The 125491-nt window shown below is 43.6% G+C and overlaps 4 protein-coding genes across 4 annotated transcripts; 2 read left to right on the forward strand and 2 right to left on the reverse strand.

Moving 5' to 3' along the window:
- Nucleotides 1-2259: 2259 nt before the first annotated feature.
- Nucleotides 2260-6627, reverse strand: RNF228 (ring finger protein 228). Its single transcript, XM_071437477.1, has one exon. The coding sequence runs from the start codon at nt 6244-6246 to the stop codon at nt 5401-5403; it is 846 nt and encodes a 281-aa protein (XP_071293578.1). The 5' UTR covers nt 6247-6627; the 3' UTR covers nt 2260-5400.
- A 15747-nt stretch (nt 6628-22374) lies between these two features.
- Nucleotides 22375-57497, forward strand: SGPP2 (sphingosine-1-phosphate phosphatase 2). Its single transcript, XM_071437478.1, has 5 exons — nt 22375-22636; nt 36591-36749; nt 46255-46434; nt 48579-48668; nt 54070-57497. The coding sequence occupies exons 1-5, from the start codon at nt 22427-22429 to the stop codon at nt 54610-54612; spliced, it is 1182 nt and encodes a 393-aa protein (XP_071293579.1). The 5' UTR covers nt 22375-22426; the 3' UTR covers nt 54613-57497.
- A 3513-nt stretch (nt 57498-61010) lies between these two features.
- On the reverse strand, nt 61011-96144 carry FARSB (phenylalanyl-tRNA synthetase subunit beta). The gene is made up of 17 exons (XM_071437479.1): nt 95884-96144; nt 94868-94923; nt 94128-94282; nt 93448-93520; nt 93050-93165; nt 92484-92634; nt 91668-91776; nt 89370-89440; nt 88006-88067; nt 87859-87910; nt 86255-86316; nt 85633-85840; nt 85129-85209; nt 82092-82184; nt 81139-81256; nt 75831-75983; nt 61011-61279 (listed from the first exon to the last, which is right to left on the reverse strand). Exons 1-17 carry the CDS (start codon nt 95939-95941, stop codon nt 61128-61130), a joined length of 1770 nt encoding a protein of 589 aa, XP_071293580.1. The 5' UTR covers nt 95942-96144; the 3' UTR covers nt 61011-61127.
- Nucleotides 96145-96787: 643 nt separating this feature from the next.
- Nucleotides 96788-119582, forward strand: MOGAT1 (monoacylglycerol O-acyltransferase 1). The gene is made up of 6 exons (XM_071437480.1): nt 96788-97153; nt 105913-106091; nt 106487-106688; nt 109270-109444; nt 112851-113050; nt 115926-119582. Exons 1-6 carry the CDS (start codon nt 97060-97062, stop codon nt 116078-116080), a joined length of 1005 nt encoding a protein of 334 aa, XP_071293581.1. The 5' UTR covers nt 96788-97059; the 3' UTR covers nt 116081-119582.
- The last annotated feature ends 5909 nt before the right edge of the window (nt 119583-125491 follow it).

Raw genomic sequence — 125491 nt, forward strand, 5'->3', positions numbered from 1 at the left:
AAGGACAGAAGAGTTAGAAAACATTCATAACACAGGAGAAAGGGCCATTGTGCTCAAGAGGGTTTAAGTGCACACAAGGAGCTCTGACAAAGTCAGACACATTTAATTTCACTGAATTTTAGGCTCTCAGTTTTGTGTCCATAAACATCTCTCACACCCTATTAAAAACAACTGCACTTTTATGCTTAAGCTGGCGGGTCAGAGATGGTTAAAAACCATTCCTCTGGACACACTCATGTTTGAATATTGGCTTCTCCAGCAGCTGTTAAAATTTTCAGTGCTGCAGAGAAAACACTGTTATGGGCAAGAGATGAGATTGTACCAGTCATGAGCATGAGCAAGGGGCATCAGCCCCTTCCCTTGGGATTCACCAGGACCTGAGCAAGGCTGTGAGCCCCAGGGGTGAATGCACACAGCACATACACAGAAACTGCACTTCACACACACTTCAATTCTCACTCAGTGGCTTTTGTCTGTTTGCACAACCACTAGAGCCAGCTGGAGGAGTTCTCCCACTTCAGTGGTGGGATTTAAACAGGGAATCCACATTAACTCTGTAATTATACCTGTACCTCTCAGCCCACGGTGGCTGCCTGTGTGCAGAAACTCACTCTCCTATCATACATAAAAGGTGTTTTATGTGGTAAAGGTAGCTCACACAGTGAGCTACCTTGGGATGCAAGCCTTGAAAACACACCCTGTGAATGATGATTTGAGCTACAGAGAAAAGGCATTAAGGTAAGAAGAAACGATATTTCCTTTGCACTTGTCCTTCACCATATTTAAAATTTTTTTTATAATACTTCTGCTATTTGAAGTATAAATGCCAACAGAAACTCACTTTTCAGAGTAATAGGGTTGAGATTCTCAGCCCACAGTACTATGATTAATTATGATTTTCAAAATATACTTCCAAAATGCTGTCTCAACCCAGACAAAACTAGATGGGAGGCAATCTACCAGTCACTTCAGGAAATACAGGTCATTGCTCTATTTGGAGGGATGTACAACCCAATACCCACTGCTGTTAGCTACTTTTTTATTATTTGGATTTGTGCTGAATTTCAAATTATCATAAATATGAGAGTAACTGCTATGCTGCTTTATACATGATAAAACAGAAAATTCTATCCATAAACAGGCCTTGTAACCAATTAACTAGACAATATTCCTTCCATGCATTTATGAAACACTTCAGTGTTTTTCTGTCAAACCTGCCTTTCCAAGATGAATACCCACTATTATATAAATGAACATTGTGTGATTCTTTACTCCTTGTGAGCTAGCAGTAAAAAAATAAATATAATTTCTTGTCTGCGACCACAGGATTTATTAGAGACACTTTCAAAAAGAGAGCAGAAATAACTGTGTCACTGAAGGTGCAGGATTAATATTAAAAACATAATTGTTTTTAAAAAATTGAACTCTCAAGCACAAGTTACACAGCAGGACAACATTAAAGAAGCTGTGGTAGTGATCCTCCTAATGCATCCCCAAATATTGTCAAAGGCAGAACCTGCCCACAAATAGCACATATTGATCTTTCTCCTGCAGCTGCTGTTTGGTCCAGTGAGAATTTTCCTCCAGCAGAAGGTGCCACCTGTCCCAGGTGAGACAGAAAAGCCCAGTTTGCAGCACATGATTACTCACCCAGGCTGTGTGCTGTGCCCCTGTTTGTCCCTCCTTCTCTTGCTCTAACATGACTGACATCTGGCAGCCTATTCCAAATCTCAAACTTCACATTTGATCTTCCCATTCAGAGTCCAGTACACTTCAGTTAGGCAGAGGAACTGGGGATTATTGCCACAAAAATGTTAAGATCTTTAGGCACAACAGGAAACTACAGATCTTTCAGAGTTCACCCAGACTGTGATCATGGAGAGGTCAAAATTTTTTTGAGAAAGCATCAGACCTTTGTTTCTTTTCTTGGTGTTTCCATTTCTTGTGCCTCAGACTGAGTAACACAGGGAAATACTGCACAGTAGAAAAAAAAAAAAAAAAACAAAACAAAAAACTGAGTGCAAGAAAAAACCCCAGCCTGTAGCTTGTATTTCCCATGATTTCTCCCATGGTGTTGTGGATTACCCTGTCTTCCCTGCTTTCCCACAGAGAGCCCCAAAGTGACACTTCTCCTGCAAGTTGTGTGGATTGTGTGACTGATGCACAGTCCTGCTGCATTTCTCTGTGTGGTTTTAAACAACCAGAACACACAAGTGTTGTGACTGAAATATCTACAACAATAAAACACCACCAGCCATGCAGATTTTATCTTTCTGTATTTTTACTTAACTTTTTTCACTGAAACTTGAGCAAAGTTTGGCTTTGGACAAGCAATCTGTACACTCAAAGGAACCCAAAATACAAATATAATACTGGGATTCTACAGTAGCCAGAGATTTATACAATGCATGATTTTTTTTTAACTGGTACTGTGATGTGGATCCAGACTAACGCTCCTGAAACCTGTGGAGTTTCCCAAAATTTGTGTAAGCAGAGAGAAGGATTTGGCATAAGATCAGACTGTCCATTTTAATTTGGCTCTGATATATTTTTAAATATATGAGTAAGAACCTGATATGTAATATGATCATTCAATGTGAATAAGCCTGAAAATCCTGTTTAGGCCTGTGATCTTCAACTTTTTGTAACGTACCAACCTCTAAATGCTTTAAAGTTGACCCTCACACAAAAGATTTAAGTTTCTGATGATCAGTTTGCTTTTCTTACTTACCTTTTTCAGCTCTTTAAGTAGTCCATGGATCCCAGTTGAAACCATTGGTTTAGTCAAAATGGCAAATACTGTTTACAGAGAAAAGGCAAGAATAAAACTATGATGTGGAAAGTAAAGAAAAAGATGGAGTATACAGTCCTTCCTGTGATCAGTATTTCAGCTCCATACCATCTTCAGTGGGACAGCAGCTCCCACACCCATTCATTCCCACCTGGGAGGAGCTCACTGGTGTGCCCCCAGTGCTGGCAGCACCCCTGGCACACCCAGCAGCTGCCTGCAGCCCAGGCCTGCAGGACTAAGGCAAAGTAAAGGAAAGAGCTGTGCAGGGAGCCCCAGCTGAGCTCCAGGAGCACTCAGAGCCACCCCTGACCCCCATGAGACAGAGCTGGAGTGGTGACAGCTGGCTGGGCTCACCTGCACTGCCAGGTACTGGAGCTGACCGGGCTGAACAGAGCTGCAGACACACACACTGCATTTGCAGGAGAAGCACAACAAGGGAAATCATATATTGGTGCATATGATGTACACATGTACATATTTGATATATTTATTTTTCTTAGAAAACATTGCTGCTGTTTATGTCCATTAATTTACATATATTTATTCCTACTACAGTATCATTTACAATAATACTTTCACTTCTATAGCACCTCCTCTTCAAGGATCTCCAATTGCTTAAAAACATTAATAAATAAAGCCTCACATCTTGCCTGTGAGGTAGGTCAATGCTATTATCAAACTTTACAGATGCATTAACTGAAGAACAGAGAGGTTAAGGCCCAAATTTTCAAATATTTGTACCTGAAGTCAAGCACCTAAATTCTCATTTAGATGCTTAAATAAAAGTCTTGTGATTTTCTTTGGTGCAGAATATCTACAACTACTGCTGAAGTCAACAGGGGCTAATGGTCAGGCCTGATTTTAGGAGGCATAACCTTTTAGACAGCTAACAAGCGACTCCAAGTTGGAAAACACTGGTCTAAATACACAAATCTCAGTCAGAGCCACAGTTGATCCCAGTAATTTATCTCCTCAGGGCCTTTATATTATGATACACAACTTTAAAAGGCTGGTGTGGATCTTTTTCAATAGACATAAGTGACACAAAAATCATCTAGTGTTTCCACAAACTGCGTCCTTCATCAGAGTCTGTACAAATACCGCTTGGTTTGTGGGGTTTCTTGGGTGTCAGGGGGTTGTTTTTCACACATTTGTGATAATCAAGACATTGCACAGCACACACCACTTGTGCAGTCATGAAACACAGCACACATCTTCACCTGCTGTCTTTACATTTCTACAGAGTCAATTTCTTTGCACTTGTGATAGACAGAAGTGATCAAGTAAAGGTCTATTAAGAGGATACTTGTCAGAATATCATGCAGACAGCTTGCAAAATACACATACTAAAAGATCACTTTTAAAATTCTTGAATTGTTAAGCACGAAAATAATTACCTCATTCCATTACAGTACTGTGTAGAAACACGGAATAAGCAGCATTATCTTATTCCCAATAGAATAGATTATAACAACTAATTAGGTTTAAAAAATTCAGGCACCAAATGAATTATCCTGCAACATAGAACAGTATCTATATAGAGTGCTCTCCTTAATATACTACAAAACCAGCTGTATGGCAATGTTTTTCCATTTCATATTATGAACATTTTGTCACATTTCAAAGACACCTTTGATGTTCCAGCCTCACAGAACAAAACCGTTTTCTATTGTCCGTTACAGAAACTCCCAACACAGAAGATAAACTTGCCCAGAGGGAAACCCATTGTCTTACTACAGCTACCTCGACCGAATTTTCAATCACAAATTACACTACTGCATTCGACTTTTACAGTGAAGCTGAAAGTCCATACTTTAATGTGGGCTCCTCTCACCACATACAAATTGAAATCAGTGAAATATTAATCCCTATGACAGGAGGCTCTTAGCTCTATTTTAGAGCTCCATTAATTAAATAATCGCCCATAAATTGTTTCAAGTGCTCAATGTAGTGTTTCAGTCTCCCACATTAAATTAGAATTTCAAAGAATTAAATAATACAGCTTATTTTAAGCAACCATCAGAGGGCTCAACAGCCTTCTAATAAAATTATAATGAAACCATACTCAGTACACTGTAGGAAACTTTGGCTCAGTCTCTTTTAAGATAATACACTTCTGTTACAGCTTCTTCTATATGTTAACTTGGTAACGTCATAAAAGGGAAAATACAAAGCGCATTCAACATCGTGTTCCTGTTCTGCTCCTAACCACAGTGAACCTCTCCAATTATCTTCCAGGTGGGGGCAACAGTAAGCCAGTTTTCTTTAATCGCGACCGTGTCCTTCTGCATCAGGAGCTCAGCACCCGGGATGCGCTCCCGCAGAGGCGGGGACCGCGCACATCCCGAGCTCCAGCTCCCCAGGGAGGCCTTTCCAGCCATCTCTGCCGGCAAGGCGCGCCCTGCCCTCCCTCCTGAGCGGCCGGACCCTCGCCGGGTCACCCTGCAGCCCGTCCGCACCGCCTCGGGCCGTGCCAGCGCCGCGGGGCTCACCGTGACACGGGGCCGGGGCCGCGGCAGGGCCGGCACCCGTCACCCCGCGCCGCCCGTGCGCTCACCCCCGGCCGGGGCTCCCGGAGCCCGGCCCGGCCCCGCTCGGCTCCGCCGCGGCTACGTGTCGCTCCTGCGGGCGGCCCGGCCCCGCGCCGAGCCGTTGGCCGTGGCCCCGCCGGTGCCCGCCTCGGGCCGGTACTTGAGCCAGCAGATGAGCCATGTGACGACCACGGAGAACAGGGCGAGGATGCTGGCGACCGACAGGCAGATGGGCCCCACCGGCGAGGGCGATGCCGCGGCGCCGGGCGCGGCGTCCCCGCCGTACTGGTTGACGAAGATGAGGCCGGTGAAGAGCAGCACCACCATGGAGAGGAAGGAGACGACGACGCACACGCAGCCGGCGCTCAGCGCCGCCCGCTTGCAGCTCTGGCAGCTCTCGTAGCCGCCGCCCGAGGAGCGCGGCCCGGCGGGGGCGGGGGGCGGCGGGGCGAGCGCGGCCGCCGCCTCCCGGGCGCGGGGCGGGCGGCGGGGCGGCAGCGGCGGCAGGCGGTCCTGCGGCACCGGGTCGCGGGCCCGCAGCTGCGGCGGGCAGGCGGCGGCCAGCTTGGTGTTGACCGGGAGGCCGTGGACGCGGTGGTCGGGCAGCGCCGTGCGGTGGCGGCAGAGCGGGCAGGCCAGGGAGCCGCCGGGCGAGCGCCCCGGGCCCGGCTCGGCGCCGGCGGCGGGCGGATGCTGCGCGGCGCGCAGGTGCAGCTGGCTCAGGCACTCCTGGCAGAAGGTGTGCAGGCACTCCAGCAGCTTGGGCGCCCGCCGCTCCAGGTCGAAGTAGTTGTAGCAGATCTTGCACTCGTAGTCCTCCGAGCTGGGGGCGGCGGCGGCCGCCGGCGGCGCCGCCACCGCCGCCTCATCATCGTCCCGCCGCCCGCCCTGCCCTACGCCGCCCGTCTGCGCCGGCTCGGCCATAACATCTCGCCGGAGGGGGACGGAGAGCCGCGGAAAGGCGGGGAGCGCCGGGCCGGCCCGCGGGGAGCCGGGGCAGCCGCGACCCCGCCGCCTCCTGGCCGCGCCCGCGGGCTGCGGCGGGGCCCGGCGGGGAGGGCGGGGGACGGAGGGAGGGCCCGGCCGCCTGCCTGCGTCGCCCGCCGCGCTGGCGGCTGCCGGGGGCTGCTGGCGGCTGCCGCGGGCGGGGGGCGGGATCGGCGCCGCCCGCCCCCGGGAGCGGCCGCCGGTGCGCGGCGGCGGCTGCGGTGCCTCTGTGCTGCCCGCCCGGCGTGCGGGGCACGGCTCGGCACGGCACAAGGCACACGGCACAAGGCACACGGCACACGGCACGGCACGGCCGTGCGGCGGCGATGCCGGGTCCCAGCGCCTCGCTGCTGGCTCGCCGGCGGGAGCCGCCCCCGCAGCACGACCCGGCGGGGCTCGGTGCTCTCCCGCAGTCCCTCCGCCCTGCAGCGCTGCGGGCAGCACGCCTGGGTGTCGAGCAGCCTTTCAGTCCTGGAGTGCGATTTCTTGAAGCGTTCTGTGGGTTTTAATAGTTGACGAGGATTCCCCGCTGTCAGGATGTCATGGGAACCCGCAGTTACAATGACATGACACTCGTTAGGCACGAACACGGCAGATGAAGGGTTAATATGGGAAGGCAGGGTGACATCTCTTTCATACACCGCAGCTCACAGGCTAAGTGATATTTTACTGCTTTTCGGAAAGAACATTTTGGGCACCCTGATTCTCGTTCATTGTGCACGCTGAAACATAAGAGGTCTTTTATTCCGGAAGCTGAAGGCCGAAGGAGCTGCTGATGTTGTTATTTACATCCTGACATCGCTATACAATTGAGAGCTTTCACCCAGTTTAAGGAAAAACCATCCAAACAGTGAGATACCCACAGCTGTAATGTGATATGTTAAACAACCTGATAGATTTCACTGCAACAAAGCCTGCACTGTCTCATCAGGGAACTCTCTGGAGAAACTCTTTTATCTCAGGTGTAGCAGAGGCCATAACAGTGATTATTTCTCTCTGTAGTTCTGAGGATAGCTCTAGGCAAGTAAGGCCCTTGTTTCAGGTACACTGCCTTGCCTTGCTGTCTTGCTAAAGCTCCATCTTGGGCAAATCAGCTCTGGCCTGAGAGCTGTGTCATCTTGGGTGCCTTCTGCCCTCCTCTGCCATGGGACATGCTGGATCAGGAGTGCTTCACAGCAAACGCTCAGAAAGCTCTCTCCTTCTCAGGGCTGTCTGTGCTAGGGCTTTGCTCTTGAGCTCTGAGCATTCTTGAAGAGCAGGGGAACCATTGTTTAGAAAGACTGACTTGTTGGAAAGATAAAAAGCAACGTATTTGTAAACTGTGATGACAGATGTGATGATTGTTCTAGCCAAAGGGGGAGCATATCTTAGCTTAGCATAAACTGAAATCATGGGCTAAAGTCATACAGTGAAAAGTAGGAATGCTCTCTGTACAGAGAGACATTGTTTTTATAATTTATCCTAAGAGATGTTTTAAAGACCTTTAAAAATGTTGGTTGTGTCTCTAAAAAAAAGAAAGAAGGTGACTTTTGTTGTTACTGTCCATAGTGCTACTTGGCCTGTGCAGTCAAAAATTACCCTTTTTTAAAGGCCCACACTGGTTTGCAACCTCAGAGCTAATCTGCCTGATGAATTTGGACTTTTTCATCTAACTCTGGTAACTTTTCTAAAATTAAATCTCATTGTATTTACTCAGGCATTCTTATATTCAAAAATGTATGCTTCTGGTAGTTTGTCTATTTTGGTTTTGGTTTTTTGTGTGGGTTTTTATTTTGATTTGATTTGGTTTGGTTTTTTTGCTTGCTACTCTTTAGCATCATCTTCCTGTTAATTGGTTCACTGTTAAAAGATGTCAGATTATCCCAGGCAGTGCACTTTTCTTTAATATTACTGCCACTTCCATAACTCTACAACTTCCAACAATTTTCAAAACCCATGAAAGTCCTCAGATCCACACAAATACAAATTAATATTTCAAGTACATTTTTTTGAGGCACTGTATCAAATGCTTTAATAAGGTCCAGATACATCAGCTGCATTTCTGGTTCAGAGTGCTTCACCCCTGCCTTTTGTGTGCTGAGTTTTCTTATCTGATGTATATCTGCCTTGAGGTCAACTGAAACTCCATCTAATAAGTATATGAAAGTCAGCACTGGAAAAGCTTCCTGTAATTCAGGCATGAAAACTACACAGGATAGATGGGGAAGTTGAGCATAACTGAAAAAATAATAATCATTAAAAACAGCTAAATGCAAAATTAGGACTAAATTTACTCTTTGCGAAACCTAAGAATGAGGAAAACTGGTGAGTGTCACAGAAACATCCTAGTTCACAATTACTCCTGTGAACACAGTGCTGGATAACTCAGTCCCACACAAGTGAGGTTATCCTGTGCTGAGCAGTCCCTAGAGAACACTATTCAGCACAGCCTGTAAAGGGCATGGGCCTCACCCCTGGTGAGATGCTGCTTGGTTCTGGACCAGTACAACTGCTCTTCACCTCTTTGTGTCCCTAGTGGCACTTGCAGGTTCTGTCCTTACCCTTCTGCTAGCACAGGAACTCGTGTGATGACATGGCCAGCCAGTTCTTGGAGACAATCCAGCTGAATGCTTTTTACTTTTTCAGTGAGTTTTTCTGCTGAAACAGCTCAGGGAAGCAGGTTGCTGCCTGGGTGCATGAGGTCTGCAGCCAGTGGGAGGAAAAATGCCAGAGGCTGTGTGGTCAGGAGAGGAAATGAGGTGGGACCACAGCGTGGCTGATTTACGTACATTCACCTTACCATGGAACCAAGCCATGAATGATTTCAGCCCTCCTGTCCTAGTCCAGCATCCTGTCATGTGTGTATTACAGCTGGGTGATGGGGACAGAGCCAGCCTTGGCAGCCCCTGGCAGCCTCATCTCTGCAGGACAGGGTCCCCCTGTGGCTCTCTGGGAGGCTCTGGGCTCACCAGGCAGGGCGTGTGTGCCTCACCTGCTCCCTGTGCCTGCTGCTGCCCTGGCTCCTGTGCCTGCTCCTACCCTGGCTCCCTGTGCCTGCTGCTGCCCTGGCTCCCTGTGCCTGCTCCTACCCTGGCTCCCTGTGCCTGCTGCTGCCCTGGCTCCCTGTGCCTGCTGCTGCCCTGGCTCCCTGTGCCTGCTCCTGCCCTGGCTCCCTGTGCCTGCTCCTACCCTGGCTCCCTGTGCCTGCTCCTGCCCTGGCTCCCTGTGCCTGCTCCTGCCCTGGCTCCCTGTGCCTGCTCCTACCCTGGCTCCCTGTGCCTGCTGCTGCCCTGGCTCCCTGTGCCTGCTGCTGCCCTGGCTCCCTGTGCCTGCTGCTGCCCTGGCTCCCTGTGCCTGCTCCTGCCCTGGCTCCCTGTGCCTGCTGCTGCCCTGGCTCCCTGTGCCTGCTGCTGCCCTGGCTCCCTGTGCCTGCTCCTACCCTGGCTCCCTGTGCCTGCTCCTGCCCTGGCTCCTGTGCCTGCTCCTACCCTGGCTCCTGTGCCTGCTCCTACCCTGGCTCCCTGTGCCTGCTCCTACCCTGGCTCCCTGTGCCTGCTCCTGCCCTGGCTCCTGTGCCTGCTGCTGCCCTGGCTCCCCAGTCACTTGGACAGGGAGGGTGCCCAGCCTGCAATTAAAGGTGGCTTCTTACCTGGATCCTTCTGGGGATTGACCCTGTGATTCTTCACGAGCAGAGGAGCTGGACCATGAGTACTGGAAAATGCCTCTATGCTGAATTGAAAGACCTCCCTGGCAGGGAATGAAATATTTTTTCAGATTTTTGGAAAAGTTACCATATTTACAGAGATCCAGATGTATTATCTCTTTTAGTCAGTTTAACGACAATGAATTATTATTTTTTTGGATTGTAAGGTTGTAGGGACTGTTTTTTAGTGGGAAACATGAATTAGTTATTTTAAGCAAACCACAGAATGTAGCTGAGCTGATTCTGAGGGCTGACTTTTGTCTGAAACACTACAGAAGACTTTGGATGTTATTCAGCAGAAGTTGTGTTAGAAATTCAGAGCAAAAGTGGCAAACAACCCTTACAGAAGACACATTTTTCCACTTAATCTGCAGTTGGTAAGAATTGATTTTTAATGTGGTAAATATTGGGCCTCATTTATCCTGTGCAGTGTGCCAATTTCATGCTGGTGCAAGATTTGGTCTAAGAAAAGTTGTAACAGTATAAATTAACACATCAATGAGTCAAGCCCAAAAGCTCACAGAAGAATCCTCCTGTTTTTCATAAGGGACATATTGACATACACCCCTGCAGCAATAATATCATGTTAAGGTAGTTTAATTCCCCAGGAAAGTCTGTGTTCTTATACAATAGGTGCTTTTCTCTTTTGATGGGTGGCAAAAGATATGTCTTATTTTTATGCCCCATCATTGCATAATAGGATGGTGCATCATCTTCTGCTTTCTTCAAGTTGACATTTTATTTCATATAAAGTATTTCTGAATAATTTATAATTAAAGTGCTTTTTTACCTTTTCTGTATTGGAACTTCTGTAAAAGCTATTGCATGTTGGTCTATTGCATTCAGTACTGAAAGGAATGTTCCTTTTCAATAATATTTGAAAATGGCCATTTCAGGGAGCTGAAAAAGAGAAAATGGATTACAATTATGAGCAATTCTATATCAGTCACAGCCATATAAAAATATGTTAATCTCTTAATGTATGCAATAGGAAAGATGCAGAAGTAGATGCAATGTTTGACACCACTCTCCTCCCAGTAAAGCCTTTCTTGTGTTGTATCTGCTAAAATGTCCTATTTCAATTGGCTCAGGAAATGAGAAAGTGTGAAGGACAGACCTTTGTTGACCACTCACCTCTTTTCTCCTGGGTTATTCTCAGCTTCTCCTCCTCACAGAGTGTTCACCTGCAGCCCCAAGCACAGACACACTCTCATTGGCATCACTCTGATGCCAAATTGTGCAACAGGTTTATTGGCAATAAAAGGGTGAGGGCTTAACCCTGGGGGTGATGCATAATTTCTGATGGGAATGATTTCTTATTGTTCCCATCCATGTCTTTTCCATAATGTGTTTTCAGCACATCCCAAATAGGTAACTGCATTACAAGCTTTTGTTAAGAAATTATGAGGAACCATTTGAAATTGTGAGGCCATGTCCAGCAGGTGCCTCTCCTTCTCCAACAGCTAAACTTGAACAGTACAAAGAGATCCCCACAGATGTGCTATCCACAGGAAACCCAGCTCAGAAATGTTTGAGCTGATGGCAGATATGGGGTGGCTCTGCAGTTTGGGCAGAGGTGGCTCTGGGGTCCCCTGGGCACACCTGGGTTGGGTGCAGCCCATGGGAATCTCAGGTTGGATGGTTTGGGCTCCAGAGCTCCAAGAGAGTCCCCATCTCTTGTGGTGTGCCACATTATTAATGGCTCCTTGGAGCAGCAGCTGTGTTAGGGCAGATCTGCCCTGGGTATTTGCAGGCATTTTATAAATCTTATAAATTTTATAAATCTTTTAGAAAACAGTATTTCAATTGGTGCAGTCTTCCAGGTTGGCTGCAGATTGTGAAACAAATGTATTTGTAAAAAAATTTATCTTCTTCTAAACTAATGGCACTTCTCAAACCATGTGGTGATGATACAATTGAATAAAGAATCCAGGAATTTCATTCTTGGATTTAACTGTTGGTTTTTTGTTTGTTGTTTTGTTTTTTTTTCTGAAAAAACAAGCTAAAATGAGAAAAAGAGGGAAAGCCTCAGAGAAGTCTTCTGTTTTAGCCAGCATTGTGTCTTCTGCAGTTCAGAGTAATAGTGAAAATTTATTCCAACACTGGGTGCTGAATGCAGTGTGGGGCTGGCAGAGCCTGTCTGGGCTTGCTGGAGCAGCAGCCTCTGCAAGGAGAGGGATTTCTGTGGAGCAGGGCATTTTAAATGTGGAACTGCTGTGTCTTAGTGGCACCTTGGGGCTCAAAATTATGGTTCAGTAAAGCAGCTGGGTAGGAAAATGTATAAAAACAAGATTAATAATTATTATTAATTGTGATTAGAGTAATTAGTGAATGCCAGCATGGCTATTAGCTCTTGGGCAGTTATTTTATGCTACCCAAATTGTCCTTGCAATGACACAGTTTATGGAATCACTTTAACAGATTACTTAGTCCTTTTGGGAACTCTGTTTAGAAGACACAGTACACATTCCAGTTACTGATTTTATTTCAGGATATCATTGGTAACCTTGAGTTAAAATAGGGATGGTTATCTCTGAAGTGAAATCCTGAGCCAGTGAAGCTGGTTAAGAATTTTTGTCATCAGCTTCAAATTGGCCAACTTTTTGTCTTTGATAATGACAGGGACATTTTTTTTAAAGACATCTTGGAAACAACTACTATTGTTCAGACCACAATATTATGTATGTGTGCTTGAATCAATTCAGAATGAGAAACAGATGAAGAATTTGGGATTTTTTTTCATTCATACTATTGCATATATGCAGATATTAAAATTAAAATTGTTAGTTTTAAGCTGAAGTGAACACATGGAAGTTGGTTTGTTGGGTTTTCTTGTGGTTTTAAATAAACGTTAACATCTTCTCACAAGAAACAGCAAATTTAAACATTGCTTGACATGAGCATAAAACCTACCTGGGTCTTTGCAACCCTGGAGAAGCCCAGCCTCTGCTTTTAAAAGAGGCAGAAAAGCAAAAAGCAAGTGTTAGGGATGAATTGGGAACAATTCTAGATTCCAACAGAAAACATTGTTTTGTTGCTGTATCAACCATGTACTGAGCACTGTGTGCCCTTTGGTGCCTTCCCTCTAGGAAGGAAATATTGTAAAATCAGGGATTCCCTGAGGCAGGGAATGATTGGCATCTGACTCCATTGCTTTGGAATGCTGAACACTGACTTTATTAGAAGTATACTATATTGTAATAGTACAATATTACATTAAAGAGAGATACTACACTATACTCCATCATATCATACTTACTTCTAACTTCTAACTTCCTTCTAACTTCTGAAAACCCCGTGACTTTAGCTGGTCCAGCTGGTCACCTTGGCTAAGCAATCTCCAGAACACATTCCACACGAGCACAACAAGAGGAGCAGCACATCAGGTAAGCATTATTTTTTCTTTCTGTGCGGTTCTTCACTGCAATTCCCAGGATATATCATCGGAAAGTTGTGCCTTGCTTTTCTCTGTGAAGAGAAATGTGGCCACAAGGAGATGTTCAGGAAGGAGCAGGGACTGGGAAGATCTTGCATGTGAAGGAAACCCCCCGGAGCAGGACTGCACAGCCTGTGGAGGAGCTGGCTTAGGGGGATGCTGGAGCAGGCTGATGGGCTCTGCTGAACCAGCCAAGTGACTCAGACACAGTGCAGAGACCTCCAGCACCACAGGGGGATGGAGAGTGCCAGGGGGTGCTGCCAGCTCCTGAGCTGGCCCTGCCAGGGGGACTGTAACTCCAATGAGAGGGAAATCTGATTTGTTACTTGGCATGCCCCTGCTCCATTGTCCCTGTGCTGGCCCCCTCATTCTCACAGTACTGACAAGTGAGGAAGTTGAGAAGCTTGAGTCTAATGGGCTGATTCGATATTAAATATTTTGTAACAAAACCAACTAACGACTGAGATGTCTTTCTGATGGGGGTGAGAACTCAGGATGTAACCTTTGGAGAGAAAACTCTTCCATTAGCTAAAAATGAGGTCCTAGCTGAGTCAAGAAAGAGATTCCTTCATCCCAATTTAAAATCTAAACTACATTAATTGAAGAGTGTATGGTTTCTGAGTTTTATGAGTAAGAATAACTGAGAATTGATTAAATTGACATTTCTTATTCACAGTTGTTTTCCCCACAAAAATGTGGACTAAATTTGTAGACCCAGTAGTAAATGCCAGTTTGGAAGAGTTCCACCAGATTCATTGCAGTTATTCTAGTTGCACCTTCCTTAGCCAGTATAGAATCAGACCTTGCATGCACAAGTTTTCTAATTTAGACCTGAGGGAATATAATCAGGATCCAGGCTGAGGTTCCATTCCAGATCAAGTCTTTCACATGCAGACCATAAAATCAGTAAAAAACAAGCTTAGTTTGGCAGGGACTTCAAAAGAGACCTTGGGATGGTTTTATCAACAACAGAAGAGGCAATTCGTTCTCCATGCTGGAAATCAACATATATCTCATTTTAGGAGATGTGATCTATACTGACTGGGCTTTTGTGTAGAGAGAAAAATACCATGTTTGAGAGAATTTTTCTTAGGACCACCTCAAGTCTATGTAAACACTTCAGCCTTCAAAAACCTTATCCCCTAATCTCAGAGAAACATTTTTACCCACCATATTTAGATCAATATTTTTGGTTTATTTATTTATGTTGTCTTGTCTTTTTGATTGTCTAAGGCTTCAAATACGATTTTAGAAGTTTTTCCCAAGTTTCTGTATTAATTCTGCAGGAAGCTTGAACATTGATTTAAGAGCTGTGGTTTGGATTTGTAGATGCTAATGCAAGAAAGCTCCCAAGGAATGCAGCTTCTCTCAACTCTTGCACTGAAAGAGACATCAAAACCACGAAGGAAAGGAGTTAAAACCTGGTTTTCTCTTCAGCCATTGCCAGGAAAGCTGCCAGCCAGAGGGATGATCTGTGGTGGATGGTCACCAATCATAGTTAAAAGTTCTGTGTGCTGCCATTGCTTTTCAAAACTGCATATTCCCCAAAAGAGCACAAATAAATAAAGAGATAATGGGGTGGGCATTCTCTAAAACAGACACTGGATTTCTCAAGTCTTGTTGGCTTGCCCAGTGTGTGTGCAAGAGCCATGGTAAATGCTGCCCTGACACCCCCAGGGCAGAGGGTGCAGCAGCTTCTCTCAGGTGTGGTTGAACACCTCTCAGATGACATCTGATGTTCAAAAGCTTGATGCAGAGGAAATATTTTACTAAGATACTTTAAAAAAATTAAAATAACCTTCCATGCAGTTGAGAGAGTTTGCATTAAAATGAGATAACCAATTATGATCATATTTCTCTCCTGCAAAAAAACAAAAGTTCAAGCTCCCTTCTCCCCCCAGCCAGCCATTTGGTGATATTTAAATACATTTCAACAGCAAAATGTTTGGTCTGGTATGAGGTATAGTAGAAAAATCTCTCCTACTATAAGTTATTAGAGGTGAAGGATCATTTATAATTCTGTTCTGAAGAGGGAGGAGGGAGCTGCCCAGGCAAGCCCCCTGCTCTATCCTGAGACACTATGGTTTCCACAGCACTTGAGGTTTTGCTTTTGATTTAATGCCTATCAAATTTCAAATAAATCCAGTTTGAATAAATGTTTTTTGAGAAAAAAAATTCAATTGCCTGCCCCCAATTCAGTGATGTCTCCACAAGGAGGTCTCTAAATGGAGCTTAGCCCTGTATTTCTGTCTTCCATATGGGCCCCTTTTCCTTTTTTCCTTCTGGTCCAAAGATGGTCACATTTTTAAGGGTTTGCAAACTGCTTCAGAAAGGAAGAGCAGGACAGGCTCAGGCTCTGGAAACACACCTGAAAAAAAAACTGGTCACACCTGAAAAAAAATCACTTTTTCAGCTTCATTTATCCACATGGAAGAATAGCAGGGCCCCTGCTTCATCAGCAGCTCAGCAGTAGTTTCTAGAATCAGGGCTAATTCACAGATTATTAAAGGTTTTTCCCACTGCCCTGTGCAGTTAATTTCACAGCTTCCTCTATATCAAGTGGATAACTTGTATTATTATTAATGAATCAAGATAAATGCTGTCAGGCCTCCTAATGGTTGTTTCTATCTACTATACCTTAAAAAATGTACATATGCATCCTCCTTGGTTTACTGCCAGTCAATCAATGTCAAACTGTTGACAGATGGATGTGGGATTTTTTGCTGTCTTTAAAATAGGATCAATGACATTAAAGCTTGTCATGTAAATAGTAGAAATAAAGCAGAAAAACCCAAGAGCTATTTATGTTTTTTAGGATGACATCTGTAATGTGGGTGGCATAGAATGAAAAGTAGAAAATTTCAAAGCTGTTCATAATTGAATGAATTGACTGAGCATATATTTCTTAGTGGTTTAAAAGGCATTAGTTATGCAAAGTTCATGGATGCAAACAAAATAAATGTATGAACTAAAGTAAACCTATGAACCGGTTGCACAAATCTCAAACCATTTATTTGCTCATTTTCCACTCCCACCCTTTTTTCTCTGGACTGTTTGCTCCTGAACAGTCTTTATGCTGAAACTCATAAATTGCCTGAAAGAACATAATTTAAGAGGTCAGCAGCTCCCAGCAAAAGCCTCTGTTGCCCTTCACAGGATGCTTTTTGTTGGCTCTGCAGGGAGCAAACAACGCTGATGGCCAGGCTGACCTGCCCTGGCAGTGCCCAGCTCCCTACTGCAAATAGATTTTAGACAAAAGAAAAGAACCCTATGTCTCTTGCATTCCAAACAAGTGTTTGACAGCAGTGACTCATGCTGCCACAATGCAGGATAAACACTTGGAAGGCATAAAGCTGAAGCCTTGGGGGTGATGGCAGGAAGTTTGATGCATGTAAGGTGCCACAAAGAGAAGTTATCAAGGGGCAGGGCAGAGAGGTACCTGGCTCTCAGATCCATCCTGTGCTCTGAACAGGAGGAGGAACCATGGAGAACATGCTGGGTACAGAGGGCATTTGGAGGTGCGGCATTTGGAGGTGCCCGCGAGGTGTGGCACTTCTGGAGCAGCGTGGAGAAGGTACCCGGGCACAGCTGGCACAGCTGGGGGACAGATGAGGGGGGAAATGGGGAAAAAATGGCGAAATTTGGGAGAAAATCGGTGAAAATTGGGGGGAAATTGGTGAAACTTGGGGGTTTAGGGATACCTGGGCACACCCGGGGGCACCTGGGTACAGATGAGGGGGGGAAAAAATGGTCTCTGACATGGCAAGATGAAGCACTGCTGCCCAGCCCTGGGAGTGCCAGTAGTGCCCCAGCAGAGGTGCAGGACTGAACTCAGCAGCTCCTGTCCCTGGTTTTTGCTCAGTTTCCTGTGTGCTGGCTGTGAGCTGCCCATTATTAGCTGACTGCTCCAAGGCTTCCTGCTGTGCATGTGGGCTCAGACCAAAACTGGCTTTTCCAGAGTAATGGCTTTCTTGAAGGAAAAGGCAGTTGTAAAAAGTAGGGTATTACTCTGTATTTGATAATAATTACTCGAGAACTGTGATCTTGTCTCCATTCCCACACTTGCTGAATGAGGATTCATTGAAGAGCCCATGCCAGGAGATGTCTCAGAATGAAGCCAGCAAAGGGAAAGGATGTTTGCCCAGCTGTGCCCCTCCAGCAGTGCTCTTGCCTCTTCAGCAAAGCTGTACTGCCAGCCTGGCCATTCCAGGGCAGCTGGTTGTAAGGGTCTGGAGTTGGTCACCCTTAGCAAAGACCTTCCCAGGCCCTGTTACAGCAATGATTTACAGAACCTGCTGAATTCCCTTGTGTTTGAATGCCCTTGTCACTGGATCCCCTTCAGTGCAGGCACTGAGTGCTGTAAGCAGAGATCCCCACACAGCAGCATGGAGCTGCTGCAAAACAGCCACTAAAAACCCTTTCCACAGCTTCAAGCACATTGGGGCAACACTCAGCCCAGAGAAAGAGAAGTTTTTACCATTTTAAGCCTAGACTGTTGTTGATAAAATCAGATTTTTTTTCCCAGAGAGCTGGTATATGGTATTTTAAATAAGATGATCAGGCAGGTCAATTCTTATGATAGTTGAGTTTTTAAAAATTCTTAGGAGTTTAGTTCAACATTTCAATACAACATTATTCATTCTTCTGCTGCTGTTGTCTCCTAGAACACTGCAATAGCAAAGGTAGCCTACAAATAACCAGAAATATTGTGAACAGCTCTAGGAATTTCACAGTAGACATACGTGCAATTGAAGTGTCCAAGTGATATGGTGCAGAATAATTATTTAAATAACATGCTAATCTTCACTGGAAATTAGCAATACCATTTCAAGCAATGCAAATCATAAGCAATTACATGGAATTATCTGGTTACTTACACTGCAAACAGAAAAGTTAATTATTTCTACCCAAGACAGCAGCCACAGCTTTAGCACATTCCCTTTCTTGCAGTTTTTGGAGCTGCTTTCATCTTCCCGAGTTCTAAACTTTGCTTTGCTTTTGTACTTACATTTTCTAAAACTGAAAATGCAATCACATATATATATAAAATAAGGATATTTTAAAAAAATTATGTGAGAATTATTAACAAATGGGTTGACAGTTCCATTTCCCTCCATGTCTAAAGTTGCAGGACTTGGTGAGCAGTTTGGAGCCCAAAGGACTGATGAATTAACACACACTGTGTGCTGCAGCTTTACATTTTCTGACCATCTGTGACAATTGCTGTGTGTTCAGTGCATTGAAGGCTGCAGAAGGATCACAGGTTCCAATCTTTCTCTATCACTCAGCTAAACTAATGAAGATATTGGCATAGAAAACATTTTCTCCTAGTCAGAAAAGACCTACAAAATGTGCAAGCTTGAGACCCATTACAGCTGTGCAGACTCCTGTTGAGATTCTTTCTTTATTGACCTTTCCTGCATTTTTTTCTGTAAAAACATTTCTTAAAACAGGATTTTATTTGACCTTTGTTAGGTATTGAATCAAAAGCAAAAGCTCAAGTGCTGTGGAAACCACAGTCTCTCATGTGTTGGTTTCCAAGGGCACTTTCTACAGATTTTTTTCATCTCTTCACCATATTTTAAAATCTTCAGTTCTTCCAGCTAATCTGAGAAAGCTCCATTTTCTTGCCTGCAAGGTTAGTGGGTGGTTGGGTCTGACATTCAGTACTGAAAGTCTCAGATCCAAAATAATGTGTTCAGTAGCTTGTCAACTAAATATAATGAAAAAGCAAAAGTCTTATAAAAAGAGTACTTGTAACTTGTAGTATTAAAGCATACACATTTTAATGGTTTCTTTCTCAGTAGAAAGGTAAAAAATGCAAATTGCCAGAAAATGGTGAAGGAAGATGAAATTAAGAGTTGGGCTCTGAGTATGTTGAGAAAATTACTGAGGAAATGAAAACACGTGGGATGAAGCTGAGGAGAAAATTTGTTCAAACCTGTTTAAATACAGTGCTGTGGTACTTGATGAGTTGGTGGGGCTCTGTCTTGACCTATGGCCAAAGGATGTCTGTGTGTAGGATTCCTGAGTGCCACCCTCCCTCTGGCACAGCCCACATCTCACTGCCAAGGTCACTGGTCCCAGCCACCGTGTGCTGATGTCTGCAGCTCTGCCACATCCTCAGCATCCCTCCAGGCACCAGAGACACTGCCAGGCCTCTCCCTGGTACCACACACACCTCACCAGGCAGGGCCTTCAATTTGTTCATGCTCCTGTCACTTCAGTGGTTTTTTGTTTGGAAAACCACAGTTCTGACAGTTGTGTTTGTAAATCATAAGCCACAGCCTCCTCAGAGGGATCTCAGCAGAAACAACTGAGTGTGAGCTTCCACAGTGAAATGTGGCTGCTGTCTGTGGAGTGACAGTAAAACCTGTGCTCGTATTTTGCTCCTCCAGACCCATTCTCTCAGCCTAAGGGAAAACAAGGCTTGTCTGGCTGTCAGGATTGCAAACTCAGGATGACATCTGAAAACTGAGCTGTGCTCTCCTACCACCACCATCCAGCCCTGGAATTTGTACTTCACTCTTAACTTTGTTGATGCTGAAGGCAAAATTATCCACCATCATGACAATGACACCCGTTGTTGTTAAGGAAATGCCTTCAGCACAAGGCACTATTCTCAGCTTTCTCAAAAGTTATCTTTTGTATTCTCATCTTTCATGCTTTTCCTCAGCCCAGGGGTGATTTTCTTCCCTTGTGAAAATGTAGCTAAATACTAACCAGCTATTAGTGAGATATTTTGGCTCTGGATGAGGCAGTTTCTCTAGATAAAATTCTAAAAGCTTTTTTTTGCTACTGGACAGTTTATAAATGACTTCTTTTAAACACTCTGAGAATCCTACACATCTAGTCTTTTGCAGTGCCATTGATTCCACTGGCATATTAAAATTAACAATAAGTAGAAATTGTCCCCTTATTTTTTCTCTCTATTAAGTTTAGAGTGAGTTTGATTAATAAAACCTGAATTCTCATCAGCTGCATGCTGACCTCCTCACTGAGACACATTCCCACTAACCTACGTGTGCACCTGCAGAGGAATTAGGGAGAAGCTGGCTGTGAATGCTGAGTTCTATTTTAATACCTGGGAAGTATTATAATGACATAACTATGTAGGCAGATCAGATAAATATTGACTTGTGGTTGACAAAGAGATGTTTTAAAATACCCACCAAGTGCTGGCTCCAGCCATGCACTTTCATTCCTGCTTTCCTGCTTTCCACTGTGTCCCTGGATGAGATCCTATCCCACTGGCATCAGTGGCAAGGCTCCCAGCTGCAATTTTACTGTAATACAGCCCTGTAAAGGGCTGTAATTTTACTCTTCAAATTAACATGTTACAAATTTTTGTGCGTTTTTCACATACCCAAGGAACAGGAAAAAGAAGACAAATATTCCCCAGGTACTTATGAGTGCATCTAGTAAATTTTACACTATTAAAAAACAAACCCAGAGGCAAACAATAAATAATTCCCCCAAGTAGGAGTACAAACACAGCACAGCCTGCCTCCCTCCTCAGTCCCTGTGAGCTGGTTCTAACAGGGGAGCCCTGTCATCATGGCCAGGGCTGAGTGTGTGCACACACCAGCAGGGAGGAGAGCACCCAACACATGGTGTGGGCAAACCTCTGCTGACAGAAGATTGTGTTTGAAGATAAAAGAAAATTAATCACACAAACAATTAAATGAGGTCTATGGAGTCTGCCCTGGACTGTGGATGGGATGATGAAGAGCTGTCCCTGGGATTCCTCACAGAGGCCATGTGGCCCCAGCCCAGGCTGGGTGATGAGATGGCTCTGCCATCTCGAGAGCAGTGGTACTCATGGGGCCTCGGTGAGCATCTCCTGCAGACAGCCCAAACTGTGGCACAGGGACACACTGACTTGCTAAAAAAGCAAAGGAACATGGCTTTGGTTTCCAAGTGCTCTGGAAAAAATGCCTTGATGCAATCTTGTATAATTTGGGGTATTTGAGAATGAAAAAAAAGCAACAAACTTTAAATGAGTGTATGTTGAGCAAATAATGATTGTGCAATCCTTGTACAAAATATATTTCTGGGAATAAATATGGGGCTGTTCTAAAAAGAAAAAAAAATGCATTGATGGAACTAAGGTGCTAAATGTTTCAAACATAGGAATCAGCAGGGATCACCTGTGGCAAGGTTTGCAGCCCTAGAACTTCAGGGGCATCTTCCAAGGGATAACTCCTCTTTTTCTGTAGGAAACTTCACAGCTGTATTTAAGGGATAAAATATTTAGAGATGTATCTTTAGAGGTGTATGTGTACATGTGATGTTACAATGTAGGCGTGCAAATATTTGGGAAAAGAAATAAAAGCTGGTTCCAAAACCGGACAAAATGAAACTGGGGACAGCTCAGGGTGCATTTTACACCATGAGATGAATTGACAGAATATGAGCCCATGTAGCATGGCATCCACACCTAACTGTTTTCCCCAAAGATCTTGGTGTGATTTAGAGCATTCTATCTTCAGGGAGAACATCATGGCAGGAAAAACACCAAAGAAAAGGAACACGCTGAATGTCCTGTCCTTGCCGGGGGGTGACCGCGGGGTTGGGAGCCGGGGCGGGGAAGCGCAGGGCCGGCAAGGGGCGCTCCCGGGCGGGGCATGGCACCTGTGCGGGATGGGGCGGGGCGGGACATGGCACCTGTGCGGGAGGGACGGGGCATGGCACCTGTGCGGGAGGGGCGGGACATGGCACCTGTGCGGGAGGGGCGGGACAGGGCACCTGTGCGGGATGGGGCGGGACGGGACAGGGCACCTGTGCGGGAGGGGCGGGACATGGCACCTGTGCGGGATGGGCGGGGCGGGACACGGCACCTGTGCGGGAGGGAGAGGCAGGACATGGCACCTGTGCGGGATGGGCGGGGCGGGACACGGCACCTGTGCGGGAGGGGCGGGGCGGGGCGGGCGCACCTGCCCGCGGCCCCGCGGCCGGCGGGGCGCGCTGGGGCCGCGCAGCGCGGAGCTGGCGGCAGCATGGCCCGCCTGCTGGGCACCCTGCGCAGTTCCCAGCCCGTGGCGCGCTTCCAGCGCTCCTGCGGGCTCTTCCCCGCCGGCGAGGAGGGCGGCGGCAGCGGCGAGCCCGCGGAGGGGCCCCGGGACGGCGGCGCCTGCAATGGAGCGGGCGCGCTGCGCCGCCCGGCCCGCGCTGCCCCCGGCGGGGTGCGGAGCGGCCGCGGCCCGCAGGTGAGTGCGGGGGGGGGCCCGGCCGTGACTCAGCAGAGCCGCCCCCGGCACCGAGCGCGCAGGGATGCCCCGGGAGGGTCCCCCCGCATCCCGCCCGCGGGATGGGAGGAGGGAAAAAGGGTTGGGGCTGCGAGCGGGGAGCGCTGTGCGCTGCCGCAGCACGGCTGCATCCCGGCCCCGCCGGGGAGGCGTCCGTGGGCTCTCGGCTCTCCCCCATCGCTGAGTCCCCGGGATGGGGCACTCGGTGCGAGCGGAAGTTGCCTGCGGAAGGACCTGGGAGGCACCGCGGTGTCGCCCCGGGATGCGGCAGGGAAGGAGCAGCTCTGTTCTGTCTCCGAGCGGGGCGCACCTGCCGTGGTGCTGCGCTCTGCCCGGTCCCTGCCCGCTGCCCACGGTGTGTGGCTGTGCCCGGCCCCTGCCCGCTGCCCACGGTGTGCGGCTGTGCCGGGTCCCTGCCCGCTGCCCACGGTGTGTGGCTGTGCCGGGTCCCTGCCCGCTGCCCACGGTGTGCGGCTGTGCCCCCAGCCGGCCCCGGCCCCTGCCCGCTCCGAGCGGCTCAGCCCTGCTGGCGCAGCCGAGCTGCCCATGGAGCCGCGCAGCGCTTCCCGCTGGCCAGGCAGGTCGCGGCGTTTCCCGGCAGAGTCAGTAATTCCCCCGTGTATCAGAAGGAACAGGGAAAGGTATGATGCAAGCCGTGTGTACAGGTCGGACGACCTGCTTTTTGTCTTACTGTAATGACTCGAATTCATTAGCAGATCGTTTTGTGGTGCCTTTTGGAAAGCAGGCGTGATAATGGGCTTTCAAATGCTACCTGCAACATAAACATGGACCAGCCATGAATGTCGTAACTCTACACTCCTTCCCTTCCATGCTATTTTACTCTTCCCTGTTCCCCATCCAGTGCTCAGATTCCCATTTCAAGCATCTAAAATTCTTCTTTAGCTGCTGCTTGACTCTTTCTCAATTAGATGTAGTTCAGTGTGTTCACTTCTGAACTACAGTAAGCTCTATTTTGGGTAAACTATGCAGGTAATTCACTAAAAGATTTATTGTCACTGCTTTCTTTTGAACAGTGACATAGTTCATGTAGCAGTGTTGATACTCAATCCTGTCCAAGTTAATGCTCCATGAATGCAGCTGTTCACCTTAAGCAATTGTTTTGGGCTTCATGAAGCAAGGCACAATTACCTTTATGTGAAGGGTGAATGTGTTCTGCTTGAGACTCCATGAAACTTGGAGGTAGAAGCAGAAGGATTTGATTCCACATAATTATGACACTCTGAAACATGAAAGTTGTGTTCAAACACCCCCAAAATGGAGATAGGAGAAATAGATTGAACAGTGTTTCAGTGAAGTGCTAGAATTATAAAGACATGCCCTCTCTGTTCCTTTTTATCTAAACTGGAAATGGAAAGTCCATTTTTACAAGGAGCATCTTTTGCAACTTGATAAGAAATGTGAAAAGTGAATTTGGGTCTCCCTTAGGCTAAGGCTCAGACCCCCTGCTTTGTTGCTAAATGACCTGAGGTTACCCTGATGTATCTGCAAGTAAACAGGTTTAGGAATCTCATTTAAATAGCAAATTCCTTGGCCATGAATTCTCTATGGATAGTGTCATTTTCTGGCTACTAGCTGCAGGTGTTTGCAGAAAGCTGCTAAAGTGCTGCTCCTGCATCTCCCTCCTGGAGCCTTGTGTGGCTCTGTGCTCATCCATGTCTTCCCGAAACTTGGGAGTTTCAAAGTCCTTGTCATCAGGACAGTTGATTTCTATAGGGTTGTAACTTTCACACTGCTTTGTCTTTACTCTCACAACTGTCTTAAAGATTCTCAGGTTCTCCTGTGTAAGTCCTTGGACAACCACTAGGTTATACCTGTAAAACCAGAGCATTTTTCATGCAGTGAAGAAGGTGTGAATGGCTTGCTGGATGATGGGACTGGCACAGCTCCAAGTCTCCAGGACATCCCCCTGTTCTTCAGTGCCAGCTCTCAGGCCCCTGCATCTGACCTGGGCTGGACGTGTGCCAGGGTGGCCCAGCTGGAGAGACTGGGGAGAGGCAGCTGAGGGCTGGTGGCACTTTGGGAGGGGATGGACACACCTGGTAGGGAAGATGCCATACTGCAATGAGAGGAGAGAGGATGTCTCAAAGAGGTAAAAGGACAGAGCAGCTCTTCCTCTGGAAGGAGGAGGATTTAATTATTGCAAACATTTGTGCCAAGAGTGCTGCTCGCGATTCATGACCGTCTGTGTTTATGTATAACCTGGGCATGAAGTGTGTGTTAAAAAAAAAAAAAAGCCACAATGCCTGATTACAATGGGCAGCAGCAGCATGAGTGGCTGTGTTCCTGAATCTTTGTAAATCAGTCCTGCCTGCCCCACAGGAGTTGCCATGAGATTAGACAGGGAATGAAGGGCTTAGATGTGACAGCTGTGGCTGCATGCAGTTCTTAAATATTGAATCAGTCACCTAGCCTGTGTGCTTGATGTTCCCTGGTTGACTTTTGAATACCTCAACTGCCCACTCTGGTGTTAGTGGGTGATACAGAATGGTGCTAGTCCAACACACTAACTGGGTTTATGTCCTGGCTTGGACTAGATATTGAATCTATGGGCTTTTGGTGGAGAACTTGTCTGGGTCTATTACTACAGAAGACAAGAGAGCAATTCCTTGTAATTATCCTGTCTATGGTTAATACTAGTTTCTTTTCTGTACTGCTTTCTATTATTAGTTTTTCACCAGAAATGTATTTCTGGAACAGCTGTAAGGTATCCTTTCCTTACGCTTTGTAGGAAATCCTCGAGCTGTGCTCTTAAAAACACAAATATACTACCTGAAGCTGGTGTTCTCTGAGTGGTCAAATAAAGGCCATGTATATTTTTAAAGTGGAGCTTTGCTTATCTCTGATCTCCTGGTGGACTTTTGCTCCTGGAACTGATAGCCTTAATGAAAGGGTAGGAAAGAAAACAACAGCCTTCTATTCGAAGTTCTTTGTAGAGATTTGTTTGTCTTTCTCCACTCTTCCTCTCCCAGATGCTTTATCATCTCAAGATCTGTCTTCCTGCCTTGGAGAGAGTACAGTTCATGTTTACACTGTAGTTATTCCTTAACTGTCAGAACTGCTCTGAGCTGGCACCATGCTTACAAACTGCCTGATGCTGTTTAGTGATTGTATGGTTCCTGCTCGTGCTGTAGGTGAGGAGGATAATAACCAGGATAACAGCCAGGTGGTGGTAATAGAAACAGAGAAGGTGGGTACAAACTGCACCTCCATGTCAGATGTATTACAGTCCCCAAAAATGTGGTAAATTACTTGCAAGATATAGATGAAAACACTGTTTTTGCTGTGCTGGGATGGTTGGTAATTTGAAGCATGTTTGCTCTAGAGCCTGAGTCAAGGTCTCTCTTCTGTGGTGGTCCCTTGCAATAGATTTTTGTATCAGCCTCAGAGCATTGCTTTTTCTTTTTAAATGGTTTTGCAGGCTTACTTTGTTTCATGTTGTTTCCCTTTCCATGCAGCAGTAAGTTGGTGGTAGCTGAGGCAGGTTCAGCAGGAGAGGCAAACCCTTGTGAAAAAAGCCCACGAGCACTGCTAGGAGAACAGGCTCTAGTGCTAACACTTTGTGTCCCTAGAGAATACAGCTGAACTTTTGGAAGCTCCTCAGTTTGGAGCTGCAGCTGGGGAAACATGAGCTGCAGTTTCTGGTTTCAATGGGCTGAGCACAAGGCTCACATTCCCCAGCATCGCTCTGGCTCTCTGTGGTCAGATCTCCCCTTCCTGGAGAAGGTGGGAGCTCGACCATCCTGCAGGTGTCCAGGTCTTGGTTTGAGGCTCTAGCAGCCAGTGAGGGATGGTGTTCATTCATCATGAATGAGATGGTTTCATGGAGGGTTTTGGCCAGCCCTGAGTGAGGGTCCTTTGGAAGATGACAGCAGAATCACATCCAAGATTCAGGTAGTGTGGGCAGCCCTGGGAGAATCTGTTAGCACTGGGTTTGCCTCTCCTCAGGGAGCAGCCTTGCATCCCCTCTGGAGAATAGGCTGCAAAGACAGCTCTGTGCTGTTTGTTACCATCTCAGTTCAGGATCCTGCTGCAGAGTCCCCTGGAGCTCACAGGAGTTTGTGAAGCTTTGCTGGTTGCAGTGGATATCCTGTGTGGTGCTGAGAGAGGAGTTTGTGAAGCTTTGCTGGTTGCAGTGGATATCCTGTGTGGTGCTGGCACAGGGCACACGAGGGGCTGGGCTGGCAGCCCAGCTCCTTACACTGATGATGATGATGATGATGTGCTTCATGGCTCACAGCCTGAGTCATCTTTTTGGAGGCCACTGGACCTCATAATGAGGAGCTGTCAGGATCCCAGGATTAATTCCAGTGCTTGGAGGTGAGCCACTCACTGCTTTATAATTCTGCTGACTGTCTTGGGCCATTACTTCAGATATCAACCAGAATAATAAAAGTTAATCTGCTCTTGTTTTTCTCGTTTGGGTCTCTGGAGAACAGGAGTGCATTTAACAAACAAGAAGCCAGAAAAAATGTGTTCTGGAAAATCCCTTTGGACAGCCAGTTCTTTCAATTTATCTCATTGTTATGCTCTGCAGAGAATGTGTATGGGTCATCTGGGCAGTGGAAGATGACTAATGACTGCTATAGCAAGTAAATCTGTGGTCTAGAGGGTACAGGTAGTGTTGTCTAAACCATGATTTTTTTATTTAAAATGTCTGTTCACTTTCCTGCTTTAAAGGCATTCATATCAGTCTGGTTTGGTGAGCACCTGTAACTTACTTTCCCAAGGTAAACTGCTATTGGTCCAGATGTAGAGGAGTGTGAATGCTTTAATATGGACCTAAATTGCTGATTTATTTATTTTATTACTAAATTTTGGAATATTTATTACTAGATATAAAAATTAAAAAAAAAACATGTTTAATCCTTCCTTTTGAAGACAGCTGGCAGTTGCAAACCACTGTTAATAGGGTTCTCTGAGCCTGTGGGTTCTGGCACACAGGAAATGGTCACTATCAGCCCTGGTCAGGTCATTTTTATCCCTTTTGCAGCTTGCTCCACTGCATGGAATTGTGGCTACTTACTTAAGTCAACCACTTTATGAGGTGTAGTGCCTTTAGTGTTCCCCATTGCCATTTTCTTTGCCAAGTGAGACTGTTGGGGTGCTTTATTTTACAGGAGGAGTCAGTGTCAGACACGTCAGTTGTGCCACAGGAGCAAAGCCTGGGTGTTTGCAGTGGAAAGGGCCCAGAGGCATTAACAGTGAGGAACCTGTTCCCTGACAAATGTACAGCCCTCCCACCAGGGTCTGTGCCAGGAAGCAAAGGGCAGAGCAAGCAAAAGACTGGAAGAAAGGTCTAGGGAGGAGAAGGGAGTCCCTATGGAGGGGCAGTGACACCCATGCCACCTGCAGGTGTGAGGTGCCAGGGTGAGTTTTGAACTGGGACTGACTGAAGTGTTAAAGCTTGCAAGCACCTGCCCAAAAGTGCCACCAGCTGGTGCCAAGCTCTGCTGGCTGGGGGAGTGCCAGGGAGCTGCCCTCCTTCACTGGGGTAGGAGATCCAGGCCTTGAAGCAGCACTTGGCAACATCAGCTTGGTCTCCTTGTGTGTTGCTCCATCAGAAAGAGAGCTGACATCAGCATGGCCTGCACTAGGTGCAGCTGACAGTGAGGCAGCAGTGAATGAAGAACACCTGATCTGCAGCTCTCCTCCCAGGGGCAGGCTGGCTGCTGAGCTCTCCTCCCATGTGCCTCTCCACAGCTGCAATTGAACACATCCCTTCCTCCTTACAGGGCTCTTCTGGGATCTCAGGGACAAGGTACCTGCATACATGGCATGGCATTTAACCCAAACACTCAGCACTACCTTAGGAAACTGCTCTTTGACTCCAATCTTGGAACCATCTGCTGGCAAAAATGTCACTTCACCCTGTGCTGGTGCCTGATTGTAAGAGATTGAAACAAATAGTTTAGCTGGCTGAAAATGGTATGGTGTTACTCTGTTTATGTTCCAGAAGCCTTGCTGCTCTGTGCCTCTCAGAACAGACCTCTGCCATGGAACTAATCTTTGAGCAAAATTAGCTGACTGGAATCATGATGCTGCTGTGTAGAAAAAAGTGATTAATCTAAGGTGTCTATTCCAGGCTGAAGTTAATTTCTAAAAAAAAATCTGAATGTGAGAACAGGCTTTTTGCTCTGCAAAGAAATCTAACAGTGAAGTCCTGGTTCTCTGTGGTCATTGGCCACTCCTGCAAGCTTCTGTTGGGTTGGATTAGGTTAGGTTAAGTGAAGCTTCTCTTGAGGATCTTCACACCTGGTGTGCTGGGGCAAAAGTGAGTGACAGGCTTCCCATTCCTCCTCCTCCTCCTCAGTCTCTCTGCAGAGCACCTTGGGTATCCAGCAGCCATGCAGGCCCTAGTAACACTCTGACTCATTTGGTTTTGGCAGAAAGTCAAAACTAAGAGGTGGTGCTTGAGGGAGATGGGTGGGTGTGTGGGCAGGGTGACCATCTAAAGCTGTGCTGCTGGAAAACTGCTGTGTTGTGGCACATCCTTCTACCCAAAACCAGTTTTAGTAACACTGTACCTTTGGAAATATGAAGTACAGTAAGTTTCAGAGGAATCTGATATCTGTTTTGAAGCTGGAATCTCCACCTTTCTGAACTGCCTAAAATTTGCTTCCTCTGTTTCTTAACTTGCCTTTTCCTCCCTCTGTCCACAGACACTGATGCTACCTAATCCTTAAAACACCTTCCTCAGACATTTCCAGGTGTAAGCTCTGTGTTGCACCCCATAAAATTGCAGTCTAATTCTCATGAATTAAAATGCAATTAAATAAACCTGTTCTTCCACTGTAAAACAGGGAAGAAGGAAACCTTTTCCTTCTGTCCTTCCCCTGCCTGCCTCACTTGCCCTGTTGTTTCCACCTTGCACAAATTGGCCAGTTGGAATGTGGGAGGATGCTCAAGTGCACGTACCACATCTGTCAGGGCAGCTGAAAGAGCCCAGCCTCTGCCTGGCAGAACAGAGCTCAGGGGATGAAGGAGGTGAGCTGATCCAGGAGGAGAAGTGCAGCCCTATTTGTGCTGCTGTTGTGCAGCTTTCTTGGCAGAAAAGTGCTGCAGACATACATCAGTGATTTGTAACAAAAGTGTCAGAGCTGGGCTCCTGGGAAGTTACTCCAGCACCTGGAATGACCATGAGAGGAACAGGTTTCCATAAAGAGTGGGCAAGGAAATAAATGCAGAGCTGTTACCCTCCATGCTGGAAAGGTTCCTTCAGGTGTGTGCTCAAAAGTCTGAAGATTATGGTGGAAGGTAGAACTATTGGAATTCCTCAAAATTATACTGCAAGAAAAGGGGTGAAACATAATTCTGATGCCAGGACACCACTGTGTGGAGGGAGGTCAGACAGCCTTGCTTTCTCAATAGCAACAAGCAAAAGCTCCCAAGTATATGAGCTGCTAGGTTTGAGGTTTGGCTAGATGATCTTTAAAGGTCCCCTTCCAACCCAAACTATGATTCTCTGATTCATGGATGTCAACTCTCCAGGCCTCTGCTAAGAAAGGAACATAAGAAGTTAAATGGCCTGTGAGTTGGAATGTCACAATGGACACCTTTTGATGGAAAGTGATGAGAGTCTCTTCAGAACAGGTTTCAGAGCCATGTGGAAATCACCAGATGGAAATGTGGCTGTGAGAGGCATGATGCCTGTGAGGTGAACTTAGAAGAAGGTGCAGATAGGCTGGAGGATGAGAACAGAAGTCAAATAGTCTTGTCAAGCTGAAGGTATGGTTGAAAATTGACTTCTATTCAACAGGTGCAGATACTTATTGAAGAAGCAGGTGTAGACTCAGCTGTAGAATAGAACAATAGATGTGGTAGACATTTCATGGAGAAAAAAAGTTGTTTGAAATCACAGGTTCGACATGGTTCAATGGTGATAAACCTCTGAAAATGGTGACTGCCTGCAAAATGAATGACATTGTGCAGGACTGTTCCTTCAGCATTGCTGAAGTGTCACATCTGATCTTTGGGCTCTGTAATTCAAGACAGGCATGGTAGGTGCTGTGTCTGCAAAATGCTCAGTACCCCCTGTAAGAATTGCCAGGTGTTTAGGGAGTGAAGGAATTATGTCATTTTTGAATGCTTGTAACAATCTTCTCCTGTGCCAGCCTTCACAGGAAGGAAGCAATTTGTTCCTTGTCTGCAGTAGATAAGAAAATAGCCATAGGTTTCAATTTCAGCAAGAGTTTCAGGCTAGATGGCAGGAGAGCAAAGCCCTTGGACATGGCCTGGAGCAAGCAGTGGAGTTTCCAGCTCTGGTTCAGTAAGGACAGGTTAGACAAACTTCCACCAGAGTGGGGGGAGTGTAAGCCATCCATCTTTGGTGGACAAGCTGGACCAGCCTTGGTTTAGGCTGTCTGTCAGGAAATGTGAGGCTGTCCTTCCCAGTGACTGCAGGCATGTCCTCCACAGGCAATCTCAGCCTCCTGAGCAGCCACTCCCCTTTCTATCTGAAAGAGACTTTGGTTTCTTTAGGACAGCTTTCTTTAAGGAAGACAACATAATCAATTTCTCCTTCCTTGATCCTTCCTATTAATTGCCTGAACAAATGCTCTGTCAACACTAGTCTTATGTTATTCTAGTTATATTTAAATGACTTGGCAGGTTCTGTTACTTCTACACGTGTTCCCAAGGAAGGAGGCTAATCATGTTACTTCTAGAGCAAGATACAAAAATAAAACCTGTAATTCACTCATCTTCCAACTACTAATCAGAGTGGAAGGAAAACAATATGAAGATTAAAAAATTCAATCTTCACACATAAACTGAAGTGTCTTAACTGTGTTCTGGACCCATTCCAGCTTCAGTGTGCTGCTTGATGTGCAGATGTGTGCATCTGTCTCAGCTGGCCATCCTTTACAGGCTGAAGGGAGACTTTGGATGAACACACTGATGTGTGGTGATGGGATGGGCATTGTGCCCAGGGGGGCAGTGTTGGTGAGAGACTTTCATGTACCTTTCCCAGTGACTGTTTGGGTGGTCCCAGCCTTTGGTCTGGCAAACCACAGCCCCTTTCAGCCTGACTGCTTCCAGCCCTCCCTGGTGCTGCTGGCTGTGCAGCACTGCTCTGCTATTGTACCTTGCTGAGGGTTTTATCTAATGCCTTTTGGAATGAGTTAAGAAATTGCTGAAATGCTCCCAGCATTCTGCCTGATTTTTAGGCTGCCCACTGGTTCTTTAGCTGAGACCACTGAAAATGCTGTGACTCTCTGGCTGGAAGGTTGAGCCTTGTTATGTCTCATGCAATGGTTGTCTTGCTTCTGCATCAGCTGATGGTTGCAGGCCACATCCCTGCTCATTAGGCCAGGAGTGCCTGCTGCTGCCTTTGCTTGCACAACACCTGCAAGCTGGATGTGTCCTCTGTGTGCTGCTCAACAAGGACCTGCTGCAACTGCAGAGCTGGACAAGATTTTGTGACATTTAAGGAGGATTTTCTTGTGATTTCTGTTTGTCTTCATCCCCACATTTCTGAGGTTTTGGTTGGCTCTAGGTGTCCCTCCAACAACACCACCCTGTAAACCTGGACAGCTATTGAAAACTGGCTGCTTCATGACTAAAAAATTAATTCCTTGTTTTAAAGCATTTAAACAGAGTGGGAAGCTGCACATATGTATGAGTTTGGTTAGGTGTATTTTTGATGCCTTGGGGCTCCCTGTGTGTCCTTTGTGGGCTCTGTGTGCTGTTGTCCTGCTCCTGGTGTCTCCTGACATCCCTGCAGTTCCTCCCATGACTCTGCTGCTCCTTTGCTGGCTCCCTCACCCTACCATGGGTGCTGTGCACCCAGCCAGGGGCTCATGGCCACACCAGGATCTCCACTGGGGCACAGCCCTGTCCCTGGCCACCCCTTCCTTCCTCCTGGAGCAATGGGTTGCAGGGTTGGTGCTGCCTCTGGCTGCTTGTTGGAGCTTCAGAAAACTCAATGTGTTTGACTGCAGCTGTGCTGTTGGATGGAAGAGCTGAAGCTTTTGATAATCATGGGGTTTGCTTTTTCTTATTTTCCAAAATCTAATTACCACTACCTAATTTTTTGTTGTTGTTGTGACTTGATAGGTTACTTTTTTAACTTGCACAGTTAATAAGCATAAAGTGATGTAAAACTGTCTGCTTATGCAGAATATTCCAGTATAGAAGGCTTTTCCCACTGGTTTTACTCTGAACAGTACAGCCCTGTGGAGCTGATTTGTCTGATTTACATTATCTTTGTGTACAGCAGCATCTAGACTGGAATTTTTGGGTTTTTTTTTTGTTTTTTTTTTTTCTTTTGTGCTTGAATTTTGGTGGCCTCTCTAAATTTAGAACCCTTTTTCTTAGTGCATTAAAAAACCTTAAAGTGAAAAGTATGTAATGTGTTAATTAGGGACTTTGGGAGGGAAACTCCTAATCTTTTGCAAGGCAATTCGGTTGGAAGGGGAGTAAGGGACTTCAAGAACTTCAATTAAACATGTACATCTTCTGAAAGATCCACAGTAATTGAGAGCTGAGAACAGAGTGTTGGTTAATGGGATCTCTGGGTCACACTCTGAGCCTTAGAAGTCTGATGCTGCACAGCTTGTCTCTAGAGACAGGGCAGGAAAAGCTGGGGCCTGTTTTGCTCTCTGACAAGAAATCTCCCAGAGGAATTGCAAGGAATACTATCTTTGCACAGTTACTTTTTTTTTCCCAAAAAATACATTTTTGGGAATGTACAAAAATACATTTTTGCATTTATTATCTTAGTGGCTCAGCTGCTGTTCCTTTGCTTCAGCTTTGAAGGCTATACACTACATCTATACATGATTTCTAAAAGGATGGATTCCTCCTATGCTGTGTCATTGTGTGCTACTGTATCCTCAGAGCCACCAGGGTGTTGGTTTGCCCTGCTGGAATGTTTGGGGATGCTCCCCTGCTCCAGGGTGCTGTGGCAGCTCCTGCTGTGGGTACCCACCCCTGTGCTGAGACTGCAAACGTGGGATGACCTGCGAGAGCCATTTCTGTGCCAAGAGCTGGGTAGTTTATTTATGAGACTCATACATCCATGAGAGTTTCTTGTAGCCTGAGCACTTGAGGTTTTCCAAAACAGACATTCTATAGTTGGTGAGAAGGGTCATTTTTGTGAAATTACCTGTTTCTGTGGCTGTGAATGTTGAGGCTTATTACATCTTGCTTTGGAAATGCTCTAAAAATTCTGACTTTACCTACAGCTTTAATTGCTGCCCATTAAGACCTCTCTGATCCAGACTGAGTAGCAATGGAGATGGATGGAAGAATGATTTGCTGAAAGGGCTTCAGGCACTGTGGAAGGCATCAGGTCACTGCAGTACATTAAGAAAAACCAAGTCTAAAGATAGGAGTTACTGAAAATTAGAGATTGAATAAATTTCTGGGAATGTTAGGAGATGTTAACACAAATAATGGATTTTTCTACACTGGGGTTAGAATGAGAATAAAAAGGGAAGGCACTCCACAAAGCACTGCACTCTGCTTTCTGCAGAAACTGTGTGTGTAGATGGTAAATGTGAGCTAACTGCAGTCTGAAGGTGCATGGAGGAGGCTCACTGTACCTACAGTGCTTTGGGATCACAACAAATGCAAACATCACTTTATTACCATGCACTGCCAAGCACCAAGTGGAGCAATTCTGTGGCACTCTGAGTGCCTGACATGTGGCTGTGGCAGGCTCTGTTTGTCCCCTGCCACACATTGGCTGTCACAAGTGCTGGTGTGGAGTTAAAAAAAAAAGAGGTGCTAAAAATCCAACCAAATGTGTGTGTGATTTCTGATAGAAAAGGAATGGAAGGAAAAGAAAAGAAAGGTTTTAAGAATTGGAATGGAATCATGTGGAATGACTTGGACCTGGAAATATTTTTTTAGCTCCACATTTCTTTTAGAACCTGATAAATATACTTTCCCCCACAAAACAGTTACTGGAATTAGAAGGCTTTATCCTTCATCCCATGAGGTTGCAAGTATAAAAGCATTACCTTAGGGATGTGTCTGATCCTCTCTGAGCTAAAGCACACATAATTCCCAATACCTTGGAGATTAATGCTTTAGTGAGGAGTTAGTGGTGCCAGCAGAGGGCTTTCTGTGGGGCCAGGTTAAGTGTCACCAAATTCAGTTCCAGGATCTCAGACAGAAGCATTAGAGCTGCTGATTGCACTGGGGGTGTTTTCTAAGTGGCAGATGAGACTTGAGACACTTAGACTGATTGCTCTGTCACACAGCCAGACACAGCATAGGGCTGTTACCCTGAAGTGATGCCAGTAACTCATCTGTGGCCTCTGTGACTGAGAGATGGGGGAACACTCCTCTGATCCTGGCACTTCCAAAAATGTTGACTCATCTTTTCTGTTCATTGGTGCAAAAATCAATTTAAGTTGTGGGGTTTTTATGGTACTTGAATGGATGCAAGTTCTTTCCATCTTGCTTTTGTCATCTCCGTGCAGTTTGCCTCATCTCTGCATTAAAAGCAGATGGAGAGACTGGAGCTTCTAATGGCTTTTGCAGTGAGTCACAAGTGCATGTCCAGACTCCTTAGACAATTTTTATGTTTTCTCACTTGCATATAGGGTGAGAGTTTCTCTTTAGTAAACTAGTTACACAGCCAGCTCCAAGCATAAGTTTTCCTATTTGGTGAGTCAAAGCTCTCTTAACTTAGTGTGTCTGTGCTGAGACCTTCATGGTGCCTTCTCAGTTCCCATCTTTAGGAAGTTCTTTTGTCTTGTATTTACACAGCCAACGTGCATATTTTTAATTTTTTGGGGAGGATGGAGTGAGACTAGATTGGCTCCTTAGCTCCTCTCCTGAATCAAAAACTCCCATTTGTCTATCTATCTGTCTATCTCCTTATTTCCTGAAGTGATAGGTGTACCTACAAAATGTGATTCACTTGCCTGTTGCTCCTGCTAAGAGTGTGAGGCTTCTTTGTGGTGTCCTAGTCCCAAATGGCAGCAGCAGCAGCAGCAAACCTTTTCTGGACACATTCAACGAGTGGCCAAAGTCATGGCCTAAGCAATGTATGCTGTTGTGTGACTTCCCAGCTCTGGAGGCTGGGTGTCACCTTTTGGAAGAGAGAAACATGTTAGGTGGGGTACATCTAATGAAATAATCTAGCTACCAAATCCAGACACCAAATGAAATTTCATGCAGAGTAAAATGAATAAATGAAGCGCTAAAGTGTTGCTGTTTGCAATGTATCTACTGGTAATGCTGGAAAAGACAACCTTGTGGTTGTTACTTAAAATGTTGGAGTGAAAATCTGCTGGTGACAGGTGCAGCTCTTCTCTCTGCCCACTCAGAGCCCTTTGTTGCACTGGCCCTGCTCTGCAGCTGTGCTTGCTGAGCCCAGTCCCAGGCAGGAGCTGAATCTCCCAGCTGTGGCACCTCAGCGTGGGGTGATCCTGTGAGATCCTGCACAGGGCTGGAGGCACCTGGGAAAAATCAGTGTTGAGGGCTGTTGTCAGCAGCACCTGGCAGCAAATTTCAGGGACTATAATGAGGCAATTTTTAAATGAAGTAGTTTGGTAATTGCATTTTAAGTTTTCCACCTCAAAATGCATTTCCAGTGAAAGCAGCGGTGACTTTGTCTACTGATGTAGAAATTTCAAACTTAGCATGTCAGTACCTTTTATGAAATACACCTGATTACCCTGGAGGAAAGGCTGATCCCTTCTCTTGAAAGTCTTTGTCCACGTGACTGCTGCCTTAGTCTGAATGGATTTCTGCTCTGCAGGAAATGTAGCTGTGCTATCTCTACAGTCTTCATTCTAGTACAAAAGCTGAACTTCATTTCTTGACACTTCTTATAACAAACTGTTTGGTTTAAGGACTGGAAACTGTAGCAGTTATAATCTTTCAAGTGTTTGTTATATTTTTCTACTTCACTAAAACAATAACATTCTCTCATTTCCAGGGTTGCACACAGAAGTATATTGTGAAGAACTACTTCTACTACTACTTGTTCAAGTTTTCAGCTGCTTTGGGTGAAGAGATTTTTTATATCACTTTCCTTCCATTTACCTACTGGAATATAGATCACTCTGTGTCTAGAAGAATGATAATTGTTTGGTCTGTAAGTATTTCTATGATTAATTTCAACTTTAATTCTGTATCCATAGCAATTTAATATTTAAGAACAAGAACAACCCTTCAAATGAACAAAATCCCTTCAAACCAAAGAAGCACCAACACTATTCATGTGCAGCTCATGTTTAGGAAGAAAAACCATTGCAATACTGAGAGAGGAGGCGAGAGGCATCATCTGACTCAGGGTTTCTTCATCTCTGCCACATCTTGGGCTGACTTTTTTTTCAGCACAATCACTGACTGAGCTGCTTTTGATATAGGTTGCACAGAATAGTTGGGAAAACACTTCCCAGTGCATCATAGTATTTCAAGGATTGCTTTTCATCACTTTAGGAAATCTTTCTCTTATTCTCATTTTTTCTGTGTAATTTCATATGTTCTGGCTTGGTTGAAGTTACTATAAACCTGATAGTAAAGAGATATGCAAGCTGCAGTGGAATAAGCAGGGTGTTTCTGCAGTCACTTGAGGGGGGAAAGATCAGATGGTCTGTTGAAGGCTAAGACTTGAAAGCATTGATTTTTATTAATAGAGAGCATTCACAATTTAACTGACTTCAGCATTGCTTCAGCATGGGTTTGGGGTATCCAGAATAATGCATTTCCATTGTAGCACTGAAAAAACAGGAGATAACCAGGCACTTCAGGCCAGGACTAGCTGTTTTGTCACGGCCATTGCTCATCTTGGTATTGATCAGATATTGCTGCCCAAATAAAACCATTTTAGAACAGAGAAAGGAGGTAGGGAGCACCTCTGCTAGGTGCCAGAGCCTGGAGGTTTTACTATCAATCTACACGGATTTAAGAAACTGAATCTTGGTAAAAACTTAAATATGATATCCAAGTTTATCTATTTACAGTAAAGCTTCTCCGTGATCCAGTCAATTCTGGTTAATAATATTTTGTCTTTTGACCAAATAATAGGATAAGAAATAATAAAAAAAACTTGAATTGAGTCATACACTTCAAATACACCTGGTCTTGGACAGAATACATCAGTTGCTTTGTGCCAATAACTTTAGTCAGTACATTTTATAAAGAGAACGTGAAAAATATCTTGCAGATGAAATTTAGAAGTAGGTGGACACAGTATAACTAGAGCTGGGTTTTGGCCAGGAGTACACCTACAGCTTCTGGAAACGTGCCACAGAAGATGAAAATTGGTATTCACTGCCTTCTGGATTTGCATATTGCTCAAAAAATGAGCCTTTGGAGCTCTTTACATGCATTTCTGTAGATTTGCTTTGTCTTTTCCTTGCAAGGAGTTCATCTGAGTATTAGCCAGGTCTAGTCTGACTTAATTAAAGTATTCAAGCATCTGATATTATGATAATTATTATTATTTTTCACTTACTGAGTTGTGGAGCTGCACTTTATACTGAAAAGGGGAAACTGTTTTAAATGCATGGGCTTGCAACAATCTGTATTTTTAAAACATGAATTGTATGTAACTGTGAAATGGCTAAAAATGTCCTTGCAGGCCATGTGTTAATGCTGTGGCATGTTCAGCTGGGAGGGTCTCTGCAGGTGAGCAGGGAGTGGCACTCACAGTGCTGCTGCTGCTGGTCTAACAGTCATAAAATCATACAATGGCTTGGCTTGGAAGGCACCTTAAAAATCTCCTGTTTCCATCCCTCCTGCTGTGGGCAGTGGCACCTTCCACCAGACCAGGCTGCTCCAAGCCCTGTCCAGCCTGGCCTCAGATGCCTTGGTCATGGATGTGACATTTGTCTCAGCTGCAAGGGAAACACCAAGGTGTCAGTGGCACAGAGCTGGGCTTTTAACTGAATTGGAGGGTTTTGGTGATGGAATTTTGAAGAAATGCTTCTGAATGCATGATGATGATGTGTGGCTAAGAACTGTGTTAGATGACAGTAAAAACCCAGGCAGCCTGATAGTGTCAGACAAGAGCTGTGAGTGGAGGGCTGGGAGGAGCATGAAGGGATAACTGCAGGACCCAGGCATGTCCTGCAGAAGGCTCTTGTCCATCTGGGGAAAGGGGCTGGTATCAAAGGAGAGCCCCAAGGGAAAGGCAGGAGTAGTTCCCCTTTAAAGGGGTGCTCAGGATGAGGAGAGGTTGTTAGTGAAGCTCCTCAGCAGGGAGAGAGAGTGGACCAGCAATGACTTTTTCAAGAATCTGGGACAAAGCACATGGATATGCTGGGAACATGCTTGGCAGGGATGATGGTGACATGGAGGGTGACACCACTGGCCAGGAGAAGTGGCTCTGGAGAATGAGGGTGCTGAGGGTGGTACTTTTTGTGCTGTTTCCCACTTAAACCTGTGAGTTCTGCTGCAAGTGGGAAATGACAATGTTGGTCAGGATGAATCATGGGAGTTTCTTCCCTTAAAAATTAAAGCAGCATTAATGGTGTTTACAAAGACTTCCTGCCATCTTATCTGTAATAGTTTATGCAGAGCCAGTCACCCCCTTTTGAGAAAGATAATTTCAAATTGGAGCAGGGCCAGGGATGATTAAAGAACACACTATTTTCTGAGCAGAGACTGAAAGCTTAGATAAATCCCTAGCAAAATGAAGTTGGAGAGAGAATGGGGCTGGCTGCAAAAATCATGGGAAGGAAGGAGCTTCTTAAAATAAAACTACAGTCACAAGAAGAAACATGCATAAGGCAGTCATGAATAATTTCAGTTGAAGCCAAAGGTTGTGAAATAGCTCTAGAAGGGTGAAGGGCAGAGAGAAAAATTATAAAGTTTATTTCAGCAGCAGCAGGGGAGTGGACTTGGAACCCTGGAATGTCTTCTCCAGCCCTGGGTCCCCAGAGCCAGCTGCTTGTGCTTTCCTGTTCAGGTGGATGGCTGTGGAAAATGCTGACTGGTTTTGCATCCAGATGCTTTGGCAGCCTAAAGCAGCATGTTGTGCTTCCATGGGCCTTGCCTCTGAGGATTCAGGGTACATATGCAGGCTTTAGCTTTACCTTTGTGAACAGATGGAGGAAATAACTGCATGAAACCTCTGAGAAAGGTGCTGAGTCAGTAATGAAGGTCCCCTGGTGTCTTTGCTTCTCTTCTCCAGCAATTTGAAGTAAACACTCTTGAAACTGCACAGGCAAGGCTTTGATGCCTGTGACTCTTGCAATTTCAGCCAGGAAGTGCAGAGATGAGAAACAGCTTCACACAGTCCCCAAATGTACTTTAAATTTACTGCACATCTCAGCTCAAGAGGTGAAAGCTCACTTTATTTCTGTTTGTTTGTTTTTTACTTTTTGTACTGCTTCAAGTTTGAAATCTTTATTTTGGTGTGGAATTTCAAGGGCAGAGACCTGGAAAAAATACTTACTGTTTCAGTTTGCTATTCAGCATGCCTGGAAATCTCCTTTTCTGTGTTTTTTCCTCAGGCCACACCTCTTTATAGCCTATAAAACTTTAATTTATGCAATGTAAATATGAGCTGGCCAGCAAGGACTTTGTTGGGGCAGGTGTGGGAGCCTTTGGCATGTGACAGTGATAAGTGCTGACTCAGGGGTAGGTGGCACCTCTGAAGGGAGGCAGAGTTTGGGTGTCTGGTGATGCCAGGCTGTGCGTGCCCCTCGGGGCTCCCTGAGCAGCACTGGGTGGGGACATCTGCAGCAATCTGAGAAGGCCCTGGACCTGAGTCCATAGGAGTTTAGCTTTCCATCTTGCTTTTCTGAGGAACAGTTTTCTAAAGCTGAAAGTGTCAGCACTTAGTTACTCAGCAATGATCAGCCCCGAACTCCCTCTCAGGGTAAGCAGGAGTTTCCTAACCAGCAGGAGCTCACCTGCAATTGTGATGCCACTGATATTGCTGTGCAGTGATTGAAAACACCCTTGGAAGCAAACTTTGGGTTTAACAATTCTTATGTTTGTTAGTTTTAGTGCCTTTGCAACACTTCACTGAAACAAGCCTGGAGCTGCTGACAAACACAGTCACTTGAAAGCCAAGCTCCAAATATTGCACTGCACAAGAACATGTAAAATTGTATTCAGGCACATGAGTAACTACATGTCAGCATACAAAAATAAATGGTGTGTGCAAGTTGATAAAGTGTTGATTGAAAGGGAATTTTGCAAGAGCTGGCAGCTGTACTCCACCCTTGAAGAAAAAGTGCCAATAAGGCTTTCATAACTGAGACAAGCTCTGAATCATTTAAGGTGAAGTTTCAACTGGAAACCTTTTGTATTGCAATAGAACTTCTAGGTGTAACAATTTACAGTTTTAGATGTTAGATGACAAACCAGATCAATGTGACAGTACTTTTCCCTGCTGCCAGCAGCCTGGACCTAAATTGCCTTCTCTAAGCCCATTATAAGATAGTCAACTACCTTATAGATTTTGTCTAAAGGTTTCTTTTAAAGACAGAGTGAATGTGTTAAGTGTTGGCTGGTTGTGCTTCTGGAGGCTTGAGGTTCTACTGATCTGGTTCTGGTTTTGTGTTTCTGAAGCCTGAATTGAGACAAAGTCCTCTTTCCTTTTATATATATAGATATATATAACTTTTTTGGAAGCTGCCCATGCTGTATCTTCCCTGTCCCCCTGCCTCCTGCTGCCCTGTGCTGTGAATGCTGTGCTCCTTGGGGGGCTGGAGACCTGCCTGTTGGATTTGCTGTTCCCATGGTGGCTGGGACAGCCCAAGGGTTTGAGCATCCCACCAGCTGAATGTGACCTTGAGTGTCCCATGGACCCTGGCCAAACCCTTGGAAACGTGCAAAGTTCCTGTGCAGCCAGCACAAGGTTGATGTATTTTCTGGGAAGCAATACCCACACTGGAAATGGCAGGTGCTGGAGCTCTAGGAGAGCCAGCTGCCCTCTCCCAAGGTACTGGAGATCTAGGAGAGCCAGCTGCCTTCTCCCAAGGTGTGTGGGGCTCTAGGAGAGCCAGCTGCCCTCTCCCAAGGTGTGTGGGGCTCTAGGAGAGCCAGCTGCCCTCTCCCAAGGTGTGTGGGGCTCTAGGAGAGCCAGCTGCCCTCTCCCAAGGTGTGTGGGGCTCTAGGAGAGCCAGCTGCCCTCTCCCAAGGTGTGTGGGGCTCGAGGAGAGCCAGCTGCCCTCTCCCAAGGTGTGTGTGCCTCGAGGAGGGTCCCAGCCCTGCTGCTGGGGTTGGCCCATGGGGAGCAGCCAAGGAGGGGCTGGGGAGCAGGACACAATCTGAGGGGGGCTTAGGGTCCCAGGCTGGTGCTGTCTGGGGCTCCTCTGCCCTGCAGGGCTTCTTGCAGCTGGGCTGCTGCCAGGGCAAGGGGCCAGCAATGCTGCTCAGTGACTTCCATGGTGTGCTTTCCTGGGGCCAAGCCTTAGCTCTTGGCATTGACTGGGGTAGGAGGAGTACCTCCACAAGGACAAGCTTTTCCTTGCCCTGCTCCTCTTCCTCTCTGAACCAAGTGATGCTTGAGGGACACAGTCACAGCTAGAATCTGCTACAGTGTTTATCTGGTCATGGGACAGTGCAGGCTGGGTGCTTGGCTTAATTTCTGCATGAGAAACCAAAGTCACGCCTGCCTCAGCAACCACATACAGTCTTTACTGCTGCTTGACTAATCTGCAAATGTTTATTAATAGTGCATCCTTCTTTTCTTTCTTCAATATGCTTGGTCACTCCTATCAGTGCACAGTGCTTGTGAAAGAAACCCAAAGTAACATAATTTTCAAGCTGTAAATTTCCTTTCTGGGAAGATGACATATACCACTGCAGATCAGGGTTTCTAGAGCCAGGTTATAGAGTTTCTATTTTGGAGCTAAACCAGCAGATTCAAAGTCAGGCTGCCACACTGTGAGTCTCAGAAACTGCCAATGCTATTTGACCACGTGTCTTCTCTAGAATTTTGTCTTGTCCTTTTAACAGATCAATAATGAAGATAAGGACAGCTGCAAAATCAGAAGCTGAAAACAAATATGATCTGATTCCCCTCTGTTAGCTGAAATATTACAGAATTAAAAAAAGAATTGCTCCTCCTGACCTTCATATGCCAGTGGGAGGCTCAGGTGTGTCCATCCTGTGCAGGGGTTGTAGCAGGGCAGGGATGAAGGAGGATGTCACACACAGCCCACCTGCAGCACTGAGCATGTTTCCTCAATCCTGCCAGGCTCAGGGTCTGGGCAGCTGCCATAGGAACTTTCCAGAGGGGAAATTGCACTCTGTGGCACTGCTGCCACACCTCTGCACAGGGCTTAGTTGTGTCTGCACTGTGGTGTAAATCTGCTTCCAGAGCTCTTGCTTCCTGTCATGGGAGTGATGCATGTGAGGAGTGAGGGGAAACCATTGCAAATGCCAGACAACACCTGCAGGTGAGAAAAAAACTCCTCTTAGATGGTTGACTTACACACCAGAGGCATGGGAATGTCAGGGAAACAGGTCATTTGATGGCACTCAGATGCTCAGAAGGAGGGGAGCAGCCCCTCACCCCAGAGGGATCTCCTGCAGATGTTGGAACAAATGAATAGGTATTCACACCTGTGTGGATGCTAATGCCTTGAATTTGGTTTTGTAGCTGTTCACTAAAGCAAAATCTGTTAAAATACAAAGAGAGGTTTGTCTTGTTTATCCTGATGCAAAGGCTCAGGTGAAGAAGTATTTTTGGAGATAGACCATATATATGACTCAGAGCAAATTAAGAGGAAGCTCTCAGAAAAAGACTACAGAGGCTGTCTTGCTGCTATAGCAACTGCCAATTGCCTTTGTGTAGTAAAATGTAATGCTGTTCACCCAAAGTGGCAATAAAGCCTTGCCTTTCCTTCACCTGGCTTACTGTAAAGGGCTGCTATTGCCCTTAGCACAGGCCAGCCCATCTGTAGTGGTAGGCAGCAGAGTTTGAGCAAGGTCTTGGGTTTAAGTTGCTAACAGTTTTGGGATATTTTTTTTTGGTTGTTTGCTTGCTTTTATTGCTGCTTAAATTTGTTGCAAGGATTTAACCCGGTAGAGTTCAGAGCCATTTTCACTGCATTTGGAAAACATGGATGTGCATGAGAGAAGGGCAGGGGTGGGCACTGCCCACTGGGTGCCACTCCTGCATGGGGCTGTCCCCAGGGAGGGCACCCACTGCCCGGGGCAGGCAGCTCTGCCAGGAGCTCTGTTTGCTTTGCCATGCTGTGAGCAAAGAGCCTGGGCAGAGCTGTGCTCCCCCAGCCCCTGCAGCCTGGGCAGAGCCGTGTTCTCCCAGCCCCTGCAGCCTGGGCAGAGCTGTGCTCCCCCAGCCCCTGCAGCCTGGGCAGAGCCGTGTTCTCCCAGTCCCTGCAGCCTGGGCAGAGCCTGAGCAGTGCTGTGCTCCCCCAGCCCCTGCAGCCATGGGGTGCAGGTGACACAGCCCCACCTGTGCAGGGTGGCCTTTAGCAATGTGCACCTGCTGTTCACTGTCTTGGGCAGCCTGCCAGTTCAGCTGCTGGGGGGTGTTTTACCCCACCCACAAGTGCCATAATTCATGATAATGTGTGTAAAGTCACATGCACAGTACCCAAATAAGCTAAAGGCAAAGGTCTGGTGCTTCAGAGATCAGTGCTTAGTCTGGACATATTCTGGAGTCCCCTGCATGTTTTATGAAACATAAAACACCTCTCACCTCTCCTTACCGCCTGTACAATTTGTTTCTAAAAAGTAGAAGGGTCAGAATTCAATCTGGGATGCCAGGAAGGGGAGGGTGTTGTGAGGATGCCTGGTATTTTCACTTACCCATCCCACCTCCAGCATTCAGTCTGTTTTTCACCATCACAGGAGTCCTAGCATAGCCTTCATTTTTGAGATGACTCATTTCCTTTTCTGCAATGCTCTTATGTTCTAGTGCTAATAATACTTCCACAAGTGGAAGTCATTATTATAGAGGACTGCTGATAAACTGGCTCATCCTACCTTGCCTCTCAGATGGTATCACAAATGGCAGCCTCAATGTTTTATGTTCTGCCCGAGAGAGCAATTTTTCTTTCAACCTTGGAATTTAATTAACTTCCAAACATGTGCCTGCATCCATTTGGAAACTGAAGGCATTAACTAAATAAACCCACACAGAAGGTTTTTAAAAGATATTTGTTCCTTGAGCCTTTGTTTACTGTGCACAGTGTGGGGCAGGGTATTCACTGCCTTCCCTGAGCTGTGTGTGTCCATAGGAGCAGCCAGGTGTGTCCACCTGCTGCTGATAATGAGGCAGTAATGTGATTCACATGATGAGGGATAAAGGATGCAAAGGCACCAGCAGTCACTTTTCCAGGCCCTGGTGCTGGCTGTAAGTCTAGCACTCTCTGGCATGTGCTGTAGAGAGAAGGATGAAGGCATGACTGGCTTTTTCCTGGTTCTGACTTGTGAATCCCGAATCCTGCCATCTTTCTTCTCATGTGAAACCATTTTTTAAGTGACTGATGGGAGAGAGAGGGATGCAGTGTGCCTGGTGACAAATGTGGCAGTGGGTGATTGTGTTGCTGTTCCAGCATATGGCCAACACCAGTAGCAAGGGAAGGATGTTATTTTAAGCCCCCTCCTTTGCTGGTGGAAGCATGAGAAGCAGAAGAGTGAGCTGTCTCACACAGCAACTGAGCTTTCATGGCAGACATCAGTTAGCCTGATTTTTGTACTAAGAAAAAAAAAAAAGAAAAAAGGTTTGCTTGGCTTTGTTTTAAAAAGCCTCCTCTGCCTATGTGTGGCTACATTTTGTAAAGGGAGGAGGGCTACAACAGAAAGCAAATACATCCTACAGGGACAGCCTGGTTAACTTTTCTCAGATGTCCTCACTGTGGATGCTGAGAGCCTACTGCCTTTGGGAAGAGGGTGCTAAGGAGCCAGGATGCCCATGGCTGGATGGGCAGCACCTCTCAGGGATACTGGACAGCACTGCCCCTTACCTCTGCTTTCCTTGTTGATGTGAGAATGTGACATTTCCTCTAAAAGTACTGTGTTGCTGTGCTCCAGAGTGAATTAATGCAGCCCTTGCTTAAACCTCTGGTGTCCCAAGCAGGGAATAGAAGCCTTTTACTGGGGAGATAGGCAGGAGAACTGGTAGCTCATGTTGCCTGTCCAGTTTTCCCTCTGCTGCCTCTGTGAGGATGCTGAGGCTGTCATTTAATAACCACAGGGGTGCTGTGTCCCAGCAGGGCTCCTGCAGCTCTGGGTGAGTGGGAGCTGCAGGGAACGGGGGAGCTGCTGCTGGACACAGCTGTGATTTGAAGATGAGGTGGAAAAATTTCTCTTATGGCTGCTTCCTTTGCAGGAGAGGGGTTGTAAGGGATAGGGAGGAAACATAAACTTCTCTGGCACAGGGTGGGAGCCAGCTGTCTGTCTCACACTGTCCTGTACTGCTGAATCTCATCAGCCAACCCTCCTTCTGGTCCCACTTCTGCTCAGGTTACCACAGAGTGCAGCAAAACCGCCACTTCCTTCGCTGGCTGAGCTAATGGAAACCCCTTTAATAATTCAGGGGATAAATTCTCCGCTTGGAGGGCTGGATTCTGCAGGAAAAAGCACAGAAATACAGGTGGTTCTTGGGTGGGCTGCATGGGGATTGCCTGTGCTGACTGACAGCCTGTGGCCTTTCCTGTCCCCAGATAGTGATGTACATAGGCCAGGTCTCCAAGGACATCCTGAAGTGGCCTCGGCCCCTGTCACCACCTGTTGTGAAGCTGGAGATGAGGACGAATGCAGAGTATGGGATGCCATCCACCCACGCCATGGCAGCTACAGCCATCTCCTTCTCCTTTTTCATTGCAACCATGAACCAGTACAAGGTAGGGCTACAAAAAGAAAACAGAAGGAGAAAAAGAAAATACATTAAAACAAGAAAAGCCTGTGTCTTCTTCCAGCAAGCCATATAAAACTTGCAAATCCAAAGATGTTGCTACTTCCAGAGGAGTTCTTTATTTCATTTTACACATGTGTATTCTTCCCTGTGCTTACCTGTAGCTGGTTAATAATAGACACAAAAAGAAATTTAGTGGAAATGTCCTTTTTTATGCATGGATTCCTCTCAGAGCTGCTGGCAGGCTGCACTGCCCTGCTGTAGTTTGTTGGGGTCACTGTGTTTTTGCATGTGGGGTGGCCATGCAGGGAAGGTGTCTGGGAGCCAGCACTTTGTGCTCACCCCATGCCCACCAAGTCAGTGCTGCACACTGGGACATGCTGGCTCCCAGGGAAACCAAAGGAGCTCTGTGTCACATGGTTTCTGTATGAAAGGAAAAGCATTCCTGGAAACCCCCTGGCTCCAGCCTGTGTTAGACTAACAGGACACAACATGATTGGGAAGCCTGCTTGTCAGAGGAGTAACAGCAACTTCACGGCACTGTAGAGGCTGCAGACTGCTTCGGGAAGTCTCATCATTTTTCCTCATCATCTTCCTAAAATGTTTATTTCCTGGAAACTCATTTCTCCATGCTGATTATTTTCATTCCATTGAATGAATCCAAGCCTGTGTTTCCTGTACTATAGCAACAATAACTTCCTGGCTGCATTGTATTTAAGAATGTTTCTCAGCCCTCTCAAGGGATAAACCCATGTGTGGTAACTGGTCAGGGCAGCTTGACAGTGACATGGGGACAAGGAGCCATAAGAGGGAATATTTGTCATATAATAATATTGTCATATATTTGGGAGCCAGCTCCATCCCATGTGTCAGGGCTGCCAAGATGACCTGGTCAGCATCACCTTCTCCTCAATCCACAAGTGACCAGAGGGACATGCAGCTCTTCACAGGCTGTCTTGTGCTTCTTGGAAACTGCCATAAAACTATAAAGCTGCTGTCAAATAATTAAATGGTTTAATTGCCTCTATTAAGATGGAAAAATCTCCCAGTACATTATGCTGCTATCTTCTCAAGATGCCCTAATCATCAATTACTGATCTGGACTAGCTCGAAGGCTGCCTGCTGAGGGAGGAGTCAAGTGGGTGCAAATGTTCCAAAGGCTTAGAGAAATGAGGAAAGTTTGTGTTTTATGAACTGGGAGTGACATCTTCAGCTGGGTCTGAGCTCTTTATTCAGCAGGCTGGAATATGCCAGGGGAAAGGGTCAGAAGAGAGCTGTTATGCTTAGAATTTCCACAGAGGCATTTTTGTGCTGACCTGTGGCCACCCTGGTCAGTCATGAGCCTCAGGCAGAAGATAGAGACCTTGTGTCAAATTCGATGAATTAATTGCCTTTATTTATATTTTGAGTTGATTTACTCTTTACAGAAAAATCTCCCTTATGGACTGAAAGGAGCCAGCAGCCCACTCAGTTTCATGGTTTGAATGAGTGGATTAAGGGCTAATATGTTAAGCTTATTCTTTACCAAATGTCGCTTTTAAAAATTTTTAACGTTGATTTATTTGGATGGTTCTTTCTGTGTTTTTAGGCTACTCAGAGAAGGTATTAGGCAAAACCAGCTTCATAAGAAGATGATTAAACCTTTAAGTGTCACGGGCAAGAGTGGTCCTGACTGCTTTAATAGCTGGATTGTGGTTTCAGCCCAGACATTGATTCTCCCCACTCAGCCCACTGCTCGAGGACTATTGATCACACTTCTGGTCACACTCTGCAGCTGTCACAGTCCCCTTGGCTGGGCTCAGACTGCAGTGCTACCTCAGCCATGCCTTGTACACCATGCCTTTTTCCTTAAGCTCTTTAATAATAACATGGGTTTTGCAGATAGATATTGTAGAGAGCAATTCTGCAAATACCATTTATTACCCAGATGTCTCCACAGAGAGACAAGATCTTGCAGAGGATGAAATGACCTTCTGGCAGGGTTGAGTGTTGGTTGAGGGGACCTTGTCTCAGGTCACATTCATCTCCTGGGGAAAGCACAGCTCAGGAGCCCCTTCCCAGCCCAAGATGCTTGTGTCAGCCCAGCTGCTTGGTTTAATGATGTATTTAATTATTTTTTTCCCCTTTTCACAGTATCCATTCGAGCTCGGCCTCGCAGCAGCGTTCGTGTTCTCGACGTTGGTGTGTCTGAGCAGGCTCTACACAGGGATGCACACAGTCCTGGTAAGGATGTGCCTCCAGCTCTGCTCCCCTGCAGCTCCCCGGGCTGGTGGCCATGCCAGCACAGGGACAGACGAGTTGTGCCGCTGGGTTTGGGGCTGTGCACTGAGGGGAGCTGCGGGGAATCCCTCGGGCTATCGCAATTGGAGTCCTCACGGGGTGATTACAGCGCGGGGAGGCCGCAGCGCCCGGGCCTGGGCCTGGGCCTGGGCCGAGCCGGGTGAGCCCAGCCCGGCACCTCAATGGAGCTCTCCATTTCTAAAGTTTAATTGCGAGGAATGCGCTTGGGCAACCGAGCTGCTCCTTAGCAAAGGCCTTTGTGCAATAGTATCGCTGTTTTCAGCGAGCAGTGGCCGGGGCTGGCTCAGCCTGGGAGTGCCGCAGGGATTGCAGCCCGGTGAGTCACGGGCTCAAGCGTGGCCAGCGACCTGCCCTGAGGGCCGGCCACAGCAGGCTCCTGTCAGCGGGCAGGCACTCAAAAATGACAGGTTTCTTCTTTTCAGCTGGAAGGAAATGCTTCCCAAGGGATTGAGATGCACAAATAGTTTGGCTGAAAATAATTATAAAATAGTTGTGATTTTATATGACAGACTTGCTGGGCATAGTTGCTTAGAGACATCAGTGCTGCTTTAGGAGGAGCTGATTTCAGTGTGCTTGTGATAGCTGGTTCATTCCTGACAAGATGAAACTTTATTTTAAACTGTTCTATACAGTGGACAGAGGGGCAGTCCAGCTTCCCAAATATGGATAAAAACTTCGGACTATTTCCTCACAGGAGTTTGATATGTTGTGGGTTGCATATGCATAAATAATTGAATCTTTTTTACTAAGTAATAATTATGTGTTTGTAATGCGACTTGATGGCTGTAAGAAAGGGAGCCCTCATGAGATTAAGGTTAGCTATAAAATATAGCTTGACCTTGCCTTTCAGGCTCAGTGGATCAAAACAATATCTTACATGGAGGCTGCAGACACCCTTTCTGGGCTACTGACCTTAAGTCAATCAGTAAAAATTCTTTGCATACTTCTCTTGCTGGCCCATCATAATGAAAGACCCCTCTAAATTTAGATGGATTTTAGGGTAAAGAAGAAAAAGTCCTTTGTGTTTTTGACATGATGGAAAAGGGCTGTAAAATAAAATTTAAAAAAAAGCTTCTTAGCTGAAGTATGGGCAATGCTGCCTTCCAAAAGGGCAAATGTCCTTGGCTGGGGCCTTCATCCTGTGTGTGCCATGGCGGGGATGGAGGTGGGAAAGGCCCAGTGATCACATAGAGCCCCTCTCTGCAGCAGCTTGTCACCATAGGGACTGGCTCTGCTGTGCCACCTGCAGTGATGGCTCTTTGGGGAAAAAGTGTAGTTCAGAGCTGTTTGTGTCCCTTGGTAGGACAGCTCCTGCCCAAGGCTGAGGCACAGCAGTGCCAAGACATCAGCTGAAAGAGCCTCTGGGTTTTTAACTGAGGCCTTAACAGAAAGGATGGAATAATGTATTAAGTGGCCATAGCATTTTAGTAAAGCAAAAGAATGGGTAACAAATATCCATGGACTTGGTGTAACTGAATTTTTCTTGTTGGAGGAGCCAGAGGAGGAGTGACAAAGGCACTTGCATTGTTTTTCTCCAGTGCAGAATCTCATCTTCTGTAGTCTCAGCTCAACAAATCTGTTTGTATTCTAGCACGGCTGGCCTTACTTTTGAATGAGGAGTGTATCAGAAAGCACAGTGATGTCATTAGAAGAGATATTACCATTAAAGACCTCCTGTAGAGGCAGTCAGCTGGTATGGGAGCTATCTGCATCCTTCCAGCTGTGCCAGAATGAATACTATGCCCAGGGAAAAGGGAACAAACACCATGGCCTGGGCTGTTACCAGGACAGCATCACCCAGCCAGAGAATGGGGTGGCAGCAATACACTCATACTGCTGACAAGCAATTTAGTTACAACCATCCACGTCCACCACCTCAACATCAGAGTGTCCATGTGTGTGAAAAATGCAGGGTTCTTTTTTTGTAGGTTTCAAATGATGGAGTCTGAGGACCTGCTAAAGAGGGGATCTGGAGCTATCTGGAAAAGGCAAAGTTAAAAAAAATGTAACAATTTGGACACACTTTGAAACGGTGAATCTGTAAGGTTTTAGAGGTTATTTTTGACAAACAAGAAGCGATTGGAGATGATATGAGCCATTCCCTCCAGAGCCACAGCTGATGGGAGAACCTCGCTGGCACTGCAACTGCCCTGAGCTACAAGCAACAATGTCCTGTGCAAGGTCACTTTTTATGGTCACAAGGGGAGTGGGGGTGTGTGTTCTGAAGCTCCCCCCTTGCCCCTTTGCTGGGCTGTATTTCAGATTTTTTCATACTACCATTAATCCTGAATTTATTTTAAATACTTTAGAGCTGATAAACACCCAGCATAGTCCCGGTACTTCACCCACTGTGTAGCACAGTCCTTAGGAGTGGAGTTCAGGAGTGTGAGTGTAAATGAATGTAAGGGGATGCAGGCAGGCAGTGCCTGTGTACCAGACAGAACAGGAAAATTGTTCTTTCTGCTCGGATTGGCAATACCAGGGAAGCAGGGCAGATGTTTGGTGCTGTGTGGGAGCAGGGCTGAGCTGCATGCCAGTGGAGGGGCTTCAGGGGAGGCAAATGGAGCCTGGGGATGACTCGTCTGTGCCGAGGCAGCTGGAGCATCCCAGCAGGATGGATGAACCTCCCAGCAACCGGAGGTTTTAAATTCTGCAGGTAGTTCTGCACCTTGAGCAAAATCCGTGCCTGCCCTTATTTAAAAATTCCTTTATAATTGCGGGCTTGGCGAGAGGCTAATCTGTTTACACAGGCAGACGGGCAGGAATGTGCTTCCTGGGCGTGCTAACAGCAGCTCCACCTCCGGGAAAAACTCAGCTCCTGCTCCGGGGGGCACAGCAGGAAGGGTCTGCCAAGTTCTCGCAGAAATCGGAGCCTTCCTTGTCCTTAATTGAACAGGCAAGGGGAGACATCATTAATTCTGTATTGCTAAATGTAGCTGTTGGTCTGGATCTTACCCACCTCCTCTGGGTGTTCAAAAAATCAAATTTGCCCATGCACACCGGGACTGAAGGGACCACCACAGCTAGCCAGGCGTGTCCTGAGCTCTCCAGCAGCTTCTGGGGAGGAGTTTCCAAAATGAGAAGCCCAGATATTGGTGGATGGGGGGAAAACAGAATAAACCACTGGCCTCCTATATATATATATATATATATATATATATATATATATATATATATATATATATGTATATGTATACATGTACTACTGTACTGATACATATATATATGTTTATATAGATGTATCTATTTACTTACAAATTGTATACAGGTACTACTGTACCGATACATATATATATGTTTATATAGATGTATCTATTTACTTACAAATTGTATACAGGTACTACTGTACTGATACATATATATATGTTTATATAGATGTATCTATTTACTTACAAATTGTATACAGGTATTACTGTACTGATACATGCATTATGAAACACACAAAATTAACAAATATAATGATGAAATAAGCATTACTTCTTAAAAATGCATGTTTTATTTTACTTATGAGCAGTGCAAAAAGTATGTTCTCCCCCCAGCCCATGGGTTGCTTTGTGCACCCAGTTTGGAGACCATGGGTACAATGCCACTGGTCAGAGCTGATTGTCTGGGTCCTGCTTGAAACTTCCAAGAGCCACATTACTGTACTGGGGCTGAATGGGAGGATAACAAAATTCACAAAACTTTAATCAGGTTTCTAAATAGGGACTGTTTGCAACTGGGTTGGGAACTGCTGGAGCCAGCTGGGTAAATCTGAGCAAAGCTCTTGTGAGGAAATGTTAATGTTTGGTTACACTTCTTTAATTGGAACAGAAAAGCATGTGAACAGCTTTTGAGTTTTGCTCCTTGATCACCCATAGAGTGGTAGTGAGGACTTTTTCTTTTAACATGAGTTGGACAAACATCTGTGTGGGAAATTGATGTACAGAGTGGGTGTGGGATTTCTGAACATCAGTGCTGGGACCAGCCCCCAGCTCTTTTGTATTGAGGCAGTTACTTGGTGTTGGGCCAAAATAAGCTTTGTATGTAAAGGTATCATCTAAGAATTTACATCAAAACATGAATTACTGTGAAGTAAAGGTACATAATATAATGGTATTTTACATACTAGATATCTGTGATCAAGTTTGTGTATTTCCATGGCTAGCCTCATGTTTTGGATAAGGGAATAAATGGAAATTTGTATTAGGGATATGCAAAATGGCTGTAGGAATTGCTTAAAACCAAATGTGCTGTGAATCTAATGGAAGTTGTAAACAGCTAAAGTTCAGCCCTACAGGAGTAATGCACTTACCAGAATGTCATTAAATATTTCTGTTGTGAAGAAGTTCCCTCATTCCTGCCTAACTCAAAGTGAAGCTCCCATAAATAATTTTTAGACTGTGACCAAGCATGGTAGTAGTCAGCTGTCATGACTCCTGAGGAAGATACAATCTTAGAAGAGGACACTTTTGTCTGTGGCTAACTTCAGCTTTTGCACAGCTTTTTGTGGCTGTACTAACACTGCTGCCTCTACGTGACACTGGAAGGGTGGCACAGGGAAACTTGTTTTATTGCTTTTTACCTGGCTGCTCCCGTACAGAGGGCTTTTGTTAGGGGCTACCTCCTGTCTCAGCTTTGTGGCTGACAACAGTCAAGTTCTCAAAACACCTTATTTGCCTCTGTTAATAAATTAGGGTTTAATTATATGCTTGCTTCAGGCAGTGTACTGAAAGCCAGATTTCAGAGACTTGGGCAACAAATTTCTCCTTGCTGTATCCCTGCCTGGAGGTGCCTCCCTCCTACTGCTGGCGGAAACCATGGCACACACACCACGTCCCACAGCTCTGCACTTTCCATCCCTGGAGCTTGTGTTTCTGGGATGGGAGCCTGCCTCTGACAAAGGACAGCATCTCCCCCTTCATGCAAAGCAAGCAAGGGATAATCACACTGATGTGATGAAACGGATTGCAGGGTTACAGGAGGGAGAGGGTTTCTGTGAAGGCAGCTCTCTGCAATGTTGTCCCCGAGATAGAGTTGTGCACGTGCCTTTTCCCAGGTCGTAGGTGGAGAGTGCCCTCAAAACATGGGAGCAGGTGAGGAGGAGGATGTGTGTCCACAGACACATGCATATGCATAAGCTGAGGTTGGGTTTGTGGATTGTCATGTTTTGTTTAGCCTGTGCTTCAGGTTTTCCCTGCACGTGGATAATGCCATCGCTGGATTCTGGGTGTTCCTCCACTGCTGGGCCCCACCAATGCAGATACTGGTCTTTTATCATCACCCAAACACCTGGTTTGCTTTCCAGGTCTCACAAAGCCTTTTAAATGTGATTTCTTTACAGGATGTGATTGGAGGAGCACTGATTTCGGCCGTGCTGCTCGTGCTCTTGTATCCTGCGTGGGACACAATAGATCACTTGCTGTTGACCAGCCCCTTCTGCCCATTGTTCTCCATAGTTGTGCCTCTTGTCTTATGTTACAACTACCCCAAATTAGACTATTACAGCCCTACCAGGGGAGACACCACTACGATCTTAGGAGCAGCAGCTGGAGCAACTGTGGGATTTTGGTTAAACAACCAGTACTCTGCTTCAGCCCCCACTGGCACAAGTGTTCAGCCTGGGCTTCCTCTGACCAGCAGTACGATGGTGTTTGTGCTGGCCAGGTTCTTCACAGGGATCTTGGTTGTGCTGCTGACCCGCTGGCTGACGAAGAGCGTGGTCCTTGGCGTGCTGGGCTATCGCTACCAGTTCCCCATGGGTGACCTGCAAGCCCGGAGACGCCTGGAGGTCGAGGTGCCCTACAAGTTTGTGACGTACTCCTGCGTTGGCCTCGCAGCCACCGTGCTCGTGCCGCTGCTGCACCAGCTGCTGGGGCTGATGTGAGCTCAGCTGCTCCTCACAGAGCTGCCTGCAGCACCCCCGCTGTGGGGACAGGACACTCCAGGCTGCTGACTCGACCAAAAAGTGTTTTTGTGCCTTTCTGCACTGGTATGGTGGGCTTGGCTCTGGCTGCGTGCCAGGGGCTCACCAAAGCTGCTCTGTCACTCCTCTCTCTCCAGGGAGAGAAAATATAACGAGAGGATCATGGCTCAAGACAAGAGCAGGGAGAGATCACTCAGCAGTTTTACTGTCACAGGCAAAACAGACTCGACTTGGGGAAGTAAGTTTAATTTATTACCAAACTAATCAGAGTAGGATAATAAGAAATAAAACCAAACATTTACAACCACCTTTCACCTACCCCTCCCTTCTTCCTAGGCACAATTTCCTTTCTGTAGTCTCTAGCTCCTCCTACCCACCATCACAGGGGGATGGGAATGGAGGTTACAGTGAGTTCATCACATGTTGCTGCTGCTGCTCCTTCCTCCTCAGGGGTAGAACCCCTCACACTCCTCCCCTGCTCCAGCATGGGCACCTTCCCACAGAATACAGCTCTCCAAAAACGTCTCCAATGTGAATTTTTCCATGGGCTGCACTTCATCCAGCATGGGTCCCCTGAGGGATCACAAGTCCTGCCAGGAGCCTGTTTCAGTGGTGGTCTTTAAACCTGTCTTAGGGCATCACCCTGCTTCAGTGTGGGGTCCTCCACTGATTGCAGGTGGATCTCTGCTCCCCATGGACTTCCACAGCTGCACCATCATGGGCTTCACCACAGGCTGCAGGGGAGTCTCTGCTCTGGCACCCAGAGCACCTCTTCCTCTTCCTTCTGTGATCTTGGTGTCTGCAGAGTTGTTTCTCTCCCATATCTTCACTCCTGTCTGCCTGCACTTGTGCAGGTTTTTCCTCCCTTCTTAACTCTGTTGTCCCAGAGGTGCTGCTACTGTTCCTGATGGGCTCAGCCTTGGCCAGCAGTGGATCTGTCTGGAAGCCAGCTGGACACAGGGGAAGCTTCTGGCACCTTCTGAGAGAAGTCACCCTTACAGCCACCTCCCCACCACGACCATGCCCTTGCCACACAAACACAAAGCAACTGGCCTAAAAAATCTGACTTATGGGAATTGCTGTGCACAGATAACTTCGGGTTAGAAATCACTGGCCCCACTGTGTCCCATAATTAGACACCCTTTGCACAGGCAACTAAATGTGATAAGCACACAGCCAAAATCCCTGCCAGAGCAGTAGCAAAGGCTGTTTTGCTGTGGGGTTGGGGTTGCTGGAGAGCAGGGCTGTGCCTCTGCCTGCCTGGCTGTGGGGCTGCTCCTGAAGCAGTAGAGTAAGCCAAGGCAGGGCTCAGGTTTGGGGCATCAGGGAAAAAGTGGCTGGTGGGGTGGGGAGAGATGTGACCAGCAAAATCCAAATGCCATCATTAGGCACAGCTCATGATGTCCTCTGATGGCACTGCCAGACCAGGCTAGTTTTGTGTGGATGGTTTTGCTCATTATTACAATCTAAAATAAAAGAAACCAAACCCAAAACATAAAAGAGAAGGAAAAGCTAGCACAAAAAGTTTAATGTGATTTGCAACAAATTTCCTTGGATATTAATAAGAAAGCCTCCACTAAAAGATCCTTTGCCTGCAAACAACTGAGCAGAGTTATTAGCACAGCACTGAGGCTTGAGTTCAAACTGTTTAACTCCAATTTAGTTCCCCTGGCTAGGGAAAAGGAAAAAGTCCTTCCTGTCATGCAGGGTTGACAAGTAGAGTCCATAAACTGTGCTGTGGAAGGAGCTGAGCAGTGACTCTGGTGACTACAGTGTGTGACAATTATAAGATGCCATCATTTTCTGCTGCTGCACAGCATCACAGTTGGTCTTCCATGCATCCTGCAACACTTTGTGTGCACTTGTAGAATAGCAGGGAGGTGTGTCCATAGGAAGGACATCCCTAGAACTCAGGCTGCTTATTTAAAACAATATATTTCAGCTGTTGGACCAATGAGCTGTTGAGAAATACAGCAGTGAACGTGGTCTGCTTTGCTAGGAAAATGTACAGTGCTATTGCTGCAGAGCTTCAAGCATGGCCCCTGTGCCTTGCCTGGCAGAATGTACAGTGAGAGCCAGCTTTCTAACCATGCCCACTTGTCTTCCTGGCTGCAAGAAAAATGAACCTGAAGAATGTAAAGGGGGTGCTTTGCCATCCACTGACTGCCTGGATAAACATAATCAATTCCAAAACTGGAATAGCTGGGAGTTGTCTGAGGAGTGCGAGGTGAAAGAGCTGCACCACTCTAAACCCAGGTTGCCATTCTCCAGAAGAAATGCAGGCAGAAATTGTAACCATTTTTAGATTTTCTCAGGTTGTGTGGACTTTACACATTGTGCATGCAAACAGCTCCAGTGAGCCTTTCAGCAGGGCACATGGCCACTCACACCTTCCCCTGAGTGAGTGCTGGACATGGGCCACCACAGCCATGGGGTTCCATCCTCGGCCTCTCTCCCTCCCATACACCACAGAAATTCTGCCATCAGGTTTAAAATACCTTTAAGCACCTTGTGTTAAGACAGCTGCATGACACACAGGTGCAGTACACAACTGGAGCCCTGCAGAGGAGCCACATCACAAAACTGGGAAAAAACTTGACAGCAAGATGAGCATTTAAGATGGGGATTGGAATTACTCCCAAGAAAGGCACAGTTTGACAGGGACATTCATGCAGCTTTATGTGTAAAATTTCTGTTCTGATTCACAGCTATTTTATGCTATGAAGATTTTATAAATTATATATAAATGCTGCACAGGTATTTTTATAGTATTCACCTGCATGTGATTAATGCAATAAATGCAAACTCTATTTGGTTCAAATTTTAAAATAAACCTATTTTGCAGAGTTTGTTGTCTGTCTGTTTGTTTTACACCCTCTATTGATACTTGTAAATGACTGATGTAAAGGCAATGAGTCCCAGCTAAAAGAGCTTCCCAAGTGCAAGCACCCACTTCTCTTCCCAAGCTGTCCTGCTTCTCTCCTGCTCAGTCTAGCTCCATGCTTTGGCTGCTCCAGAAGGATCCTTCTTTTTAAAAAGCATTTTAAAAAGAGATTACTGCTCTACCAATAACTGGTCTATTTGTTACAACATTTACAGATGTAAATGAGCGAGTTGCATGGAATTAGTGCTGGGGGACTTTTGGGCACTGGAATCTCCTTCACCTTCAATATCTGCTTCTAATAGACTGAACAGTTAACTGGAAGCCAAAGCAGCAAGCACTGTTTCCCTGCTTTAATTTTCCAGCAGTAACTTTGTCATGACCCCAGTCTCCTAATCCATCCAAGTTCCTATGAAAAATCACAAGCAAGCTCATGACTTGCCTTTCTGGATGTAGTTGATGTAATTCAGGGAACAGAAGAAAACAGTCTCAGTTTCACTTTTGACCCTTTTCAACTGTGCTACAAGGAGAAGTTAGAAAACACAGGTACCTCTCTGAACAGGGTGGAAGTGTGGCTGGGATCTTGCACATTTGCTGAGCCATGAGTAAAGCAAGGTCCTCACTTGCCTCCTGCTCCTGTCAGAGCTTCCCTGCTGTCTCACTGACTTCCCACCTGCCCAATGTTCCATGGCCACCCCCCTGTCACCCCGCTGCCACCCCGCCCTGGCAGCAGCTCGGTTTCAAGGTCACTGGGCGGTCAGAGGTGTCACCTGTGCCAGGCCATGATCCCCTGGCAGCCTCCTGGCAGCACTTTTGCCCAGCCTGTTTCATTCTCACCTGCCAAACCAAGGCTGATTTAAATTTCAAGTGAGCACAGTGCCAGCCTGGAGATGGAAACAGTCCCAGGCATCACCTTTACATAAACACCCTTGTGCAATAGCAAGGGTAACCTGCAGGCAGCAGGGCCTGGGAGCTCTGATCTCTCTGTCACCAGCTCCCCAGCCTTTTCTGCTTGTGTTCAGATCCCCAGCAATGACCCAGTACCCTCAGGGAGCAGGAGCAGGCCAAAAGTAATCCATTATTGAGGAGCAGTAGTTAAAAATCCCACTTCCAACTCTTGTTTAAAAAGAAAACCCAAGTTCAAAAGATGTTTAAGAACTGCTCAGAAGTCCCCATCAGCAGCAAAGGTTTCCTTTGCTAGAGCCCATGGCTCCAGCAAAGGGTAAAAGCAAATTTCAGTGCTTAGTGGCTGGCTCCAGCACGAAGCTGTGTAATAACTACTCAAGTACTGCACCCAGCTATGAGCAGGCTGTAAATACCAGATAATTGCTTTGCAGCTATGAAAGACAAAGCCTTGCAATAAATACACCAGACTTATATGAAGTGTCCCACTCATCAGGAATCACAGTTAATCCTGAGCTCAGCACTACAGCAGAGCTTGAATTTCATTGCAAGGCTGCTGGCACCATAGTTAACTGGAGGGGTCAGGGACTCTGAAGAGGCTTTTTAACCTTTCTCTCGATTCCCATCCTCTACTTTTAGCAAGTAATGGTGCTTACCTGGGACAAAGCTCGTGGTTTTGGAGCATTTAGCTGCCAATGCACGAGCAAATGGTATGAAAAAGAAGCGATCCCTGAAAGCCTCACAACACATGCCACTGCAGCTCAAGCCCTTAGTCCCAGCTTAATCTAGTCTTTACACTCAAAGGACAGCTAAATTCACAGGAGAATTGGGACACCCAAAGAGTCAGAAAATCTTGTGTAGAGAAATATATTTAGTGCACGCAAATATGCCTGTGCTCTGCTGCAATGCAAATCTGCCTCATTGTCGTCCTAATCCCCGTGCATGACACACCAATAAACAAGGGGGGGTTAATGCTTTCCATCTGCCTTACACATTGCTTCCCACACTGCGAGCCTGCCTGCTTACAGTTGTGTAGGCATCATGGAGAGAGACATCCTGCAAATGCCAAGCTGCCTGATCCCCTGGGAGGTTTAAAATGTGAGCTGCAGTTTTCTCACTCTCCGTGGGCACTGGAGTCAGTGGTGCAACGTATGGCAAGAGCTGTGCTCTCATTTCACGTCTGTCATGCAGAGATAATTAAAATCTACACTTCCATCTGAGGGAACTGTAGGGTTTCCAGATGGGTCACTGTAGTGCATATTTCATACTGGATTATCACTTGCACCAAAAAGCCTTGCCTGTTGCCTTCCCACCTGTTGAGATTATTGATGGCGCTGCCGTTGAAAAGCCCTCGTGGGCCCAGTGATAGGGTCTGTGCAGCTCATACAGGCTTACCTCACACTGCACATCCCTGCTCAGGGGGCAGTCTTTGTGACACCCTTCCCAGATGGCCACTCTTGGACAGCCCCTCCTGGCTCTCACAGCAGAAAGGAGCCACAGTGCCTCGGCCTAACACAAAATCCTGGCTGTTGTTGGCCTGCAGCATTAGCAATGGTTATAGTATAGCAAAGGAGGCACAGCCAGCTCCACAAGGCTGCCAGTCAAGAGCTGCTTCAGTGTACTGAGCTGGCCACCCACTTGGTGACATTCCTGCAGAAAGGAAGGATTGGCCATCACTATGCTGGATGGAGCTTCTCAGTTTCAGAGAGCAGAGGCACAATGCATGAAGCTGTGACACAACTGCTGCCAGAAAGCCACCTAGAAGGAAAAGCCTGGCCCATGAGAGGTTCTCATGTACTGGCAGGGGTAAAACTGCCAGAAAAGTAACCCTGCCCAAAAGCTGCATGGTCCTGCTGCACAGCTGGGGTCCAGAAAGCCCTGGTGGGGCTGGGAGTGCAGCGGGCCCACGCTCACTTGTGCAGACAAACATGCCAGCCTCAGGCACACAAAGGCTTTGATAGTTTTCTGCTACTCATGCAAAACACCACTGGCATATGCTCTTAAATGCACTTCCCCATTTGGTTTGGAGCTTCAAAAACCGCTAGGCTGACATCAACAGTGAAAAAAATTTAATTCCACCCCCTCCCCTTTCTGAATTTAGAATGATAAAGGACCAGCAGTTATGTCTGGAGCAGGGAAGCAGATATTACACACATTTTGCTTACAAAATAGCTCTGGTTTTCATGAAACAAGTTTATTTTCCTCCCTCAGCCATTGATGAGCACATGACAACCGTATAGAATAAAAGCTCAACTCCTTAGTTCTGCTCACATTCACTCAACATTTGCTCTAATCAATTATCTTATTTCATGCACTAAGAAAAGAATGAGATTCCTGTTATGCAGCCATAATCAGTTACAGTATGAAGCTGTGTCTGTGGAACATTTCTGATTTTGAAAACTAATCATGTGCTCTGCCATTACATTTCTCTTGTAAAACCCTGGGCTTTGACCCAACTTGTTTCTTCCCCCCTGCCCTTTGAAAACATTGAGGGCACAGCCTAATCTGAGATCCCACATTCCTTCCCTGCAGAAGCCAGCCAGATTGCACTGCACACAACACATTTACTCAGGGAGACAGGGTCTGTTCTTCTGGTTTATTGGAACATAAAAGCATAAGAGGATGTCCCCTGGAGCAGACAGGAGAGGGTGCTGCACGTGACAGTGGGAGGCTGTCACAGATAAAAGTCACGTCACACAAAGGGCTCAATATTGATCTCCAGGACAGAGCAAGGCATGGTGAGCTCAAACTTGGTGATAACATCAGGGTGTACCACTCCAAGTTTCCCAATGCTTTGACCTTTGGCAAAGACCTCAGCACAGCGACCAGGAAAGAAAGCAGTGCCTGGAAAGAAAGTGAGAGAAAAATCAATATTTCTTTGGGCTGGAGGAGTCAATAGGCATTTAACGTGCAGAACAAAGCTCTCAGTATTAAATGGTTCTCTGTGCTGAGATGCTCAGAAGGGGCTCTCACATTCTTGCATTAAGAGTTGTCATGATTGATAGAGAATGAGAAAACACTGAGTTAAAAATAAAATGTAAAGCCCAAAGCGTGGACATTTTTCACACTCAATTGTTTTGACTAAGTTCCTCCTGCAATAGAAATTAGCACAGTTGAGTCAGAGGGCTACTGAAATGAAGAACTTTTGCAGCCTTCAGGCTATTTAACATTTGAATGTCTCCCACCTTAGTCTGTTTAAAGAAATAAAGCTTGCTGTCATCTAAAGAGTAAGTAGGCATGTCACCCTTGTTTGCCTATTACATAATTAAAAACAACCTGAATTCCTCAGCTGGGGAAGAGCTTTTTAATCAGTCTCCTATACACCATAAAACTGTGAAACAATGAACATTCAAAGAAAGCCAAAGATCATCTTCCTCTTACCTCCAACCCAGATCCCAATTTTTAAATGTTACACGGAAGCTTTTTCCTAAAAAAGTAGTTAGATTTGCCATGAAGAACTTGGAGCAGCTGTGCAGACCTTTTCATGGAAACACTTTCCTACCTGGGAACTTCCCTGTGTGTGGTGGCTCTACCAGCACTTTGTTCAAGCTTGTCTATTGCAACTAAACTTGCATTTTTTGGCCTCTGTCCTGAGGTGAATGGCATTTTTATCTGATAGCCCTTCTAAAGACAAACCCAAACCAGACCAGCCAGCTGCTGCTTCTGAAAGCACCTCTTTGCAAACCAGTGTGTGGAAGCAAGGCACAGTGTGTGGGACATCCTGTGAGCTGTGCAGCAGGCAAGGCTGGGACATCAAAGGGGAGGGGAGAGGATGAAACAAGGCCACTGAATTCTACAGATTTTGAATCCTCAGAAAGCTCCTCCACCCTGCTTTTACTGCTGCTGCCTTCAGTGTCCTCTGCAAAAGGATCACAAGAATTTCCTGACAGCAACTTACTCACTGGTTGCCCCAAATGCTGCTTAAGCATCAGGATCAGCCCATAACTTTTACTGTGTGTACAAGGAGCTACTTAAAAAGGCAATAATGTCCAAATGAACCTCAAATCTCAGGAACATTTTCATGATCCTCTGATCACTAGTGGTCAAGCCCAGAGATATTCTCTGTTAGCTCCCCAGTGGAAATCATTCATTTAAGAAGTGTCTCCTATGAGGTTTGTAGTTGTAACTTGCAGCTACAAGAACAGCAATTAGGTCTTTTTCTTGCCTGAGTTGCTGCAGGTGCAAATTTACTTCAATGTCCACTTCAATTTTGGCCACCTTGAGAAATCTGACCACAGTAGTAAGTGAACACAATAACATTGCTTAAAGGCTGTTTTAAGAATATCTGGAAGCAGAATCTTTTAAATTATCCAGTTCCAGTCTTAGCTACAAGCACAAACCAGCTACTTACACTGGATGTACAACAGTGAAATTACCTCACCCTGGATGCTACTGGCACATGACTCCAGCCAAAGAGACACTTGCCACTGCCAGGCTGCACTATTCAAAACAAGATGAAACAAATTTAGAAAAGAGTCAAATGTCACACATACAGATCACTCTGCAGACTGTGGGTGAAAACATAACCTAAAAATAAAGTTGCCTTTTCCTTAGTGGTAAAGGCTTTCCTATTTGTAAATAAAGATGGTATTGTACCAAAGATGTGAGCAGCACACAGAGACTTTCTTTTAGACACTTGACTGTAAGCTTGAACTGGCACAAGAGCCAAGCAGAAGTTCATAATGTTGGTATGGTACCCCTCTATAAATCTATAGGGAAGAAAGAGCTTTGACAGTAGGGTCAGATAAAAAGCTGTGAGTCTGACTTGTCTGGTCTGAGTTTCCTTCTGTGTAGTCTTGGGAAAGTTGTTTTATCTTCTTGCCCATCTACAGCCAGCTATGTCATGAGACTTAATTGTTTTTAAACTTCTTGTAGATATCTGATGGGGTCTAAAATAATACTGTACTCAATCAATCTAACAAGGGCAGTTTCCCAGATCTGTGCCACTTCCCATTGTGTGAAACAATGCTGTTTTCATACACAACAAATGCTCTGCTATCCATCACCAGTTGTTGGTCCCCTAGTCCCAGTGAGTTCCAAATATGCTGCTCCAGGCTATGGGTTAGACACTGAGCAGAATTTTCCATCTCATGCAGCAACTGATGCTGGCCCATGATGTTACTTTTCTTTGCACTTCCTTGCAGCTAAGAGGGAAATATATAATTAATACCAAGGGGGAACATTTAGGTCCCCAAAGTGCAGGAAATGGGACCTTCAAACAACATCTCAATTTCTAGTTAAGCTGACCCTGAAATGTTGGGCAGTCACCAGTGTGCCCCATGCTCTGCAGACATGGCAACTGCAGGGCACAATTCTGTGGCTGGAAAAGATCAGACAATAAGCAAATAAAAATGAAAGAACCTATTAAAAACTTTAGAGCCCCCATCTGTCCAGCCAACACATGGCTCTTGCACCAAAGAAACATGAGCTGAGAAACAGGTTTACAGAGAGTTTATGAACTCTGGTTCATAATGGAACCATTATTATGGTAATTGGCTGCACTACAGAATGCTTCAAAGTATATTCCTGCCTGCCAAAAGGGCCTCCAGACTGCATCCCTCAGGGGGATCTAAAGCCTTCCCCATCTTAGTGACTCTTCCTTTGACCACACAGGTGGTGAGGGAAGGAGCTTGGCTCATGCATTGGACTGGGTGCTGTTGCTCCATGTGCCTCTGCCATGGAACCAGAATTTGGAGCAAATGTAAACTGTAAGTTAAAAAATTCAGACATTGAAAGGGAAGCAAAGAAGGAAAAAAAAAATCTCAGAAGAAACATGAAAAACCTGAGCAGGAAGGGGGCAAGAGAAACAACCATTTGCAGCTGGGGGAGAGTTTTGATTGAGGGACCAACCACAAGCATAAAAGGAGACCTGAGCCAGAGGAACCTGCTTTGCTGGGGTAAGACACAGGCTGCAGGAGGATCTGAGAAACCCATGGAGCAGGGCAGCAAACCAGGAGGGTCCTCAAAATAACCAGGAAACAAAGGTAAGGACTGTTTTCATCCTAATTTGTGTGTTTCTGGTATTATCAAGTAAGTAGCAATGGTGGTTAGGATTTCTAACAAAGCTTCTGTTATGGACTGGGCAGTGTTGTGTGACTTCAGCTCTTGAAGTAAAGTAGAAGCTTCAGAGTGAGAGTTAAGGCTGTATGAAAGACATGTGCTGAAGCTGCTTGCACACATGGGACAGCAGCAGAAAGTGCACACACTGTTACTTTGTTTAAGCCACACTAGAAGCTGACGCCCAGCACTCTAAAGCTTCAGCAAAGCCTTCATGTCAAAGGGAGTCTTTCCAGAATCACTGGCAGTGTGAGCTGCAGCTTGAGCAGGAGTTCACCATAGTTTGTCCTGCCTGTCCATGCAGTATCATCCAAGAACAGCATGGCTGTGAAGAGCATGGTCCAAGGAGCTGTCCCTGCTCAGGGGGGCACAAAAGCAGGCCTGGAGGCCCCACTCTGAGCAGGTGTGTTAGGAAGGGATTGTGTTTGCTGCTGGTGCAATTAGCCTGCCAGGCTGCTCTTGTAGGTGCAACTGGTTGGTTGTACCATAAACTACACTGAGAGTCAAAATGCATTTAAATATTGTAGTTTACTCTAACTTCTGTTTTAAGGGTAACAGATTTATCCCTCTTGACATAGTAAATCCTTTCTGCTCTGCACACAAATAAACTTCACCTTGAAATCTAGTTAGAGTTTGTATTGTCCTTGCTGATAGAGACCCAGACAATGCCAGAGGAAGCCTGAAGGTCTAGCAGTGGAAACCCACCTCTTACTATGTCAGGTGTGTAAGTGGTAGTTAGGAGAAGGGGTGGGGTGAAATCCAATCCACCTTCCTAAAGAAGGGATGCCAAAGCCAGCCCTGCCTTATGCTGACACACTACACACAAGGCAAAGACAAAAGCTGCTTCTCGTGGCTGCAAGTAAGAATTTAATTTCTAATGTTCAGTGATGTAGAAGTAATACCTTTAATTAAAGCTTCTGTAGCATGTCCTCAAAATCTGTAATTGCCTTTCTGTATTCAGGCAACAGGGCCACTTTGATTGCTTTGGGGTAATTCTTTGGCCAATAATCCAACAGAGCATGTAGTCTTTAGCACATTTTCTGGCTAATTGACCCTCAAAGAGCTCTGAGTTCGCTGCACTCTTTGTTGTCAAACACCTTGCACAGTTTCTTTTCTCTACCTTACTCTCCCTTCCTTTCAAAAAGAAATAGATTAAAGTTGTATTATAGGCCTGCAGTTGCACTAAGCCTTCAAACCCACTTGTTTGTTCCTGTAATTTGAAGGAGCACTGGAAGCTGAAGCTTAAGGAGGTAACAGAGCAGAGCTTATCTGGCCTCAGTGCCCTTTCATCTTCATCCTCCTCCCTTTGGTGACTCCAGCTGCCCTTTCACTACCTCACCCCAGCTCACCTGGGGAAGGATTTTGCCTGTGCTACACTGGATGGAATTTAGTTTTGTGAGGTTAGATGTTGGTTTTAGGATCGAGTTCTTCACAGTTTTGACTGATTTCCTTCTTTAGGCAGAAAATGCAAATCAAATGCAGAGTCAGGGGGCACTTTCAGCCCAGCCCCCTCTTTCTGCCCACATACACAGCACAGAAAGGCTCCCAGACCCTTATGCAAACCAACAAACTCAAAATCAGATCTTGTCATGGAATGATTTACCTTCAGCTAATTCTTAAAATCACAGACATCTCAAATCTTCCATGACTTTTGGAACAAACTGAGAGACCAATTGTTCTCATAAGTTGCACATTGTCAGCAGTTCTTCTCCCTTATATTCTCAAGCCCAGAAAAACCATACTTTGGGATCAGTGGGGTATTTGTTACCTTTAGTCTCTTGATTTGTAAATCCTGACTAAAGTTGTGCCAGAATGACAGCTATTTCCCCAGATCACACCTAACTGTAGTGACACACCAGGAAATTCAAATTAGTACAATTAAATTTAAGGCATGTGCTTTAATTACCCCTCTCAAGAAAATAATTAACACTTGACAAAAATCACAGAATCAGTATCTGTGTGATAGGAATGAATATGTCCTTGTCTAAAGGGCATCTTTCATTCTGATCTCTTCCTCTGTTTTTCCAAAAGCCTCCTCACACAGGGTAGAGCAGAAGAGGGTAAAGTGACAATCAATTATTTACCTGGGCTGCTACACTGGATATCCAAAAATAGAATATTGGAGTCCTTGTGCAGACAACAAGGCTGGGAACATGGAGAATGATCCACAGATCTGCAGTGGTCAGTCAGTAAATCATCTTCTCCTATTACAACTAAGTCAATGGCTGAGCTCCTATTAATTTGTATTTCAGGGAGGGTGTGAGGAAAACTAACTCTTCGATCTCATCAGAACCCTCATATACAACCCTATAAGCTGGATTTGTTTTTCATTCTTGCTGTGCAGTGTCCAGGAGCTTTAACAGAGGTTGTTTGGTGCTGCTGGATGTCAGAAAGTGGTTCAAGAATGCAGTAGGTTTGAGGCATCTCTTTATTCACCTGTGTTAGCCTTAGACACAAAATTATCTGGGTAAAATCACTGTGTTCCTGCCTTTCCTAATGGAAGGTAATACTTGGGTGGATGCTGAGGCTAAGGAATGCAGGTATTTGGGGTTTTCTTATTAAATACTGCTTGCAGAAACAAAAAGAGTAGGAAACTTAGAAAGAAATCTATCAAATTCAATGTATTTCTGTAGAAATCAGTATTTGTGTATAAAGCTCAAAAAATTTGCCTTTGTGGGACAGCTGTGAGAAACAGCAACTCTCCATGCAACCAACTCTCTGGAGTTTAGTTGCTTTGCAGAGTTACCATTACACAGCTAATCTTTGCTCTTAGGCTGCTTTATCTGATTTATCCAGATTTATCTGAAACACTATACTTTGTCTAAAAGTCACAAACCTAAGCTGATATTATGTCACAGCTATTTTGTCTATAAAACTAAGGAATTCCTAATCCCAAGTAAAGCTCACTTTTCTTTTTAAAAAAAGAAATCTTGCTATTTCACTTGAGCTAGAGAACAGCAAGATTTGAATATTAAAAAACTTAATTTATTTGTGTCCCATGAGTGTTTTAATCACTTTTTGGATATCTAGAGGAATGATTTATCCTTGCAAACAGCAGAATCTGTCAGAAAGTAGGAAACAATAAGCCATATGCTTTCTGGAGGGGGTATAGCATAGCTGTGTGTGCACAGCAAGGCAGCAGGTTTAGCTTGTTAGGCTCTGCTTCCATACAGGCACTAGAGAATAACAAGAACCAGCACTAAGCCAGGCTGCAGGTCTGCTTTAGTGTGTCACATTTGGTTTGCTTGTTGTTTAATCACTGCTGTCCTAGACCAGGCTGCCCTCCTCTCCCAGTGCCTTGGCTGAGGTAACCAAGAGCCACCTCATGTGCTGCTTTCACAGCTCCCCCATTTCATGCCTTTCAGAAAACAACCTGGCAGGGAGTAATACATCACTCAACAATGAATCTCAGCAGCCACTGCAACTGTGCATCACTTAGTTTTAGCAGCTAAGGCTCATGTTGCAAAGCAATGCCTGGTGACTGAAGCACAGTGGCTCCAGCAGGAGCAGAAATGCAGAAATGGAATGCAGAAAGGCAGAAATGCCTCAGCTGAGGGTGAGCTCAGCATTTCTCTGTGCATCTGCTCTTCTCTAACACCACAAGCCAAGATCAAGTCAGTTCCTCCACCATGGGCAACAGGTATCCTTGAAGCCTGCATTCACACTGATCTAAACATTTGAGGCAATATCTTGCAAATTCACGTTTAAAATGTTACTGCAGAAATAAAAAGAAAACCAAAATAAAGATGAAATTTGAAGCACCACCCCTCTGCCTTCATATCGAAGTTGAAAAATCACACCAGACTGGAGAACTGCTAAACTATCAAGTATAAGATTGACATGCTCACATTTGGTGGCATTAATATCAGTATGGCAGAGAAAATGAAAGGAGATACAGCCACAGGAGGCTGAGCAGATGAGAATGGAGTTGAAAGATGGAGCTGTAGGGATGGGTAAATGCAGCATTTCTTCAGAGAAGCCAGAACTTCACCCTGAGAAAGGAGCTGTGCTATTGCTGCTCTTTCTGCTACTGCCTTGGATTAATAATTTCTTTTATAGAGAAGGCTTTGCAATATTGAAAATATAGTTGATTATTAAGAAATAATTTTCTATTTAAAAATGTAAATAGTTGGGAATTGCCTAAATCTATAATTATACAATGCAAAGCTGAGCCAGACATCTAAAATTCTTGATGCAAAGAAGGCTTTTATCTGTTAAGACTTGTTATGATGTGTGATTAAAAAAGATAGTTGCCTTTGGGGGCCAAAACCAAAGGAATTAAACTCTGAAGAGGCCCCTCCAGTAAAGGAAGAGCAGAAGAGCCAAGAGTTGTCAGGGAGAAGACATTGACATCTCCAGCTCAAGGAACACAAATGCCAGTGATTCAGATGGTTCTGGTTGGCAAAAACTGATAGAAAATGAAAACCCTTAACTGTCAGGAGAAATGCTTACTCCTTGGAGCATGCCTAACCTGTCAGAATAAAATGCAATTTCATATTCTGAAGAAAAAGATTGTAATCTTTAATAGTTAATGCTTACAAAAAGAGGCACTAGAAGACAGCTTGACAGTAGAAGGTAGCTTCTGTCTCTTTCCAAACTCACTTGACACCTTTCCTCACAGTGTTTTTGCAGTTGCCATAGATTTTTTTCCCCCCTCCCACTACAGGACACGTAGTTCTAAATGAGTCAATTACAAGGAGTTTCTCTTCTAAAATAATCTCCTGGATTTGAGAAACTAATACTTTCTTTGTTCTCTAATTGAATTTCTTTAATTTCATATGTGGGGGGAAAAAAGTGTGTCAAACATTATTTGGTGATGAAAGTTTAAAAGACAAAGAAGTCTAAGCCTGTCAAACCTTTTATTATCCCATGCTGTGCTAAAATAATGTACTTTAACTCACACAGCTTTTTGGGGACAAGGGTTGATACTTGAAGGGACATTCAAGAAGTTTAGGGAAGAGCTGAAGTGACAACAGGAATGGAAAAAGCCCTTTTCAAACTCATCTCTGAAAGCCTCTTTTTCATACTAAAAATCAACAGTATAATGCCAAGCTAAAGAAATGAGACCTATTTCTAAAATCCAGCTCTGGGTTTTGCCACAAATTCTGTGCTGTTTGGCCTACCAGCATCACTTCCAACAGCAAAACACCTCTGAGGTGTCCAGTGTCAGAGCTGATAAACCAGATTTATCTGGAGATGATACTCCAAATACTGTAAACTCCCACTTTGGCTACATCAGTCATACAGGCAATCATCCTGTTTCACATCTTTCTTGTGTATCTCCTTGGGTATTAATGCAGTTAAAATCAAATTTGAGGCATTAAACCAGAGTGGGAAGATGCTTGATAGAACAGAAATAAACTTGGCACAAATTTATAGGGATTTAGTTCCTATAAATCTGAAGACCTGTATTACAGAAAGGAGAGACCAGAGATAAGAGACAGTAAAAGGGACATAAAGCAAGCAGCCACACCCACTTTATTAGATAATTTAATGCAATTTTGAGTTGTTGGAACTATTATTCTTCATGTAACTAAGTTCTCTTGATGCTACAGAAAAATCTGTTCAAGAGAAAAGGATGAGAAATTAATTAGATCTGAAAAGTAGTGGCCAACATTGGAAAATCAAGAAGAGCTAGTGACAAACATCCAGGTTTGTGAGATAATTTATAATTAAGCTGTTTTAATGATCACTGCTGGCACTTCTGAAACCTCTTGCAGAATTAGGGTAATACATTTTAAAGTACTGAAATCAGTCAGGTTTGAAAAAAAGCACCTGTTCTTACCTCTCACTATTAATTCATTAAGCTATCTGGGAGGTAGGGAGGGAAATAAACAGAAACAGTGGAAGATCTTCAAGAACAATTTATTTGATAAATGAGTACTAGCAGTTTCATAATAAAAAAGAAGAATGTTTTTGTCCAAAACCCTATTCATATTTAGTGCTGAAATGAATGTGGTCAAAAATCAGAAAGTTCCTCAGAGACAAAAATGAGAGAAATAATTTGCACTTCAGAAAATGTGATTATTAACGGTGGCTGAAATCAAGGAACTGAAAAAATAAGGAAAGATTAATAACTGGCTGCAGTAAAGACAGCATTTAAAAAAGACTTAGGGATATTGGAAACAAATTTTAGGCACTTTTATTTACTAACAAGACTGGCTAAAGATACAGAAATGTTTTAAGTTGTTAATAAATCTTTTCATCTGGGATGGGGGGGGAAAGTACTATTGAGTAGAGTAAGGTGTTGTCCTTATTCCACTGAAAAAATGAAGAATAGATCTGGCTACATCTGCCAGGATGCTTCTAAAACACCAGGAGTCTCAGGCATCAGAATTGTGGTGCAATTCTCAGAGCAAATATCCTGCCTGCTCCTGTTAACTTGGAGTCCCAATACTGGAAATTCAGCACTACTAGAAAAATGTGGTGCCAGTATTCCAAGGTGGATGATCTAAGTTGATCCTCAGTGTTAAAAAAAAATTGTGGGGTAGTGGCAAAAGTGAAACTAACAGGAGTGGAGCACAGTGAATTGCTGGCTGATGTGTTTAATTAAGAATGGATGTTTTCAAATAAATGTGATTATCTACAAACTTGTAATTTGAAAGGCTATGCAATGGCACCTATAAGAATGCCAGTTAAGTGGACTAAGAATTGTCTGATACCTCCCAGTATGTCAGAAATTAGATTTGGAGGCCTGGTAAAAAAAAATTGGCACATTTCCTTTAGTTATCTATGAGTAAATAGACAATTATTGACATCTGTGACCAATGCAAAGGCTGCCAAGACAGGCAGCTGAAAGGCCAGGATTGCAATTAAGAGCAATCAAGCTACAATTTCTTAAAATAAGGCAGATATTAATAATGCCAGGCTCAATATAGGCACTAAATATCTGCATATAGCTCAGTCTCCCAATTTGAGCTGATCACCAGAGATAGATGCTGCAGTTCAATTCCATACCTCTAACTTGGAATCAGTCCCAGACTTCCCTCCTCTTGTCTTGTGAATTGAGGTCCATGGTGTAAATCTTCTTTTCAAGTTGTTTATTGTGTAATTATTACTATAAAAGCCAATGTTTATTGATGTTCTTAGTTATGGAGCTAACTATTACACCTCTAATTTCACAGCTGAACCTTATTAAATGGGAAGCTATTACTATGATTTACTGTGGAACTAAAATTTTCTACACTTCACCATACCTTTCATTTAATTAAATGAGGGCAGTAAAAAGAAGGGAGTGCAACTTCTTCTGGTGTTTTTGGGGGGTTTTTTGGATTTGTTTTTTTTTTCCAAGACAACTGTCAGTTACTGAATGCAGCAGTATTTATTATGTACACCTTTCACATTGAACACAAATAGGCTGACTTCCCAGCTTTGCTAAGCTGATCATTACCTTAAAAGAATGAATAGCATGAACATTTAGTTTAAAAAATTAAATTAATAAATTCAAGAGGTAGCTGAAATCCCTGAGAATCAATCCTGTAGAAAAAGGAAGCTCCTGTCACAAGTTGATTCTCTTCAGGGGTTGCTTGTTTTCATGAGATTGCTATTTCAGTTTTGTCAGGGAGGCCAGTGGGGCAGACAGGGGAGAAGATTCTCTGCAACATTTTCTGTGAACCTGTCAAGTTGTTTCATTTTGATAAAACAGGGATATCATCTTTCCTTTTCAAACAGTTTGTGCTCTGTTAAATTCCATGTGCAAAGTATGGAGACTCCTGAAAGGTACTGCCAAACCAGGGGTTTCTTTCTTAAATAAGAGACTCTTAAATGTTACATTAGGAGTGAAGATAATTACACCTTCCACTTCACACCACTCCTTTGAAGACTGATATATAATCCACTGTCAGGATTTCCTAAGCCCTTCTTTATTCTTTTCAGCCTAAGTAAGGCTTTACTCTGGACCCAAACCCCATGATTAACATCACCTCCTGTGATGTTAAATTGTCACCTCAGATGGTCATGCAAAAGCACAGGATCACTAAAACATTGCAGAAAACACTGAATAAAACTTGAAATTAAGAATATCTTTCAATATAATAATGCCTCTAGTTTTCTGTTCAAGGGAAGTAAAACCAATGAAAGTGAACTAACAATTAAATAATTTTATGAAATTACCTGAGAACATATAACTAAATTTGTTATCTCTTTCTACTTGTATTTTTAAACTTAAAAAATTATTTACTTCTAATCATACACATCCATACTGATATTTACATTTTATTAATGGTATGGAATGGTTAAGTCTCAAAAGTTTTATGCTTTTTTTTTATGATGGAGCACATACAAGTTTGAGGATTGATCATTGATCTTTTCCATCTATATTTGATTATGGATGCCTATGCCATAAAACAAAGATAAAAACTAGAATGCTTTTCTAGGCCAATAGGATTCACTGTCAAAAAGTTAATTCTGTGCATTTTAAAGCAACGGGGAGCATTTCAGACTTCTGTCTTTAAAACTTTAATTTTGTGTGTTCAGTGGCAATAAGAAGGTTCCATTAGTAACTTTTAAGAAAGTGGAAGGCATTGAGTGTCAAATGTATGTTGAAATCCCCAAATTCAGTCAGTCAAAAGCCTCTCTTCCTTAGGGCTGCTGTAAGCAGCTCTTCTCCATTTATTACTTAGCTCAGATTACACCAAAGCACAGTGCAAAGGCCAGGGGAACATCACAATTTCACCCATATTTTCTAGCATCTGTACTTTTTTTTCCCAGGTGTTGCTAGAGAGGCAAAACCACTGTGACCTTGAGGTCAAATCTCAGGGCACTGAGGTGTTGGCAGAACAGAAGGAGCTCAAATGACCATCACTGCACATATGGACCAAGCAGGACCCCAGCACAGGCATTTCAGTTTCCAGAGGGATTTGGAAAAGTGTCAAATATGTGCCCAGCACATCTCTATCTGTTCTCTGCTGCTCATTTCAAGCTAGATTTTATTCCCTGTATTGTTTTTCAATAATCAGTGGAACTATTTTCATCAGTTACACAAGGAGTAAAAATAACTGGCCTAAACTCTACCTTACACTGTGTTGCTTACTGGTTTCAAGCTTTGTTTAAGATTATGGACAGAGACAATGCCTCTAAATCTCTCTAAATCAGAGCCCTAGGATAAATCTCACTGTACAAATTTGTAATTTGGCACAGGCAATAAAACAGCTTGGTGCAGATGCCTCTAAAAATCTGTGCCATGTGTAAATGTCCTGATTTCAAACCTCTGAAGTAACTGGCACTGCTCTTATGAATTATTTCAGTATCTTGAGGTCTCTTTAAGATGTTGCAGGGTATCTTTGTTTCACTGAGCAAATACCTTACTCCATCATCTGCTGGCATCTCTCTCACACATGCTTAATTGACAAATTGTGAACCTTAAGAAAAACTAAAAATAACAAACAAATAAGCAAACCAACCACTAAAAAACCAAAACAAAATTCTCCAAGTTACTCTGACTTCCAACCATCTCTGCAGTGAAGGTCTCAAGCTAAGTTGGTGCAGTGACACTGCATTTGCTATGGCACCAGAGTATCAGCCATCTGCATTGATAGATAGCAAGGTTAAATTCCAATGTCAAGAAAACTGCAAGGAATCCATGTGCCATCCCAGGAGAGTTTCTGAATCACTGGTGAAACAGAAAGTAGGAGATGCTTGCTTTTTTTTTTTTTTTTACCAAAAGCCACAAACTGCTTGTAATATATTGCACATGACAAGGCATAATCCACCCTGTGCACTAAATGTGTGGGGCAGTAATGTCATGGGAATGCAGGGATTTTGAGTGAGCATTGTAAATCTCACAGCATCAGGAATACTGAGCAGCACTAATATCTAGAAATAACTTCTTCCCTGGGTTAGGATTATTTTTGAGGACTTTTTCCAGTTTCTTGACATCAGCTGTCATGTTACAACACAAAATATAGAACATTTGTAAATATTTTTCAGTACTAAAGTAAACTCTTGGTATGTCTATTCAAAAACCAGCTACAGAAGAGTTTTGAACAGGAGTAGAACATTTCAGTTTGACTTCAATGGCAGCTGAGTACCCAGCTCCCAGAGGCTCTTCCTAACTCCTCACTACCACACCCCCCTTCCAAACAAGAGGCTTTGCTATTACATGACAGAATTAGAACCACAAGTATAATTGTATTAAACATTCTTCAGGTCAACCTGGGCATCCTATTAACAATATTCTAACAAGCCCATTGAGAGTTTGCCTAAAAATACTGAGCAAAGCAGTACTGTCTCAAAAAAAGCATCAATATGTCTGACACAAGTGTGCACTCAAGTGCCAGAAGACCACTTAGCTCAAATGTTCTGTTTGGCATCTTGGCAGCACACTGCAGAACAGGGAGACCCCTAACAAGCTTCCATTAAAGTTCTCTGAACAGCAGAGTTGGGTCAGGCTGCCAGGGCCCCTGTGTCAGTGCCACTGTTCCAGAAGTGCAGAATGGAGGCAGCACTCCTTCAAGCTGAGTCAGTTTGAGTCAGTGTCTCATCTCTGAGCAGCACTGCATGACATGTAAATAGAATCATAGCTGCCATCCCTGCAGCTGTGCTTTTCTATTCTGGATTTTCTACGCTGTTATTTTAGGTAGCAGAATAGATGAGTTGCTGGTGCTGCTCTCTTCCATCAACCTGTATTTTTGCAATGAAGGAATCAGGTCAGCCTGCTTGCTTTCTCTCTTACATGTACAGGCACATACACAGGAGATTCTGCATTTAAGGATGTTATTTTTAATTCATGTGCAGCTCACCCTGTATGGAGAAGGAAGAGGGCTGTTATACAACTATCTAAGCAGCAGGGTCAGTCTCTAAGACAGCAGCTCTTTGAATCAAAGATATATAAGGCATATGTCTTCACATGAATGTATAAGTAAAAGGTACCTATAAAAAAAAAGCTATAGATAAAGCTAGAAACCAAAAGATGAAGTGCAAGAAGTTGCCTTTTCCAGGCTCTGTTAGCCAAGGAGGATACAGTGGGTGTCTGGCATGTGCATCAGGTCAGTGAATTCCTATGTACCCTGTTGCCATCAGCAGATTAAATCATGATAAACAGCCCATGAAGCTCAGGGCATATGCTTTATTATAAATTCCCTTGAAAAGCTGTGAACTCACAAACTACATTAATCTACTCAGGGCAGCTCCCACAAAGACAACAATCCCATTTACCATCAGTGAATGCAGACAATGCCTTTTCACTATCATTCCACCATGCTGCAGTATGACAGCACATATAATGATATTAATCCTTAGTCTCTATGCTGACAAGAACCAAAAATTCTCCTCAGGTTCTAGGGGAACATTTAAGTTCCACAACAACCTCAGCTGTACACTGTAGCTCTTTCTTCCTTACCTTCAGCTGCCTTGATGGTGTAGCCATTCTCTTCATTTGGTGGTACTTCCAGGACCTGCATGACTCTGTCCAGCAAACCATGGATGATCTCAAAGCCTGGGCTTTTGTTGTAATAAATAGCACATAAATGTCTGTAGTTTCTTGCCCCTACATCTGCAGAAGAAGGAAGCAATTATGTTACCTGGGAAACTTTATCACACTTCTAACTAACCTTGCCTTTTGTATCACTTTTCTTCTTCTGTCCTGTGAGGCACTTGTGGCTGAAAGGAGAAATAACTATGTAAAATGGCTTCTCTCACAGACTGCAATGTAGCCTGAGGAAATACTGGAATTTCTTTAACCCAGTCAGAATGTAAAGAAAGATTTCAAGTACCCTATGCCTTGAGCAGCAAAGAGGGTTGCTATATACAAGGATCTTGTATGCAATGACAGGTACCAAGTGTAAAGCTAAGTGTTAAAGAAATTTAAAATAGACAAGCCAAAATGTAAATACCCAGCAGGCATGGAGAAGCTTGTGGTGCTGGTGGGAAAGCTAAATATTTATAGAACTCAGCTGTAGGACAAGTACCAGCACAAAACAACCTGCCCCCAACCTGAAATGAGTGTAATAATGTTAGCATGGTGATCTGTGAAAAGATCTTAATTCACAGAGGTTCCCAAATCACAACTGATGCTTTCTGGGATCATTTTGGACATCTCTGCAACCAAGTGATGATGAAAAATGTGCTGCACTGCACAAACCCAAGACAGTGACATAAGTATCTCCCACTTGGGACAAATCCATGAGTCAAACCCCTGCCTTAGGCCTTCTGACATTATTGATTTCAGCAGAATGTTTCCCTTTTTTTTTTTAATTTTCAGAGTAAGTATGTAGGAGCATGTTGTTACACTTGTACCCTGAGGCTACCCCACTGCAATGCACGCTGTCTGGGATTAGTGGGGCTTCTGAGGCTTTACTAATCATGGCTTTCAGCATTTGGATCAAGTCAACAAGAACCAAGCTCAAAGAAACAAGAAAAAGAATGGCTTTTTCAGGCAGCATACAGTTAAGCAGTGAAATATCTTCAGCACAGGCTTTTGTGGATGCCAGGAGTTTGCACAGCTCTGAGGAGGCAGATGGAGTCCATAGCTGATAAATCCACTGCTTCTTACTACAAAGAATCGCATTTATGCTGGGAAATCCCTGAGCTACTCCTGGCCATAGGGCAGGGGAGCCCTCTGGCAGCATTACCCTCCTCTGCCTCAGAAGCTTTCCTGCTTCTGCCCTGACAAGCTGGAGGTACAGTCAGGGCATTAACCTACCACATGAGAAATTAGAGATTAAATGAAATTTACATCTTGTTTATTTGCTCCAACTAAACATTTAGTGCCAAAAAAAATCAGGAACTAAACAGGAAAAGATTTATTGAGTGACCAGAAATAGGTTAAAACACAGGAGCAGAGCCTAAACACAAGATGAAAGCTCAGCCTTTTTGAGGCAGGAATCATTCAAAATTTTTAGGGCAGCTACTCAGTACCACAGCTGCAAGTTCTCTCATCAGCCACTGAAAGCTGAACTTACAGTGGCAGTAAGTCTCCAATTTGTCACTCCATGTTTTTTTCCTGTCATTATAATAATGTGCAGTGTTAAATATTGCTGGAGAATCCAATCCTGAAGTTACAATGGCAACACAGGAAAGTAAAGGCTACAGGGGGTAAATATCAATAAATGCAGTGTCTGGTTTTGGGTCTGAGCACTCTGGCTGCTCTCTCTGTGTGTCACTTGTGTCTCTGTTTCCCAGCCCTAAGATACCAACAAGTAGTGCTGTCATAGATGGTCAACCATTTATCTTCATGTTATACATGGCAACAGAATAGAAAAATATGATTTTTCCTTCCCTAAGACAGCATGTTCTTTGGACTAGAGATTCAGTAGAATGGTTTCTTTATTTTATGAGTAATTATAGTAGCAGATGTTGTGACAACTATCTGAATTTTAATTTCGTTATGATTAAGATAATCAGTGGTGGCTTCAGACCAGAGTTCTTAACTAAAGCATCAGAAATAAACATACACAACATTTTTTATACCTCATGTTTTCAATTTTAGGAGTATTTGGTAAAGGAAAGGTTGTTTTTTTCAAGTGTTATGAAATTTACTCCTTTACAGAGTTCTATCACAACAGAGGAAGTTCATTCACCACAAGTGATAGGAAGGAAAAAAGATACTGGGATTTGTAGGCAAAAGCTGGCAGATGTTAGAAATGCTTCAGTTCTTTATAAGTCACTTAAGAGCTCTCATGTCATGCCATGAAACATTTCTATTTTTCAAGTGAGCTTGCCAAGTATGTCAACCCAAATTATACATAAATATATATATATGTGTGTATATATTTCTGAGACTTCAAAGCACTTCCTGGGGATGCTGCTGGAAAACAATCCAAAGGATGGGCAGCTGCTTAGGAATATGTGAGCCAGAAGAGTGCAGAGCAAGATAAAGCCCTGTTGTACACTGCTCCCTTGAAAATTAGAGCTGCTTCAGAGAAATGACCTGGTGATCTGAAAGGGGACACCTGCTCATGCAAACTTGTCTTTTAGCCTCCCAAACTATTTTCTGCAGAAAACCAACACTTCCAGACAGTTGGAAATATGTTTCAAAAGGTGGCAGCAGCTGTATTCACAGATGATGTAAATTGTGCCAAATGTGTGCTACCATAAGCTTGCCAGATTCTCCAAGATCATTGGTCAGAGATGATTTTCTAATGGATTAATTTCTTTTGTTGTGGTGAGAAAAAGGGTATTCTCTCTTAGGCCTGGTGGTAAAGGTGCTGATTTATACCCTAACCTAGTGTAACCATCCTACAGAAGTGATTACCTGCTGCTACAAATTACCCACACAAATGCTGTGCAACATATTCAAAATCAGCACATTTCCTTCTGCCCTGAGAAAAACCATTTTTGCTCAAATTTGGTTCCATTCAGTTATATTAAATCTGTCACATTTTGCTAATTTAATACATCAAAACTTTCTGTGAGATAAGTCTGAAGAGAATTATGTTCAGTTCACCTTGGTAAGCACAAGTTCTGTGTACTTTATGAAAACCCAGAGTGTTTAAAAGAGCTGGTTCATTCACACCTGGATCACTGCAAGATGCCATTTCAAATACAGTTCATTTCAGTGCTCTTTTGACCCATACTTTTGAAATTATTAATTGGGAATTCTGCATGCCAAAATCATGAAATAATAAAATTAAATTAAGTCAGTCTGATGACATAAGCCTTGTGCAAGAAATCTCATTCCATATGTGAGAGGACAACCTCACATTTTCAATGTTTGCCTTTCTCCACCACCCCCTCCCCACCTCCAAACTTTTTATTAGGCAAGTTTAATTTTGGGAGACAATTTGGGGAAGACAGTAGTGATTCTAAACACAAGATTAAAACCCATTTCAGATACTGCTCACAGTCTGCAAGGGCTCAGTCCATGAGAGGGCTGCCCAAGAGCAGACAGCACAAAGCTGCTGTCTCAGAAGTCTTTGTCTGTTGCAATGATTCCCATCAAAATTAAGTACACCATAAAATCATTCTTTATAAAACTGTTAAGCAGCCATCTACATAAATGAAAGCTTTCAAGAGGTGCACTTGACAAACCTGAAATAAAATTAGTAATAATTTAACTCATAAACTTTATAATGCCAGACTAAATGTGCTCCTTAGTCCAAGATAAACAGCCCCACTCTTGGTTCTAAAGAAAGCTGATGCCATTCTGCCATCTGTCCCACGTTTTTTGCATTCTAGCTAACTGCATGCCCAACAAGGAATGAGCTGCACCACCAAACTGTCTGTATTTAATAAAAAAGAGCCTACGTGGTTTGCTAAAGCTGCTTGTTTTGCTTGGCAAGGCTCTTTTTTCCTTCAAAAAGGAAAAAAGGTAATCTACCAATTAAATTCATCACCAAAGCAATTTACTTGCCTTTTTGTTTAGGCCTTATATAAAACTTTGGTTTGCAGATTCCAGATACTTTAAACACCAGCAGTAAAATCTGAAAACAGATAATGAAACAACAGAACCATTGCTACTACTGAATTTAAAGTAATGTCAGCCTTTTTACTGAGGCAAAACTTCATTTAACTCCTCCCAAAAGCTGTAGCTTGGGCACTCCTTTTCTCTCAATATACCATAGATAAAGACATGAATCAGTAAAATTTAGGCAAATTTTTAACATTTAAAAATCTGTTTTTACAGTTCATTTTATTTGATATATTTTTCCAGATAAAGGTAATTTGAAATTTTGAGCATACACAGTGAAATCAGTGCAAAGAGGCCCCAAAACACAGGAAGGATTTCACTGAAGCTTTTGGAAAGTGAACCAGCTGCTTTGCCTGTTTCACTTACAACAATTAAGGCTATATAGCTTAGGGCAGCCATGCTTTCTTAGCATAGCTGGATGAAGTGGAAAGATAAGGATAATAATTTTATTAATGAGAGAGGAAATTTTATACTGTGGAGCTTTTTATTTATGGATACAGTTTTTTACACAGACTTTTCCATTCTCTATCCTGTATCTCTGCTACCAATCTTATTCTTCCTATCAGTTATCAGCTTCTCAGAAAATAATTTGGGAGAACAAATACAAGCAATCACATTTAAAAATGATGGAAAAAGGATTCATGTTGAGACACACTGACCCCAAAATCTTCCTCTGAATAACTGCTCTCTATAGAATCTGCCTATAAATAAAACCTGCTCTTCCCAGGCTTGAGACATTCTGCTTTCCAGCTGGCACAGCCCTGCACATGACTGAGACTGCAGTGGCCTAAGCAGGCTCTAGAACTGTAACAGCAAAATGCCTTTGGTATTTCTGCTTTCCAGGGTTTGTGCCACTTGCAAGCACTGCCAGCAGGTTCTCTCATGAATACATCCCTGATAAAAATATCAATTATGTTCCTGATAAGAATATGAAGGAGCACTAGATTAAAAGCAACAAAAATTTAGAGCAGATTATTTTTTAGTCTTGTTTATGCTTGCAGTTTTTCAGTATCTGTGACAGATTTTAATGAATATTTAGATGCCTAAAAGCAGTTTGCAGTGTATCTCCTTGTACTTTTGAGAGAGCATCTAAAATGAACAGTGTTTCCAGCCACTCTAAAATCCAGCCTGTAAAACAAGCTCTTAAATCTTGTGCTGTGCACATTAACACAAAATCCCATTGTAGTTATTATTATGGAAATGCCTATTTTAAAGGAAATAGAGATTACCTTTACTATTATCATTTGGTATGTAAATGTATTTCCATTATCAAAGATTTTGAGGAGCCTTCTCTTCTTACCTGTATTAGGATCTTTTACTACAATGTCAGAAATCTCAAAGAGTTTGAGAGGCAAGGGCATCTTTCTGTTGGCAGCAATAGTTTTCAGCAGCCCAGGAAGGAGGGTTGTACGTGCCACCTGCAGGACAAACAGAGATGCTGCAAGTCAAATACCTTCCAAAATACCTGGTTTTCTTCTTTGTTGTTTTGTCCATTCATAACAAGAATTTAATTTAAAAGTAGTCAAGTGGAAATACTGCCTTTATCTCTTCTGTTTAAGCAACTTTCATTTAGAAGTTTTAAACATGGAAATGTACATTCTCTCCATATTTTATATACTGCATTTTCTCAAAGAGTTTATGTGTGAGCTTAAGAACTGGTACCATTTCACAGGTGGCTGAGTTGCAGTGCAGCATAGAAAAAAATACAGAAAATAAAAAAAATTTCCATACATTTACTCTCACTTTTACAAAAGGCAAATTCTAAATTTGCTCTAGCTAAGATCAAATGATCTAGAAAGAAGTATTAAAATACTTCAAGAGCATCACAGAATTAAAAAAACCAAACCAAGAGTAATAATAATGATCAATATTTAAAAAAACCCCAAATGTTTCCTACCCAAAGCTCAGGATGTTTAGAGACTGCCAAGTCTAACAGTTCCTTCTATGCTGAATAGGGTTTCTAGATAAAGGAGCTGATCAATCATCTGGGATTTTCTGAATAAGACTGCCCAGTTTTGCCACATTCTGCCACACAGGGCATGGTACTTTGCTTTCTTGAAAATCTTCACACTGGAAGAGAGATTTCTCAGTGCAGTAACAGAAGATGACACATTCAGCACATAAATATACACAAGCCCTTTAATGCAGGATATGCAGCTTATAGTTTATAAATTTTATTTCCTCTAAGTTCCTTTCTCTCCTTTTTAAATATAGAACCCATGACAGTATTGCTCTGAGTGTAAATGATGTCACCTGAAATTCTGCTGTTTTGGGGTTTGCGATGCGCACGGCATTTGTGGCAGAGATATCTGTGAGAAGTTTATCTGCAATATCTTCTTGAGAACACTGAAAATGAGACAAAAACATATCAAGGTCAAGTAGTTAAAATAGACAGTAAGGCAATGATGAAATTTGATCTCAAGAATGAACAATAGAATTGTAGCACTGCCCCATAATATAGCCTCTCACATGTAACACTCGTAATACAAATTAAGCCTCAGTCTTAAACCAGTTTGCCTACTTAGTCTTATTTATAAATGTTAATTACTAAATAAAATTAAGCTGGGTTAAAAAAAAAAAAAAAGCAAGTGTTTATTTGAAGCAAGGCTTCTGTCATGGATTGTTGTAATTTATTTTAAAAACAGGCTCAGATTCTGCAGCCTGACTTGCAGTGGGTGAAGTACTTTATTCTGAAAATAGCACTTGTAGAGTGACTGGTATCTGTTCTTTCACACAAAGTAAAACAATCCCTTGAGGAGATTTTACTTTACTTAGATACTGTACAGTACTGTCTATGAAAAACACCTCAATTTTCAGAGCTGTGTATAAGATTCTTGTAGTTTGTTCAATTTTTTGGGTTGAAGTGTTTTTAAAGCCTGTATTCTAAAGGTGTGGTTTTAAGATGGTAAGTAAAACAATATCCATTCACTTTATCAGGCTCAGCCCATGTCTGTGCACATACTGCAATAGATGCTACTTCTAAGATCCACACTTCAGATTTCCAGAATTTATAGCTTTATTAGAGTAATAAAGAAACAGTAGCAGACTAGGCATGTAATTGAGGATTTGCTTGTGTACTGCAGTCTCCTAGAAGTGTTCCCTTTGCACTGGCAGCACTCACAAAGTGTGTTGATAGACCAACTGTGAGAAAAATGAGCAGATGATACCATCTGAAAAAGTGGATTATTGAATAATCATTTTTTAAAAATCCCAAATAACACAAGGAATGCTGAATTTAGGAGGAGAGAACTGTGTTAAACAGTTTTCAGATGTGTACCTAAACTACAGCATGTTACTGTGATTTAACTACATGGATTCTGGCTAAACTGGAGCTCCTCACAGAAGGCAACATTATTGTGTACAAGTGTAACTTGGGGCTCTATCCAAGAAATAGACTGAGTGCACAAATACATAAGCAGTGTTTGTCATATAACATTGGGGTACAGAATGTTGTAGCATAAATTCTATCAAAGTCATAAGCCTCACTTAATAAAGTGTCACTCAGACTGTGAGTTTTATCCTGCCACAGCAGAAATACAAATAGGAAATGTGATACCATGACACACTGCATGACCTTCAAAAATTCTGCTGTTGCAATTCATGAAGGTTCTCAGTTGTAGCAACATAATGTATTAAATATTCCAGACATGTTACCTTTTTGGTGCTGAAAAAATGAACTATGTGTTCTAAGAATCAAGCAAGAGTGCAGCACTCAAAAATGAATAATGAATTAAGAAATATTAATTTTGGATAATTATATTAATGAATAAAGAAAAACTTTAAAAACTGACTATACATACTGTTGCCTCAACATGGCAGTAACCACAGGCCTGAATACCTCTGTCAGATATTAGCACTGCAGCACAATACTACTTATTGTCCTGGTTACTTAAATGAGTTAATAACCAAATATTAAAACTGGAATATATTTTTCAGAATGAGATCAAATTTTGCTTTTCAAGCTCTGTGAAATCTGAAGGTGTTAAAATTTTATTCAGTCCATTCAAATTAGCAAATCTGGTTGCAATACCTGAATCTTTCAAATGCCAGAAGTCTTTTTAGGAGCCTGAAGTGCTGCATCTTAAAATATTTGAGTAGATTAGTAAAAAATAATCTGTGAGTAAGCCACTCTCTCTTATCTTAAGAGGTTGTGTACTTTCAAGGATTTATACCTCTGACCATCTAGTAAGTTTTAGGATCAGGAAGAAGTTGAGAAGTTCCACAGAGATTTTAACAGAATATGTGATGGAGCTCCCCATATGGTAAAATGTGCACAAACTGGACATTTAGGCAAAGGCTTTGATCTTGCAACAAAAAGGATTTTTAAAAATGTATATTATATTTTCAATAGCTGCCTATGCCAGTCTCCATATGGGGATAGTTACCACATACATTTGGAGGGCATAGGAGGATATTTAACATCTTTGTTTTTAATAGCAGATCAGGTGCTCTGATCCAGTTCACAGCTAAGGGGCATGAGCAAGTGGCCATGACAAAGATGTTGTTTCCTACTGTACATTCTGGTTTAGCACATTATCCTGCTGTATAATTTCCATAGTACAAATTATGGCATCAATTAGTACCAGAGTGGCACTTGCTGCTGCAGAGTCCTAATTCTTGGTCAAAGACTACTGGCATGGCTGTAACAAAGAATACCTAAAACCAGTGATAACAATGTTATATTTTTTATCTATGTACCATATATCAATTTGTTATCTTTATTCAAAACCATACCCGTGGTAAAATTTACAAAGGATGTCCCCCTAGTGTCTGTATATTGTAACTTTTTTATGAGTATTCTTAAAATAAGCTCTTTGCAGACTGAATGCAAAAGAATCGTGGGCAAGTGACAATACTAAAGAGAAATATAGAAACAGGTAAATCTCAATACTATAGGAATACCCACCAGAAAGTACTAAATTTTCGTGTTGTTTTTCCAGATTATTGAATTAGGATGAATTTCACATCTGGTGACCAAAGTCTTGAGAGAGATTTGCTGTCTTACAATTTCATCCTATCAAGTTAAACTAAAACCAGTCCTTCAGCAGCTATTTCCCTCTCTATACTTAGAACCACATTAACAGTGACTCATTTAATTTCTCTGACCTACAAACTCACCAAATATTATACTGTGATTCCAAAGCCCTAGTAAACAATCAACTGCCAAAACAGCACTGGATGATACTGATACATTTATACAATAACATATCCTCAGACCTCCCTCTCCAGTTCTGATTGCATCACTGTTCAAACATGCAATTAAGAAAAATATGAAATCAATGTAATGTACCAGGGCAAAAGTGAGTGCTTCAGTGAATCCAGCAGCTGCCAAGTCCAGCCTCAGAAGTTCTGCAAGCTTATTGAGGGGGAGCTAAAATGAAACAAAACAGTTTTCAGCTTCCATCTAAAAGCATTTTGCTATTCTTTCCCGAGGTGATTCTGCCTGTTACGTGATGGTGAATTCACTAGGGAGGGACTATGTTTGTGTGCTTAAAATTTTTGAAAGCATTAGCCAGCTGCCTTTAGGCTTGCCTGAGGAAATGAATCTCCCAATTAGAGATTTAATACGGGTTCTCTACTTAAACCCTGTCTTTTTTCAAGTACCAGCAACCACTGGTCTTAGACTTATTCAAATCAGCGGGGCATCTGTTTTGTATCCCATCCATGGTAAATACTTCTCAAGGCAAAGCATGTCAAAATATTTAATTCCTAGGTTCTGTTTTCCCCAAAGCCCTTCTGGCATGCAGCAGTCATTTACTGACAACAGAGCATTTATTTGAAGGAGCAATCTTACTTGATTAGCTATGGTGTACGTTTTCGGGATCTGCATCTGAATGTTGTTATAACCATAAGCTATTGCTGCATCTTCTACGATATCACAGGCATGGATAATGTCTGCTCTGGTAGGAGGGATTTCAACCTCTAGCTGGTTCCCATTCCCTGTGACGTGGGACTTCAAACACATCCTAGTCAGCAGCTTTGCCAGGCTCGATGGAGTTTCACTGAAACAAAACAAGAGAGTGGTAATTTATGGATTTTGCCATGTATTGACTGGTTTTGTAAAGGAATCAATGTTTTCTCTGCATTGCCTCATATCCTGAACAATCTCTAAGTGCTGTATGGACTGTACACAGACTTAGCATTCAAACAGAACCAGCTCAGATTCTCACTCATGAGATGGTCATTTTCCTTTACTTAATAACAGTCGTGGGAAGCCATAAAGAATCCTTCACTTTCTCTGAAAGCAGGGAACTCTGTTACAGAGTCGATCTAATTACCCAAGATAACCCCTGAAGTTTTGATAAATTTAAAAAAATCACAAAGTCTAAACATTTTTAAAACAATGCAATAATCAATGTCTTCTAGTACCTTTGTCATGGTTAATAAAAACTATGTTTTAATTTGCAGTAACACACCTGATTCCTACTTTCTTGTTAATGTATTCAGGTTTCACCTTCTCTGTTCGATAAGCCAGCTCCTAAAAAGAAAGAAAAAGATTTTAATATACATATACAGTGCCTGCCATTTCTACCTAAGAGGATTCAATCTCAGTAATCTAGCTTCTAAATGCCATACTAAAATGACACCCACAGAAGACAAATATGGAATATTAGGCTATATTTAGCATTCTAAAGTGAACAGGATTGTTGAAAATATACTCCAGTATGTGATGCAAAAGCTGTTCTTGGTTAAGCTGGAAGGGTGAATGCAGCATGAAATCCCCGTTATTGAAACTTCCGATAATTTCTGATATATGCAAGTAACAGAGTCACTGAAAGTTTCTGGTGAGTTTCTGGTGAGTTCATCCTAAGTCAAAGCCCTAAAGCACAGAATGGTCATGCATGAGATCTCATGGTCTTGTACAGATCAAATGACTTTTAAGAGGAAAAGGAAGGAAAACTTTCTATTTCTTTATTGGCACACAAATACCTACCAGTATTTTACTTAGCAAGTGTGCAGTGTTTAAGGAACATATTTTATATGTACTTATGTCTTTCATGTTTTTCTAAACTTCTTGATATACAAATATAGCATCTGAATTCTTGGTTGTTTTTTTTTTTTCCTCTATCTTATCTAGGGAAGCTGCTTTTGTTACTGAAGAGATTTCTGTTTTGTTGGATATCTTTTCAGGATTCTACATCTTTCCTCAGGTGATTTAAAACTGACATTGTGAAAAGAAAAAGCTAAAATGACACTAGAAAACCTCTCAGCAAAAATAAGTTTCTTTCCCTCTAAACAGTTTGTACTCCCTTGGTGTATCTGATTTTATGAACTCAACCAGAGTTCCTAACTCAGAGTTCACAGTTCATAACCAGAGTTCAACTCTGTCTTCAGTTACTTTCAGGAAACAGGAGGAATTGCTTTCTTTATACTTATTAAGAGAATACAAATGTAAGACTCTATTACTGTGAACAGATCTGTCTGGGGCTCTGAACTGAACTTGAAGTCAACATTCTGCCTTTTAGACTTTTACATAGTTGGTGTTTGTGAAGTGAGAGCCTGAAAAATGCAGCGTTACAAGGTTATTTCAACTGAAGGGCATTAAAGCTTCCAGATCTGATAAGTACATTATGCTGAGGCTGATTTCAGTTGTCCATAGGCTCAAGGCTGAAGGACTTCTTCCTGCATTCATTTTTCCTGATTTGGAACATGTAGGTTTTAAAAGCTTTAGACACAGATGATGACCTTTGATTGCAATCTTTACTTGTTCCTGAAAAAGTTCCTATCACAGACATGCTACACCATAATAGTGGTTTTTTAACCTCATCACAATTCAATGGAGCTTCAAAATGACTTTCCTTGACAAGGAGAAGCTGGAGCTGGAGTTTTTTGTGGGGTTAGAGGAGGTTCTGACTCATTAATATAGAGAAAGTGCTAATCTGGATTTTCAACCTATACCTCAGAACCAGCAGATGCTGCCACTGCAGGAAAAAAAAACCAACATCACTGTTCCCAGACTCTGTGTAAATCAAATCAAGCCCTCTCCCTAAGGACAGAGATATCCTCATGCTGTGCTTACCGGATAGATGTGGGTCTTCCCATTGGGATAAACCACTTCTACTGCTTCAACACTGAGAGAGACAGAAAAATATAAGTAAAACTGTTTTTAACACATGGCCCAAATGTGGAGATTTACATGTATGTGGCCCTGGAGATTTATACTCACGTGAATGGCTTCTCACAATATTCACTGAACATCGTGACTATAATATCAAGAACGATTTTTGCCTAAAAAACAAACATAATAATCACATTGAAATCTGTCATCTACTTGTGTTGAAGTAGACAAAATATCAAGACAAGAAACAGGGAAAATATCTGATTATACACCCTCTTCATTCTATTTTAATTTCCTAACCTAGAATATTAGACTGAATTTTTAAAAAATTTTCCTTCTGATGCAGACATTTGTGCAAAAGCTTGAAAATCTGGTTTTCAAGGTTCTGAAGCCTTTGTGTATCTTTTCTAAACTCTGCTCTTTAGAAACACAGGGTTTTTATTACCATTTGGAACTGGGTCTTCCTAACCTAATTAGTAATTTTACTGAAGTTCAAGTAAGAATGGAGAGGCTGAAGGACTGCATTGTTTAGCAACACATTATCAAATAACCTCGTTTGCAAAATTTTTTTGTTTTACAGTTAATATTTTAAGACATTAGTATAATGAAATGTAATAATGAGATTCAGATGAAATTCTCAATCCACAAAGAGGTTTTTTTTGATGCCTGACAGTGTAATTTCCATTCATCCTTCATGTCCTAAAAGGACAACATTGTATTTATTTTTACTATCAAGACAAGCAGTAGCAAGAAATGGTTATTTATTAGTTTGCTTAGAAGCCACTCCCCATCATGCAAATTTATTTGTGTTGTTACTCTACTACAAAATGGTATGTTAAGTTAAAAGCAGTTTTGCTCTTAAGCATGAAGTTACACACTTTAGGAAACTATCAATGAATGCACAACCTATATTCAAGAACAGGCAATTATAGCTCCTTGGCTTTCATGCTTCAGCTTTGAGTTACAGAATTTGCATATGGAAAGACTTGAATTTAGTAATTATTTGCATGGCATTCCTGCTTGATAAAGATAACTAAGTAGAAAACGTCTTGTCTTTCTTCCCTCAGCCCAAATTTTCAGTAGGAGACAAAATGAATCTTTACAAATAGTATTCTGCCAAAACAGGAAGTCTTAGTAAATTTTACTCTTTTCTAAGTCTTTCAGATTTAGAAGAAGTGCTCAAAAAAGAACAAACAGTCTCTAATTTACTTGAATTATTTTCTCATACAAGCTGAACACTTAGTGTCAACATAAAGATACAGTTAAATCAAAATTCAGTGAAAACACAATGCTATCTACAGAGCAAGCCTGAAACTGTTTCCAGGGAATTCCACAGTCCTACAACTTTTGCATTGGAAGGTTGGCTCCATACAGTAAATGCCCTTGGTTGTAGGTCTTTGTATTGGAGCTCTATTATCCAACAGGGAAACAATTATATTAAAGCATATCAAAAGCAGGAAAGATTAATTTACCTTGGTAATATCTGTGCCTGTACATTCAATAAGCACATTTCTGGTATTTAGTGTTATTTTTGTATGATCTCCTAAAACATGTGAAAACAAAAACATGTTAAGAAATTTTAGTTTTATTGCAATAACACTGATACTGATTTTGTGTCAGAAAATCACTGTCATTTTCCACAGCTTAAAAAAGCCACTATCTACTGCACCAACATTCACAGTTGTTGGCAGAATAGCAGCTCTTTTTATATTTGAATTTATGATTTAAAGAAAAAGAAAAAGGCAGATCAGACACACTGACTGGGTTATGCTTTACACTGCAAGACACAGGGATCTTCAGGTCTCCTGGCAGCCAGCTGGGAAAGCCAGCTAACAGAACAGTGGCCATCTGCTGTTAGCAAAGGGCTCTGCACTGCCACAGCATCCATCTTCCCTGGGTTTAGTCCCTCATTCACATCACATGTGTGATACATGTCATTTCCTTGGGCAGGAACAAATGGAATAGGTTTTAAAAAGTGATTTAGACTAATGACTATCAATAGTCATTCTGTGGTCTCCTGACACTGTCTGCTGATACTCTAAAGGTTGCTCTACAGTGGTGATTTAGGTCCTAGTATGGGTCCCTCTAGGCATGAATTTGCTTTGTCTGTACTGGGAGTTATGACGTGTGCACCAAAGCACATCCCTGTTGCACTTAGAAATTTTCTTGTCTAGCAAGTGTCTCTTTTGCAAACTGGATGTGAAGGCCCCCAGTAGATGGTTGCCTACAAAAGTGGGGTCTGTTAGTAAGGCACAAGCAGTCTGGAGCAGCTGTACAGAGATCTCATTCTGCCTGTTAGGTACAGATGGGCAGTGCACACCTGGAGAGAATCCATGGCTGGGAACCATGCAGGAATGGGCACACACACTCCTAGAACTGTGTGGGATCATGTCAAATGCAGCCTCTTTGTCCTTCTTGCCTTTCCTTGCATCATTCATTAGTGCAGCTGCACCAGAGCCAAAGAAAGCATTAGGCTATACATGGGAATTCCTGCTTCCTTTGTTTAACCCTGACTTAGCTTCTCTGGTTTAGTTTTCTATCTGGGAAATGAGGTCACAGCCAGACTGGGAGTTAGGTGCAGCAGAGATCTCAGGACTGAGGGACCTTGTCCTCCCTTACAGCTGTGCTGTATCTCTTTGCACATGGAATGTAGTCAGCATCTCTGGACTCGCTTCAAAGCAAACACAAGCCTTCACTTCAGTGCTTGTAGATAATCCAAACAACCAATACAGATGTTTACATTGCATTATCTGCTTAAAAGCACCTTTGACCTGAAAGCCTCTCTTAGATACTGTTCTCTAAAGCAGAGGCAGGTGTTAAATGTAGCTCAACCTTTTTAATTGGTAAAATATAAACAATATGCAGTGCTCATACATGGAGCACCCCCAAGCTGGAATGAGCCTAACAAAGAAGGATCAGGCACAGCGGTTGACAGCATCTTCAATTCACACCAGTTACTGTTACAGTCCCTGCCAGAGAGTTTGAGCTGCCTTTTAAGAAGATTTGGGTTAGCTGGATAAGGTCTATTAGGAAGCATATATCCAAAGAGATTATCACTGCAGATTTATTGGTCAGTGCAGGGAAATTTACTGATTCCTCACCTATATTTCCGTATATAGACATACTGAATTATCTTTCTTTGAGGAGTAATTCTTGACATGCCATTAAATGGCTTCAGTAAACTTGGTTCTCAAAAATCACCCATGGTTTCTTTTGCATTCAGAGGAAACCCATATTTAGAAACAATGCAAAAAAAAAAGTCTAGACCAATTTTTTCTTTTCAAGCAATTAAAGTGTTCTGAAATCATTTAGTGTGATAGCAACAGGAGCCATGAAAAACTAGTTCCCATTGCTGGGAAGTTCCCTGCTGTGACCTCATAAAATGGAGTACAAAGTTGCAGTTACCAGTTTACAAAATAATTTCTTGCTGGCTTCTTTTAGCCAAACAAAATGTTTTCATAATAACAGTTCCTGTCACAAGGAACTTTATTGAGTTAGGGAAGAGGATGAGAAGCTCAATGCAGATGTTTGCAGTATAATTTTTACACCCTTCTGATGAAGATGAGAAAAATGAGCACTAGAAGCTTAGGGAGAGAGCAAAAAACCTGACTGTCCTTAAACTGAAAGAAGGAGAAAAGACTTATGAAATTGTAAGTCAAACAATTTTAAGAAAACAAAATAATCCCCATGACACATCAGCATTTCTGTCAGGCACCAATTCACACACAAAACAGCAGTAACAGTACAGAGCAGTCACAAGTTAATCTTACCATTGATGATTGGTGGCATGGAGAGAACAACCCCATTGCTGTCATAAATGACAGGGTAACGTGGCTTGTTTTCAATCAGGTGCAGGTAGTGCCGAAGGTGGCTGTCAGTCTGGAGAAACAAAGCACAAACTGAATTCCACTTCTGCTTACAGGTGAACTTCCACAGAGCCACAATCCTTTGGTGAGTGATTAAGGGGAGTTTTGAAGGTGGGAAAGGTTGGGTTAGAGTTAAGTACTTTACTAGCACAGTGTTGTCTCCCAGCAGCAGGAAAAGTCTGAAATTAAAGAACTGGATTTTTGGTTTTCTTCAGAAGTGCTGAAGATTATTTAAGGATGCTCTCAAACATGTGTAGGCCATTCTGTCCAAATGATACCTTTGTTCACCACAGCACACAAACACTGCCAAATATCCTTAAGTCTATAGGAACTCTTCCTAAAGTGATAAAAATTAGCACTGTAATACTTTTAGTTATAAATTGCTGGATACTGGCACATACCTAGATTTGATTAAAAATTTACGTTTGTTCTAATGACATAAGTATGTGCTGTACCAAAAACCTAATTTCCTTTTAGCCTCTCTTGTTTCTGAGCACTCTTACTCTTTAGTCAGAGACACTTGAGGATTTGTCTCCAGGGCCAGTATGTGTTTTCCAACATGACAAGCAAAATAAGGAATGTTCAATGGCTGTTAAGTTACAGAAGACAACTGTGTTTTATTTGTAAGAACAACTTCTAATAACAAGGATATAAGAGATATTTAGCCTTGGAAATTTATCTTCCTCATTTACTGCAACAAGTCTGAAAAATTCCACTTACCCTATACAGATCCATAATTTGTGAGGCTGTGTACTCCTGGGATTGATTCAAGGGCTTAAATTTAATTTCAGAAGGTGCTTTGGCTGTATAAGTAAATGGACCAGTGATGGTGTCCAAGTCATGGGTACCTATTGCTACTAATGCTCTTTTCCTAGAAATAAAGAAGGTAAAATAATGTTTTTACTAGTAGTACTTGGGAGTTTCTTAGAGTATGATGCTTTATGAAAAAAGAGCTTACTGAAAAAGCACAAGGATAATTTTGAGAAGCCTAGAAATTATTTGATGAACAACATTTTAATAAATATTATTATGAATAGCAACACAATTGTCAAGGCAAATCCAATGGGAATGTTACTAAACTGCTGAATGAACTGTAACAGCTATTTATGTTGAACAGTATTGGCAGCAGACAAGAACAGGCAAGGAAATGAGAAGGATCAAGAGAGCTCCTATAGAAGATTTTCCTCGGCATATCCATAACACCTCTCTGCAATAAGGATGTGCAGTTTTAACACATGATAAAATCATACACACAGACACTATACACTACAGATTTAAGCACTAACCTGCAAATATTCTGGTGTAGTTTCTCTTGGAGGTCGATGAAGCTGTCGTAGCGGTCCTTGGTGAAAGTTATGTTCCGCAGGACGGCAGCCACAGCGTGAGGCCGGACCTGGGCAGTCTGCAATTTACAACAGCAGCTCCTCAACAGATTTGATTTCAGCTGCATCTGAAACTTTGATTTGATCTGCTACTAGCTTCACCCAAAATAATTTGTCTATTGCTCCTCCCACTCCTCATTCCTAAGAATAGATCACAACTAGCAGAGATATTTAAATGTCTTTTGCTTTTGTTCTGCAAATAAGATTTCCAGTCTCATTGCTCTTACAAAATCATACTGATATGGATCTTGCTGCTTCAGCAACTCTCAATGCATTTACAAAGGTGCAGTAAACAATTTTACCTGTTCAGTGATAATCAGCCTCTGACCTTCACCCTCAGCTGGTATTATCTTTTCAAACCTAGGGAGATTTATCCTAAAACAAAAACAGAAGTAAGTCTGTAGCTGAAATGCAGCAAACTCTAGAAATATAGCAGGAATTATATCTTAATATAATTAAATAATTATAATTAACATATATATATTTATGTATAACATTATATATATATATAACATATATGATTATATGTAAATATAATTAAAGAAAATTTTCTTCGTAACGTTTCTTGGCTAATGTAATTAGCTAACTGTGCAGAACTTGTTTTTTATGGGATGGTCAACAGATTACTGAACTAGAAAGGAAGAACTCAGCAATATAAAGTTGTTGCAGAAAAGGGAAATAAATTATTTGTTTTGGTATTTATTACAAAGGATCACAAAGAAGTTTCTCTGCAGGAGTTCTTTACAGGGGGTAAGTCTCAAATGGAGCAGCAATTGAAAACTTTTTAGAACAGATACAAAACCCAGAAACATTCTAGTCTGTTCTTTTAAGTTATGCAATAGATCCTCTCCAGAGGAACACCTGATGAATCTCATCTACAACACATAATTATATTCCAAATGCAAGCAAGTAGGAAGTTCTGTTTACTGACCAGAAATGGACCCATATTTCAACAAACAGAGATCTCACAACTCTGCCTTACCTTTCCTTAAAGACCTGCAGTCCTCGGACCAACCCTTCCAGGCAAAGCAGATCATAGCGGTTGGCAGGAACATCAATTTTATAGAGAACGACATCAGATGCACCCTTGGCCTTTTCTTCACCCTTTTCTTTACTTATAATGTCCTTCTCAGATGTCTGAAATCAAGCAAAAATGTGGTTTTAATCTGATATAGCTTAACATTGGCAGCACTAGGATAGTGATATAATAGGAGAAATTGTATTAATTAGAAGTTTAACAGTGCAATTTGCATTTATACAGCAAATGGACACACCAAATACAAGAGATGACATAAAACCTCAAATTCAGAAACTGTAAAGCAGTGTACCAAAAGAAAAATTCAGTATTAAAATTTTAATTTCAAGAAAAAATATTATAGAAGCAAGAACCTCCAGGCTGTCAGATATTTTAATATGATCAATACATGTTCTGTGGCCGTATTTATGCTGCTAAATAAAATGGTGGCTGAGATCAAGCATCACGGTGTGCTGACCTCCAGGAAGTATTGCAATATGCATCTTGGAGGCTCTTGCTTCCAAAACAGTAACTTTTGTATGTCTGAGGGGATTTTTCCAGATTCAAAACATCTGTGTTAATACAGTCCACTACACCATTGCAACAGGGGATGTGCTGGAAAGAACGCCATACAAACTCTTACCAAAAATCAATGCTGTCAATATGCTACATCTACTCAAAAAGCAACAAATAAAAACATTACTTACAATTTCATCAAGCTCCAAACCAAACTCAAAGCAAAGCTCATCAAATTCTTCATCCGCTGTGAAGAAAGAGGGTGAATTTTGGTTAATAAGTAGACCTCAGACCTAATTTTTGTGTATGTGTTTACAATGTTTTCAAACAAGATAACAAATGCTATTTTGGAAAAAAAAAAGGTAAAAGTAATTTGAAGATTTTTTCCTTATATTTGCATCTGAGTAGCAGCTTCTTTAGTATATATTTGATTTATTGACGTGGTAATCTGACAGTCACAAGGGGGGGCTTCAATGATCTTTGGAGATCAGCTCCTCAGCCGGGTCTGTCAGCAACTCCGGCTTAAATAAATAATGAAATCAGAAGGGCAGCTTCTGCCAAGTGCTCTTATTCTGATCAGACAGGTTGTTCTACAGAGGTTGCGTTCTAACACGTGAGTAACGCAGCCCTGTTCTGCCAATGCCCCGCTCTGACAGTGCACCGGGCTGTCTGTAGAGCCACAGCTTCCGTCTGCTCGAAACCACTGCGTGTCCTGAATGCTCCTTCAGCCCAGCAGCTCTGAAATCTGCATCGTGAGCCAGGACGGAAGGACTGAATAAACCCACGCTATTCACCGCTCGCTTTGCCTGCTCCCCCCTCTTCTCCTTCCTTCTTCATTTAAGCAGATCCTAACACAGACAGTGAAACTCCAACCAGGAACCGCCATGCGGGGACGCGCGGTTGCACTTTCCGAGAGATTTGGGCTCTAGCAGTGCGTGTCAGAGCAGTGGGCTGAAGGGGCCGGCGATGGCACACGGCTGTGCCTGGCGTGCCGTGGGTGGCGAGGAGCAAGCGGCAGGGGAACCAGCGGCGCTGAGGCCTGAGCTTCCCTGAGAGCCCCGGTGCAGTCCCGTGATACGGGACACGCGGCCGGCGGCACGGTGCGCGCACAGGGCGAGCAGCGGCGGAGGGGCCGCGGCGATGGCAGCGGGCGGGCGCGGCGCTGGCGGGCGCGTCCCGCGGCAAGGCGGGGATGGCGAGCACTCACTGTAGCTCCTGCCCAGCGCCTGGAACAGCAGCTCCCGCTTCACGCTGACGGTCGGCATGGCGGCCCGGGCCTGCGCTGCGCCTGCGCCGCGCTCTCGCCAGGCCCCGCCGCGCTCCCGCCGCGCTGCCCGCTGGCCGCCCTCAGACCCCCGGCCGCGCCCGCCGGCCCCCGCGCTCTCCGGCGCTGTGACACCGCGCCCGGGCGGCCATGGGGCTGCTCGGAGCCCGTGCTGCCCCTGGGGAGGGGGCGGGCGGCGCGCCGAGCCCCGGCAGCGCGGCGGGCAGCTACGGCGGTGACATCAGCCCGCGCCGGGGCCCCGCGCTGTCACCGGCGCTGGGCGGGAGGGGCCGCCCGTGTGGGACCGCGAGTCGCGGCGGTGCCGCTGTGCCCATCCCCGCGTGGGGACCGCGGCTCCCAGCGTTATCCCTGTCCCCGCGGGGAATGGTGAATCCCGGCGCTGTCGCCGTCCCCAGGGAGAAGGAGGGGGGGGTTCAGCTGGGGCAATGCTGTGCAAGTTTCGGGGGGTGGTTTCTTTTTCACGCCGAAGTTTTATTTACTGACGATCCCTGTCACGGACGCCCCGCGGGCGGGAGGAGGCTGTGCGTGTGCTGGTGTAATTAAAAACGAAACTCTTGACGCCAAACACTGCAGGAACTCTAAGTTCTGGGTCAGCTCCATAAGCTCTTTAATGGTAAGAGCCTTAAGCATGGCCCGGAGTGCCGGGTCTCCGGGCGCTCCCAGGGGAAAAGCCCGGCAGGGCAGCGCAGGTGCTGGATGTGAGGGCGCACCTGGGTCCGCAGGCGCGGGGCTCGCTCTGACACAGCCGCGGTGCCCCCGCCCGGTGCCGCTCATGCCGAGCGGTGGCAGGCGCGGCGCTCCGGGCCGGGGCACCCATTCCAGCCGCCTGTGGGCGGAGGGGGTGTAGCCGCCGCCAGCCCCCGCAGCCGTGCCCGGGCTCTGCCCGCTCCCGTTCCAGGATCAGGTTTCCCGCGGCCGGGGCGGGCGGCACCGCCTCCCCGTCCCCGCCTGCCGGACCCGCGGCCGTGGGCAGCGCCGGCGGCGGGAGGGGCGCGTCCTGCCCGGCCGGGGCCGCGGCAGAGCGGCGTGCAGCGGGCAGGTGCGGCGGCTGGAGCCGGAGCCGGCAGCTCCGTGCCTCCCGCGCTGCTCTCCGTCAGCATGAAGGTCGAGTTTGCCCCCATCAATATCCCCCTAAAGAGGAGGATCCAGACAGTCGCCGTTCTGCAGTGGATCTTCTCCTTCCTCCTGCTGGGTAACAGCCTTCCTCCTTCCTGCCCCTGCCCCTGAGAGAAAAGGGCGAGGAGCGGCTTTTTCCGTGATCAGCGTTACCCGTGGGCATCGCTCGGTGCCAGCCGTGGCTCCACGTGGGTGCAGGAGCGGCCGGGGGCGAGCAGATCCCCGGCGATCCCCGGGCGGGCTGGAGCATCGCACTTCTTTCTTCCCTGAAAGCTTTGGATGTTTTTTTTTCTCTTTTATGGGGGTCTGTTTCTTTCTGTGGGTTCTGCTTCAAATATGAGCCTAAAAAGCTAGTGTCGGTGGCTCCTCATTGGGACGCCCAGTAGGTTTCTGACAGCAACTTTTTTATCGAAGATGAGCATAAAGTCTGGTACATGACTAATGCTGTTTTCATTCATAATTTCGTAAAATAAGTTTATATGCTGTAGTTCAATAAAATTCTCATTTAACAAGGTAATGAAAAATAATGGGCATTGTCAGTGAATTGATTCATATGCAGACGGTTCTGTAAGTGTATGAAAAATATCCTCACTGGCTTTAAGAAAGTGTTGCTAATTCTACTTGGTAATCTTTTTCTACTGATTGTTACTCTATAATTAATTTTCCTAATATCTTAATAGACACCTATCATTAAGCACCTATTCACAGCAGCAAATTGTATTCACATGGGTAGGTATCTTGAATCTGATGAAATGAATCACTTGATAAGGTAAGATAAACCTTAACTCTATGAGACTAAATCCATGGATTATATAAATTGGGAAGTAGTTATTGAATAGTATCACTGGAAATGCTGGAACACTTCAAGATCATCTATGCTGTAGGATTTACAAGGTAAAAAGGGTGCACTTCTTTGTATGTCTTACAAATATATTATCCTACAGGTGGTCTGATGTCTTTCAGGTGGTTTTTTTAGATTGTTAACTCACACATGAAAAATTTGGGGGAAGTATGGAGGGGTATGAAGCATCTTCGCAGATTAATCAGCAGATGTTCTGTTACATCAAAATTAAATGTAGTTAAACGATAAACAGTTTCTGTTTGTGGCTACGTTTTAAGTAGTCTGTACTTTTAATTTTCTGTTATTTAGTTAGGTCTTGGCATGAGCCATTATTTAAGTCTCATAAAGCAGTGGAAGTTCAGGGGCAGTGGAAGAAAACTTTTTTTTTTTTTTTTGCCTTAATGTAGCAATACTGCTGCATAAAACCATATCTTCCTGTGCTTATTAGAAGTGATCAGGATGCAGAAAATCCCCTCTCTGTAGTTTAGCAGGCAAAGTAGGGAGCTGTCATCTGCAGCTGGCGCTGCCTGGGAATGTCAAGGAAAATCAACTCAGAAATGGTCTTATGGCTGGTTATGTTGAGTATAGTGAGTTCATGTGATCATGAAAAAATGGATTTGCAAGAATGCTTGATTAACAATTTGATTCTAATAATAAGTATCTGCTTGTGCACCATAGGGATGTTTATCTTTAGAGCTGACCAATGTGACCTTGTCATTTCGTAGGCGGATGCTTTCAAGTGAAAGGGCAGCCAGTGATCGGGCCAAAACATTTCACTTAGCTGCAGGAAAATTCAGGTGGATGAATCTTAAATGACTTAAAGCAGTAGGAAATGGGCTGATTTCTGATGTTCTGGACTGCCCCTATGTCTGGATTTTTTAGCCTTTATTTTTTTTGTGAACAGTTGTTGTTTGTTTGTAAGCTTTGGATTCAATAGTGACACTTTCAAATCAGGGAGGGGATGCCTTGGGACAAGTGAAATACTGTGTGAGTTCATCACAGAATAGGTTGGAGGTTTAGGTGTTCTTTGGGGGTTTGTGTGTGGCTGGAACTAGTTTCTGCCAAGCACAGTCTCGATTGTTTGCCTTGTGTTACATATCTGCATGTGAAAACTTGAACAGATAATGCCCTATTACAGCTAATGATTCATGATATAGATAGAGGGATTCTGTTTAGAGCAGTGAATAAATGGGGTACTGGCTTAGCTGCTGAAGTTGTCCATCTAGGTGTGTTGTAATGTGCCATAGCTTAGTAAAATGAACTGTAGGACTAACAGATGAAGTAAGATAACTGTAAATTAGTGCCCTGAATTGGTCAATGATATGCTTCAAATCTGGGGAGTGACATGTGAAAAAGTGATTTCGTACACTGAGTAAGCTGTAAGGGGAATGTGAGCTTATTACAACTTAGAATTCACAATGTGACTTGGATAAAAGACTCTTGGTTTTATCTTCCTGGCTGAAAAATATAAAAAGCCCTTGCTCTCCAGGCTTGCTTTGTTGTAATGCTGCATGGTTTTCTGAGACTGTGGAATTGATGACTGAAAATGCCCTCTTACTTGTGCAACTCACAGGCTGGCCTGAAATATAGACATGCAGTAGTTGTTGAAGCCTAAATCTCATCCTCATGTAAAAAGAGGGAATCAGTCTGCAAATACTGAAAAAAACAGCAGCAGCAGCCTGGAACAAGCAAAGTTCTGCTTCTTCATGCAGTGTACCAGCTTGGGCTGGATCTGCACTGGAGATCCATTGCTTCTGCTGTGCAGCGTAGGCAGAGTAAACATGCCTCTGTCTCAAAAAAGCTGTACAGATGTGCACAGAATTTCATTAGGTACAAAAGGAACCTCTTTAACATTCTGGCTGTAAGTTCCTGTACTTCCTTGTTCTGTGCTGCAAGCTGCCAAAGTTCACCCTCAAAAGGAAAAGACAAGTTTTCTTTGTAACAGTGATTTGCCTGTTCATTATCCAGGGGCATGACACCAGAAACAAAAATAAGTTCTGAAATACTGGGGGTGAATATAAGAGTTTCTGGATTAGATGAGAGAAATGCCCATTAACAGATTCCCACCGTGTGTTGACTGAAAATGCCATGTGGTTTTCTATCTTATGTTCTCCAAGTCAGCAGACCAGAAAAGTTTGGATATAAGTTCCATGAAAGAGAGAAGTGTTTTAATTGGGCTTCTGTCTTTTGAAAGACAAGTGTTACCGGTCTTGAGTCCAGAAAACTAAAGCTGTTAAAACTGAAAACTGGCAAATGCTATTTCTCACTGTATTAAGCACAAATCCAAAACAGCTTCAGGCTGAAGCATAGTGTTCAAGCCATTAGTGTTTTACTGCTGAAACAGCAGATACATGAAATTTTGCAATCTTATACTTTGGATAAAAGGCCAAACCAGACAGTTTTTACAGATGGTAGTTTTATGTCTGTAATTACAGTTATTTGGGATTTGTTTGCTTGGCCAGGGGCTGACAGTCTTGGGGCAGGTCTGGCCCTGTCCCAAGTTCATGTAACACCCACACCATGTCTGCCTGTGAGCCTGTGTGCTGGCTGTTCTTTGTCACTCTGTGCCACTGTCCAACCCAAACCCAGGCAGAAAGTCACCTGGAGAAATAACATCTCCAAGCCTGTAAGCGCTGCTGGACTGACAAAGCAAAGAGGTTACATAACACCCATTTTTGGATCATAGGTTCATTGTGGATATGCACTAAAGGAATTGTCACTGGATATAATGGATGTACCCAGTGTTTGCAGGAAATCTTTGTTTTTAAGCTTGGAGGTGTTTTTCTAAAGAACTTTGAATTAATTTTGCTGCATTTACCAGTATGCCTAATACCCTGATATTACTGGGAACAGGTGTAGGTTTTCTGTTTCTCACACAGCAGATGGGCATTTCTCCTTGGTGTGTGCTGTGAGCTGTGTGCCTCATACTGCACATCTGTCAGTGAGGGTCACTTTGTATCAGGAGGTAGAGCAAAGGGCTCATTTAAAGGCAAAACCATTAAAACAAAGAAAAATAAGTCAGATTTGGTTGAAATGCTGCTTTCCCAGGGCTTTAGCCTTTTGTTTTCCTTTCTCTCTAATGTACACAAATCAAATGACAGAGTTTTGGAAGAAAGTAAAACTAGAAGGTGAGTTGGTGAGCTATGTGCTCCTACTAACTTCTGTGCCCCTGATGTGAAAATGGACAGTGGAATTTGAACACGTCCAAAATCAAATGCAAAACTGAGCACCTTGGGTGGAGTGGTGGTGTCTTGGGCCAGATAATGAGAGAGGGAAATGGGAGTTTAACTCTCCAGCAGGGATACCATGGTTTTTCTCTGAGAATAAGTGATGGTAGAGGAGAATAGTGCATTCTCTAAGGCCCACTTTTGTCTCTGGGCTCCTCACTGGGGATTTAGGAAGTGACTGTTGTGCAGGCACCCCTGTATTTACTTGCAAACCCCTTAATAATGCAAAATCAGTATATAATATAAGGTACACTTTAATATGCACAAAACCACAAAATAGTATGCTGAAGACATTGGTATATATTAAACTACATCCTGTTCTCTAGTGATTAAACTTCTGTGCATGTAGGATGAAGCAGTCTGTTAATTGAACTTGCTGGAGACAGTTTTGAGTTGTGGATCTGGCTTCCCCAAAAGAATAGAAATGATGAAACGTTTGCCACAGACAGAGTGAGAGATTGCTGCTGGAATAATAAGTGGTTTCTGTGTTGAGAAAGAAGGTGTCAGTGTAATGTGCTAAAGCAAATATTAACCTTTCCTGCAAACATGCCACGATGATTTGTTATCTGGTGCTGATTTAATTCATCAGCTATAGCTGGATAGCTAATATAGTTTTGTTCTTCCTCAAAGTCTTTAAAAAAAAAAACAAAACTCTTTTGATGCTTAAGAAAACTCAGCTAAGCTCCATGAGCCTTTTCTAGCAAGCTGGCTGGTATTGCTACTTGTTTTTGTCACTCTGTACTCATCTATCCATGAAATTTATTGGTGGCCTATGGGTAGGGACTGAAGTGTGATCACAGAGAATAACAGGGTACTTACTGACTAGTATTTCTAGGAATGCTGCCTCTGTTACCTACATCTTAGGGAGGGAATTTAACCAAGTACTTGTTTGTATTTGGGTGTATTTGTTTGTATCTCTCGAAAATACTAAGAAAAAACCAGCTCTGCTGTGTCAGGCCAGAGACCCTAGCCTGAGAACCCCTATGTGAACATAAGTGACAGTGAATGCCTAAGGAGAAAGAAAAGAAGTGGGAAACACGTAGACTAAATTTGGCATGCTGTCTTGGGATTTGGCAATTAGTAACTTGGGGATTTATGGTATCCAGGCCACTCTACCTGCAAGTCAGTTGTGTGTAATGCTCTATCTCTAGTTTATCAGTATTTGCCAGCTGAAGGTCTTGGGAACTTGGAACCAAATTTCAGCATCAACAGGCCTCTAAAGCTTGGCATCTGAGTGTTTGTGTTTGCTGTCACAGCACTGCTGAGATACAGCTGCCTTGGCAGGAGTGCTCAGGTATCTTTGTGGCTCCCAAACCAATAACCTGACAAAGGCCCTCACAGGAGACTGATCCACATCCACCAGATGCTGGCTGCCCAACCCGTTTTGGAGTGAGCTCCTTTGCATGGTTTTTGGAGCACTGCAGAGAGCCTGTAGTGCTGCTTGGGGTGACAGCAGCACCCCTGGCACCAGGGACACACCTGCACTGCCCATGCTGTCCATGACTGCTCTGAGCATAATGGGAGCTTTCTCTTCCAGGGACAATCTTACATTTGGTGGCTTTCACAACAGATGTTAATCAAACATTTTTGATGCCTTAGTAACTCCAAATGCATTTGAAGCTTCCAATTTCCAGATTTAACCTGTGCTTCCTATCTCTGGCATTTGACTATTTCATAAATCTGGTGCCCCCAGTTGCAAACTCAGAGCCTGATTAATGATTGAAGGATCAGGTGTGCAAACATCATTGGGCAGGATGGCTGCCAGTGCTGGTTGCTCACACTACATAGAGTGGTTTTCACCATTTGTTGCAAAATATGAGTATCCATGTGTTGCAAATGCGAAATGGAGGAGAAGTGACACACCAACAATGGTTCACAAACCCACTGTTCAGAGTTCTCTGGCAGTGATTTGTCTTTTAGTCTGTATTTCCTCATCTCCCCTCAGCTACCCCCAAAATCCAGTACATCGCAGAGATACTTTTCAAAGCTCTAATTCAAGTTCAACCAAAAAAATTACACTTAAATTGTACACTGGAACTACATCCAAGGACATGATGCAGTAGAGTGACAAATCCCAAGTTACTCACCTTTTTACTGGAATTTGTTTATGAATTTACTTAAAATGGTTGTTATTTATTTACTCGCTGTCTTGTCTGAAGGAGAAAACATCAGGTTTGTGTTTACAGTCTCATTGGTTTTGAGTCATCAGTGTTTAGCTCATCTTGCAGGCTGCTAATTTGTTGAAATAATGAGGAGGTATGGCAAAAGGAATTTGCCTCACATGTCTCATTGGGAATGCAGTAATCAACTTTGTCCTACAAGATGCTGAGCTCCCCTGAGGAAGTGCTAGCAGCATACTTATCTCCCCACACCTTGCCTGCACTCAGGAAGGTGTTCTAGCTAAAGCAAAGCAGCCAGCTTGTTATCTGGTGGATGTTTGTCTGCCCAGGATTAAGTACTGCTATCTGGGCCTTCTCACTGCTGATGTAATTAGCTCTCACAGCAAGGATGCTTGGCTACAAAGCACTTTTCAGCTGTTTGCTAGCAAACTGATAGTAAAAAGCCATGTGATTCTGTGTTAAAAAAAGCCATGTGATTGATTCGGTGTCAAGTCAAAAGTGCTTCTTTTGACTTAACACAGAAAGGAAAGGTAGGAAATTTAAATACTTATTAAATCTTGCATAACAAATCAATTGATTTATAGCTGCTAGAAAAAACTTCTCATACTTGTTCAAACCAAGAACCTTGGCATCCTGTCCAGATTAGCATTCATAGAAATTTCTATAGTTTCAGGATCTCTTCTTCAAGGACCAGGTAATGACTTTTCCTCAATAGACATCTGTGCTCTATTTTGGAGTGATGCTGTTGTGGGATTCCCTGTGAAATTCCCTGTGGAATTGGAGTGTCATATTTCATCTGTGTTACTTGTCCTGCATTAATGATGTTCCTTAGAACTGGTTTCAGTTCTTATGAGATTTCCACATTGACTTTGGGGGTCTGTGGGCCTCAGTTAGCTGTGGTGTTTTCAAGAGCTCTTGCTCAAATGCTTTTCTGTGCAAGACCAGGGTTTCTTGCTTGAGGAAGAAGCAGTGAGCTTCTGTACTGACGAATGGAGTATCCTTGAAAATGGTAGGTTTTGTCCTGCTCCTGCTTTTGTTTATGGTCATTTTCTTCTCCCTTCCTCAGAGCAAATGCAGTTCCTTATTTTTCTGCTCATATTCCTGCTGGAAATGTGAATGCTCATCCCCTTCTAGACAAGATAGCCAATTCTATTCTGAAGGCACAGTCAAACTAGGCTCAGGAACAAACTGGTTGAAGTTCAGAAAAAGTAAATATTCAGGTTGGAGGAAATGCTAGTGTGCCTGTAGACCAAGCTGAGATCTCAGCTCAGAACCTGCACAGTCTAGGGAATCTGCTGACTTTTCAACACCCAAGTAATGTCTCTCCTGAATGAAGGTGATCTGAACTAGGATGAGGGGGTTTTACTCTTGGTTCATCTACTTATTCTAAAGTTTTCAGTTCTGGTGATATTTTACATTGTGTGAGCCAAATTATTGCCTGAAGTACTTCTAGTGTTTGTTTTTAAATCTGCTCTATTTAGTGATGTATTCAGCTCAGTATGTTTCACTGGTGTAACTTCTTTTAGGACTTCACAGGATATTTCCCTCATGAAAGCCAGTCAATTGTGAGACATAAATTACTGCTTCTGCATTGTAAAATATCTCTGAAAAACACTGGGCTCTTGCAGCTCTGCCCATTGAGTCTTCAGTGAGAGCTAGGTCCTGTTTTGCTTGCCACTGTATAAATTTGTGATGTTAAAGCCCTGGCTCCCTTGCAACCTGGACTTCAGCATCTGATCCGTGAGCCTGCTGGGGTTTGTTCAGGAGGTGGCAGAGCAAGCAGGCTGCTGCAGGGCTGCCACAGGGCAGAGAGCAGCAGCTCCTACTCCTCAGACATCTCAGACCACGGCTCTTCAACACAGTCCAGAACTAAAAGTCTGCAAGTTCTACAAAGATAAAGTTTCCATAGGATTTCCCTGAGTAATTATTTCAAGGCTGAGCCCCAAGTAACACAATATATTTAACCAAACAACTTTTTTCTGCTCTTTGAATTGTGTATAATACAATTCTTATGTATCACTACTGTAGCAGGATGTTACAATTCTTTCTTAATTGGCTTTGAAAGTATCAGGACTTACCTGCTGTTGTATTCCCACAGCAGCACTGAACTTCCCCTTTGGATGAGGTGTTTAGAGGCTGAAGTGGAACCTCTCCATGTTTTGCTTTTGTCTAGTGTATCTCCTTGGCCCGTGACAGCACTTTTGGCTGGGAGTAGAACTATCACTCCATATTCTAGGTAGAGAAGCTGAGAAGGAGAATAGAAAATGATTGCCCAATATCCCTGTAATTAGAAAAGAGAGGTTGCTATGGCTCCCTTTCCCTTCTTTCCTTCCCCAGCTTTCCTTTCTTCTCACTCCCTGAAGCATTACATCCTTGTTAGTTCTTGCTGTCTCCTTTTATTTTGCTTTAGGTAAACCAGATGCTCTCTACCAAGCATCCAGTTGTGCAGTAGAGGGAGAAATAATAGACTGAGATGATACACTCTTGTAATGTTTCACCTTCACTGTAACAGCACCATGTGGAATAAGCTGAGTTCAATTTGCATGCATTTTGAGTAAATCTCTAAAAACATATCAGGGTTGGGCATTCTTAAAAGGACACAGATGTGATTAATGCTTGCTGTGCTTTCACTTTTTGTCTCTTGTAGCAGAGTTTTGCTTTGGATTCTTCGTGATCCTGATCCTGGGCAATTTCTGGTTCCTTGCTGTTCTGTACCTGCTGTGGCTGTACCTGGACTGGGGAACGCCATGCACTGGGGGCAGACGCTCCCACTGGGTCAGAAGCTGGACTGTCTGGAAATACTTCAGGGAATACTTTCCCATTCATGTGAGTAAAGGGTTTCTCACAAACAGCTTGAATAGCCATAACCATGGACAGACATCTGGGACTCATCTTTGCTAAAATTCTAATAATCTCTCTGGAGTGAACTTAACTTCTTTTTAAAACATGGGAAATCTGAGATTTAGTGACAGAAGGGGACAGGGCCTGGTTTTCTAGTTGGACTGTTGGGTGACAAGGTAGTGCTTCAGCACAGTAAATCTAGACATGGTATCCTGACACATCCATTTAAGCTTTCTTTATCTGTAAAGCAGGACAGTAATTTTAAGTGCTCAAAAGGAAACTCATTGTCATTGCTTCTATGTCCTGTCAATGTGCAATCTCCATAGGTGTTGTTTTTGGGGTAAATATCATAATGCCCATCACTGACTCTTATTTTTCAGCTTATAAAAACTTCAGAACTGAACCCAAATCACAACTACTTACTTGGCTTTCACCCTCATGGGGTCCTCGTAGCTGGAGCCTTCGGAAACTTTTGCACTGATCCTCCTTTCAAAAATTTATTTCCTGGCCTTACTCCATATCTCCATATCATGCCCATCTGGTTTGGCTGTCCCTTCTTCAGAGAATACATAATGAGTGCTGGTAGGTAAAAGCAGAATGTCTCAGCTGTTGCTCCATATTTTAGCTTCTGTTACAAATGTAGAGTCTATTCCTCTACTTATATATGGTAAGTAATTTCAGAAGGATCACTGTTGGTGCTAAATTTAACCTCTATTTTATGATGAACTGTTGTGGCAAAATTGGAAGGTTTTATTAATAGTTTTGTAAACTATATCACTGAGTTGTTTTTTCTTTCTGAAAAGAAATTGCTGCTTTTCCTTTGAACTATCAGATAGCAGTCCTGAGTACCCAGTATATACAAGAAGAGAAGGGCATAATAATTTGTAATTTTATTTAGTCATTAGCAGGCACTTGTAAAACAAATTCAGGCTAATCTCTTACCTGAAGGGCTTAGTGTTATACATTACAAATATCTTTATACTCAGAAGTTAATTACTTGCTTCTGATTGAAGTCCTATGTTGCAAATGTGTGTAATTTTGATTGAGATGTAAACTCTAAAGAGAGAGACCTTTTTTCTCTGTTGTGAGAAGCATTTGTCATCAAGGGGTGATATTCATGACTGGTACTACAGCAATAAAAGATAAAAATAACAAGCAGTTGAGTTGGGGGAAAAAAGAGAAGAATGAAATAAGAACTAGTGCTCCCCCCCAGTGGTTTAATACATGACTTATTTTACTTAAATTCACTCAACACCAGCATTTAAGCATGTTCTGATGCACAAGACTAAGTTCAGGAGACAGAGATCTAACTTTATTCATGACTGCAACACAGACACTGCAATCTCAGAGGAGCTGTTCCACTGTTCCATGCACAGAAACATGCCTAGGATGTTTCCCAGATTAATATCAGAATTACTTATCTATGTATACTTCAGCATATCAGAGAATGCCTTTCCATGCAAATGTAATTTCTGAGGGCGTTCTTTGAGGCTTGCAAAGTGAGGGATTGGCAGTGGTAGAACATTGCAATTTTAAACACTGTTGTTTAATCATTGTCTGGAAGTCAGATGTTTTTGGCATCTTGACCCATGGGAACAAATATTTACCTGCAGAATGAGAAAGAGCTGCAGTAAAAAGCACACTGAAGAAGAGCCAGCATTGGAGCTTGGTTTTCACAGGTATGCAGCTGATAAATGAGAGAGGACCTTTGGTGTAATACAGATCACCACTCCAATAATAAGACTCTTGCAAAATTTTCCATGTCCTGAAAGCCACGCTGCTGGCACAATGTTTCATGTCCCTTTCTTTCTCTGTCTGTGTCTAACACGTGCAGTTGTTGCCTCTGGCAGCGCAGCTGCAGTGTGAGCATGGAGCAGTGCCTTGCATGCAGGGCAGCTCTGCTTCAGCAGGAGACACATTTGTCCTGGGGAAAGGCAGTGATTTCTGCTTTTCTTTCCAGGGAAAATGCATGGTGACTTGAATGAGCACCACTTGAATTATTTGTGAGTCCCAGGTCAGCTGAATTTTCAGAGTAGCAGTGACTGTGAAGGCAGATGTGGCAAATGGATGTAGCTTTTTGCTGAGGTCTGGACTTGCTCCAGTTGCAAGCTATTCCTCTTGGTGGCCAGCTCCCAAAAGTAGACCACAGTCATCTTCCCTCTCTTCCCAAATTTTTATAATCCAAATTGTAATGTCCGTATTGGTAAAAAGACCAAGCAGGGAGCAGGACATCCAAAAGTGCATTTTGATACCAGCTCTGTAAAACCAACAATGTAAACTAGACTTGATCTCTAAATTGTCACTTAGATTATATGAATTCAACACAGTGTAATTAAGCATGGCTTCTGGCTAAATGGGATCACTATAAGCCTTTGAAATGAAACAGAGGGCAAGAAGGAAGAGGAATCTTTGAAAGATTAGATGCATATCTGGTGGAACATGGATTTTTCAAAGCACCAAGTCCAGAACAAGACCTAAGGAGATGATAAAGTCTTGTACAGCAGTGTACCTCCAATTAGAAGTATCTATATCAGCAGGAGTACCAGAAAAGCTTCATATAATCTGCTATTTTAGCCTAAATATTGATGAGTGCCTGGGCCTGGTTACTAGAGAATGAGCTGATGCAGTTATTAGGAATGGTAGAAGAGTGTTTTTCTGCTTCTTCTAATGCTGTCATGCTATTGCCTTAGATGGAGCTGCTGCTTTATAGCTGTGAAAAGAGTGGAGGGATCTGCTTGGCACTGTAGCTCCATATTTGAGTTAACAAATCCTCTACACATTCTGTTAACCCCTCTGTGCCTGTGTTTGTATGCACCTGCTGTACAGCTCTAGCTGCTGCCTCTCAGCAGTATCTGCTGCCATTCACCTCCTGTTCTTGGGCACAGAGGCTCTCTGAGGGGGAGTTAAGTTGCCAGAAGAGCACACCCTGAAGAACTCAAAACTCTTGCAATAGGCAACAGCATTTAACTCATCGGTGTGAAACCAAAACATGTGCCCAAAACCAAATCTGTTCCAGAGTAAGGAGCTTGACCCAAACCTTTGAAATCTGTTCTGTGCTGTTATAATTTTGAAACATCAATTATATATTTTAAAATATTCTTAAATTCCACTGTACTTGTGCATGAGGATCCAGTGGTCACTCTTAAAATGTTTCCTCCTGAAGGAATGGTTTCTGCATCCAAGGAAAGTGTCTCCCATGTGCTGAGCAATAAAGGAGGGGGCCATGCATCTGTCATTGTCATTGGAGGAGCAGAGGAGTCTCTGAATGCACATCCTGGAAGTCTCACCTTGAACATCCTCAAGAGGAAGGGCTTTATTAAAATGGCCCTGAAACATGGGTAGGTCTTCCATGAAGCATGCTTTGAATGTAGGTTGATTCTTGAATATAGTTCATATTATATAAAATTAGAGAATTTGAAAGAGTTTAAGTGTCTAAGAACATGCAGATATCTGGCACAGGAGCCAATCTGTCCACCTAGTTCCACTCTAGGAGTGTTGAAAATTCCCTTTCTCTTTCATAATTTGCAACAGTAGGTTGTTGTTAGCATATCTTGTTTTATTTCAGTTGTTTCTTGTACTAGCAAAGAGTAAGAATTATGAAACAATATTAGTAAATCTTGACTGGTTTTCTGAGTAGGGCCAACATTCTGCTTTCTCTTCTGTAAATTAAAGATACATTAAGGTAGAATTTTCTTATCATTTTAAGCAAACAAACAAACAAATTGGATAGCCAGGCTCTGTTTCATTAAATCACTGAGAATTATGATCTAGGAAGATTTGTTTTCTGAAGACTTTTGAAGATTGCCATTTGCAAAAGTAAATTCCTGGGAATTTTTGGTGAAAATCTCAAGAAAAACTGGATAACTTTTTACTATGAAGCAGCCATCAGTGTGTTACTAAACAGAGATGGTATCAATGTCTTTTGAGTGATTTACACAGTCTAAGTTACTGTGTTTGTTCTGGACTGGTCTAGATGGTTTGTATATTAGAAATATTGAAACCAATGCTCTGTTCCAGCTACACTTTCTGAACAGCTCCCAGGATTAAACATTGACATGTGAAGCAATGAGAAAAAATACTAGTCTTGAGAAATCTGTAAGAGCTTTTTAAGCTATTAACTGGAGAAAAGGTGGTCTCTGAGAAGAGGGGCTCTCTGCTTTTACACAGAGTGCAAAAAACTAGAAACTGTTCTGTGCCAAAATTCCAAGGGTGTTTCTTACACATATCACTAGGATTCTCATAAAGAATTTTTTGTGCCAACAGAATGTAACATTCTAGTCTAATTTGTACCCAGAAAAAATACTTGTTTATTTGAATTAAGAGTTTACTGACTAAATGAGTCCTTAGTCCAACTGTTGATTAATTCAGTGGGATCCTCAACACTCACTAGCTTTTATTTGTTTTAACCATAAAGATTAGAAGAATATTTAGATACTTTTTTTTTTTTATTAGTATGTTGGTAGATGTCTGGTCTGTCATATCACAAAGGTTGGTGGTGGTTATCTCTCATCTAAATTCATTTGGATTGAGAAATCAGATACACCTGTGCCTCTCAAGACATTGATTTCAAAAGTATCTCCAACACATAACAGCAAGAGTGGGACACTTACAAAACACAGGAATGGCCCCTTAACCCCTTCACTTACTTAGATTCCAGTGATGGTCCTCATCTTTCTGAAAGGGTCATGGCTGCCTAGAGCCCTCCTCTGGGTGGCAGTGCCTGTCCCTGCCCCAGTGGCTAAGGGCTACAACTCACATGGTCATGTAAGCAGCAGGCTCCAAGTCATTCCTACAAACACCAGCACAAACACCTGCTTCTGTGGGAAGCACAGGAATTCTGACTTCTCATCTGTCCAGCAGGGCTGGGGGACCGTGCAAGTCCAACAGAGGTCTTGCCCAAAGACTTGGCATCCAGTAATTGCTTCTGCTTTTGAAGTCTTGTTTTTAACAATTAACAAAATGGCAAGAAAATTTCCAACTCAACTGGAAATGAAAGGGCCAGGTAGATGAGAAGCCCCATCTGCCACCAGTGCCTGCACACATTCCTGATGCTCATGATCTGCAGCAGCAAATACCAGCTCAGGAAGGAAGGGGCAGTGTGGAGGCTTGTGCTCCCTGGTCCTGACTCCTGTGTTCTTCAGCTAGGAGCTTGTCAAACATGGCCTGAATATGTCAGCAAATGTCCTCTGCACTTTTGCAAAAGATATTTTGGTCCAAGGTAGAACAAATATCTGATACAAAGTGAAGAAATCCTAAAGACACAAAACAAATGATGAATCAGATAACTTATCTTTAATTTCACAATCATAAGTTACTTATTTCTCTGTCTCAGCCTCCTACATAGCATCTTGCAAAAGTCTTCACTAGATTAAAGCAAATCCCACAGTGTCAGGGCACCACAGCTATTGCACCACAAGATGTTCCTGTTTGTCTTAGTGTTGTAGTAAAAAGTTGAGTGTTTACACAGCCACAGTAAGTACCAGGCTTTATGATATTTCTTTTACAGGTGGCAGGGTGATAAATCCACTGGAGGAAGAAACTTTGAGCAGACACTAGTCAGAACAGTATGTGGGAATGATAGTCTGTGTGAGTCCTCAGGCTAAAGAAGCTGTTGAAGCAGTTGTTTTTTACTGTACAGGTGGATATTGACAGAACTCAGTGCTTCCAGCCAGGTCTGTCCTCAGTGCGTCCTCCTCAGGCATTCACAGCTCTGCAGATACTCATTCTGACAATGTTCTAGCAATACTGCTATTTTACAGTAAGGTTTTTCTCAAAGGTGGTGGGGGCAGAATAGAGCTAAGATACAGAAACTAAGATTTAAGTAAAGAAAATATTCCTGAATCCTTCAGAGACTGCTTAGGATTGCCCTGCTTTTTTTTTTTTTTCTTTCTCTAAAATCTGCAGAATAGTTAATGAAATGAAGCATTAATCAAAAACCATACTGCAGCCAAGGTTTTAAATACAATGCTGGGTTTACCTGCACTGATTTATCCACTCAGGCTGTTTGTCCAGGAGCTAGTCAGTGCCTTTCCTCCCAGGCCAATTCATGAGCTGAATGAGAATTCATTAGGCTGTGCAAGAGCCAAAGTGGGTTCACGTAATTTCTGTGGGCAAGATGTGACCTCTGGTAATAATGGATTACAGCTTCTGTTTTCTAAGAAGTCCGAGGAAGCAGGGTTTGGCTGGGAATTGGACACAGAGAAGGAATTTGGCATTGCACTCGTGTCTGTGAGGGTGTCTGGTTTTTATCAAGGTTTTTGTGCTGAAATCAAGGGCACGCATTACTCCGGTCAAAAGACAAGGGAAAGCCAAGATCTGGTTTTGATGCCACCCAGCTGGGAGCATTATAAAGTTAGCAATGAGTCTCCTTTGCTTGCCAAGGGAAAAAATGTAGTGGAACAAGGGTGGACGTGCTGAAATAGTGGTGGATAAAGACATACTTTTGATATATGCAATAACTCATTTTCATAATTCCAAACAGTCACAAATTGCAATAGGTACCAACCAACTAAATACTGCCAAAAGCAAGTTGCTAGTTGTGTGCCAATCACTTTTTTTTTTAAACACCAAGGCATCCAAAAAGCTGCTGCACATGAGAAGAGTTGAATGCCTGTTGCTGATGAAATCCAAAGCTGCTGAAACTCTCTGTGCTGGTTATTGTGAAACTGTTTCCATGCTGCTGATGTGAACTGCAGTGCAAGTGCAGGCTGATGTGGAATTCTCAGTGTCCTCTTTGTTTTACAGGGCTCATCTGGTCCCAGTGTTTTCCTTTGGTGAAAATGAACTATTCAAGCAAGTTGCAAACCCCAAAGGTTCATGGCTTAGGAATGTACAGGAGAAGTTGCAAAAGATAATGGGCTTTGCTTTGCCACTATTTCATGCTAGAGGAGTATTCCAATACAGTTTTGGCTTCATACCTTACAGGCAACCTATTCACACTGTTGGTAAGTTCCCTGCACCTTTTCTAATGTGTTTGCAAATGTTTAAAAATTCATCAATGTGCTGCTAATATCTGTAAATTTATAAATCTGTTCTAACAGAGTTAATTAGTGTGCATCTAAAACCAGTATGTGAGCTTTACTGTCCTTCCCAGTTAAAGGGGACAGTTCTTTTCTTCCTTTCCCTTTTCTGGCCAAATCTTACCCTTCATTCTCAGTTATCCATAGGCTCCTATCCTTGGCAATCCATAAAGAAATCCAAGAGTTGTCCAGTTTATGAGAGGGCTGCCACAGCTCTGCAGCTGTTGCTGTGGGTTCTGATGTTTTATGTGAAGCCCAGAAGTTCATTTCTTAAGCTCTGCAGAGAAGTACCAGTTGGATGTTGCAGCTGAGGTACAGCAGAGCTCTGGATCAGGGCTGCTGGAAGGAGCTTGTGTGGTGCTCATCAGGCCAGAGGGGGAGATGCAGGAGGAAGGGAGTGGTGCCACAGCCCTTGGGCAGGCTGCCACTTAGGTGGCTTTGCAGGTCTTTAGGGTGTTTCCTTCCCTCTTGGCTTTTTCCCTTGGAAAGGGAAAAATGTTTAATTGGGAGTGTGCATGCCACATCAACAGGCAGTTTGGGAGAGTGTTTTTCCCCAAAAGCTTTCATTACTGCTCATCTGCTCTCACTGAACATATGTTTCATGGTTTTACTAGTGCTATTGACAGCCACACCTTTACAAAATAGGTGATGCTGGGTCTCATGCAAAGGCAATAGTTGTCTCTCTGTAAATTTTTTGATAAATAATTTTTAGCCAGATTTTGACCTGAGTGAACTAAAGAAAATTGAGCTTTTCTACAAAGGACTTTGAAGGTGGCCCTCCCTTTTTATGGAGTTGATTTGATTATAGTATTAAACAAATAAAAATATTTAAGACAAAAACATAGCTCTTTTTATGTTAAATTTCAAGCAGATCTGTGTTTTATCACTTCATGCAGTTGAATATTTTGAAAATACTTAATTTTTAATGCCTGCATGGTTCACAGGCAGGCTAAAAATGCCACTTATTTTAAAGCCAAAAAGTTATCAAAGCTTTGGAATGAGATGTATTGGATGAGATCTATAATCTGCTTTTTTATTTTTTTGGGCTGATGAAACCAGGGCTGTTCTGAAGCTTAAAATGTCTTATTTTATGAGGCATTTCTTCATCATGACAAAAGCACAGGAGTGCTACAAATCAGCAAGACCAGAGTCTTGCAACAGAACTTGTAAGATCTCACAAGGTCCTTTGCCTTTTGTGTGTCTTCCCCCGTGTTTGAGAATCATCACAATGTCCTTGTGTCCTTGGAAGTGTGTGGGGTGTTCTTGGCTTCAACATGGCTTTGAAAACATTGCCTCAGCTCCTGAGAGCTGCAGTGAGCTCACCTGGGGTGATGAGCTGTGCTGCCAACGTGGCCAGGTATGGGTGATTCCAGTCCTGGGTCACAAGCCATGGATCCAAGAGCCATTCAGCCAAGCCAAGATCTGTGAATTTGAGTGTTTTGGGCTTGATGAGTGCTTTTGGTTTTCCTTTATTTTTTTAAATTTTATTACTGCTTTACAGAAATAGAAACAACTCTAAAATATCAAATTAAGCAAGTTCCTTAAAGCACATAATATTAGAGAGATGAATGTAATTTTCCATCCCACAAAAAATCTTCATTCTTGGGAGAAGAGACTGTTGCAGAAGGGTTTGGGGGCTGTTTGCTGTTTCCTGTCCTGCCTCTGGAAATCCTGTATTGTATGTATATTGATTTCACACCCCTCTAAGGTATTGCTCAATCCAGGCATGGGTTCCCACCCCAGCTGTGTAAAGTCTGAGTTTCAGCACCACACAGGCCTGAGAGCTGGTGCAGCTGGAGCTGCAGCAGGAAAATGCAGGCTCAGCTCTTTGTGGTTCTGGTTAGGCTTCCCTTTAGTCATCACCATCCAATCTGAAGTGGCAACATCTCTTAACAGGAATTTTCAGGTGCCTTTGGAAAAGTCCAAAGAGTGCTTTTAGCTCTCTGTTTCTCTAGGCTTCCTCTGTAATCCCAGTTGGGTCTGTTAATGTGTTGGTGCTTCCAATGCAAGAATAGCTGTCAAAATCTAATGACTGAACAACACAGGAGAGACTGAGATCATGGGAAGGTTCTCTTAGCAATCCACTTTTTAGCCATAGCCTTTTGTGGAAGACACGGCTGCCCTCTGGATTTCCATGGAGTCACCTCCCATGGAGCAGGTAGCAGGCTTTGCACAGTGCCTGGAGAACATTTTGTTTCCAGTGACATTTGTGGGCAATGGATGGTTCAGAGACACCTCACAGGTTTAGGGAATTTACATGCTACCCATCCCTAGGCTGAGGTCACATTTCTGGTGCAGTGATATCCATTTTGAATAAATTGGAAGATAAATATTTCCTTCAGTCCTGTCCATGTGACAGTGTGGTTGAGGGCACCACTGTCCTTTAAGCACACCTCACACTGAATGGTTTTACTATTCACATCAGAAGACAGTGAGAAAGTACATTTTTTAAATACTGTGTTGAACTTGTAGACAGCACATAACCCAGAGGATTGTACCTTGAAGTGTAAACTGCTCCTTCAAGTTAGAGTTTATCACTCTTCTCATTTGCTCGTCTGCTGCCAAACTGAAATATTGGGGGGTGGGGGTGTTAATTAATTTTATCTGAACTTCAGCAAAAGTCAGTGAAAAACCAGACCCAGGGCTCAGGCTTGTGAAAGGCAGGATCAGGCCCCAGGGTAAGAAAATTGTGCTGTGATTCTGCAATCTGGATGGGATTACAGAATCTTAATCCCTTACTTCTTACTTCTGCTTAAAAAGAGATGCCAGTGAAGCTAATGCTGTTGTGTTTGATTTACAGTGGGAAGCCCCATCCCTGTAAAACAGAACTTGAACCCCACCACTGAAGAAATTGATCAGCTACATGCATTGTATCTGCAGAAACTGAAGAAATTATTTGAAGAACACAAAAGCAATTATGGCATCCCTGCACATAAATCTCTCATCTTCGAGTAGCAAATTGCAATTTGTAATTCCAAATCTCATGCAAAGAAACAGTGTCTGCTCAAAGATGTCTTTCTTGCAATCCATATTTTGCAATCTGTAATTATCCTTATGTAAGGAATACTTTTAAGAAGGGATTGTTCGAGGATTTAATGATTTTTATCTTATTCTTGGGTCGTGTGGGGAGGGATCATTGGGATGTAAGCCTTGAAGCCAGTGCTGTTTTGAGTTGCCCTTTTAGGTTCATGTGTGCCAGAAATGTGAGTGAGAGATTCCACACAGATGTTCTTACCACAGCTTGAGGACAGGAAATTGCCCCAGCATGAGATCAGTAGCAGAAGCATAAATCAAAGAAGCCTTTGATTAGAGGTTGAGAGATTTACCAGCGTTTATCAAACATGACATCAGGTTCTTCTCTGAATGTCAGAAACCCCTGCTGCTCTTCCACAGGAATGAAGGTGTATGTTTTCAGCAGATGGCTACTGTGAACCACTTACATGAGAATTTAAGAATAAATAAGAGTCTTCAGCTCTGAATTGAATATTGGCAAAAATGGTTTGTCCAAGTCATGGAGCAGAGCAAACCTTCTGTCTGGAGAACAGTGTTGAGATTTTTCTGTCCATGTGTGTGCTGGGTGGTGGGAAGCACTGAATGATGTGACTTTTCTGGACAATCTGTGCTTTGGAACATAAGTTTGGAAGATGAAGCAGCTTTGGTAGTTTCAGCCTCAGAAGAGGTGGCAGGCACAGGACAGCAGAAGGAGGGAATCATGTGAACTTTTCATCCTGTGCAAATTAAAAATAATCCTATGTCAAGCACTTGCACAGAAGGAAGTGCAGCCCAGTTTGTTCAGTCAGTTCTGAAATTTCACCAAGGAAAATGTACTTGATAATTCCTTTTTTTCCCCACTGACAGAAGTGGAGATGTGTTGAACTGGTGCTGCAGGGTGACACAGCTGCAGTGCCAAGGCAGTGTGAGCATAGCTCTAGGGTGCAGCAGGTTAAGAGGGTGCATTGTATATAAACCAGGTGCCTGAATTTGAGAAAAGGTTTATCATAAATGTGGAGATCCACCTCAGAAAAGAAAAGAAAAAGAATCTTAACCAAACTCTTTTTCAGTGAAAATGCCTGGGTGTTGGAGATTATTGTGTATGGAAAGAATTTTAATATATTACTGAATTTTTATGAGATAAATTGTTGTATTTGCACATACTTTCTGACTGCCTGCAGACTTTGTAGTCTGATGTTAGTGAAGAGTTTGCTCTGCTTTTAGTAGTTTTGGTGCCTGAATATTCCATCAGTGAGGTGCTCTGACAGGTCAGGCATGGGCTTGTCAGGCAGCCTGGGCATCTGCAGTTGGCTCAGCTGGGCATGGAGGTGGCTCCAGGAATAGCAGTACTGGACACATTGTGTATTGCATGGGCTGGAGGCTCTTGGGAGAAACACACCTGGGGCTTTGAGAACAAGGTGGAACTCTGGAAAGTAAGTTACAGAGAAATTCTGGAAATCCTTAGAAAGAGGAAGGTGTTTATAGAAAAGAGTGGAAATGACTTCTGTGGATTGAACTCTGACTGAACCAACGCCCAAAGCCAGACAAGTATTTGCCAGATAGAGAGCTGCTTGTGCTCCAAAAAACCCTCCAGCAACAAGTTGGTTTCCTTAAGAGGGCTCTTCCTTCTTGTCATCCTATTGTCATCCGGATGTAAACAACACTGAGTCCTGCTCTCATTTTCTCTACAATGACACAAACAGTCTGGCAACCAGGGCTGGAATTTGCAGTGCCTGAAGAAGCCCCTCTTCCCTGACAGACTGCTGTCAATGTGCCCACAATTCACCTCTTCCTGAGCTTTTCTTGCTGCCATGTGTGCTTGCCCTCCCTTCCCATGCCTTTGCTGATCACTGATGATCACTGTGCAGGCATCTTGCTTCCTCACTTTCTGCCCACCTTTCCCTGGGTTGAGATCTCTGGTCTCTATGGATGGAAAATACTGAGTGGTGGCTTATCATTCAGCAAAAATGGGGTTTAGGAGCAGGGTTTGAGAAGAGGAAGCACTGTGCCTGTGCATGTTTGACACCAGCTTAAGATCAGGACCGTTTCAGCTCTGGAAGGGCATGTTTCTAGGGAGGTCAGACGTGGCAGGTTTGTTACCTGGGAAGAGGTCTCAGGGTCCTGAGGATTGTACCAACTGATGATCCCTGAGCAGTTGCTCTGTCTTAGCCAGCTATGTGAAATTTCCTTTGGATGTGACTCTTTATTGCTTGCCCTGATGAGTAGTGAGGATAATTCAAGAGAGAAGGATTTGGAGTCTGTCAGATTGTGCTCTCCTAGATTACCTGCTCTAATGAGATATTTCCTCTCATTCTCAGTCTGTTCTTTTTCCATTACCTTAATGATACAGAAGATCAGGCTGTAAATTTAAGAATATTAGCATTGGGTTGAGGATGGAAAGTAACAATGTTTTTTTGTAGATTAAATTAATCAAAACTTCTAGGGAATATGTGGATACTGATTTTGGGACAATATCTGGTCCAAAGGGTACCCTATAAACAGGTTTTCTTCTGAATCCCATAAGGAAATTATCTGTGGGCTCTCTCTACCATCCATAACTGGCTCAGGTAGAACAAGTAGGGACTGTGTTGCTATGGCTACTGATACTGTCATTGCTTTGTAACAATGGAGATGGTAAAAAACCCAAAACCAAAAACCCAACAAAAAATAACAAACCAACAAAATCTCCAAACAACTCAAATATTTATTGTTGCTCAGTTATCACTGCATATTGCTTATGATGGTCCTTCCAAACTACCTTTTATTAACCAATTGTCTAGTGTACTCAGGGCTATTTTAAAATAGAACTTCTGTCTCTAAATGTGATAGACATGGTGTCATCTGAAATATTTACCTCTGTGTTAGTGTGGATGTGTAAAGCAGCCCTGCAACCCTGAGCCTAAAGGCCAGAGCCCTGGCAGCCACAGACCCATTTTGGCTACCACAGGCACCAATGCCAGCCCTGCTGCAGGCAGAGGAAGCTGCCCACGTTTACTGCAGCAAGAGGCTCCAGTTGCAGCTCATGCTGGACACAGCAAGAGCAAGGAGCTGGTAGGAATGGTGACACCCTGCCCCAGCTGCACCTGGAAGAGCTAGGCAGCACTCACATTTCTGGTGGGATGCCACTCTGCCTGGGGCCTGCTTCCTGGGGTGTTTCTCTTTGTGCCCTTCAATGCCACAGGTAAAGCCAGCCATCCATCAATAGGAGAAGCTCTGCCTCTAAACCTGCAAACACTGCCTGCCTGCCACGCTCAGAATGAAGTTTCTGCCTGTTCCCCGTGTGTGAACACCTCTGTGCCAAATTCTGTTGACAGAAAGTCAACCCTCAAGTATTTTAACTCTGTGAACTACACATCGTAATTTACACTTTGTAACTTTTTATGGTACCTGTAAAATATGAATGTCAGTTGTTTCAATGATAGCTGTGGCAAGGAGGTGTGAGATAATAAAGGTTTGTACCAAAGGAGGCTTGTGCTGACTGGAATTCGGGTACTTGAATTCACTGCTGTTGGATCCTGGCTGAACTCGAGGGTTCACATTAGCCTGGCTGTCAGGCTGTGCTCATACCACAATGAGAAATCTGGGTGGATTGCTTGCTGCAGGCTCCTGAGGAGAACCTGAAGCCAGGTTCCTCGTGGGTTCCAAAGGGTCTGAGGGGGAAGTGACCCACAGCAAGGGTGGGCTGGGCTTGAAGAAAGGTTTGAATTTTAAGTGAAAGTTGCATGGAGTCCAAATCTTAGTAACAGTACCCTAGAACAGAGGCTCTGCTTCACTCTAGCAGCTGGGGAGCTAAACAGCTGCTTGGAGTAAAAAATGGATTACATTTGTCTGCTGGGAAGAGGAAAACCACCCACCTGACAACAGTGATGTATTTAATAGGATTTGGTTGTTTGGTTTTTTTTAGAGTACAGCAGCTAAATGCAGCACTAACAGCTGTAGTGACAGCTATCAATTCCAAAGACTGGCAAAGGCTAATTGTATTTTGTTACTAGCTAAATACTTTTTAATATGGAATGATGCCACCTTGCATCTCAGAAAAGTATAAAGAGAAAAAATGGGTTAAACGTGGCCTTGGATTGTTTTGAAGTAGCCCCATTATGCGTAAATGTGCACATGTGTAATTTACATGTGTAAATTGGAGGTGTGTCATGGTTCATCAATGGATCAACATCATATCCTGGTTTTGCTGAAATACAAAAAAAGAAACAAGTTATACCTGTAAAGCAAGAAATGGAGAAAAACAAGGAATGGAGAGGAACTAGACATTCGTGCTTCCCAAGGTGCTGCAGCAACACCCATCACATTGCTTGTGATAGGTGAGTGATGTTACCTCCTCAGCCAGCTAGTGGATTCTGAAGGCAGCTGGGTGGCCTGAGGGATGGAGATGATGTTTCAGCTGAGGTTTCTTTAGGTTGGTATCAATTCATGTCAGCTGAACTGATTGAGCAGTGCTCTGCCTACAGTGCAGATCCCAGAATTCCCTTGTATTTTCCCAGTTTAATAGACAGAATAAAGCTGCAGAAAATGATTAGGAGAGGAAAAAAAGAGGAAATAGATTTGCTTAATATAGTCATATGCTGAGAAATATATCCACTTAAAAAAGTAAGGTAAGAACAATAGATGAGGAACCACATCCTTTATGGTTGCTTTTCATACCTAACATTAAATTTCACAAATAGCACAAGCTTGAGAAAAGCCTTTTCCAGTGAAAAAGAGAAAGACACTCCCTTAAACCATTCTGGGATCAAGAAATACTTGTTGCCTAATTTGGTGGACATCTAGCCTGGATCCTTCTCCATCTTGGACAGTAGTTACAACTAAAACTGTTGGCCAGCTGATGCTTATTTGTCCAATATATTTTCAGTTAAATTTCCCTCTGGCATAAATGGAGCCCCATTGCTTTTTAGAATGGCTATGATGAACTTTAATGAGCAGTCCAAGAGCCTGTGAGCTTTCCTTGGCTAACATGAATCAGCAGTGGGCTCACCTTTCCCTCCTGCAGTCAGCAGGCAGCATTTAATCCTATGGAATAGGTGTGTTACCTGGAAATCTGCCATTCTCCTGTTTACAGAACATGGACAGTCTTCTACAGAGGTGAGTGATAGTGTTTTCCAAGGAAAATTGTTTAGGACTAAGTCTTACATGTAATAATATGGATATATAAGTGCTTGAAAACACACTGAAGTCCACGTTAGAATGGAAACCAGGTGAGGGATTTATTGCTAAAATTTTTGCTGTTTCTCATTTCAGTGGTGCTTCTGGTAAGTGACACAGCACTGGCTTTTAAAGTTTTAAAAACCTTGGGCTGCGCGGGGTGCGCGGGCGCAGGGAGTTCGGTGGCCGCGAGGTGGCGCCGTCGCGCCGCGGCCCGTGAGGGGAGCCGGGCCCCGTGAGGGGAGCCGGGCCCCGTGAGGGGAGCCGGGCCCCGTGAGGGGAGCCGGGCCCCGTGAGGGGAGCCGGGCCCGGGGTGCTGAGAGCGGCCGGTGCTCGGCTCCGGGGGACGGGGACGGATGGTGCCATGCTCCATCCCTGGGTACAGGATTTAGGCACGCGCTAACGCGGAGGGACGAAGTCGTGCCCGGCTTCAGAGTGCTTCTCTGCTTCCCTCCGTCCCGAGCAGGAAGGGGAGGCGGGGGAATGAGAGGGGACAGCGGAGAAAATGAGCTCTTCCTCTTCCTCATCCTCCTCCTCCTCCTCCTCCTCCTGCTCCTCCTGCCGGAGCTGCGGCGCTGCGGCTCGCTCGGCTCAGCGGAGCCAAAGCAGGCTCTGCCGCCCGTGTTCCGTGCTTGGAAGGTGCTGCTGCTCGGATGCCTTTATTCGCTGCCTGTTTCCCTTCTGATTGTGTCTCACCTGAAAAATATTCTGTCTGCGTATGACTTTATAGCCTGATTTTAACTCCTGAGGCTGGGAGGAGGAAGGAAGGCACAGGAAAAGTAGCACAACCATTGCTGCTGTGGAAGCTTTTGAAAGATGCGACTGCTTTTTGATCTTCAACAAAAAGAAAAAAAAATTATGTGAAAGAAATGTTTACTCTTTTAATCTCTCATCTTTTTTGCTTGCAAAATCTAATTTTTCAAAATACACATGACTTAGATTTCTAATGTAAACAAAGGATTGATGTGATTTAGACTTGATTATACTCCTTTAAAAAGAAGGATTAAATTTTACTGCATCTGTAAGTCATGTGGAATAAAAAGGGCTTTTGAATGAAGTTTAGTGTCCCGTGCCCTGACTCTCAGCCAGCGGCAGACCACCTTATCCCATATTCTGTCATCATTACTTCCATCAGTCAAAGTTTTATTAGCCATGAACCAGAAAGAGAAAAATCTCTAATTTGACCGTAAAACCTACTGAGGTGGAAAATAATTGCTTAACTGTCATATAATGTGTGGGTTGGGAAAATGGATGTTGTTAGTGTAGCTGGGTTACCAAAGGTGTCAGGTGAAATGCTGTTCTCCTGGCTACCTCTTACAAATCAAGACTACCTATATTATTTCACTCTTTAGAACAGGAAAAGCTGCAGTCCTGAAATACAACATGCCATTAATTGTTGGGATGAGCCATTAGAACACAGAGTATTTGCACTCTTTCAGGGAATAAGCAGGGCCTGTGTAAACACACCTTGCTGCCAAAGGGCATTTCACCTGAGTAATGGCTGTAAATCAGTCCTGTTAGATTGGACTCAAGTGGAGAGAAGTGCAAGTTCCCAGGAAGGTCTCCCTCCACCTTTCCATCTTCTCCCACCTGGAGGGACAACAGGCCTTTCAAACTGGATGGTTTTCTGTGACCTCTTGGTGTTCATTTTGAAGGAAACATGTATTAGGATTTTTTGTTTAATATGTAAGTAGGGTCTGGAGGCTTGAGTTCACCATGGTTCATGTCTTGATGTAAGGATGTCTTTTGTGCATCTGTCTGCTGGAACTGAAAATGTTTCATCACAAGGTGCAAAAGTGGGGCATGGGGTCAAAGCTGACAATTTCCTCTTGAAATGAGGGGGGTGATAACATTTCTAAACTTGCCTGGTTTTCATGTCCAGCTTTTGTGCCCAACTCCTCCATTCTGGGAGTTGCAGCTGGGGAGCAGCACCTGAGGTTTCTGTTTCTGTTCCCAGCACTGGTCTGCACCTCCTCAGCATCTCCTCTGGTATCCCTGTGGAAGGGCCAGCCCTGTTACATCAACTGCTCTCCCTGCAGTAGCTGACAGCACTAATCTGCATTAGGTGGGATTAAACAGGCACAGTAATTAACTTGCATAAGCTCTTTAGCAACTTTCGGCCTTTGAATTGCAGCCTGTCCTGTATATGTGGTGTAGGGCTCTATAGGCTGGGCACAGCACAAGGGGAAGCTGGGGAGAAGCAAAGAAAGATGAAATTTCACCTGCAAACAGTGAGCAGGAGATAGGAAGCACACAGGGTCACAATGAAATAGCTGTTGTCATTTTTTCAGTAGTCAAGGTGTGCTGAAGATCATACAGCTGTTGAAAAGGCAGGATGGGCACTGGAATCCACAGCTCTCACTGAACCCACACAACTATGGGAGCAATGTCTCTTTTTCTAGCCCTATGTTGTCTTATTCCTATGAGAGAAGTAAAGCTGTACCTTGGAATTTATTCCTTCAGTTTTATAGTTTTTACTCATCAGGAATCATTCCTTTAGCTAATTACTGCTACGCTTGGGAGATGCAGTTCAAATGTGCAACTCTAAGCTGAACTAAAATGTAGATATCTCCATAATCTCCACTGTCCTTGAGTGCTGGATTCTGGTCATTGGCCAAATGTCTGTTGACTTTAAGGCATCCATCCCAAGAAGCACTATAGAAATATGTCAAAAGCAATGTGCCTTTTCTCTTAAATATATCTGATGCAGCCAATTCAGATCTGCTTTGAATCAGAGGAACAGCAGGGAAGGCTGAAATGCACTGGCCTGTCTTTCTTTGAAAACATATGGTGCCAGGGGAAATGTCTCAAAGTCAGCAGGAAAACTTGAGATTTCACTTTCCCACTATACAATGTCTTATCCTGGGTCTTGTGTGGAGCTTGTTTTACTTTTACATGAGACAAAAGTGAGGAGTCACCAGCAGGTCAACTGAAATTTCTGCACCTTGAGGAAAAAGGGTTGATCCAGTCTGACTCGAAGATAGATGTGGGTTTCTTGTTTGTTTGACTTGCAGACTTAGGGTCCTCCTGCAAACCTCACAGGAATGTGTTCCCAAGACCTTTTTGCCTTTCTGGGTGTGTTGTCTTCAGACATTTCAGAGCAAAGCACTGCAAATTTTCTCATCACCCAAATAGTGCCATAGCAGTGCAGATGCCTTAGGAACTATTGAGAAATGTGTACTGCTGATGTAAACAGAACCCTTAGGTATGATGGACCTCAGAGCAGTGTCACAAACCCTGTGGGCATGAGGCACACCAGAGAGGCATTCAGACTTGAAAACCTGTAGTGACCTTGGCAGAAGTTACTGCTGAGGAATAATCAGCTCAGGAGGATTCCACTTACAGGTGCTGATGGTGCAACAATTTGCCTGAAGCATGTGAAAGCAAATACAAAAGAGAAAATTGTCCTCAGACCTTTTAACCAGCTGACAGTAGGTCTGGCTCAGTAGTCTAGACATGGTCTAGAAGTCAGGAGAGTGGGTTGGCAAACAGGGAACAGGTTGACAAAGGACTAACCATTTTGTAATAAACAAATCAGTGTTCATTAATTGATTGCATTGGGAATGGGAACTCATCCTCTGTGCCTGGGTTAAATTCTATGGCACAGCATGATTTCTGCTTCCCAGGTACCTACTGCTGCAAAGGGCTGGAAGGATCCCAAATCCTGCTGGCACTCACTGGCAGGAAGGGCTGTGCCACGGCTGCATCCCCCATGGCACCTGGAGCCCCGCTTCTGACAACAATCTGCACAAACACTGGTGTAAAAACTAGAAGAGAATAAGGTATTTCTGAATTTGCTTGTCTCTCAAAATCCAGCGCTGAAACCCTGACCCTCGCTGCAGGGCGAGCAGCCCTACCTGGAGTATCTTGAGAAACTCATTCCCCTCTGAAGAAAACCACTCATGGGTGTGAAGTGCTCTGATTCTTATCTCAGTCTGAGCATGCTGTCAGTGGAGGTGAAACTAGTAAGTGATACTATCATCAACTTGGATCTTCTTTTCTGAGTGCTGAAATTTACTTTCATAGTAGGAAGAGCTCCTAGATTCCTCTTTTAGACATTAATTTCTATTTTAAAATCTGGTATAAACTCCATATATGCTCTATTCTACAAGAGATGGAAAATTAAGTAGATACATTATTTACATTAGTAAAATAAAATAGTACAAGAAAATGATCCTCACTTAAAAGAACAAAACCAAAAGTATGAAAGTAATAACATGA

The sequence above is a fragment of the Agelaius tricolor genome, unplaced genomic scaffold (genome assembly GCF_023055355.1).
Source record: "Agelaius tricolor isolate 1412-34295 unplaced genomic scaffold, bAgeTri1.0.p SCAF_12, whole genome shotgun sequence".
NCBI classification, from domain to species: Eukaryota; Metazoa; Chordata; class Aves; order Passeriformes; family Icteridae; genus Agelaius; species Agelaius tricolor.

Excerpts from the sequence above, each read along its gene's own strand:
- RNF228 (XM_071437477.1), bottom strand. The coding sequence starts at position 6,246 with ATGGCCGAGCCGGCGCAGACGGGCGGCGTAGGGCAGGGCGGGCGGCGG.
- SGPP2 (XM_071437478.1), top strand. The coding sequence starts at position 22,427 with ATGGCCCGCCTGCTGGGCACCCTGCGCAGTTCCCAGCCCGTGGCGCGC. Across the intron at positions 22,637-36,590 it reads GGAGCGGCCGCGGCCCGCAG|GGTTGCACACAGAAGTATAT; the intron begins GTGAGTGCGGGG and ends TCTCATTTCCAG. Across the intron at positions 36,750-46,254 it reads GAATGATAATTGTTTGGTCT|ATAGTGATGTACATAGGCCA; the intron begins GTAAGTATTTCT and ends TCCTGTCCCCAG.
- FARSB (XM_071437479.1), bottom strand. The coding sequence starts at position 95,941 with ATGCCGACCGTCAGCGTGAAGCGGGAGCTGCTGTTCCAGGCGCTGGGC. Across the intron at positions 92,635-93,049 it reads CTACACCAGAATATTTGCAG|GAAAAGAGCATTAGTAGCAA; the intron begins GTTAGTGCTTAA and ends CTTTATTTCTAG. Across the intron at positions 87,911-88,005 it reads TATTGTGAGAAGCCATTCAC|TGTTGAAGCAGTAGAAGTGG; the intron begins GTGAGTATAAAT and ends TGTCTCTCTCAG.
- MOGAT1 (XM_071437480.1), top strand. The coding sequence starts at position 97,060 with ATGAAGGTCGAGTTTGCCCCCATCAATATCCCCCTAAAGAGGAGGATC. Across the intron at positions 106,092-106,486 it reads GGGAATACTTTCCCATTCAT|CTTATAAAAACTTCAGAACT; the intron begins GTGAGTAAAGGG and ends CTTATTTTTCAG. Across the intron at positions 113,051-115,925 it reads GCAACCTATTCACACTGTTG|TGGGAAGCCCCATCCCTGTA; the intron begins GTAAGTTCCCTG and ends TTTGATTTACAG.